Below are 144,179 nucleotides of genomic sequence, written 5' to 3' on the forward strand. Positions count from 1 at the left end.
GTTTTTAAAGAGTGGAGTTACAGCATTCCAAAGCAACAAAAGTGGTGGAAGAGTTGATAATATTTGCTTATCATAATCCTGGGAAGAACTCTCTACAGTTTCAGGGTATTTGCCAAGAATAAATTCTAATTGGCTTGGGTAAGAATTCTGTCTGTGGGGATTTTAAAAAGATTAAAAAAAACTCTTTAAACAGATATTAATGATTGAGGATGATATCCCTACCTTTGTTGAAGTATATTGAAGTAGTATTAGGTCCATTTTTAATACTAGTTCAGAAATTGAAGTATGCTAATAAATTTAGTTTATGGTATTGCATTGGGAGACAAAAATGCCAACATTGAAAAAATAATTAAAATAAAATATTACACTAGATCTGTAACAATAGTGGGTTACTTTGGGGACACTGATGTCTAAACCACAGCTGAAAGCATGCCATCTTTAATTTTTTTTAACATTTTAAGTTTTATATGAGCCCCTATAATTATTTCTGGGTTCCAATTAATACAAACTCCTATATAAAATCCTCAATAAACAGATTTAAAAAAATGAACAAATAACAAATATGCAAGGTAAGCTAAATTCAAGTCTATTTTTAAGAAAAGGTAAATAGTTAACAAATGAAAAAATAAAGGACAAAGCTCATTTCTTTTCATTGATGGACATAACTGATTTTTTATTTTCACACAGATTTTGCTTCTCATTTTTAATTTCTTGAGATCATGTTAACCCTGACATAAGTTCTCTTTATACTATTCTTTGTGAATATTAAAAATATTTACCATTTCGACTTTGCTGTTTGCCTCTTTAATAGCGAAGCTTAAACTGAATGTAGTAGATTAACTCCAGACTGTATATTACTGAGATAGAGCAAAGAATGGCTGTGAAATATTGTTCTTTTTTTGGAAAAGAAATAGTGCCTAAATATATAATCACTCTGCATGTAGCTTCATTTTCTTATTTTCTCCTATATTTAGTTGATAGTTATAAATGATGATTTCTTACTAAATTCTCATCCTATTGATTTTAATTTGTCCTCATCAAGGACTTCACTATATATATATATATATATATATATATATATATATATATATATATATATGTATTAATCTAATAGTCATAAAGTTTTTACTCTTTGCCAGTTCTGCATTATCTATAAATTTGTTTACTCTAACAGGTACTCCATACTCTCAGAAAAAAATTTAATTGTAGTTTATCTAAATCAAGCCTTTGGATGCAAAAACTACTCCCTGGGAATAAATTAAGCATTTCCAAATGTTCTCTTCTTGTCCTAGGCTACCAATTACTAAGATATTACTTCAGCATATTAACCAGTGGGCTTAGTGACTTGAATGTTTCTCTTGCTGCCTAATAGGTCTCATATGTCCAAGCTAGGAGTTATCAATTTTGCGGGGTGGGGTGGATGTTGGGGGTAAGACTATGGACTATTTTAGCAAAGGCCTGTCTGTATATCTATTCACCCCCACACATTCACCTACTACTCATGAAAGGGGAACATGTCAGAATAATAGGGCTGGTGGTGTTTGGCCTGTGAGGTAATCCATCTTCTCCCTCATTCAGCAATTAAATGCCAAAAATAAATGATTAACTCATTCTAGAAGCAACAGAACAGAAATAAGAAACACAGTCATAAGATAATAAGAAATTCACCCATGACCTATCCAGATGACCTTTTCAGACTGTTAGTAATTATAATGAACAGGACTGATGCAGTGACTCACTCAATAACTGTCTTAGTGATAGAAACACCAGATGCAACATGATACGGTGGGAACAGCACTAATCTGTTGAACTTGAGGACCTGGGTTCAAATTTCATCTCTGCTACTTATGCTCTAACTTTATCTCCTTTAGCCTCAGTTTCTCATCTATAAAATGGAGGGTTTTTGTATGATCAGATCAGGGCTGTGAAATTTCCCTATTCTAAAAAATAAAGGAATTTCTCCATTCCCCATTTCCCCATTCTTCTTCCCTAGCATAACTGCATTGGTTTGAGCAAGTTCCTGAAATTATGTTTGCATATATTTCAGTATGATTGCTTTAGAAATAGATGTTTGAGGAATTTGTGGAACTGAATTCTCACCCCACTAACACTTTTATCCGAAAAGCTGCTGTTTCAGGGAGTGGTAGTGTTGGTATCTGTCTTTCTTAGATATATCACTTTGTTTCCATCCTTGATTATCTTTGGAATGACTATCTTGTATACAGTGTCTGTTTACTGGTAGAAATGGCCTATTTTCTTTCTTTCAACTGAGTATTTGTACTAGTGGCTCTTTTTCTTAAACTAATTTATCTCTATAAGGGATGTGTCTATTTCCTAGGACCTTACAAGCCAATCAGAAGCCTGCAGAGAGCCAGTCTTCCTCACTCCCAGAGGCATTTGCTAGTATTCTCACCTTGCTAAACTGTGACAGCCCACTCTCCAAGTGGCCTAAGTCAGTCTTGTGGTCAACTGTTTCTGCAAAACATCCTGTTTCTGTGTCCAGCTTATTCCTGGGAAAGAGTGACCTTTCTTTTTCCCAACCTGCCCCTGAACCTCCCCTTCATAATCTGCAAGCATTAAGCTCCTCTGCCTCTCCTGGGTTGGTGGGCTTTTCTGTATCTTGTACTAGGGTTCTCAGCACTAGTATCTGATTTTCCTCTTAATAAAACTTTTCTACTTTAACCCAGCTTGGACTCCTTTACATTTTGAAGGATGACATCCCTAAACACCAATTTAATCTTATGTACAAGGTTTTCAATTTAAACAAACATATTATTAATGTATATTAATTCACTATGCTCATGACATTATGCTAGATGGTCAGAGCAGCGAGAAGAAAAATGTGACACTATTTGAGCACCTTTTGTGATGTGAAGTAGTTTCCCAAAATAACCCATTCTGCATTTAGATAACTCCAACTGAAGAGCATTTTAGGTACGGGAGACAGCCCATGAAAAGGTACAGGTAGAATAAAAGCAGGCAAGTGTAATTAGAAGTAAATGGAGGTGGATAAGGTGTAAGAGGTAGGAAAAGGTCAGGTCATGAAAATATTTATGCAAAATAGAGCTTTTTGTATGTGATCTTGAAGGTACTAGGGTGCCCCTGAAGTTTATTGAGTAAGGAGGTAGCTTGATTAGACCTGAACCAATAAAATTGCTCTAAGACCTGCACATTAAGAAAATTATTTCAGCAGATAAATGAAGACTAGATTACTGTGGGGAAAGACTTGAGCCAGGCAGATCAACCAAAAAGCTCTATCTTGCCTGGACTCAGGTCCACCTTACCACTTTCTAATCATTTTCATGTCAAGCTATCCTCCCCACATTTTGAAAATGGGAAGAACATGTTAATCAATGGTCCTATGACTTCAGTCACTATTCTTTCTGACTTCTTTGTCCAAAACACTCATCCTTGCTTATCCCAGTGTCCCTCCCCCATATACCACCCCAGACAATTGTGTGTCTTCTATTATTAGAATGTAAAGTGACTTTTTTGTTAGCATTTTTATCCCCAGTGCTCCTCAAAATCCGTAATTTATGGTCAGTCCTTAGTAAATGCTTTTGCTTTCAATTTAATCATTCTTTTATGGTATGCTTTATTCCAGTTCTTTGGCTTTCCTTATTTTTTATCTGTTGCAGCTTACTTAGCTTATGATTGGATTTATTCTTTTTTGCTTTCTTCCACTCTTTTCTTTCCTTCCTTCCCTCCTTCCCTCTTCCTTCCTTCCTTCCTTCCTTCCTTCCTTCCTTCCTTCTTTCTTTCAATAAGGGAAATGTTACAGATTTCTACAACAATTTTAAATGTTATTTCATTTGGAGAATTCTGACCACTCAAGTTGCAAATAGATTTGAGAATAAAATTTTTTCAAATGTGGAATTTATTAAAGATGTTGTCAAACCTTCATTCTAGCCAAGATACTATCATCTCACACTTGGATTACCACACTACTCTTTTAACTTGATCCCTCATTCAGTTTTTCTTAGGCAATTCATTCTATACACCAATACAAAATTAATCTTATCAAGACACCATTTCCAACATGCCTTTCCCTTGCTTCTGAACTTGGAATAGTGCTTCTACTGTGCATAGATTCAACTACAAACTTTAAAGTATGATATTCAAAAACCTTTTCAATTTCCATGGGTCCCAAGGACTCTATCCAACCACATTTCTCAGGCTCTTACTTTAATCAGCTTTGGCTTCCTTCCTCTTACACTCTCCCATACTTATTCTTTCTTTCTTGTTTCTGTTGATATTCTTCCCTTAACCTAAAGGGTTCTTTCAACTTCTCTTATTCAAATTTTAACTATTAATTTTAAAATGAGATTCTGATTCTTTCCTTAGTATAAAGAATTCCTATTTGGGAAATTTTTGTTACCAATGCAAGTAGTCAGTTATCTGAAGCATTGAGAACATTGTGAGCCCAGGGCCACACAATCAATATTTGACAGAAGGTGGGACAAAAATCCAGATACTCCTAACTTTAAGGATGCCTCTTAAATTTAGCTGGTATTATTCTTAATACCAGTTAGAAAAATGGCAAGTGAACAGTAAAATTCATACAAAGCATTCTAAGAGATTTAAAGAGGGAGGATTCACATCTATGGGGTGGTGATGGCAATGGGTAATATCAGGAAAAGAAATGATATCATAGCTATGTCTTGAAGGAGAAGATATAACATTAAGTGGAGATGAGTTAGGGGAGAAGTCTATTCCTGTTACGGAGATTTTTGGTGGCTAGGTATATTCAGATGTAGAGGAAGGAGATGTTTATGGAATTTAGACCAAGTAATAAAGTCCTACAAAACAAAGAAGGAAAAGTAGGGTGAAACCAAGTTGTAGAAGGGCTTAAATTTCTTAGAAGTTAATGAGCATGGGAGTATTGTGGTCAGATCCCTGTTTATTATTATCTTGGCAGCTGGAGAAAGGCTGCCTGGATATGAGAAGGAAAGAGACTGGTGGAGAAAATCCATGTAAAAGTCATGTGAATTTCATAATATCTAACTTGTTTCCATTTTAAAATAGGGTATGGATTAATGAGCATTGAGTTTTTGTTCAGGTTTCAGCTCAGGTAGAACATGAGGTCAGTTATGTAATTATTGTCTATAACAGTGCACTCCAAAGCATGGGAAGGAATAGTAGTGGAATGATCCCATAAAGTGTGTGATCATTCAGCTACAATATGGGCAGAGAACATCTGACCTTAGAACTGCCATGGCAACTGTAAGTGGAGCTCAAAATTCAATAAATCTAGGAGCTTTTTAGGTGTGAATTAATTAAATGTTTGACTAAATGTATATAGGAGACAAATGAAGTTATAAATATTCATATAGTCCTTGGCAGAAAAAAGGTTCTCCATCCCTGAAACAGAGAGTAGAAAGTCAGATTTTTAACCAATTGATCACCAATCATGGGCTTTGTCTGCAACATAACCATAGCCTGCCCTTATCCCTCATATGTGTATATATATATATATATATAAATATAAATAGATATATGTGTATATATATAAATATAAATAGATATATATATATATATATATAAATAGATATATGTATATATATATATATATATATATATATATATATATATATATAATATTCCCTGTGCTGTGCAAGTTTTCTTTTCTCTCTTCTGAATCTGGCCAGGTATCTTAGAACAAAACAAACTTCTACCATAACAGTTACCCTATGCCACTGGGAAATTCTGCTCCTACACTTTGCTTTTCAGATCCCCCTTATGACTGCTTTATTGTGATAGTGACTTGTAAGATCTTTGCTTCCTCACTTTGCATTTTGAAATGAACAGGTATGCATAGATTGGAATTTGAATCACAGATCTCATTAGATTGCCTTTCCACATCCCCCTTCACCTATCCAGCCTCCAAATTTCCCTATCACTATCAAGGGCAGTACTATCTTTCTAGTCATCCAGTTATCCAGATTTTCACAATATTCATATCAGCTTTGACTCTTGATTTTTCCTTATCCCCTACCTTCCACATATCTAGCTTGTGGCCAGATTTTGTCTTTTCTTTACATCTTCTCAACTTTTTGCAAATTCTGTTTGTGTAAGTTGAATAATGTATAAAATTATTAGTGCAGTAGTACACCTATATAATTTATAAATAATCAAACATACATATTTGGGAGTATATGCTAAACCGTGCTGGAGACTGCTGGTCTACAATGTAATATATCTATTAAAATGTGAGCTCCTTGAGGGGAAGAACCTTTTTTTGTTTGTTTTTTCTTTTTTCTTTGTATCCTCAGTGCTTGTAGTATCTGATACATAGTTAAGTACTCACTAAGTTCTTGTTGGCTGATGACAGTAAGGACTAGACAGAATTCTATAGAAACAAGTTTATGTTAATAGAGATTTGACACATTCAAACACTCTATACACTTCACTCATGCCCGACACACACGCCTCAGAGAGAGATCAGCATGTTACAGACTGGAAAGTTTTGAGTTTTCTCTCTATTTGAGGCACAGGAGAGAGGAAGGAGATTGTGAGAGGAAGGAATTCTGTAAGGATCCTAACACATACCATTTGTAGTTGGACTTCTGCAGTTTTATGACTGTGGGACCCCATTCGTTTTTGTCTTCCTCCTGGGTAAGCAGCAGGAAGGGGAGGAGGAGGGGAAAGCGTAAACAATAAATGTTTGCTGATGGGGCAGCTCCTCAGGGATGACTTCCTGGGAGAACTCTGACCACGTCAGCCTGTCAGTTGTGGCAAGAGTCTCATTGTTGTGTGTGCAGCTACCTGGGACACAGGGCTGGGAGGGCTGGTGGGACAATCCCGGAGGACTAGGAAGGAGGAGCTCTGTTTCCATGAAGGACTTCACTGCCACCCCACAAACTAGGCAGGCCTAGTCGCCCAAGCTGAAACGCGGGGGGTTAAAAATGCCAGCTCCAGGGTTCTCAGAGGTGACGCCTCCCGGGCTCTGGAGGAAGGGCTTCTGGCCTGCCTTCGCTGCCCCCTCCTCTGTCTCCCTAGCCCACGGGGAGGAGAAGGTATCAGATGGGCGGGTTTAAGCGTTTGCGGTGGAAATCCCGAGGCCGCCTGCTCCTCCCTGTGAGTGTGTGCCATTGCCTCTCTCCGCACTGAAGCAGCAGCGGCAGAGGCGGCGGCGGCGGCGGCGGCCAGAGCGGACCTGAGCGTCAGTGCGGTGCTGGGGGTAGCTGCCCCATGCTCTCCGGGAGGCCCTGCTGCCCCGTCCCAGGCAACCCCCAGCCCCCCACTGCTGCCATGCTCGGGCCCTAGCCCTACCTCGGGTCCCCCCCCCCCAGCCCCACCCCCAGCTTCCTTCGGGCTCGGGGCAGCGGCGAGGCCCGTGTGCGTGAGCTGGGGTGGCCGCCGCTGCCTCCCGCCCCGTAGCCCCCTTTCTCCCCCTTGGCCCCCCTCCTCCACCTGCACCTTCTCCCTTTGCAACCTTCGCCTCGGCCGCCGTTTCTTCAATGGGCAATCTGCTAAGCGGGAGCAGCTTCAAGGAGCCCACCACCGTGGAGGACTGCGACTCTACCTGGCAGACGGACTCAGAGCCCGAGCCGGACGAGGAGGACCACGGCCGAGACTGCAGCGGCCGCGGTAGCCGCGAGGGCCCGGGGCACGAACCCGAGCAAGCAGCCGGGCCACCTGCTCGGGCCAGCCCGCGGGCCGAAGACAGCCCCGTGGCACCCGAGGGAGACGCGGACGCCGCCGCTAGCAAGGAGCAGGTACGCCCCAGAGCCTCCCAGCCCGGGAGAGGTCCCGTCCGCTCCAGCCCCAGCCCTCTGTGACCTCCCCTGGCGTGCCCGCTCCCCTGCTCCCGCCGCGTTCTCCTGCAGCCTTTGAGAGCACCTCTGTCCCCGAATGAAGCACCTGCCTTCGCTGCCCCAACCCGATGAAGGACTCCCTGGGAGCCTGAAGGAAGATGCGCCTTCATATTGGGAAACAGGACGCTTCCTTCCCATCCAGTGCCCAGTCTAAAGGCATTTCAGTTATTCATTAATTTATGTATTTATGTTGGGGGGGGGGTGAGCGGGACGGGCTGCGGACTTCTTCCAGCCCCTTTCCTCTCCCCTTGCCTTCCACCACATAGTGTCCAACCCAGAGGTTCTTTTCTCCCCTGGCACACTCCTGTCTGAGTCACCAGGAACTTGAAGGGTGCCCTGCAATTGCAGGCAGGTTGAGAAGTAGGCGTGTGACTGTGACTGTGACTGTGGTTGTGGCTGTGGCTGGAGGCCCAGGCCCGTTGTACATCTGTGCCCATGAATTGTGTTGTATAAGGAAGTTATTTGGAAGAATTAGAGAAAGGCTAATTAGATAAAAATAGAAGGCTATGAAACATCTTCACACTTGTGGAAATTCTCATAAACATATAAAGGCTGACCCTTATATGCTATTTTTAAGGCTTAACTAAAAGATTTCCCTGACCCCAACCCTGTATGGTGTAGTACTCAGTAGTGCTAATCTCTCCATTTTTTTTATGAAGACTTAGAGAAAATGTCCAAGGTCACAAGGGCTAGTAAGTGGCTGGGCTGAAACTTTTGATTCTGAAGTTGAGTGCTCTTTCGACTGTGCAGACTATACTAAAGTCTTTGCCTTTCTTCTCCTGTTACGAGTATTAGCATCAAATTATTTCCAGTTTTCCCCCACTTCAAATAAAAAAAAAATGTTAGAATCGTTCTTCATTTACCCAGATAGTGCATTTTACCTAAGAAATTCAAAGCAGTTTTTCAGGAATAACATCATTTCAGGAAGTAAACCTGACAGTTTAGGTGTTTATATTTGAATTCACAATGCCATATGTAATTTTGCTATGTTTTTCCAAATAAAGAAAATCATGAAGAATATCTAATAAATCACTCAAGAATTTCTAGAAAAAGAGAAATGAAATGGCATATACTACTCACATGAAAAATCACCACCCTAAAGGCTGTTTCACTAAGAAGGGCCAAGCACACAAGACTTTAGAGGCATAAAGGATTGCATATTTCTACTGATCTTTTTGTTGATTGAGAAATTTGGGCTCAGATAACTTGTCTAAGAAAACATAGTTAATAATTGCTTGAGCCAAGATCTAGAACTCACTCTAAATTAAGTCAATAATAACCAATTCTGTTTCTATCTACCTGAGTAGATAGCATCTACAATGAGTAAGAAAGAAAGATGAAGGGTTTGTGACTCTCCTTTCCCAGATCTCCTCAACCAGTATCATTTATTTCCAAAATGTGAAAGAGTTTTCTTGTTTATAAACCTTTTTGACTCTTACCACAGGGACTTCAATTTCCTCTGACCCTTCTAATGGTACCTATTATAGTGTTCTGTATTGCCTTGGGACAACTGGATAAATTAAGATTCACTTGACTGTCAGATCCTCTGTTATCCTGACCCAAGATAGGAAATGTTCTGGCATAGCACTTCATATCCCAAGCTTCTCTAAGACTTTCAACTTCTAGTTTGGTAATGAAAGATGAACAATCTGCTGTTCTATCTACTTGGCCCTACTTTTTTTTTTTGATACTATAGAGAGTTGAGAGTATTTGAATATTGTAACTTCCTCTTCTCACTAACTCTTTAGTTCATATATAACATGCACCTCCCATCCTGCAATTTTGCCACTTTCATTTATCTCCCATTTACTGAAGTTTAGGGGTGCCAGTTAATACAGGATAACCAGATTGAATAAGATCCAAAAATTGTGACTCATTATAATCAATCAGTACCATATATATTAGTGTTTCCCAAATGGACCAAAGATGAATAGCAATAGAAGGTAAAGTTTTAGCAGTCACTGACATATCAAGAAACAAGTCAGTCTTATAGTCAGGAAGATCTATTTATGAGTCTTGCTTCTTATATGTATTTCTCTGTGATTTTGGGCAAGAATTTCTCAGGGAAGTTCTATAACATTATAAGTTGTAGATGAGGAGCCCATCTTTATTGATGGAAAGATATTGCAAATTGGGGGTTCTCCATACTGCTAAAATCACAGGTTCAAGTTAACAAATATCTGGCAAGCTATATGGTATTTACAAATCTTTTACTAACAAAGATCCTTACCTCTTTAAAGTAAAAAAAAATGTAAATCTATCAACCTTAAAAATTGAAAAAAAATCATTCTTCTTTCCCAGATGTTGATCTTGTCCCTTGATTTGTGTGTAACCCAACTGAACTATAATTTGGTTTTTCTCACTTCATACTTTCCATTTCATTTCCTTTGTTTTGTTCTATATTGTTAAAAGTTTCTGTTTTTGTGCTGTGATAAGATTTACCATGAATTTTTGGTTCAGACTTTATTTTAGTCTGCAAAGTAAAAAGGAAAGATTGGGTTTGGATTCCTGGCTCTAGTCTTTATTAGCTAAGAAGGTTGATTAAATCATTTAGTTTTCTGAGCTTAAGTATCCTCTTTAGTCTATGAAATGAGGATCCTTGCAGCAGCTTTTTCATAATGATAGTGAGCACTACATAAATGAGTTATTATCTAGTATCCATGGCTATGCAGGAGACAGTATACATCCATAAGTGATTGGTATCTCAGTGCCCATCCGTTCCAAATCATAAAGCAGGCACTGTCCAAATGCTGATTTTTTTTACCCTTTCCCTACACTAGCCCCTTAATTTTACAAATAAAGAAACTGAGATCCAAGGTCTAAAGTACTTCACCCAAGGATATTATAGGTAGTGATTTTTAAAGGTAGAAATGGAACCCTTTTCTTTTGACTTGAGAAGTGCTCTTTCAGCTTCACCAAAGAAGAGAGTTACATGAACTAACAAAGCAAGTTATCTCATGCTATTTTATTATGGGGTGACTCTTATAAGATTTCTAGACAGACCTATAATTTCATTGGTATATGGAATTCTCCCTGTGCTAATTCTTTCAATTGATTAAAAATTAGCAACTATCTGACACTTAAAGTCTTAGAGATTTGCTTATGCTCAGGGAGGTTTAGTTATTAACCTGACTTTGCTGGCCCTTGTTTCAGAGTCTGGATTCAAATTCAGAACTTAACTGCCTTCAAATGTACTATATTACACTTCCCCTCCTTATATTATGGATGTAGGCATTTGGATTTCTGTTGACTTTTATCTATACTTTATACATTAAAAACCCCAGGTTTTGTTTCTTTTTGTCATATATACATTTAAAAAAATGTTACTGAAGAGACTGCAGCCAAGAATGTTGGGCATTTCTGAGATTAAGGGTTTTTTGCACTTTCACTGAGACCAGGCTATGAACATTATTTTATTAATTTTATTAATGCAATTTCTTGACTTATTGATACTCAGGCTAAGTAATTTGGGGACTTGCTAGGTAGAACTGTCTTCAGATGTATAGTAGGAACTAGAATTTAAGCTTTTTCTACTTATAATAGAGTAGCCAGTGTTCAAAATCAGAGGATCTAGTGTCCAAGTCTATGTACTTGCCATTATTGTGAGGATCATAGAGTGCTAGGCTGGTATTGAAAATAAGGCTGATTACAAAAGCAACAAAGCCAAAGCTTTAACCAAATGCTAATGCTGCAATTGGGTTGTCCATCTGTCCATCTTGTGTCTCGAATACCAATTCTCCTTTTCTAATGACACTTTATAATAAACATATTATTTTTGCATTTCTATGAGGATCTTCAGATATCAAAGCACTTCCAGATACATTTTAACAAGATATTCAGTTTAAGAATATAGTCAACTCAAATCAAAAGACATTTATTCACTATCTACTATGTACTAAGCACTGAGAATAAAAGAAGAGGGGAGGGAAAGTGACTGTGCTCAAGGAGCAATCATATAAAAACTATGTTCAAATATAAATATCTATATATTTTTATTAATCTGTATAGAGGATAAATCAAAGATAATCACAAAGAAGATACTAACATGAAGGAGAATCTGGAAAGGCTTCTTGTAGGAGGTGGGGCATGAAGGAAGGGAAACAAGGAGATGGAGATAAGGAGGAAGGGAATTCCAGGCATTGTGGAAATAGCCAAAGTACCCAGAGTTGTTAGAGAGTAAATCTTATGTGAAGAAAATCAAGAAAATCCAGAGTTACTGGATAACAGAATGTATATGAGGGAGTGATATGTAAGAAGACTGGAACCAAGACTTCATATATAAATATTTAAAAAGACATATAGCTCAAGAATTTAGATTTGGAATAGAGATTAGCTTGTTTTACATAGATTTATGAAAATATATATCTGAATTTCTAACTTTTCTAAGAATAAGATTGAGATATATCACACACACACACATATGTTATTTGAGTTTATAGGTTAATTTCCCTGGAAAAGCTATTAATTGTTTAGCATTTGTATGCATTTTAACTTTGCTGATTTGTGATACAGTATAATATTGTTGACTGAGTAGGAATTATTCATTCATTTGTATTTTTCTTGTGTGGTGCTATAAAATATGAAGCTTATAAGGCTGTTTGGATTTGTTGAAAGTTCTTTTTTCTTTCATAAATATTACTTTACTGCTAGGAACAATTACAGCTTCAATGGAATATTTTCTTTATAGAACTGATTTTCTTTACAGACTTTAGTTATATGAAATAATAAAAATAAAATTTTTCATATAACCTCTTACATAACCTAAAATAATATATGTGGCAAATTATTATTTTTGTTATATTTCTGCTGCATATTGATCTGGTGCATTTGGCCCAGTGAGCTTTGACCTCTCTTGGATAATTATGAAGTTTTATTATTTCAAAGAAAAATTTGTGTCAAATTCAGAGTGACCCTCAATTAAAACAAAAATTTACTAGCAAAGAATTCTTTGATGATGTGAAGAAACAAAAATGATGTTGAAAATGTGTATTTAGGCTTATTATTTCAATCAAGTTAATTCTGAAAATTGTTAAATGAAATAAACATGATATTTAATGACAAATTAATATTCTGTCAGTTAATAAATCTAGTTTTTTTTTAATTTCAGAATGATGATTCCACTGAATCAGCAGCCAAACCAAAAAGAAGCTTTTATGCTGCAAGAGATTTGTACAAATATCGACATCAATACCCAGTAAGAGTGTTATCTAGCATTCTAGATCATCAGAGTTGGAAAAGACTTAGAGGTTGTCTAGGTCAAACTCAATTTGAAGCATCCATCTTATTCTCAATAAGTATTTTTTCAGCCCCTTTATGGACACCTCCATTGATGGAAAAATTCTGCCTGTGGGGACAAACTTTTTTGGGAAAGTCCCAGTTGTAAGGAATTATTTTCTTTATTAAAGCAAGAATTTGCTTCACTGTAAAAGAAATTAATCCCATTAATACTAGTTGGTCCTTTTGGGCTAAATAGGATAAATTTTATCCTTTTTAAAGTGGTAGTCCTTCTAATAACTGGTTAAAGACTATGTCATTTCTTTTGTAGGATAAACATTCCTTGTCCTTTAATCTACATATGATTTTATTTACCCTCATCATCCTCTATCTAAATTGGTTCAAGTTAAGCAATCTTCCTTGAAAAAATGTCATACTCAGAATTAAATATAATGTTTTAGAGATGGCTTTAGTCAGACAGAGCAGTAGATTCTTGAGCAGTGGGTTTTATTTTATATTTCAAAACCCATTTCAAAATAATTGGTTTTCTTTGTAATCCTATGCATTTTGTAGTGCATTTAAAACATTATTTTGAGGAGTCCATAGGCTTCACCAGTTTTCTAGAGGTATCCAGAACATACATAAAAAAAGGTTAAGAACAGTTAGGGTAGAGTAGACCATGGCTAATGCCTTCCTTATAGATATATGAAATGCACTTGCCTTTTTTGACTGCCTTGTTAATATACTTACAACTTGGAGTCTCTAAATAGACATTGGTTTTGTCATATAAATTTCCATTTGCCCATGCCTAGCTCATTCTATACCTGCCCAATTAATTCTATGAAGCTAAGCATATTTTATAACTTATTTATTAAGTTGTCATGTTATTAATATAACTTACTACAACATATTTCTCCTACTTATGATGCAACTAATTAACAAAGAAGCAAAATGCTCAGTTGTTTCTCTTTCTGTATGCCTGTATTTACCAAATGTTGTTGTTTCTTTCAGCAGAACTTTAAAGATCTACGATATCAAAATGACTTAAGTAATCTCCGATTTTATAAGAATAAAATTCCCTTTAAACCAGATGGTAAGTAATTTAATACTTTTATTATAAAACACATTTTAAGTAACAGTGAAAGTGATGATACATGTATCTGTCTTGTATATGACATTCTTTAAAAAAATATATTTGTTTGATAGTTTATTTTTGGTTTGTTCTTATTATGTGACTTAAGGTATCTGACATGTTCCATTTGTAAATATGGTAAACGTCTGTTGCCTACTTATAATGGTGTTTCTTCTAGATGAGAATCATAAGAGTAATAATGATTCAATAGAGTCCCAACTTGAACCCACCTATTTCTACCATATCGCAATTACAGAAACATTTACTTAGTGTCTACCACATGCAAGGAAATGTCTACAACTCTGAATTTTTCTTGGGATATTTTTGAGTTATGAGAAATTGCTGACACCATTTCTGAGGAAGCATGGTTAGATGGAAACATTTTCCAGAAAGCATCATGCCATAATCTCCTAGGATATTTCTGGAGAGAGAGGAGAGACAAAAGAGGTATATAGGATATTTATTTTGTCTCAGTATACTAAAATAATAATCCCACATTGTATATAGTTGTGATATTGGCTAGACTATTTTATATATTTGAACCTCAATTTCTTCATGTGTAAAATCATTGGTAATGATTGATAATGCTAATTCTATCACTAATCTAAAGGCAATAGAAACAATGTTGAACTTAGTTGAAGTCAAGTACAACCTGAATGGAATTCACTTTGAGTTCCTTCACCTTAGTTTTCTTATCTATAAAACAAATAACTATACTTATAGAATTTACCTTACAGGGAATTGTGAGGATTGTGAAGATACAATGAAAAGAATATATAAATAAAATCATTTTACAACCCTAAAATATATTATGAATTTGAGTTTTTTCTTATCTTTTTCACTGAGGTTGAGATTTAAAAGATGTTTGACAAGCATATATTCTCCATTATTATTATTATTATTATTATTATTACATATTTAATAGCTGTCATCTACTACTACTACTACTACTACTACTACTACTACTACTACTACTACTACTACCACCACTACTACCACCACCACTACCAACACTACCACTAACTCTACTATGACTATCACTACTATAACTAGTACTGCTACTCCTACTACTCTACTGCAAATCTAGATTGGAATCCAAGAATACAATGATTCTGCATCATGGCTTGAAATATACTTTGTAATCTCATGAATGAAGGAAGAACTTGGATTTCTTGCTATGCTAGCTGGAACTTCCTAGTGTGCAAGATAGATAGGATGATTAGGATGGGGTGCATGGAAGTGAGTCTTGATGGCATGTATTCTTCAATCTCACTTTAAACCTGTAGAATAACAGTTACTGATCTTTTTTTGCTGTGCTGTTTACTGTTTGGCTGTCTGATGAAACTATGGACTCCTTCTCTTTGTGACCCATTTTGAGTTTTCCTTGGCACTGATACTGGAGTAGTTTGCTATTTCCTTCTGTAGCTCATTTGACAGATGAGAAATTGAGGCAAGCAAGGTGGGGAAAGGGTTAAGTGATTTGTCCATAGTCACACAGATACTATGTTTCTGAGGTATTTGAACTCATGAAGATGAGTCTTCCTGATTCCAATCCAAATTTCTTTGGGATTATACAATAGGTTGAAGTAATTTGTTGTGGTTTTAAAAGCAATGATAATTGTTAACTTCTTTCCAAGAAAAGGCTAAGAAATACATAAAAAGTCAAAGAATAAATATTTAAATTAGTTCTGGTAAGGATTCTAAAAGTTTTAATGATCTTATTGGAAACTGTATGAAAACCCTTGAACGTAGAGTTATAACAATTTTCTTTGGATTTAATAGCTTGTTTTTGTCTTTTCCATTAGTATATTTATTGCTTGGGCTGACTATAATCAGAGAATCTTTGCAGAAATTGTTATGCATTTTATAATCCCTCTAGTAAAGACACCTATTAGAGTCATAGCAATATTAGTGAAGTCATAGGTTTCTGTCAGAATTTTGTACAAGGCATTTTCCTGGATTTTAATGCATATATTATGTAACAGTAAAGAAATCACAAGACACTACCCTTTTTTAACGCAAACATTGTATCTGTAACTATAGCCTTTAAAATCATTATATAATGTAGGAAAAATATTCCAAGATAGCTATGAAGAAAGACTTTTTCCTTTATTTTTAGCATGTCTTCAAGTATAGAAATTCAGAATTAATTCTACTAGTAACATAACAATAGCCAAAGAGGAGAGAAACCATGGGTGGTAGGAGGGAACACACTCAAAAATATTTGGAAAGAGGAGAAAGGAGACATTTAGTGGAGGTGGAAGAGAATAAACATGAGTCATGTAAAAAGATTTTTAAATGAATGAAGTTTTTTTAATATTAGAGAATATATTTTCAGTTGAATAATATCTTAAATTTGCAGAATCATATTGATTACTTGGGGAATTGTTTTCTATTATCTTTTTACATGTTGTCAAGTTATTTATCTATGGATGTGTGGCTTCCTCCTAAGTAGAATGTAAGCTCCTTAAGGGAAGAAATTCTTTGGTTTTTATTATTGTATCCCCAGTGTTAACACAGTATATGACACTTAATAATTTTGTTGGACTAAATTGAAATTTAATGAAATGGAAATGAAATGGAAACCTGTTTTATTTTGAGGGGGCAACATTTAAAAAATTACTCATTTCATCATTAGTGAAATGTAGCATTTTACTCACATATTCTGTATCTTTAGTTTAATATAGATGTATATAGTTACAGAAATTCATGTACAACTATATAGATATATAGAAAGATAGTTATATCTAGTTATCTATAGATATAGTTATATAATGTTTAAATGTAAAACTTGGTCAGTTATTATCTTTGACTGACATGAGTCTTACAGATTATGCTTCAAACATTTTCAAATGAATCTGACTAGTTTTCTAAATATTTACTGTTCAGGTGTTTACATTGAAGAAGTCCTAAATAAATGGAAAGGAGATTATGAAAAACTGGAGCATAACCACACTTATATTCAATGGTTGGTTACTTATTAGCTTTTTTAAAAGCATGACTTGTTTAATTATTTGTGTTAACCAAACTGCATAAAAATAAAACTTCAATTCTTTCTTTTTTTTTTAAACAGGCTTTTCCCACTGAGAGAACAAGGATTGAACTTTTATGCTAAAGAGCTAACCACATATGAAATTGAGGTAATATAAAAATGAGTTTAATTTTTTTATGTACCATATATATATATATATATGGTTAACATATGATAGTTATGGAGAATATGTATCCCAGAGTAATTGTAGCTGAATTTGTTTTTATCTCTTAGGAATTCAAAAAAACAAAAGAGGCAACTAGAAGGTTCTTCTTGGCTTATAAAATGATGTTAGAATTTTTTGGAATGAAGCTGACTGATAAAACTGGAAATGTGGCTCGGGCTACTAATTGGCAGGAACGTTTTCAGCATCTAAATGAGTAAGTAAAGCAGTCTTTTTGAAATCTTGGGCCCCATGCTTTCCAATCACTTGTCCCTTGAAAATCTGCATTAGCAACAGTCAAGTCCTTTCATTTAAGTTATTTTAAAGTATGTGATTTATTTACATATTCCACAAAATAGAAGCAATTTCATTTACCTGAATTTTATTTACCTGAAAAGTGAAAGAATTATTTTCTTGTTAACTTGAAAACTGTTGAAAAAATGTAAAAATCAGTATTTTTGAGTTAGGTTAACAACTTTTTTTGACTGAGAGTTTTAGAATTGTCATTAGTCCTTATAACCAAAGACTCATTTTATTAATATTTTCTTGCTCTGCTTGCAAAATGATTTTTCTTATTAATTGGAAGATGACATCTTTGTTGGAATGCAAAACAGCTTTAAAACATTTTTAGAACATAATAATTATCTGAACTAGACAAGTAGAGATAAGGGGGAAAACACCCATTAACACTAACCTAAACATTTTTTCTTTCCCAAAATACTTCAGAGTTCTATGCATCATTAAATTAAAATTTTACTAAGGCCTTTATTTTATTTGCTTAGTCCTGATTTTCTTAAATATAGGTTTGTACAAAGGATTTTATTAATTCCTTTCTGTAGCATTACTAGACATAATTTCATTAAAATTTTTTCTTATTAAAAAAGAAAACAACTCTGGAAACTTGGGTTTAATACTTTATGTTCTTGATTAGAAGACTCTTAATTTATCAACAAGCTTTAATTAAATGCCTAACATGTATCTGGCATTGTGTTGGGTGCTGGAGATACAAGAACAAAGAATGAAACAGTTTTGACTATAAGGCTTTTACATTTTAATAGGGGAACAATAAGTACATTTGAATGAATGAATGAATGAATGAGAAAGCATTTGCTAAGTGCATGCTAAGAATATAAAACTATACAAAATAAATTTATGTGGTTACCTGATTCATTTAGCATCTTTAAAACAAACTATATGCATTTCAGCCTGTCATGCAATTAGCTGCTTGTGGATATGTGAATTCATTATGAAATTTTAATTCATTTTGTAGAAAATTTAGAGTTTTATGGAACTAATTTATTATTCTTTAGTGTCAGGTTTGGCATCTTTGAAGTTGTCCTGGAAGAATTTCCCTTTTCTAAATACTTCTTCCCTATTTCAAAAATTCAAAAAATATTATTTCAGAGTTATCTTTCCTTAGATTTCATAATTCCTTCCATTCCTCCCTCACCCCCAGCAGAAACACCTCAAAATAAAGCAAAACCAAAACTACAGCCCAATTCTCAATCAGCCATCATTGTCAGCCTAGGGTTCTCAGGGCTTTAGGAGTTTCTGCCAGTTTCACTTTTAGATGAAGAATTTTTCCCTTAAGAATATTTTATTTAAAGTAGGATACTTTGAAGGAGCAATGGATGGCTCACTATTGGCTATAGCAAGGAAAGAAAAATTATATTATAGTAGCATTCTCTTTTTCTTCTACCCCTACTGCTTTGCATTCCTTTCTGTCTTTTGTATTTTTCTTTTATCTTCTCTGGACTTTTAGGCAGACCTTGACTAGTATGAAATATAATGTTAGGAAACAAAACCCCTTTCAGTTTGTGACAGAAGAGACAAGGTATTTGTTCTTTTCCAAATCTAAAACTTAAAAGGAAAGCAAATATTATACTTAAACAAGACCTTTCAACTACTATTTAAAGTATTATCAAAGTACTATCCCTTCTATCTCACAAATAGGTTTAACGTCTTTTAAAATTTGATTGTATCTTTAGATGCAAGTCTCTCTCTCTCTCTCTCTCTCTCTCTCTCTCTCTCTCTCTCTCTCTCTCTCCCTGTCTCCTCCCATATGTAGGTAAATATATGCACATAGGCATATCCATATATCTAGATATAAATACTAATCTATCCTCACTTTTTAGTAGATGCATAAAGGAAAAGAAAAAATAAGTGGCAGAAGAAAATTTATGAACCAATATATTTTCAGGGACCCTGAATAGATTAACTGTTTCATTATCTTCACTTTACATTGGAATATATATATATATATATATATATATATATATATATATATATATATATATATATAACATTCCATAAATCAACAAACATTAAATTCCTATTATGTGCCAGGTACTATGCTAGAGGCTAATGAAGGCAAAAATTAAGACAAAAGAAAGAGTCTTCTGTCTCCAATAATCTTATATTCTTTTGTGGGGGGCAATATGTGCTTAGGAAATAAATATAAACAAATTGTTGCAAGCGAATTTTTAGGGGAGTGGTATGACTTGAACCCAGGTCTTTCCATGACATGACAATCAATAGTGAGAATAATAACATCTTAAACTTTTAAAGTTAATTTCTATCTTCTAAAATCTATTAAGATGTCTTTTTTACCTCAGTTAAAGATGCTAAAGAATTGGCATTTCAGGTAACTATTATGAAATCAAAGTGATAAATTACAAAGGAATAATTCTAATTTGCTATTTATTAAATTTTAAAGACAGCACATTTGAACAGCCTCTCCTCTGAGACTATCTTCTCTCTTCTCTACTTATTTTAAATAGTAGTCTTCTTTTGGGATTTTCCTAGTCACTATATCCTGGTATGTGAAATAGTCATTTTGAAAAAATATACAGATGTGACTTGTTTATGGTTACTTAGTAGTTTTCAAGCTCACAATTTATCTTTGCTACCTTGAAAGTTACTTCTTGCTTTTTCTGAGATACTGTTCCTTTTTTTCTACCCACAATCACTGAACCAAACAAGAAATATACAAGAAAGAAAATGAAACCCCACACATAGAGTGTTTATATATATGCAAATCTCTGGATGTGTGTGTGTGAGTGTGTATATGTCTTGGAGGGTGGGGCAAGTGAAGCCTACCTGACATTTTTGAGTGAAGTTTAATGACTTGGGTCCCATATGCAGAAAAGTAAGACTCTTGGAGCAGCTAGGTGGCATAATGGATAGAGCACTGGCCCTGCAGTTAGGAGGACTTGAGCTCAAATCCAGCCTCTGACAATTAATAATTACCTATGTGACCTTGGGCAGGTCACTTAACCCCATTGCCTTGCAAAAGCTTAAAAAAAACAGGGGTCTTCTATCCTACCCCCAAAACATGTTAAGTAATTTTCAGAAAATGCTGTGCTATTGAAGGAAAAATATCTGTCTTTGAATTATGTGAATTGCTTACAAATGGAACCTTTGATGTATAATATCTTTTCTCTAATAATTCTACCTGCCATCAGAACTCTTGTTCCTATGAATATGCATATTTTATGCTTTGGCTATTGGTTAGACCTGGTCTTATTTAAACATTTTTAGAGAGGAGGGTATACTTATTAAGCTGTCAGTTATCTCTGCTTTTAGAGAGAATCAATGGTGCAAAATAATTAAATAAAAACTATTTATAAATATGTTTCTACAAATAATTTTTGGAATGTTTAATATCTGTTAGACATCAATTTGTAACTCTAATTAGACTATCTGGATTAATATAGAAAATATGATTGTGTACTCGCTATAACTATATCAATTAAACTAAGTAGGTTGCAATTTAGAAACTTGCTTAGGTATCAGGGAGAAGTTAACTATTGTTAAATTACTTCCTATATTGAATTTAAAACATAAACAGTACCTTGCAGGTAATTGAGAGTTGTTTGGTGCTTTTGGCCTTTGAAAACAAAGTTTAGGTCGATGATTCAACAGAACCTGACTCAGTGTAGTTATTTCCCGGACATTTCATTTCTGTCTTTGTGTCTTCACATTGGCTGTCCCCCATGTCTGTAATATACTTCCTCTTCACTAACCTCTCCCTTAGAATATCTAGTTTCCTTTAAGACTCAGCCTCAAATCTAGGACAGTTCTGGGAGACCTGTTATGGACAATGCCATCCACTTCCAAATAAAAAAAAAAGCAAACCAAAAAACTACAGAATCTGAATGAACACTATGTTTACTTGTTCAAAATTTCTCTTATTTTTTCCCTTCATATTCCATGGTTTTCTTTCTTTTCCCCTAGTCCTAAATCCTCATACACAAAATGACTAATGAGTAACCATGTTAAACGCAAATGTACATGCACAATGTTCACTAGATTGTTCTTTGTTGAAGAGCAGGTGATGGGAAGGGAGGATGGAAGAAATTGTGTAACATAAATATGCAAGTGGATGAATGTTGAAAAACCTTCATAACAAGTAACTGGAAAAAGAAAAAAGAAAAAAGGATACTTGTTACTTATTCAGAAAAAAAGATTCAGCCTCAAGTGTCCCCTTAGTCTCTTCTCAAAAATGATCTTGAATTAATTTTGGTTAGTGATGGATTCTGGACCAGTGATTTGACTAATATCGGGAACGCCCAAAGAAGGAAACTGCCATTTCATGTTGGCACGTTCTCTGCCATTTATAGTCCTGGAGAGTTGCCTAGAGTATTGAGGGGTTAAGTGACTTGCCCAGTATTTGTAAGAGGTAGGACTTGAACCCTGGTCATCCTGGATATTTACCACTCTATTCACTACCTTATCATACCCTAGTTTTGTAAATGTGTCTATACATACAAAATGTATATAGTTGCACATATATGTATGCACATATTTGTAAGTGTTTCTTTGTGTTTTATATATAGTATGTATGTATATGTGAGTATAAACATATATGTATGTATATATAGATATACATTTATAGATACATATATTTGTGTGTGCGCATGTGTGCCTATCCTGTTGTTTAGACAATAGAAAAAGATGTAAGCTCTTTGAGGGAGCTTACTTTCTGGCTAAATCTTCATTACGGTCCTATTCTTTCGCCATCTCTGCAAGAATTTTGGACTCTCACTGTGTTTCCTGGTACTGAGAGGTGAACTTTTGTCTTGTTTTGGTGGACCCTAATCCCATGCCATTTCTAGGGCATCTCTTTACCATAAATTCTTCCTCTCATTCATGTTCCTCCTATGGTTATGGTATCCTATTATGGATCTTCTTCCATATTTCAATATAAACTTCCTCAGGAAAAGGGCTATTATATTTGCTTACTTTATATTCTTATTATATAGTGCCTACAACATAATAAGTACCTGATAAATGCTTAATATATTTATCTGAATTCAGGTCAGGGGCTATTTCACTATTTTTCTGTTTCACCAGTGACCAGCACAAGAGCCTGGCACATAATAAAGGCCAAATAAATGCTTGTAGATGGATAAACTATCATTTTAACTGGTAAATCTGTGGTTTGTGAAAGTAAGTCATGCCTCAATTCAGTTTAATTCAATCCAAGAAATGCCTCCCTGGTTTCCTTGCTTTGAGTAGATATTTAAGTCTTCTAAACTTATTTTAGTTAATTTTAGTTGATGAGATTCTGTATTTGTTCAAAGTTTATCAAAGGCATGCAATAGCTAAGAAAGAGAATCGAATAGACATGCTAACTAATTCATTTAGCTTTTTCTCTACAATGTTAGACTATCAGAAGGCAAAGAACCTAGGTCAAACTAGCTAAGTCTCTTGGAGAAATTCATTGTGAGGTATGATCTCATGTTATTTCTCTGCTTTTGTGGAGGGGGTGGTAGGAGAGTCATTTAGATGAAAAGATTTTTTTTTAAATCCTAGTTAAGAAATTGTTTGCTTAATGTCCTTTATATACTAGGATAAAAGAATCCACATAATTCCTATTTTAGTTCCAAGAGAAATTTTCTCCCTTCAGATAATTTATATGCTTTCTGTTGCTAAAAAGCAAAAATCTAAGACAGTGGTTTTTTCTTTCTTTTTTACTTACCTTGTAGAAAATTAGGACTAATTTTATTGTTCTATTATTTTATTCTACTCAGTTCAAGTGCATGAAACTTTCTATACTCTCTTCTTCCTTTAGATTTACTTTGTTATATTTTATCTTTCAATACCTTGTCTCAGATTGTGTTCTATTCTATAAATCATATCAAGTCCTATAGGAAATAAGGTACACATTTTAAATGTAAAGATTTTATTATATAATGCCATTCTTGGTATTAGCTACCAACAGAATGATCTTAGAGGATGTCATAAAACAATGATGAGCTGATTCAAAATAGATTGAATTCTTACTACTATATGGTCATCCTTTCATTCATATACTCTACAAAATAACTCTTCTAAACAATTTTTTCTCTTCATGTTCCAAATATCATCCCCACACCCCCTGCTTTTAGCAAATTACCTTTTTTCTACTTTACTGATAGAACCCAATGTCATATGTCGTATGAACATCTTCATCTCCCCTACCCTCTCCTTAAAAGTTTTTTTATAGTTTTAATGTCAAATCCTTATTTGTTTCATACGAACATCTTCATCTCCCCTACCCTCTCCTAAAAAGTTTTTTTTATAGTTTTAATGTCCAATCCTTACTTGTTTCCATTTAAAATGTTAAGGTGATCGATCCATCTACTTTCCAAAGTTGTTCAATATTTTTAAGCCCAGGATCATATATATGCCCATCCACTTTATGAACTTGCTTCACTGATTATATGCCTTTCTTTCCATAAGAATATCCTAATTTATTGGATTCTTCCCTGCTATATGCATATATATATAATATGCATATATATATATATATATACTTAAATATTTTTCATTTTTAAAACAATATAGCAAGGAAGATAAATAACTATTCACTGAACTCTGCAATCTCCTTAAGCTGTTGTCTTATCTTCACCTTCCTCGATAAGTTTCCTGAAAGAATTTCATGTGGTATCTGTCTCTACTTCCATAACACTCATTCACTCCTCAATACTTTATAGTGGGGTTTCTAACTCAAAATGTTTCCAGACTTTAACGGCTAAATTGAATGTTTTTTTCCTTAGTTCTTATCTTTATTTGAACCTCTTGACTTTTAGAATTTGCCTCCTTATTTCCTTTCTTGTTTCTCTATAACATATCTTTTTCCAGCCTCTCTAGAGTATCTAAACTGTTCCTTCCCAGTTTCTTCCATTAGTGCATTTATCTCCTGCCCCCTAAAGGAGAGTGTTCTTCAAGGCTGTTGTCTGGGCCTTCTCATCAATTCCTATGACATATTACAATGTAAATGACTTCCTAATCTGATTTCCTAATTGAGATCCAATCCCATATTTCCAACTGCTTGCTGGATATTTTTTCCTCGGATGTTTCATTGCTTTATTAAACTAAACCTATCCCAAACGTATTTACAGCCCCCTCCCCCCAAAAAATCCCCTAACTTTTGACCCTTTTCAAAACTTCCCCAATTTCATTTTTGGCACCACTGTTCTAAGTCACCAGGTTCAAACCTTTAGAAACATATTTGACTCATCATTCAATGTTATGCTTGATATCCAATCACAATCAAGTCCTGTGAATTTTTACTTACTTCTTATATTCAAACTTTGCTCTACTCACTTGACCATTAGTGTAATTCAGTCTTTCTCATCCCAATAAAATTTTCTTCTTTCTTCAGATGCTCCTAGAAAAATTTTGTATGGATTTCCACATTGCACTCATTCCCATTTTGTATTTTACTTTCTGAAGAAACAGCATGACATACAAGGCTAAATTTGGAATGTGTTGTAGATTTGGAATAAGGATTGATCTAAGAGGGAGGGTTTGGATTCCTTGACTGCAACTTAATAAATACTATAGTAGGAAACTCACCTGTCTCTGAATTTTAGTTTTCCCATTTGAGAGATATTTGGAGAACAGGAGTAATAAGAATAGTGCAGTTGCACTAACTCAGAAGGTTGTTTTGGGTACCAAATGAGATATAGGTACAGTGTTTCACAAGTTATGGAACACTCATAAGTATCAACTATTAAAGTTTATATCTGTAACTGAAAAGGTCTTTAGCTGCCTTTTCCCACTTGTAGATTTGAGCATAGAGATGTAGAAAGAACAAATAGTAAAAAAAGGCTTCTCTTGACTGTTAGATATATTGTTTTCTTTGGAACTATGACAAGAAAGACCAGAATGACAGTATTTACCAATAATGGTTTCACTAATCAAGAATGAAAGTTGGAGGTTCAAAGACAATCAGATACCACCATAATTCTGACCATAAATGATGGCAACTAGCAATCTGACTGCATTGTTCCCATGACCTGGTGGGTAGCTGGGAAACCAAAGTCCTCCGTTTCTGGGTGGGAAGTAGAGTTGCAGAGCTGAGTAGCATAGATCATTGAGCTATAGGTTAGCTTTGTCCTATGGTCAAAGCCTTGTCACCAAATAATACCCTACTGACAATTTTGACCACTGAGAGACAGATTAACTTTTTGAAATGTCATAGATTTGTCACCAAAAATTCCATATCATTACTTTATTCAGCATTTCTGATGTCATAGTGCCTTGATTACATGGGAGGGATCAAATCTAAATGACCAAAACCTCCCAGTATATCCAGACCATCACCAGTAGTCCTGTTTCTTGTACTAACAGATCACAAGGTTCTGGAAGAGGCAATGAGAAGCATTTCTTTGCATAGCATTCCACTCATTTTAATTAATAAAGTGAATATCATGCCATCATACAATTGATGTCTTGGTCCTTTTCAATTATGAAGGACAGCAATCGAATTGGTAAGAATTAAATATTTGATTGGAGAAGGGGAGGAAAAAACCAAGGCTCGAACTAGTTGTCCTGGGGATATGTGATTCCCAGTCTTATACCTTATTCCACTCTTTATATCTACAGTTCAGTGGGCATTATTGTTCCTAGCATTCAACAATCCATCTCCAACCCTCCATTTTCATTAACTGTTTCCTATACTTGGAATGTGCTCCCTGATAATTTCCATTTCCTGCTTTCCTTCAAATCTTGGTTAAAATATCATCTTCAAGTAGTGTTTTCTGGTTCTGAATGCTAGTACCTCCCTCATTATAACCCAAGATTATTTCCAGGTTAGCCTGTATATATTTTGTTTACCTCATAATTACTTGTCACATTATAGGTAGATAGCATTCATTTTATTTGATATGAATAATGGTTCTCTGAGATTGATTTTATTGAACCATCCAGAAACAATCATCCCACATGTGAATTCCACAAGTCAAGTCAGCTATCAAATAAAATGAATGAATCAGGCTTTTCCTGAACATAGTTGTATGTGTATAAGCACTGATTTCAATAGTTGGAAAATACTTTTAATGTAAAAGCCACTAGAAATAACATGTCTGTGACTAATTTGGAACTATAGTTATACATGTATTTTATATATATAAAATCAGATTACTTGCTGTCTTGGGGATGGGGGAGGGAAGAGTGAGAGGGAGAAAAATGTGGAATTCAAAAGCTTACAAAAAAAATCAATGTTGAAAACTTTACATGTAAATGGAAAAATAAAATGAAAAAGAATTGGGAGCAAGAGAGCATGAAGTTTGTCCTTGATGGACATCAAAGAAGTGATGCCATGACAAGCACATGAGTTGGATTTGAGTTGGGGAGGGGTGCTATGCTAAGTTACCAGCCTCACTTTCTCTTCCAGAGCCATCTGAGTCCAGTGGATGGATATGAATCAGGACCACTGGAGATGGTCCTGGATGTGAGGCAATCAGGGTTAAGTGACTTTTCCAAGGTCATAAGCTAGTAAGTGACAAGTATCTGAGTCTGGATTTGAATTCCCATCCTCCTGACTGCAGGCTCATGCTCTATCCCCTGTGCGACCTAGCTACCTTTGGCAGAGCAAAGATAAGAGAGAAAGAATTTGGGAACCTGGAAAAGGATGCTGAGATATTTAAAGGCAGTCTGAAGACTGTGTATACTTAGTTATATAAAGAGACTTTGATGAAGAAAACAAAGTATTAGATTTTAAAATGGGAGCAGTCTTTGGGATGTGGCAAAGAGTGATCACTAGTCTTTGGAAAAGCTGGAGAGAATGCCATGCAATAGAAGAAAATTATAAGGTCATTGAATTTGCAGCAGCTGCAAATAAGGTAGTCATGTTTTTTTCTTCTTTACTGTTTTCTTTGCTAACAAAAATGAAGTGATTTTTTTCCCCTTCATTCTTTTCCAATTGCTTAATTCTGCTGATTTTGCTGATCAACTCCTCCAAACTGCAGCTGGCAGCATTCAGCTGTGTCAGCCCTTGTTATGCTTGTACAAATCACAATTACAAAAACAGTAATGTTTTTACAATTAAGTGGTTAGCTGTACTATTGACTCTTAGAATATTTAATAAACAAATATTAATTCTTCCAACATCACTGGGAATAATTCTTATTCTGTCTGTTTTTCTAGTAGAAAGCATTAAACAAAGAATTTGTTTTTATTTGAGACTTGTTTGATTTTTGCATAAATCAGCAAATATTTTTTGATATCAAGACTTTGTAGCATGTTATAGGGGAAAGACTGTTAGTTCTGAATTTGAATCATAGTTCAAATATTGAGTGACCTTGAACATTTCTTGGAATTCTTGGACATGTCTCCAGCATCAGTTCTCTATCTGCAGTTGAAGGGGATGGACATAATTACCTCTGAAGTCCCTTCTAATTAATTCTATGACTGTAGGAATAAGGACCTGTGACTTCATTGACATAGGGAACTTTCAGATGAGGAAACCCCATCATTGCAAGTCAACACCTCTGCCACTTAGTCTCAGAAAGCTGCCTAGAGAGGTTGTATATTAGAGGGTGGCTAGAAGGTCAGCTCATTACCCACTATCCTTGCCTTCAAGGGTCCTTTTCTATTTAGAGGTAATGTGACATTTCACCTTTTTACTTGTCCATAAAACTTTTCAAGTTGTTTTAGTTCCTTGTTTTTTTTAATCTGCTTTTTCCTGATTGCTCTTACTAATCTCTTCCAGGTCTCAGCACAACTATTTAAGAATTACCCGGATTCTGAAAAGTCTTGGTGAGCTTGGATATGAACATTTTAAATCCCCTCTTGTTAAATTTATTCTTCAGGAGGCCCTTGTAGAAAACACTCTCCCAAATATCAAGCAGAGTGCTTTGGAATATTTTGTTTATACTATTAGAGACAGGAGAGAAAGAAGGAAGCTCCTCCGGTTTGCTCAACAACATTACATCCCTCCAGATCATTTTATTTGGGGACCTGCTAAAAAACAAAAGCCTGAAGGAAGCAAAGCAGCAAAGACACCTACATCTCCTGTCTCTGGTCACAATCTTCAATCTTCTATGCACAAAAAATCTAAGGAGTCTAAGAATAACCCCACAGCTGTTCATTTAAGTAGCAAAGCAGCTGAAGAAAATAAAGGAGAATTGAAAGAAAATGGAGAAAATGCAGATCAGTCTGAAATGGAGGCTGGTAATGAAGTTGCCAAACCAAGAAATAGTGAAAAGGACAGCAGTGCCGAATGTCCAAATTCCAAGCCAGAAAAAACTATTAATAATCTCTTAGATAAAAAAGAAAGTGCTGCTTCTCTGGAAAAAGGTGAGGACAGTGAATGTCAGAGCTTGGATTGTGAAAATTCAGGAGTTACAAGTAAAGGTTCCTCTGCTGAGGACAGCAAGAACTGCACTAGTAACTGTTCAGAAATCACACAAACCAGTTTAGGTAAGGAAAAAACTATTGTAGATCCCATCCCAAAGGACAAAGATGAGGTCAGATCTTAAAATCAGAACCTAGACATCTGCTTGTGACTCCTTTGTAAACAATTTTTGTTGTTTTCATTTTGGAAGTCTTAAGACAAGATGCATCAGATAATGCTTTTAGGCTTTCTTCAAATTCAGTTTTGTATACAGTTTATAACAGCTTTAAAATAACATACTTGGTACCTTGAAACCATTGTCTGTGTTTGACCTAGTTTTAGGATAGATTGCATTCTATAAAGGGAAAAACAAAACAGTTCTGTTGTGTTGTGTTAAACTGCTTCATCCTTTACTTAGTTTCTTTGAAATTAAAAAAAAAATAGAGGTTTTTGGTCTTCTCAGAGTTAGTCTGAAAGCAATTTGGTCTTTGGGGAGTACCTCAAAAAAAATCTCATTTTGAAAAATCTTCAAAGTGAAAAAGAATATTATTGGTTTAGTCACCCTGATATACCTAAATCCCACTTTTTAAATCTTTGTAAATTGATAAGGTAAGTTGCCAGGCAGCATTAAAAACTTCTCATATAAAGGATTATGTTGACCTTCAGCTTGAATTTGAAATAGAATGTTGGCTGAAGTGTAACTTTAAATTCTGTAGATTTTCTCTTAAATCATGCTATGTGTTCTTGAGTTAAGCACTTAATATAAATTTTGATGCCAAAGACACAGAGAAATTTTATTTCTGATGATGTTGAGTTTGCTTTTAGATATTAATCCTGTGTCTTTCAGATAATTGTGTATAATATATATGTGTGTGTATATACATATATACACACACACACACATATATATATATATATATATATATATAATATGTATACAAACACACAGAAAAACCGAAGATATGAATGAAAAGAGGGAATTTATTATCCTTAAAAACAGTCATGAAACTTGTTCTCCTTTACAAGGCATTTAACAGTATAAATATAGATATCTCTAAAAGGTGCCTTAAAAAAATCGATACATTGATGAGGTCCTCTATATAATGAAAAAGGACTGTGTGATTCCCCTTTATAAAGTGTTAAGTTTTGAACTGGAAAAAAAAGTTGAAATTCATTACACTTGGTTTGAATATACTTACAATGCAGGACACTGAACCATCTAAGATTTCATCTCTGCAAGTCATTATGCTATCAATACAGACTGCAAACCTTAGTAGATGGTTACATGAGTTGCTATAGATTAAACACATCATGCTGGTCAACATTCTGGTGATAAACATCTTCAAATTTAGTCTGGTTTTTACATAATAGAGACACAATGCACATGTATTTTTGAAACCTTCAAGCTTACCTTTAAAGATCTGCTGGAAACTGAGTTATACTTGCATAGTCTTTACAGATCTAAGGGTAAACTCAACACCACACGAAGTCATTGAAGTAGGCTTTTCATGAAGATTTTAGTATATATATATATATATATATATATATATATTTACATATATATGTATATATATATATATATATATCTTTCAAAAATCTGTTTGACTTGTTTTTAATTGGGTTATTTGTAGAAATTGTGAGTAGAAAAGGAAAACTCATAATTACTAAGAATTTTAAAGCATGAACCTTTATTCTTATCAATGCATATAACACTTTTATTTTACTCATTTCTTTTTGGAAAGAGGCTGTTTTCCTTATTTTTCCTTTGTTTTTTATTTTTTTGCTAGAGATGTATTAAAAGTTATAAATGCAGGAAAAAAATGCTTAAATATGTACTATTTTGAATTCCATTGCATGTGTTTCTTTTAATACTCTTTTTTCATGTTATTTTTTGAGGATCTTAGTAAACATCAACTTTCCTATTACTTTCCTATCTCCACCAAATTCCAAAGTTCAATGAGTAATTAGAGATATATTTGATTTTATTAGCAAGTTTTATTTTTTGAAGTTTAATTGTAAATTTTTTATAAAAAATGCAATCTCACATTAGTAACTATCATCAATGAATCATGTCATAGTTTTCTGAAATATGAATGGTGATAGTTCTTTATAGCATGATAAGTATTATTTTGACTGTTTTACTAGTTTAAATTTTGTAAAGTGCCTATTTTTGCTTTCTCTTATTTTATGCAATGGTCCTATGATTATATTGAGCTTTTACATATCCCTTTCTTGATTCTATGCAGGAAATATATAGAATAACATGTGGTGCCTAGCAAGAACCAGGGCTTTGTGGTTATCTCATACATGCTGTATGATGTGAGCTGGGGGAGAGGAGAGGCTCCAACATTTAATTGTTTGTTTGATGGTAGATAAGACAAGGACAATGTTGATGAATAATCTTTAAGAGCTTATTAAAATAACAGATTTATTCAGTTGTTGAATTGCATTTTGGACACATGTTCCTATACTCAGTGTTAATAGCTCTGTCCTCAGAATATTAAGTAAACATCTAATATTAGTAATCAAAGCAAAGTTATTAAATATTAATTTATAATAGAATATAGACTTTTATTTAATAAAGTATAGAATATCTTAATTCATTGAGGTGGATACAGACTTTAAACTGTCCACTGCAATAATAACTGACATTTACCTGGCACTTTACAGTACATTATCTTTTTGATCCCATTGACCACCTAATGAATTAGGTAACTACAGATATGATTATTCCCTTTTTATAGATGAGGAAAATAATGCTCCTAGAGATAAATGACTTGTTCATAGTCACACAGGTAGAAAATATCAGAGGCAGGATTCAGGTCTGAGTCTCTCCTGATTCTAAGTCCAGCACTGTCCATTACTCTTTAAAAATATTTTTCTAATTAAGAGTTCCTTTTCTTGTATATGATATTGTCTAACTCGTTTCATGAAATTTTCTAATACATAGTCCTACAGAGAAAACAGTTTCTTCCACATGGATTCTGGTCTTCCTCACAGGAGGGGCTTTTTGAAATGTGTAGTTAAGGTAAAAGAGGATTTTTGAGAGGAGAATAAAGGCTAGTGAGAGAATATAATTCCTTTTGCAGCTGCACAAAGTGCCAAATATCTTGTATTTTTTTTAATCAAGAATTCTCTGTGAATTTTAGGAGCTTGTTTTATAAGATATGCAGAAATGCATCTCTATATTTGAAACAGGATTCAGTCCTGTAGGTCTGGTTTTATCATCATTTATTAAAATACACATACACAACTATTGTGATTACTAAGGCATATTGAAAAGCTATTATTACCAAAAAATTCAGTGAAGCATGTCTAAAGTGCCAAGAACATTACTGAGCCTTTGTGATTTATTGTCCTTATCCTGTACCTGAGGCTACAAGGATATGCCATCAGATATTGATATAATACTAACTTGTATTTCATTGCAAATAGATGTAATACTGCATGGATTATTCTAAGACGTTTGTGATAATTTTTTCCATTTCACTTTTTTTTATATACTGGAAATGAAAAATCTATACCATTAAACAATTCTGCCATTCACCATGTACCATTTTGGTGATTGTTTCCATAAATAACTTCCAAGGAATTCAATTAGAGATTTTAGTGGAAATGTCAGTTTCCTCATAATCAAATGTATTATGCACTTTAAAAAATACTCTTTTAAACTTTGTTTTCAATTCATGTTTTTATGTAGCTTTTTTCTTTTAGTCTTTGAAAGAAAATACAACCTGTGACTTCAGACTAACACAATCATTAAGGAAGTTAAAAGCAACTTTTTTTACAAGTAGAGATACTTCCAGCTAGCCTTTTTATTAGTCATCACAGATTTTGTTGAACACAAATATGTATTTTTCTGAATTCTTTTCTGAATAACAGTTTGATTTTTTTGGCAGAATTGGTGGAATAGAAATTAAGTGTAGTATAATATGTAGAATTGTTTTAATAAGTTTAGTATGGAAAAGCTTCCTATTAATATCAAAATTGGTAAAAGAAAATTTAGTGTTTCTTTAAAAATCAAATTATGCTAAGTCAAAATTTTGTAATAATTGTCTTATCTAAGCATTTTCAAGAATTTATTTCCACCCCAGAAAGAAAGGACAGTATGAGCTGTTCTGTCTTGCTTTGTACTGGCAGCTGTCTTATTAGACTTCATCTTTCTTTGGGGGAAATTCCTACTTGATTCTAGGAATAATGTCTCTCCTTATTTGGCAACAGATGTAGTCATTAGACAGTGTCCAGGTTGAAATCAAGCACTCTAACTTGTCCTACCAGAGCATAATCTAAATACTGCAGTAGAAGAAGTTACAAACACAATAATATTTAAAATTTAAGGAGATAGATCCAGGATGCCATCTTTGAAGCTTATTACAGCTAGGATGACTTATATTTCAGATTGCAGTTGTAGTTGTAGAGAAAGTTGATTGTCAGTGAAATACAAAAAATCTGGGAATTCAAGAACAAGGGAGCGTATGTTTTATTTACTCATTCTTCTTTCAACTTGTAATTCTATACTGCTTATTTCACTAACTGACTTGTGTGGGTAATTTCTGGGATGACAGTGAGATTTTGTCTGCCTGCTCTTTCACAATTCTGAATATCCCATCTACTCAGCAAAAAGTATACAGGAATATTCCATGTTTTTTTAAAATCACATATGATTGAAGTTAGTAATGATTTGCTTATAAACAAGTATTCCTAGAGGTTTCCAGATGTGCCTTACATAGTGTAAGCAGTTTTCATTAAGAAGCTGACACTTTCATTCCTTTAGAAAAGAAACCATATATAATGATATAAAAATAATAATATTTAGAATCATGAATGAAATTGATTTCCATATAACTTATTGTTCCTTTTTTTTTTCTTTTGGAGAAATGGCCTCTTGGTGAGACTTGCATTCATCCAAAGAGGGAAAGGGGAATTAAATGTATTTTCCATAAAGTTAAATAAATATGTTATTTTGGGGAAAGTGTTTCAAATAAAAAAAAGCATAAACTATTTAGTGTGTTAAAAACTATATTGGATTTCTATTAATTAGCATATTTTATTTTTAGCTTTCAACACCTATCTTAAATAAATATGAAATATCAAATTTTTGTACCTGCTGTTGTAAATGGTACATGGAGGTAGGAATGGAAAACTCTTTTGATTAACATATTAGAAGTTTGGCTCTAAGAAATTGTTCAAGGCATCTAAAAACAACTTTCATAACTGCTTTGACAAACTATGATTGCATGATTAAATCCTGCTTTCCAAGATAATGATAGTACAACTAATAAAAGAAATACTAATATCTCTGCTTTCTTTCTGTCTTGTTGACTCCTCTTTTTTGTTGGTAAGGAATTTTTTATTTTAGTAGATTATATATGAGCTGATGAAAATATATTCATTCCTAAATTAAAATCATCCCATTAAAACTGCAGATTTCATACATTTCACTCTACCTAAGGCAACAAGCTTTGCCTCAACTGAATTAAATGTCTTTCATTATGCCTATATATACATATTTATATATATAAATATAAATATATACATATATATAAATATATGTATATATTTATAATGAGCAGTTTGTCACCATCTTTTCATTTGTAGTCTACTAAGGTCAATGTGACTTTTGTTCTACAAATTAAAGTCTACTGAGATCAACGTGACTTCTGTTATACAAATTAAAATTGCATGTAAATAAGTACTCTAAGAAATATATGCCGTATAATTTTTTGTTGTTGTTTCTGAGTCAGAACTTAATTTGGCAGTCCTATTGCAGTTTTTAAAAAATCAGTAAAATGATTCAGTGTGCTTTAAAAGTGGAAGTGGAAGGGCAAAGGTTGCAATTGCTGTAAGTTCTCATCATTTAATCAAAAACTTTTATATATCTATTTAAACACTGAAATTTATTTATTGCATTTTCATTCTTAAAATTATGGAAGAGATAGTTTTAGTACAAGGAAGAAGGTTTGCAGGACCTTAAAAAAGTAATGTTACTTTTATAAGCTTCTGTCCCCAGGAAACCTTCCAGTTTTTCCAGGGTGGGTTGAATTAGTCATTTGGATTTATTGGGTGCTTGCAGACTTTACAATTTAATGTGGAGGGGAGGAGAAAGTAACCACTTAATATCAAAAAATTAATTCACATTTATATATAACTTTTAAAGTTTACAAGATACTTTCCACACATTGGTCCTATAAGGTAATATGATTATCCTTATCAAAAAACCAAGGTCCATAGAAGTTATTTTCTCATAGTCTTAAAGCTAAAAAGTATCAGAACTGAAATACATATCCACGTTTTCTCTCTCTAGTTGTTTGTCGAGTTTAGTTTGTGTGTGTGTGTGTGTGTGTGTGTGTATGTGTAGTGTATAGCCTTTGACAGTTTAGTAAAACTATGGACCCCCTTTGAGAAAAAAGTGTTGAAGGAAATATTAAATTTTAATTAGAGGTTAAAGAAAATAGATATTTTTTAACAGTTCAAATTCACAGAATTCTCCACCCTGTAATCGACAGACCCCTTGAGGGGCCACAGACCCCTAGTTAAGACTTCCTGCTATGAAGATGGTAAGCCTGGAGAGGGGAAGACTTGTTGGTGTGTTGGGGGTGCTGGCACATAGAGAAATAGTTGCACTTATTTAAGAATTTGAAAGGTTGGGGATATGGACAAGAGGTTATATTTGCTTCATTTGGTCTCAGAAAATCAGAGTAAGAACAATGAGTGGAAATTACAGAGAGGCAAATATATACTTGATTTTTTAAAAAGCCCAACAACTTCTAACAATGAGAACTACCTAAAAAGTTGAATAGCCTTCCCAGGACTTGAAGGGTTTTTCTCATGGACAGGTCTTACATGTCCAATTGTTGGATATTTGCAGAGGGATTCTTGGATCTGAAAGTATTTGGAGTAGATAGCCTCTAAAGAAACCTAATATAGAAATGTACATAACTATCATAACCAACTATATACTTGGAAGCAATTGTTGCCTTTATTAGAACTCGGAGAGGAAAATCTTGAGTTCTTGAGTAATGTTCCTCAAAGTTGTGATAGTTACTAGTATGGTGATATTAGTCTGAGAAATCATGAAAATAGAAATTTAGAATTGCCTTATATTAAATCTACCCTACTCCTTCCCCATACCCACTTACTGCTTAAGTAACTAACTTCAGTAAGGCAAGTTTCACTTCTCTTTTCCTATGCCAATAAACTAGGTTAAATAACACATTTCTGCAGACAAAGTTGTCTGTAGAAAGGAAGAAGAATTGAGAGTCTGATGTAGTAGTCTGTTTTGAATTCAGATCTTATATCCAGCACTTCATAATTTTGTGACTTTAAATAATTCTCTTAACCTTTGCACTCAGTTTCATAATTGGTAAAGAGGTTTTAAACTAAGTGACCTCTAAGTCCTCTGCTATCCTTAAGACCTATGTTCCTAGGTAAATACTTTTTCAGAATGCATATTAGAAACAAAATAATGATCTCTCACACTTCTAAGTTAAATGTATATAAAAAATGGACAAATCTAAATCACTGTGTTTACTATAAAAATTTGGGGTATAAATGAAGACAAATTACTTATACCCTTAAACTGATTTCAAAAAGGTATGTTCCCTAAGTGAGATAAATTGCAGGCTAAATCAATTTACTGTTCCATTTTGGAAATGGTAATGTGTCATATTTATGAATTTCAGGGAAAAATGGTAGTGTGATTATTTTTAAAATGCACACATTTTTATTTTTCAGTGGCAAATGTGTTGCAGTTGATTGGCCTGCTCTGTACTCTGTATTTTCTTGCAACATAAAATTACAGAATGCCATGCATGCGTGTTAGCACCAATACCATATATATGTGGTAGAACTTGTAACCAGTCTCTGGATCTGTATGGTACTATAAAATACTTATTTTATAATTCTGTAACTGTATGGCAGTGTTATGCCAAAAATGTATAAAGAGCAATAGTTTCTGTTGCCTTTTTGCTAGATTTTAAAATATTGTTTCCAAAATAATATATTTGGAGTTCTTTTCAAGTAAATATTTTTAATAATTGCCAAAATTATATACTGTAATAATGATAATTATAATAAAAACCTTTTCAATTTAACAGCAATGTTTTAATATGGTGTTGGAGAATATTATATTGGTCTTGCATGATTAAACTTATTTTTGAAGAGCTAAATTATTTTTGACTATTTTTCCTGTGTCTGACACATGATTGTCCTTAGTTTCCATTTTGCACAATCCAGCTCTTTGATAGTAATTATTCATTTTTAAAACTTAATTTTTAATAAGTTATGCAGCAGGGAGGATAGAGAGTCAGCCTGGAAAATCTGGGTTCAAATCTTGACTCTGACCCTTACTATCTGCCTAACCTGCAAAAGACTTTTAATCTTATAGTGCTCTAGGAATTCTCTAAGATTATACATTGTAGAAAAGTTGCTGATATGCATTATTAGAGGGAGTATCCATTTTTTCCTTAGAGTTCCCTAGATTAATAAAATTACAGGGTTAGTTCCTATACTAGTAAGAATACCAAAAATGAACAGAATAAGTGCAAAGTTGAGTAGGGGAAAGTATAGGAAAAGATGAGTACATCTTGCATCATATTACATCTATGATATCTTAAACTGTGCAGTGAAGCCTTGTGAGAAATGGTTGTTTTGTGTACTGATTGGAATAATCAAAATAGTGCACTTGTACATTTCACTTCTGTTATATTATTTGAAATCTGTGGTCATGGTTAACAAGTGTGTGTGTGTGTGTGTGTGTGTGTGTGTAGGGTGTATATCATAGGACCTGGAACTGAACTTTCAATGTGTGATCCATAATTGATGCACAGGATTAATTGAATGGGATAAAGGAGGACTCTTAAGTTTTTTAAGGGAGAAAAATATTTATAATTTTTTCTTTTTATCATCACAGCCTAATGGTGTCTAACCTGTAGAAAATATTTTAAATTGATTATTGGATTCGAGTAGTTGAAAATGTCAATTCAAAGATTAGAGATAAGTGATCAGAAAGGTAAAAGGTTATGTCATATTAATAAGTGACTACTAGGTATAACTACAATATTTTCATATGAGAAAGTCATAGGTTGGGACCTTCCCATAGTTATGTTTCAAAAGTAAAATGCCTATGTTTATTCTTTTTTTTTGAAGTAGCCTTATCAGTGTTAATAGGAAGAGTAGGGAATAAGCATTTTATATAACCCTGTGACTACTATGTGCTAGACCCTATGGTAAGCACTTCAAATTTCATTTCATTTGATCCTTACAACATCCTTGAAAAGATTAACCTTACTGTTATTCCCATTTTACAGTTGAGGAAACCAAGATAAATGGAAGTTAAGTGTGACTTGTCCAGGGTCACACAGGTAGTAAGTGTCTGAGTTTATATCTGAATTTAGATGGTCATGATTCCAAGCTCAGTAGTCTATGTACTGTGCCACCTTGCTGCCTACAGAGGAGAGTTAGAATTGAATATTGCTTCTGGCAGGCTAAAAGTCAAAAGAAAACTTAATTTTTGTATAGATCCTCTGATATCTGAACTCTGATATCTTAATTCTTCCATGTTGAAATGGCAATTTTAATTTCAAACATTCCAATAATATATTAATTTCATATCCTGGGGAGACCACTTAAATGCTAACACACTTAAATAATGAGTCTCTCTAATTAAAACTTGGAATAGGATGATCCACTTGACTATTTACCCACCCTTGAAAGTCAAGACTTTTTCTGTTTAATAGGAGGAATAAAGTAAGTTTTAAAGAAATGATAATTCCTCAATGAATATTCTTACTTTTCCTGATAATTTCCTTACTTTAGTAATTTGGAGAGAGTGGTGGCATAGCAGATTAAAGTCCAGTCTTAAATTAATAATGACCTGGTTTGAGTTCTGATTCCTGCACATATGTTATGTCATCACCAGGATGCCATATACTAGATGGAGAGCTGGGTTTGAACTCAGAGGACCCGAGTTCAAATGCAGACTCTACCACTCATTTCCTCTATGACCTTGGGCTCTGAATCTTACTTTTTTCATCTATAAAATGAGAGGGTTGAAGTGAACTATCTTTGGTTTCCTTCCAGCCCTACTGTGAAGTTCTCAATGTACTTTTAGGCATCTTTCTAAGACTCTATGTTACAGACAGGTTTCTGATATTCAGCCATGAAGACAATTTTCATGTTCAAAGTTCCCCACACTAATAAAATCACCAGTCCAAACCAAATAATTAAATTGATTTCTATCTAGAGATTTAACATATTCTTTCTCTTCAAAGGAGATAGAATAAGTCAGTTGAACCCTTTCTTCATTTTTTCTTTAAAATTTTCTGTTGATAAATCAATTGAGAATAGTAGCATTTTAGCTAATCTTGACTTCTGAAATTTGAAGTGGGTTCAGGTAACCACAATAGAATTACACTCTGAGAGCTAAGAGTTTCTAAATAGAAGAGAGAGACTGATCTTAGAGATGAGGAAAGCAAAATTTAGAGTGGTTATAAGCAATTTTCTCAAGGTCATGCAGTTGATTGGCTGATTGATAGTTGTCTTTTGTTTTCAAAGAGGACCAAAATGACATCACTATGTTAAAGTCAAGGTATATAGTGTGTCTGACTGTTTTGGCCTCAGAATACTTTGCCACAAGTGGGATACAAATATTCCATGTGAACATTTGGGGAGGATTTTCTAAATTTGCACATTTCTTTAAAGGTGTTGCCATTCTCCTTTTCTCAAAGAACATAGCATCTCCTCTACCGAGGACATGCCATGCTGGGCAATGCTTTGCCAGTGTGTCCCATGTCATATAATCAATTCCAAAGTTCTTCAGAGGGACCGTGAGAGTGTCTTTGTATTTCTTCTGCTCACCATAGGAACACCTTCCTTGAGTGAGTTCTCCATAAAATAATCTTTTAGGCATGTGTACATTTGGCATTCAAGCTATGTGACCAGCCCATCAGAGTTGTGCTCTCTGCAGTAGAGCTTGAATGCTTATCAGTTTAGCTTAAGAAAGGACCTCAGTGTTCAGTACCTTATCCTTCCAGGTAATCCTCAGAATCTTCCTAAGACAAATCAAGGAGAAGCAATTCAATTTTCATGGTGCTGTTATACTGCTAAATTAGTGACCACATTTACACTAGACCATTGTTTCTGGTAGGCTTAATAATAGATATCATTTATATAGCATTATAAGAATTGCAAAGAACCAAGCATGTTATCTCATTTGATATTCACAACAACCCTGATATAGATGTTTTCATTATCTCCATTTTTATCAATGCAGAAATTGAAGCTAAGAGAAGTTAATTGACTTTTCCAAGGTCAAACAGTTAATGAGAAAGTATCTGAGGCTGGATTTTAATTCAATTATTTTTAACTCAAAGTTATTAGCTCTTTCAATTGTTCCCTTATAGCACCATCTACTTTATTGCCTTGGTTCTCATATTAGAGGACCTGAGTTCAAATTCAATGCTGATGCTGGTTTGTTTGATCTGAGATAAGGGACTTAACTTCATTGGTCCTCAGTTTATCTCTATAATGAGGGGGTTGAGCTCAATGACCTCTGAGATTCTCTATAAATCTACATCTATAATCCTGTAATTTTAACTCCAGTATAATTCCAACACATATTAAAGTATGGTTCATTTAATTATAAGGTTGGCATTAAGCAAACAGTAGAGTCTCTGAACCCAAGTTGAAATGTTACTGTTGTTACTCATGAACATTACATGCAGAGTTCTACCTGAAGACTTTTTCACTTCAATTATTCAAATATATTGGATGTCAATACTGGTGTCAAAGAAGTAAAGCTTTTATGAGTCGGGACTAACATTGAGGTACTCTAGGCTTATCTGGGTGTGGAGGTGACTTTAGGTTCTTGAAGACTGAGTCAACTAAGCATCATGTTCTGGATGGTTCCACCTTAGCTGAAAACCTTTAGAGACCGACCCAAAAGGACAATCTATATTTGTTGTCCAAGAACTGGTCTAGTTAGAATGCCTTCTATTACAGTTGATAATCAGATGATGGAGTTTCTATTTGTAGCCATTTATGAATACTCCTAAAACCTGTAGTGTTTATTATCTTTCTCTATAGAGGAAGTAAACACACAAAATAAAAAATAACAGCTTGTGTGAAGATTTTGAAGAAAATTGGGGTGGTTCTTTTTGAGCCAAGATACCATCTTATTGCCCATAAGGATGAATGAGAGAGTAGCCTAAAACACCAAGCCCTTTGAATAACAGTGACAGTTGCCTTCTCTGTGTGGATAGCTTGGTGATACAGAGAATAGAGCATCAGTCCTGGAGTCAGAAACGTCTGAGTTCAAATCTTTCCTCAGATATTTATGTGACCCTGGGCAAGTCACTTAACTTCAGTTCTCATCCATTTCCTTATTTGTAAAATGCAGCTAATAATAGTACTTATCTCCATCACTGTGACGATCAAATGAGATAATAATTGTAAAGTACTTTATATAGAACCTAGCAAATAGTAGGTTTTATATAGGTTCATTATTAATATTTTACCAGTTGAGAGAACCACAAGTTATTTCCTGCAATTTTCCACATTGGCATCAGCTTCTCTGAAGCAAGAGAATAATAATGCATTTGTAAAAAGGAGCACTGCATGGTATCTGTCTCTGGTTTCCTTATTGATATACAACCTATTTCTGAATCTTATTGAGTAAATTTCTTCACAATTTATTTCTAAAATCTTTTGATATTAACAAGAATGTTAAAACTTGCATATCCCAAGATGCAAGGCACCTTTGATGGTAGGCAGGATGCTGTCCTTAAATTCAGAAAGACTGAAGTTCAAATTCTACTTCTGACAAACTCTGACATAAGACTGTGGAGTGGGGGAGGCAATGAGCATTTCTTAAAGTCTACTATGTGTCAGATACCATTCTCAATAGGTTAAAAATGTCTTATCTGATCCTCAACAACCTTCTGAAACAGATACTGCTATTATCCTGAGGGTACTGAGGCAAAGAGCTTAAATAATTTATTCAGCTTCCCACTGCTAGCAAGTCTTTGAACTCATATTTTAACTCAGGTCTTTCTGTCTCCAGACTCAGTGCTCTATCCACTGGTCCACCTACCTGCCCTTGGGCAGGTTCTGGTATACTAGGTAACTCTGTAACAACAATAATAATAATAATAACAATAATAATAATAGTTATAATATAGATAATAATGATAAAAATAACAGCAATAAAACCCAACAGTTTTATAGCACTGTGCTAAACACTTTATAATTATTATTTCATTTGATCCTCACAACAGCCCTGGGAGGTAGGGTTATTTTTATCCATATTTTACTGGTAAGGAAACTGAGGCAAACAGAGGTTAAGTGACTAGCTTAGGGTCACACAGTAAGGGCCTGAAGCTAGATTTGAATTCAGATCTTCTAGAACGCAGGTCCAGTGCTCTCTAATATCTCACCTAGGATTCTAAGTTGCTGAGAAGTTGCCACTTGACTCTGGCAGAATGAATTCTTTATATTACTGAAATCATAGGTCCAGCCCAAAATAATGAATATTTTTATTTATAATTATGTACTTAGAAAATCCATTGTTTTCCTGTTTTCATGCTGTAACAAAAGCAATATCTAATTACTTTAAAATTGTTTCAAAGATGACAATACAGAAATCTTGTGTAAAAGTTTAGATTTTTTTAAAAATAGTTTTGAAATTATTCTCTATAGTTTGGTGAAGTTCCTGCTATTGGTGCTTGCCTGGAAATTATATGCACAAATATATAGACAAGAAAAAAGCACAAGGCTGAAGTCACATTGCTCAGCCAGGGAAAACAATGGAAGCATATGGCTGGGTGCTAATAATTCCCCTAGCAGCATATGACAGATTTGACTCTTGCCCTTGAGTTTTATTGTTTACATGTAACTTTTGCTCAGTGATAAGTCGAATTGGTTTTGACAGAGTGAATTTTTCCTTTGTATTCAGCTTTTAAATTACCATTCTTGGATGTGGGCTCTGCCACTTTGAATCCACAATGAATCCAGAAGACCACTCTAGCTGGCGATACATTAAAAAGGGCCACCTGAAAGCTTCCACTGATGGAAGAAGATGATAAAAGTATCTTCTTCAAGCATCTTAATTGTTTAAGAACAAGCGTCCTGCAATTCCAACTGCTAGCCAACTCCAAGGAGAGTTTGAATATCCTATTGAAATGGCATTTGCTGCTGGATAAACATCTTGGACTTTGCTATGAAAAATGAATGCTTCCTCTGTTTATTTGATATCTTTTTGAAGTTATTTAGGAGGAAAATTCATCAGGAGCTCATGGAATCTTAGGTTCAGAACTGAACTTAGCACCATATTGAGTTAATAACTGAATTCCTTACTAAAATGCAGTCTACTTTCTAAATTTTGTCACGTGTCTGTCCTTCAAAATGAGATCACCAAAACATGCATATCCCAATGTGAGAGACACACCTGTATAGTGTGGATAGAGAGCTGATCTTAGAGTTAGGAAGACTTGAGTTCACATATTACCTCTGGCACATACTGGCTGTTAGACTCTAGGCAGATATGATAAGCTTTTGGTTGTGTTAGATAACTGCAGAATAGGTACTAACTTAACAGGTTATAAAAGAGGAAACTGAGTTCCATAAGGGAAAAAATAAGACCCTGGATGTCAACCTAGATTCTCTGACTCCAAATCCAATATATTTTCCATTATATCAAACTGGAATCAGTTTCTCAATGTCTTATTTATTTTTAAATTTTTTTTAAAATTACAGTTTTAGTTATTTACACATTACTAAAATAGACTTGTTGCAAGAGTTAAACATAATCCTCCCTGCCCCCACAAAAATAAAAAAAAAACCTCATGAGAAATAAAGTGAAAGAAAGAGAAAAAAATGTGCTTCAGTTTGTGTTCTGATATCATTAGCTCTCTTTCTGGGATGGACCACATTCTTTATCACAAGTCCACCAGAGAAGTTACTTACATATTTTTCCACAGTTGTTGTTGCTGATTGTAATTCCTTCCATTCATTCCTCCCCACTACCATTTATTATATTTTCTCTCTCCTTTCACTCTGTCCCTCTTCAAATGTGTGCTATGGGGTAGCCGAGTGGCACAGTGGACAGAGCATTGGCCCTGGGGTCATAAGGTCCCAAGCATACATCCGACCCCAGAGACCCAGCAACCACCCAGCCCCATGGTCCCAGATGAGCCTCCCAATCCCACCACCCTGTAAAAAGTAAAAAAGAAAATGTGTTATATCTGACTCTCCTCTCCCATGATCCCCCTTCCCTCCCCCATCCCCTTTCTCTCCTTTTTCTTCTAGATTTCTATACCCTATTAAGTATGTATGTTGTTTCCTCTCTGAACTATTTCTGATGACAATGAAGGTTCCCTCATCCCCCCCCCCCTCATTTTTTCCCCCTTCCATACCATTGAAAAAGCTATTTCTTGACTCTTTTACATGAATTATCTTAGTCTATTCTCCCTCTCCTTTTTCCCTTTCTCTCAGTACATTTCCTTTTCACCCATTGATTCCATTTTTTAAAATATATTATACCTTTAAATTCAGCTCCCTCCTGTGCCTTGTCTATATATGCTCCTTTTAACTGCTCTAATAAATGAGAAAGTTCATATGAGTATTATCAGTATCATCTACCATGCAGGAATACATGCAGTTAATCAGTTCAATGTCTTATTTCTATGACTTTTGCTTAGTCTTTTTCAGTCATATCTGACTCTTTATGATCCCATATGGAATTTTCTTGGAAAAGACACTTGAGTAGCTTTCCATTTCCTTCTCCAGTTCATATTACAGATAAGGCAACTGAGGCAAGAAGGATTAAATTATTTCATGGTTACACATCTATAGTAAGTGTCTGAGGTCAAATGTGACCTCAGAAAGAGGAGTCTTTCTGACTTCAAGTCTAATATTCTATCCATTGTGCCACTTAGCTGCCCTTTCTACTACTAGAGAATTTTAAATAGTAGAAATTTCATAGACAGTTATACCTCTGAGAGATCTTCAGATAAGCTTTATATAGTTTAAGTGTATCTTTTTGATGACTTTTCCCCTTAAGTTATGTGAATGCTATTGCTCTTTTGATTATCTCTATTATTTTAATTTCATTTCTATGTGTTTGAGTTTTTGCTTTCCAATTATATCCTCTCCCCTTCTGTCTAACCTATAATATAGAGTAACTGCAAGTTCTGCTTATCAACATTTAGATCTTCAGATATTCTTAATACCTTTCGTCTTTTACTTAGAATTGATAAGTATCTTTTATTTTAATTAGGAATACTCATTCCCTTCTTAAAAATCTTGGTGGTAGGGGCGGCTAGGTGGCACAGAGGATAGTGCACTGGCCCAGGAGTCAGGAGTACTTGAGTTCAAATCTGGCCTCAGACACTTAATTACCTAGCTGTGTGGCCTTGGGCAAGTCACTTAACCCCATTTACCTTGCAAAAACCTAAAAAAAAATTCTTCGTGGTTGTAAGAATAAATGAAAGAAAAAGCACTTGGTATTAGGGTAAGCTGAGATTCTTGGGCAGTGTGAATAGAGTATTGGCTTAGAGGAAGGAAGACCTATGGTTAAGGCTCTGTATCTGACATTTATTTATTATCTGTATGATCATGGGCAAATCACTAAATCCTCTTAATGCCCCAAGCAATTCTCTAAACCTACAGAATTTTTTGTTGGAAGGAATTTCCATGTCATGGAGTTAACCCTGTCATGAAATCACAGTTTTAGACAAAAAAGAAGAAAGAAAGAAAGGAAGGAAGGAAGAAGGGAGGAAGGAAGAGAAAGAAAGAGAATAAGAAAGCAAGGAAAAGAAAAGAAAACAAAGTATTATTGATAAGATAAACTTTGTTTGAGACTTTGAGCTATCCTGGTAGGTGAATAAGTCCAAATTCATCTGCGAATGAGATTCTAACCCACTGTATCTAGCCAATCCAACTGTTTTCTTCACATCCCACCCAGACATCCATAACAGACATTGTGTCCCATCTACCCTTATAGTGCGGTAAAAACCTTCCCCCATCTTCCCCAACTTTCCACTTATTGTTCTTGAAACACTAGTGAATTCATTTGCTTCTGGAAAAGGCATGGTAATTGTTTCCCCTGTCACTCCCCCTCAAGAACAAAATTCCCTTTCTGGGCTGCCATTTCCCTCCATGTGTTTTCTTCCAGCACATATTAAAGTCAGTTTTGTACTAACATTCCCAGAAATTAGCACCAGGGCATGACATCGATTAGGTGCTTGATAAGTGTTCTTTCATGCATTCAGTGAATGACTATTCATTTGTCAACAACCATTTATTAAAAACTATAACCAAAGCACTATTTTTGACCTTGGGGAAAGTACAAAGATAATTCAGGGCAGTCCTAGATTTTATAGTCTAATCCTAGGAGATTTAACACATAGACACAAAGTATATTAAAATGATACAAGAACTATGGTTCAAAAGTTCAAGGATTACTCCCTTTAATTTAGAAAAAACCCAGATATCTTATTGTCTGATTTTTGCTATCTCTTATACTTTATGTTTCTTCCTTAAGGATATGATTTCTCTCTCATCACACTCAATTTGAATCAATGTACAAGATGGAAACAAAGTAAAGACTGACAGATTGCTTTCTGTGGGGGTGGGGTGGGGGAGGGAAGTAAGATGGGGGAAAATTATAAAACTCAAATAAAATAAAATCTTTTAATAAAAGGAAAAAACCCTATGGTTTAGAATAACCTTCAAGAGTTCAGTGATATGCCAACATGCAGACAATTTCCACTTAGACATTAATGGAATATTTAGTAAATACTGTCTGAAAATTATTTTCTCTTTTATTGTCAACTCTTCTGTGAGTAGGAAAAAGAGGAAAAAAAAGATCAAAGAGCTGGTTAATTTCCCAAAAGTGTGTTTAAAAGAATTTTGTCCACTCTAGGTAAAACTCTGCTGATAAAACATTTCTCCCTACTCTCAATCTTGAAGTCTCTTGGAAGTCCATGGTAATTGCACAAATGCTATTGCTGATTCAAACCAAAATATGTGAAATTCTACTACGAGAAATATTTAGCAGCATGAGTACCTATTTTTAAAGGGTCCATTAATATGACAGACTGATCTCAGAGGAGTAGTCACACAGGACCATAGAGAAGATAATCTATAGAAGAGACATATTTGATGTTAAAGAGCCAATTATTTTATGAAGTTGCTTGATAATTGCAACCAGACAATCTTGTCTACTTAAAATGGCCCATGGGTATATATTATCAGTGTTCCAGATTTTGATGAATGATTGAAGTTTGGATATTAACACCTTTATGACACAGAGACTTTCTTCTGTCCTTTCAGTTGACAGCAAGAAAGTGCCTCTTGTTGACACTGCTAACAGGAAACTCACTGACTTTTTTTTGAGGTGATTGGAAGTTTTCAGTATGTCTCAACATAATGAATTAATTTGGCCACCTTCTTCTACCAGCCTGCTTAGATATAACTATGATGTGGTACAAAGAACAGTGTTTTGAGAGTTAGAATGAGTTTTAGTTCTGAATTCCAGCTCTAACACATTATGTTCTGAATGACCTTGAGGAAATTGCTTAGCCTCTCAGGATCTCAATTGCCATGGCTGTAAAATGAGATAATAACCTTATAATGACTTACCTCTTGGTTCTGAGGAAAATGCTTTGTGGGAACCTTTAGAAGGACTAGAAAAAAGACAGCTGGTTTTGTTGTTGCTAGTAATTTCAGCAGATACTCATGCTACAGACAATTGCCAGATTCATTTTCTTGAAATTTCTCCTTGGTCATATTACTTCCTTGCTTAGAACATTTCAATAGCTCTGCATTGAAAGAGAAATAAAACACATCCTTAGTTTGGCATTCAAAGCCTTCACACTCCAATTCCAAACTCCAGATGTATTTTTATACTTTTTGTGGCATAAACCTCCAAGCTTCAGTCACAGTCAACTAAATTTGCAGCAATGATAATGTATATTAGTGGAATACTTTAAGTAATTAAGAAAACTTTCCATACATATCTCCATTAGCTCCCATGTACCTTGTGCATCAGCCTGAATGGAACACTTGGCATTCCCTGAATGTGATCTTGCCAACCCCCCTCCTCCTTTGCTAGTAGCCTTAATTCTACTCAAAACACCTTCTCTGCCTATTCTTAGTTCATGTCGAATATCATCATAGTGTAATAAAGAGAGTGATAGACTTGGAGTCAGGAAGACTTAGGATAGCTAGCATCCTCCCTTAAATTCTCACTGTGTGAACCTGAAAAAGTCACTTCATCTCTCTCAGCTTCAATCTCCTCATCTGAAAACTAGGGGATGATATTAGTAATGAAATGACTGATTTCCTTCCTTTGTACTTTGTAAAGTACTTTGTAAATCTTGTAGACCTATATGAATATGAATTATTGCTGTGATGCTATTATTCATACATATTTCCTCATCAGTCAGAAAAGTGAACTTTTTCCCTTGAATTTGCCTGATTTTAAAATGTATTGAGATATTTTATTTTTATACCACATTCATTTCCAATTTTAAACCTCTAGCCTCCTACATTCAGTGGACCTTCCAACTAGTGAATCTTTTCTTCTTGTGGTTGTTCAATTATTTAATCATATTCAACTCTTCATGATTCTATTTGGATTTTTCTTGGTAAAGATACTGGAGGAGTTTACTATTTCCTTCTCTAGCTCATATTATAGGTGAGGAAACTGAGGTAAAATAGGATAATGTGACTTCCCTGGGGTCACACAGCTAGTGCCTTGAACCAATAATGATGGTAGGCAGAAAATCCTCCAAATTAAAACATAACAAATAAACAAAAAATCCCAATAAAAATATTGATCTGAACATATCACTAACTTTTAGCAACTCTGCAACACTTCACACCTCTAATTTATTCTCACCTGTAATTAATATCTCAACAAGACAGAGGAAAGTTCATGTCTTCTTATGACATATGACATTAAAATTATACTCGTTTACATACATACCTTGTTTTCTTTCCATTTTTGTAAACTCTTTGAGGGAAGGCATCCTACTTTATGTATCTTTCTATCTCTCATCCAACCTATCAATAGTGTTTTGCAAGTCATGGCATTCAATGAATATTTGTTGGGTGAATGTTTAGTTAAGGTAGAATCCTCACTCTTTTTCAATATGATAGTTCCTCCTTCCAAGACAAAACATAAAATTTTCTATTTGGTTAAAAACTCTGAACAGTCTGGTTCCCTTTTTTATCTTTCCAATCTTATACTTTATATTCCTGCCTTCTTGAATGCTATGATATAGCTCCATCCTGACTCTTATTCCTTTCCTCCATGCACATCATCTCTCACCCCCCATATCCATCTTCCTTTTAGATGTGGCTCCAATTTTCACCTTCTCATAGAGCTATTTCCTTGTCCTCTAGTTACAAGCACTTCCCCTTGCATCTAGTATGTATCTAGTTATTTACTTGACTACTATATTACAATGCAAGCTACTTGTAACCCCAGCATATAGTACAATTTTTGGTTTATATAGAAGATACTTAATAAATGCCTGCTGATTGGCTTATATAGAGCTTTACAGGTTTTTTTTTCCATAAAATCTCTGTGGCAGGTTTTGCAGTTATTTTTATCTGTGTTTTAGAAATGAAGGGACTTTGGAAGAGAGATTAACAGGCTTCCACTCAAAACATCTAGCTATTGAGGCCATTGAATACATGTCCATGTCTCATGACTCCAAAGCTAGTATGCTTGGAGTCTAGATCTAGTGCTGAGAGGGATGACACCAAGGCCAACTAGTTCAACCTACTAATTTTACAGTTGAAAAAATGAATTCCCATTGAAATTAAGTGATTTACTCACAGGCATGAAAGTAGTGAACATAGGAGGCAGCATTTGAACTTGTCATCTGACTCCCAGAGCCAATGCTCTTTCCTCTGTGCTGCTCCAAAGTTTTCTTTTTTTTTTCTTTTTCTTTTTTTTTATTTTTTTGCAAGGCAAATGGGGTTAAGTGGCTTGCCCAAGACCACACAGCTAGGTAATTATTAAGTGTCTGAGGCTGGATTTGAACTCAGATACTCTTGACTCCAGGGCCGGTGCTCTATCCACATTGCCACCTAGTCACCCCCCCCCCCAGTTTTCTTTCTGTAGTGCTTTGTTACAAGAAATGGAAGGAGAACATACATCTTTTAACATCTCACTCTTTGCCCCATTGGGAATATTTCCCAAAAGAATTTAAACTCTGTTCAGGGAGGAAGAAGTAGAAAACACATCTCTCAAGTCATTTAAAACTGAACCAAAAGAAGCCATAAAATATTCTTCAGGGAATCATCTTAGCAGAAAGATCAGCTGAAATGCCTTTTCTATTTCTAATTTCATGTAATAGTAGAATAAATGGACTGAAAATTCCCCTGCAGAAATGATAACTATTAATCAGGTCTTTTTATATACACACATACCTTTTTTTGGGTCAATGAAGCCTGGTTGGCTGTTCAAAAAGAAAATAATAAAAACTGGCATTTATATAGCCCTTCAGAGTTTACAAGGTCTTTTACATACATCAGCTCTTTTGCTCCTTACAGAAATCCTATAAGATAGGTACTGTAAGCATTATTATTCCCATTTTACAGATGAGGAAATTGGCTTAGAGGAACGATTTATTCATGATCACCTAGCTAACAAATGTTAGTGTTTGAAAGAGAACATCCTAACTCCAACTGACATCCAACTCTCCTTGTATTTCTCCAAGTTCTAACTTGAATGGGTCAACCTGAGCTTTGCCCTAGCTTACTGGATTGAAAGGGTACTGACAGCCCTTGATATCCTTCAGTAGCCTGAAACTAGCTTGCCACCTAGTTGGCAAAAATAAACTAAACTATGAATATACCATATTGTGAGTCCTCTCTTTGCCTATCCTGTGCTCTCTCGCTCTGTCTCTCTCTGAGCAACCTCATGCAATTATCCTGGGACCTCTGTCTTTATACCAGCTGTCCTTTATCCCTCCATGAACTGAATGACATCTTTGTGCCACCTGCCCATGGGGGCTGGGGTGGAAGGGGACACAATTTGGTTACAATTGACTAGGCTCCATTTGTGACACTTTCTGAGGGTGAAAAAAATGTTCACTTATGTTCCTATCTTATAACAATGCCTCTAGTCAGTATTTTGCATGACATAGGTATGGTAAAGAACTGGTCAAGTTGTATGTACACATTTGCCTTTTTTTTTTAAATTAGTTGTATAGGAAATCCACCTGCCTTTTGCTAGTCTACTTCCTATGTGTAATAGAGAGGTCCTTCCATCTACTTTATTTTAGTCTCTGCTTACAGTCATGGAGTTACTATTTTTCCATCAGAGATTTTCCTTTTTTGGCAAGTCTAGACCTACAATCTTTTAAAAAAAATTGGTTGGTATCTTGTTTGTTTTCCTTATCTATCAAGCTTTGGTGTCTGAAATGGGACTTTGTGTCAGGTCTAGGTTCTAACCTTTCCTGGAGTTTTGGAGTTTCTTGGCCCTGCTAGTGTCACCCTCAGTCTTTGGAGAGTCTGTTCTAATCTCCATGTCATAAGATTAGACATTTCTGTATCTTAGAAGTAGAGTGCTGAACACAGAGTTCTAGGGACCCAGCAACCTTAGGTAGCTGGATTATCCTATGACCTATGACAACTCATTGATCACTGCTGTTCACCAGAGCTTCTGAGGTAATCGCAGATATTTAATTACCCTGAGGCTTTCTGGATGGACTCAGACATGCATGTCTACATGGTCTCTGGTCATAGTGGAGATTAAAGTTTTCTTTTCTTGCATGTTTTAAATATGATAAAAACTGTTTCCCGGTATTATTGTCCATTTTTCTCATGGATAATTTTTGTGCAATTCTGAGATGGAAATATTCACTTATTGTATTTTCTCATTGTATTTCTTGATTCCTATTTATCTTGGTGAGAATTTATATGGTGGCTAGGCAGTCTGACTCTACTGAGCAGCCATTCCCCCTACATCAGAGCAAGCATAGTTATCCCCTGACTTTTTTTTCCACTGGCATGCTATGTAGTGGAGAATGCCTTCTGATTTGTTGAGGAACCATGAGGACCAATGAATGATTTGGTAGAAGCTGAGCCAGAATTGAGTTTGCAAGCAAAAGTTTAAGTGGCTGATCTATTCATTTCTTGCCTGGTACCTTTGGAATAAAGAGATTTGGAAAACTGAGCATGCAAGTGAGAAGAGGGGCAGGGGCCTGAGCTGCTTTATATCCCTACCTCCACATGGCCATGAATACATGGTTCCAAGTCTTTTCTTCTTATTTTATTTTCTTCTTCCTTCTTTGTTTTTTTTGGGGGGGGCAAGGAAATGAGGTTAAGTGACTTGCCCAAGTAAGCTAAGTAAGTATTAAGTGTCTGAGGTCAAATTTGAACTCAGGTCTTCATGACTCTAGGGCCAGTGCTATCCACTAAGGCACCTAGCTACCCCTCTTTTTTTCCTTCCTTCTTTCCTTCCTTCCTTCCTTCCTTCCTTCCTTCCTTCCTTCCTTCCTTCCTTCCTTCCTTCCCCTTTTCTTCCTTCTTCCTTCTTTCTTCATTTTCTCCTCCTCCTCCTCCTGCTAATGCTTCTTCTTCTGCTTTTGCTTCTTCTATTTCTTTTAGTCTTTTGTTTTATTTTCCCAATAACATGCAAAAATAATTTTCAACATTCATCCATTTGCAAACTTTTGAGTTCGACATTTCTCTCTCTCCTTTTTATTCTTTCCTGATCATAGGTAAATGTATATGAGATGAGATGAAATTGACCAAATTAAGACCTTGATAGCTTTGAAAGGTTGGGAATGTCATCAAAAGTCTAGAAACTGAAGTTAGTAATAGAATCTATTTGTAGGTGCAGCAATTGAGTGACCTGCTGGATCCAACCCAGGGAAAAAAGTCATACCAGTTGAGTAAGGGAACAACTTGTCCATTAACTTTACACCACCCAGAAGTGAACTCGATGAGGATTTTACAAAAGGGAGCAAAGCACTTCTAGAACCAAGAGGTATCTCTAAGATACATGTATTTCCTACAGGTGTGTTCCAGTAACTCTTATGCTTTAAATCTGAGCCCAATGTTCTCAGTGGTACATTTTGTATCAGTGCAGGAGAGGAAACGTATCCCTTGTTGTGGAAGAATGCTGTATCCCGACCACTTTAATTTTGAATCCACTTTCCTCAGTGATGGAGAGAGCAGAGGAGATTCAGAGGTGTGTGTGTTTGTGGGGGGGGTGCTTTGGTCCTTGTTACACTTTTTCAATAAATATCACTCTCTGTTAGTCAATTAATATCAACTGATTCATATTGGGAATATGTTAACTGACTAATCTCTATAACAGGAAACACACTTATTGGGAGTTGGTGGTTGATAGTATTCCTGACTCCTCAGGGTTATTTTTAAAAGCCTCAGGAGAAATGGGAGAAGCAGCAGAAAATATGACATAAACAAACAAATGGGGAAAAAAAACAATATTCTCTGCACTAGTTTTTAGTAGGATTTAGTCAGGTCTTGGAATTATGGGATTAATTTTACACTAGATCTCATGTAATTTTCTTTAAGGTAAGAGTGTTTTTATTCATGACTAGCTACTTAGAGCACAGTTTCTTATATTTTTCTAAAAATAGCATTTCATGTAATAGCATGGGAGTCTTCAGTAGAGTGCTGAATTTGGAGTCACAACACCCTATTTTAAAATTAATTTCTATTACTTAACTACCTGTGTGACATTGGGAAAACTAACCTTTCCATTTCTTTCTATAAAATGAGGGAGATTGGTTTAGATGACATTTTAAGGCCTTACTCCAGTTCTATCATCCAGCCATCCATCTACCTATCTAATCTATCTATCATTTCTAATCTATCTTATCTATATATCTATCTCCTGTATATCTCTATAAATATCTATCTCTCTGTGTCTTTTTGTTTCTGTCAGTTTCTCTTTTTTCTATCTTCTTCCTTTTCTTCCTCCTTTTTTCTTTCTTTCTCCACACAAATACACCCATATGTACATGCATATCCTGGGAGAATCTGTGTTCTATTCTTTTTATATTAAAGTGTTCTTTTTAAGGGGCAGGGGGTTTGATAAGTAGAGATTTTTTTTCCTTTTTGCAAGACAGTGGGGTTAAGTGACTAGCCCATGGTCACACAGCTAGGTAATTATTAAGTGTCTGAGGCTGGATTTGAACTCAGGCCCTCCTGACTCCAGGGCTGGTGCTCTATCCACTGTACCACCTAGCTGTCTCTAGGAAATTTTTATTTTTATTTTTTTTGTTTTATTAAAGATTTTATTTATTTTGAGTTTTACAATTTCCCCCCCCAATCTTACTTCCCTCCACCCCCAGACAGAAAGCAATTTGTCAGTCTTTAATTGGTTTCCATGTTGTACACTGATCCAAATTGAGTGTGATGAGAGAGAAATCATATCCTTAAGGAAGACAAAACGTATAAGAGATAATAAGATCAGACAATAAAGATATCTGTTTTTCCCCCAAATTAAAGGGAATAGTCCTTGAACTTTGTTCAAACTCCATACTTCTTTATCTGGATACAGATGGTATTCTCCATTGCAGACAGCCCAAAATTGTCCCTGATTGTTGCAATGATGGAATGAGCAAGTCCATCAAAGTTGATCATCACCCCCATGTTGCTGTTAGGGTGTACAGTGTTTTTCTGGTTCTGCTCATCAAGCTCAGCATCAGTTCATGCAAATCCCTCCAGGCTTCCCTGAATTCCCATTCCTCCTAGTTTCTAATAGAACAATAGTGTTCCATGACACACATATACCACAGTTTGCTAAGCCATTCCCCAATTGAAGGACATTTACTTGATTTCCAATTCTTTGCCACCACAAACAGGGCTGCTATGAATATTTTTGTACAAGTGATGTTTTTACCCTTTTTCATCATTTCTTCAGGGTACAGACCCAGTAGTGGTATTGCTGGATCAAAGGGTATGCACATTTTTGTTGCCCTTTGGGTGTAGTTTCAAATTTCTCTCCAGAAAGGTTGGATGAGTCCACAGGTCCACCAACAGTGTAATAGTGTTCCGGATTTCCCACAACCTTTCCAACAATGATCATTATCCTTTCTGGTCATATGGGCCAATCTGAGAGGTGTGAGATGGTACCTAAGAGAAGCTTTAATTTGCATTTCTCTAATAATTAATGATTTAGAGCAATTTTTCATATGGCTATGGATTGCTTTGATCTCCTCAACTGTAAATTGCCTTTACATATCCTTTGACCATTTGTCAACTGAGGAATGGCTTTTTTTAAAAATATGTCTCAGTTCTTTGTATATTTTAGAAATGAATACTTTCTCAGAATCATTAATTGTAAAGATTGTTTCCCAGTTTACTACATTTCTTTTGATCTTGGTTATAGTGGCTTTATCTGTGCAAAAGCTTCGTAATTTAATGTAATCAAAATCATCTAGTTTGTTTTTGGTGATGTTCTCCATCTCTTCCTTAGTCATAAACTGCTCCCCTTTCCATAGATCTGACAGGTAAATTAATCCTTGATCTTCTAATTTGCTAAGTCCTGTAACCATTTGGATCTTATCTTTGTAAAGGGTGTGAGGTGTTGGTCTAATCTAAGTTTCTCCCATACTAACTTCCAATTTTTTCAGCAGTTTTTATCAAAGAGAGAGTTTTTAATCCCAATAGATGGACTATTTGGGTTTATCAAACAGCAGATTACTATAATTGTTTCCTGCTATTGCACCTAGTCTATTCCACTGGCCCACCACTCTATTTCTTAGCCAATACCAAACAGTTTTGATGACTGATAGTTTATAATATAATTCTAGATCACGTAGGGCTAAGCCCCCTTCTTTTGCACTTTTTTTCATTAAATCCCCTAGGGAATTTTTAAAATGATTTTTTCAAGGAAAAAAATTCCTGCCCTCAAGAAGTTTACATTCTACTGTGAAGGGGGATGAGAGATATTTGTCTTGCACAAATGTACTCAGATAATTCAGTATAAAATGTATATGAGTCATTTGCATTGTTTAGGCCTAGGTAATAGGATCACAGAACTAGAACCAGAAGAATTTTTAAAGATCATCTAATATAACCACCTCAGAATTCAGATGAAGAAAGTGAAATCCAGGTAGGAATAAGGTAACACTGGTAGTGAATGTCAGAGGTAGGATTTGAACCCAAGCTCTCATAACCATTTACAGTGCTTTTCCCCTTTAATACATTATACCTTTGGGGTGGCTAGGTGGTGCAGTGGATAGAGCACTGGCCCTGGAGTCAGGAGTACCTGAGTTCAAATCTGACCTCAGACACTTAATAATTACCTAGCTGTGTGACCTTGGGCAAGCCACTTAACCCCATTTGCCTTGCAAAAACCAAAAAAAAATACATAATATTTTCTATGATCCTTCTAATTCCGAGAATAAATCTTAAAGAGGGTAATGACACAGACAATAGAGTTGAGTGAGGATAGAAGTAGAGAACCCTGCCTGGTACCACTCTTGAACTATACCTATTCTGTCTTCTGTCTTTACCTAAAGTTAGCTCTGCATGGCAGAGACAGAGATTGTACATTCTGTCTTCCAAGTTTCAGAGAACCCCCCTTGTTTGCTACCCCATTATCTTGTATATATATATATATATATATATATATATATATATATATATATATATACATATATATATATATGTAATTATATATTACATATATATGCAATATATGATCAGTTTCATGGATTTATATGGGTCAAACTCTAACATGACTGAGATTCATAGCATCTTTTACCAGCACAGTTACAAAGTGCTGAATGCAGATTTTCTTCTAAACAGGAGAACAAGCTGAAAGCAGAGTAGCAAACAATTGTATCTAATTTAGCTTCATACAGTTCTCAAAATTGGGAGCCTAAGGCCAAGGAAACAAAATATGCTGCACACCCATCTCCTGCTCATTGCAATCTTCAAAATAGAATGGGAAATTAGCCCTGGAAAGAAAAGTGTAAATCATTCTTCCTGAATTCATTGTCTTTTATAATTCAGGAAGTAACATTGTCACAGAAAGCTGAAGAAGGGGATTCTCCAGTCTCCAAAAATCAAATAGAGGAATGTTTCACATTGAATTTCAAATTTAAAAAACCTTTCAAGAGGAAAATAGATGGAGCAGCCTGTGGAAGGATATGGTGGGTAGCAATATGATATCAGGAAGTGATATTCATATGGCTCTTTAAGGTTTGCAAAGCACTTTCTATAAACCTCATGCTGTGAGGACCCACAACAACCCTGTTATTCCCATGTTACTTATATAGAAAAACAAAGAGATTGAGAAGGGCTAAGTAACTAGTTCACAGTTATAGAGTGACCATTAGAGTGGGATTTGAATCTAGGTCTTCCTGAATCCAAGTCCAGTGAGCAATGCATTATATCACACTACCTAACATTTAATCTCATCCTATTTTTCCTCACCCATCTCCCATTGGAAACTTGAAAACAAGCTCCTGGTTTGCTGGGCTCTGATATGTGAACTCCGACTCAGCTATAACCAGGTTTTCATGCCACTTCTCACATATCTCTACATCTTTGGATCTCCCCAAAGTATTTTTAGCTTTCTTTTCACTTTTTTAAGCTCTCTCTTATGGTGTTTTCCCTTATTAGAGCATAAATTCCTTGGAATCAAGAAATATCTTGCTTGCTCCAAGTAAATGCTCTTTCCTACATCATAGTCTTTATGCTTTATAGAATACTTTATATAAATTATGCACTTTTATCCTTCCAAAAACATATATCGGATACATCTCTCTCTCTCTCTCTCTCTCTCTCTCTCTCTCTCTATATATATATATATATATATATATATATATATATTTATATATATATACATTTATTATTATTCCCATTTCACAGATGAAATAAGAAGTTTATTAAACTTGTTGAGGTCCCTTTTTCTTTTTTGCTATTGTCTGTAGAAAAACAGAGCCTTGGGAGGGTTCAAACCTAACATGTGTGATCAATCTTCAACCAACAGGTGGGAAAATGGGTTTCATTCCAGTCTCCTTGCAATGTCAATTATGAAGCTTGTCTCCAAAACATCCACATCTATTCTTATTCTCCCAAACTCCCCTTTCTGATCACCTTCCTCTGCTATGTAAACTCCCAACTTTCTCCCTTCTGAGGTCAACATTGATTAGTCTTTTAGAACCATTTTAACCTCACCCTTTATTATTGAAGCCCTCAACATACCATATGTACAGTTTCACAATTGCCAACTGTTCACTCTAGCATAGTCTGTATAACTATTTAGTTGTCTCAATATTCCTTTTGTATCCTCACTTTCTCCACTCAAATAGCCATTATATTAGTTCAAAGACCTTACCTCCTTTCATCTGGACTATTTTAATAGGCTTCTAACTGGTCTCTCTGCCTCTAATGTCTTTCCTCTATAATCTATTCTTTTTTAAAATTAATTTTCTATTTTAGCTGCAAATTCTCTACCTCACTGATGAAGGCAAGTAATATAGTACTTTTATATAGAAACATATAATAAGCATACTTTCATATTAGCCATGCTGTGAGAAGAAAAGTAAAAAAAAATTAAAAAAAGTAAAGAAATATACTGCAGTCTGCACTCAGTTTATTAATTCACTTTCTGGAGCTAGATAAGATTTTTTAAAATCATGAGTCCTTTGAAATTATGGTGGATTGCTTTATTGATCAGAGGAACTAAATTGTCTCCAATTGATTATCATTTCTAATCTATTCTTCCTGCAGCTGCCAAAGGGATTTTCCTAAAGAGCCACTCTGTCTATGTCATTCTCTTAATAAACTCTGGTCAATTCCAATTGACTTTAGTCTCAAATATTATTTTATATTTATCTCACAGTTTTTACTTTTATTTTTATATGTTTGATAATAGTTTGGGAGCACATGAATGTAACATTAAAATAAATTTATAAAATTTACGTATGTGCTCAAAAAACTTTAAGTGACATGGATGAAAAATCATAAATGTCTGGGAACTCTGCTCTGTAACACATCTCATAATGACTACTCTAAAAGACGTACCCTGCATGGAACTTGGACCCACATACTTTTGTTTTAAAGAGGCTTGTCCACTAGGGCAGGTATTAAACTTTTGACCCAAAAGTGAATTTAGGCAAAGGAGATATGTGAAAATTGTCCATACTCTCCTTGGTAATGAGAAATGCTAATCACAAACTACTGAGTTCCATGAAACATGGGTATGAATATAGCTTGTCTGCCATATATGTTCTGGTTTCTAATGCATTCCAATATAAGAATTTCCATAGTAGAAGGCACAGTTTTGGAGGTGCTTTAAACTGAGAATAAAAAGACCAAGTAAAAACAGTACTTCCCTCAAGGAGCACACATTCTACTAAGAATGGATAAAGAAGACATTGATTTAATTTCCCTTCTAGCTTTCTGGAGGTTTTGTACACCAGTACAGTAGCAAGACTCAGCAGCAGCTCACACAGCCAATAAAGTGTAACCCATTAGGATGATTAGCTACTAATTTGCAAACACTTTTTCATTTGAATGCCTCTGGCTTCTAAGAATATAATTCCATTGCTATGTTATGGTATCATTTTATGCATATATATATATATATATATACATATATACATATATATATATATATATATACATATATATATATATATATATATACCTGTGTGTAAATACATGGATGTAATGTATATATCCACAGTATACATATATCCACACACATATTTTGTTGAAAAAGTGGTAGCTATGTAGAAATCCTCTAGTGTTATTGTATGGTGTATCAATTAACATGACAATAATAAAAAGCCTGCGTGACAGTGGAATGAAAGGGAAATATTGACATGGAATTTCAAGAAAAAAAGGAACTGTCAGGTTTTTACTAGCTACAATTCTGATTTTCTCATATCTTCAAAGATTAAAGTATCTAGCTGGGCACTATTTTACATTTATTTTGTAAATGCCCATTATAAAATTTCGCAGAATAACACCCAAATTTAAGGTTGTCATTCTAAGCATGGCATACAATATTTAAAGTTTCCTGGATTTAGTTACATCTACCTGTGATTTTGTTGTCACCTCACAAATTTAATTTTACAATTTCATCTTTTGAAAAGATTGTAATTCAACTTCTCAAAGAAATCGAAAGAACCTGTAATATATATATGTTGCATCAGCTAGTGTTAGTAAGTACCAGTTTTTCTAAATCATAAAGCCTTAGTCAAAAATTTGTTTACTGAATATGAGATTAGCAATTTTTCCTTTTTATTTTTAAAATATAGCTTTATTAAAATAGCTAACCTTAAAAATACTTTAAAGCTGGATGTTATTTTAAATAAATAAATTCCTAGGTTATATTAGCATTTTCCTTGCTGATTTTTAATTCTTTCTGTATAAGTCATAACAGCTAAACTTTTGATCAACCTGATTTGGCCTCAAACTTTGAGTTCCTTCAATATCTAAGAGTTCTGGGTTACATGTCTTTCATCATGTGGTTGATTTAGAGATCACTGAATGAGAGAATTGGAAGGAATGCTAGAAATAAAATTTTCATTTTATTGTTAAAGAAATTGAAGCTTAGATTTTTTTTTATTCAAAGTTATATGACTAGTTACTAGCAAATCTGGCATTAGAACTCAGGTCTCCTTAATCCTAGTTGAGTGTTATTCATTTCATTAAATCTCACTACCTTTCTCCCTTTCTTCCCCTGTAGTACCCCCCTCCCCCTCCAGTCACCTATTTTACAGGTGAGGAAACTGAGACCCAAGGTGGTTAAGTTTCCAAGGTCATAAAGACAGTAAGCATAAAAAACAGTATGTGATTCCAGGTTCTCTGTCTCCAGGACCAATAGTCTTCCTACCATATAACTGTCCTGAAAGAGCTTACAGTCAATTGCAGTGTTTGATGATTTCTAATGACTGCATTTATAATTATTCTTTATTTGACCACCTCATGTTCTAAGGAAATAAAATTTCCATCCTATGCTGCATCCTCATTAAAAAAATACCACTCTGTCTCCTTTCTTTCTAGATACATAGTTTTTCTTCTTTTCTTGACTATATTAATATAAATAGTACTTTTCTTATTGTTGAATACATTGGAACTGTTTAGTTTTCTCTGATCTCCACTTAAGTCTTTATTGGACAATAGTGAGGATCCTGGGTTCTTGAAGGCTCTATATTGCCAGATTTCTGGCAGATCATTTGGAAAGGCTTCAAACACAGACCCAGTGATATTTATCTGCTATCCTGGGATCAATCTATCTAAGCTGGGGGTAGGGTAGTGTCACCATAGTTGGCCATAAAGCAATGACTTTTTCAGTTTGAGTCAAAAGACCATAATAATAGGTAATAAATATAATAGACAACATTTTTATTACATTTACTGTGTGCCAGAAACCATGCTAAGTTGCTGTACAATTATTATTATCTCATTTAATCCTTATGACAACTCTGGTAGGTAGGAGCCATCCACCATCAGAAAAAGACTGATGAGGTCTTCATATGGATTAAAGCATACTATTTTTCACTTTCTTTATTTTTACTTTGACTTTTCTTCCACAAAATAATTAATATGGAAATAAGCTTTACATGTTTGCACATGGATAACCTATACCATATTGTTTATTCTTTCTAGAGAGGGTAAGGGAGAGATGAAAGGAGGGAGATAGGGAAGGAGGGGGAACTGAATTTTTTAAAAAAAGAATTTTAAAATTGTTTTTACAGTATAATTGGGGAAAGTAAAATATTATTTAAAAAGAAAAGTTTATGTGTGATTATGTTAGTCATCTTCAAAGCTATAACTTATTTCACTAAAAATAACACTTATGCTGAACAAAATTTGCAAAATAAATTGAACAGTCTTTTAGATAGCAGTAAACAAAAGAGATTTTACTAGCTTATTTCTCTTAATTCTTATAGAATATCCCACATAACCCATTCATGATTATATTTAGTTTTTAATAATTATAAATAGAAAATTTATTAACTTTATTTAATGTAAATATTAATTTGAAAATTCTTGAGACAGAAGTTATCATTGTAGTTATTATAAGTATAGATTAAATCTAAAAGGATATTATGAGTAGTATATTAATTACAATGAGACTTCATAATACTTTTTTTTTGTTGTTCTTGAAAGTTGTTCATAAAATAAGAAACATTGAAAAGCATTGTACTGGATGGCTTCAGAGGTCTTTTCAAACTCTAAGTCCTTATGACAAAATGAAGAAAATAATTCTAGAAGATCAACAATATTATATTTTATGGCAGAATAGGAGAAAATTATAAGACACATATCTTCCTCACTATTAATCCATGAAGACCCAGAAAATCCTCTCGTCTGAGTCCTGATGGAAAAATCCAAGAAATTAATCATAGTGAGTCATTTTTTTCCCTTTCCTGAATCAGCATAAAAATCTATGAGGATAGAGGGTCTAGTTAGGAAGATATTGGGATGAGACTTCCAGCATAGGAACTGAATAAGGACCTCAATCAGTGCATTAGTTCAAGGAGAGGTTCTTGTACAATAGGGCCTGCCTGAGCAGGGGGTGTAAACAAGTGCCAGCTCATCACTCATACCTTAGAGATGGGTCACAGATCCAGTGCTGACTGAGGTACCTGTGTCTAGGTACCTTAGGCCCAGTAGCAGTCTCATATGTCCTGGGCAAGGAACAGGAACAGAGGGCAGCTAGGTGGCGCAATGAATAAAGCAATGGACCTGGAGTCAGGAGTACCTGGGTTCAAATCAGGTCTCAAACACTTAATAATTACCTAACTGTGTGGCATTGGGCAAGCCACTTAACCCCATTTGCCTTACAAAAAACCTTAAAAAAAACAAAACACAGGAACAGAAGTGAGGCAATAAACATTTATTGAGTAGCCATTATTTACTAGGTCCTGTGCTAAGCACTTTCAAATAATGCAATTATTTAAATAAGAAAAAAATTTGTGAGTGAGCTGCAACTTTGTGAACTGGAATCAGAGCAAGTTATCAAATCCAGCTCACAGAACAGTCTGAAGTGTGCAGTGGAATAACCTAGGAAAATAGCTCAATAGAAAGGGGAACCTACAATTCTGTTGCTCTGAATCTACAGAGCCTTCTAGTTAACTAATAGTAATTGTGTGATATAATGGTCAGGAAAGACCTCATGAAAGAGGTGGTGCTTGAGCTGAATCTTGAAGGAAATGCCTGAATTACCTTGTAGTTCAAAGGGAAGTCTGCATGGTGAGGCTTTTAATGAATTTCAGTAATGTTATGGTGAAAACACCCATATGCACAAAAACACATTAAAAAAACAATCAGATACTTTTTAGTAAGCAAGTAGTTTGCAGTATAAATTCACTTATGCATATATATATATATGCAATTCATACCTTTTTAATTTAAATCTCATTTATAATCTATTTTGTCCCTACATCTTATTGGATTCAGTCTTTTCCATAATAACTGTAATACATTTAACAAATGACAATCTGGGACCTTAAATTTTCCATTTGTTAATTAGAGATAATAAATAGCATCTATATCAAAGGGCTGTTGGATTAAATAACAAAGTAATTTGCAAACCTTCAATCTCTCACTCTCTCTGTCTCCCTTACTTTGTCTCTTTGTCTTTCTGCCTCTCTGTTTCTGCATAGACACAGTACATAATACTGCATGTAAATATGCAAAGGCAGCTTGGAGTCAGAAAGAATCATCTTCCTGAGTTCAAATCTGACTTCATACACTTACTATGTAACACTGGGCAAGTCAATTAACCATTTTTGCTTCAGTTTCCTTATCTAAAAAGTGAACTAGAAGAGAAAATGGGCCAAGTACTTCAATATCTTTGCCAAGAAAACTGCAAATGAGGTCACAAAGAATGGGACATGACTGAAAAATGATTGAAACAACAACATGCAAATACAGAGCCCTCCAAAAATGTTAAGGTAGTTTTAAGTTTTAATAATGTATATGCTTATGTGCAGTGCATGTTTATATATACATATATGCATATATGCATTATTTATTTAACCATATATGTTATATTATTTAGGCCATAATTTTCTATCTTATTGTCCCATCAATAAAAGTCTTAGTCAATTTCATTTCATCATTGAGCTTTATTAATCTATTTAAAGTTCATTTTCTCAATTGGGGATGGAATTACAAGCGAATATTCTTAGAAAAATGATGTAAAACTTAAAAGTTATTTTCTTTTTCTGTTTTTATAATTATTATTTTACTTGCCCATTGACATTTTAAGGATGTTCTTACTTTTAATGTCATTTAGTGTACTTATGTACCCAGTTAAATTTTATTAAGAATCAAAAGGCAATTCAATGTCACCATGACTTCCAATTTCAAAATCTCATTAGGTATACATACTTTTACTTATAGCTTACTTTTCATATCTTTTTATTTAAAAATTGAGCCAGATTTTCCCAATAGATTTACCCTACTTCCTAGATGTGATTAGTTGCTTTTGTCAGGATCTCTACTGGTTCAGTTTCTGGAATGGAGAGCAGCACTGCCTAGCTGTGCCAGATGGCAAGCTGTGGGAATGACTAGAGTGAGAAGAAGAGGGTCATTGCTCTCTGGGAGATAATTCTTCCTTCTGGAAATTTTCATGACTTTTTCAGGTCACTAATACCTCTAGCTTAGAAGTTATTCCTTTAGTTCCTGAGAGAGGTTTTTATGCACTTTTACTTTCCTAATAGAGTATTAACTGAGAGTCAGAGACTATTTTAGGAATAAGACAAGGTGATTGATTGATAATATCACCACCACCAACAACAACATATTCGTTCAAGACTTTTATTCTCACAAAGTATTTTATATTATCTCACTTGATCTTTAAAACAACCCTATGCTATAATTTTCATTTAATTAATATTTGAAAGGAGATTTATAAAGGTTAAATGATTTTTTCAGAGATAATATGGGCATGATGAAGAACTTGTCTGAATTTTTTATGACCTCAAGTCCAACACATTTTTAGGACCTAGACCAGAGACCACCCTACTAAAACTCTGATCAAACATCCAAGAGGATATTAGGCTGTTCAAGAGGAATATTTTATTGAGTATTTTTTTTATTGAGGGACTTGACACCAATCAAATATGTCTCCGGTTGAACTGTTGAGTAACCTGAATCTTACCCTGGTCTTAGTATGAACCAATACCACTTGAAGGAAATGTCATTGACCATAGATGTGAATGATAAAGGGATCCTAATTGCATAAGGAGATGGCCTTTGACTTCAGAAAGAAAGATCTGTTTTAATAAATAAGTACCTTTAGGACTAAGACAAGTTGCCTGACATGTTGTTTGATATAAAAGGAAAGAGAAAAGAAAAGGAATCTACTACTTGTTATCCTTATGACCCTGGGAAAGTAATTTAACCTCCCAGAGCTTCTGTTTGCTTTACTATAAAATCATGATCTCTTTCATTCATTATGGTCTAAGTAAAACCAAACTGTTGGTTCAAATCCGGCCTCAGGCACTTGATAATTACCTAGCAGTGTGGCCTTGGGCAAGCCACTTAACCAGGTTTGCCTTGAAAAAAATCATAAAAAAATATTTGACTCAATTCTCTGTATATTTTAGAAATGAGTCCTTTGTCAGAAATACTAGTTGTAAAAATTGTTTCCCAATTTACTACATTTCTTTTGATCTTGGTTTTGTCTGTGCAAAAGCTTTTTAATTTAATGTAATCAAAATTATCTGGTTTGTTTTTAATGTGTTCTCCATCTCTTCCTTAGTCATAAACTGCTTCCCTTTCCATAGATCTGACAGGTAAAGTGCTATTTGATCTTTTAGTTTGCTTAAAATATTGTTTATTATGTTTACATCCTGTATCCATTTTGATCTTATCTTGGTATAGGGTGTGAGGTGTTGGTCTAATCTAACTTTCTTCCAAACTAACTTCCAATTTTCTCAACAGTTTTTATTGAAGAGAGAGTTTTTATCCCAATAGCTGTACTCTTTGAGTTTATTAAACAGCAGACTACTTTAATCATTTCCTGCTTTGATGTAGTCTATTTTATATTGTCTTGGGTTACTTTGAATGCGATTTCTCTTTTTAATGCTTTCTGCTGCATCTTGCTAGTCATATATAGAAATGCTGAGGATTTATGAGGGTTTATTTTATATCTTACAACTTTGCTAAAATTGCTTATTATTTCTATTAGTTTTTTAAGATGATTTTAGGGGATTCTCTAGGTATACCATTTGCAAAGAGTGAAAGTTTTATCTCTTCCTTCCCAATTCTAATTCCTTCAATTTCTTTTTCTTCTCTTATTGCTGAAGCTAATACAATATTGAATAGTAGTGGTGATAATGGGCATCCTTGTTTCAGTCCTGATTTTATTGGGAATGCCTCTAGTCTGTCTCCATTGCATATAATGTTTGTTGATGGTTGCAGATAGATACTGCTTAGTATTCTGTGAAACAGTTCATTTATTCCTACACTATCTAGTGTGTTTTAGTAGGAATGGGTGTTGTATTTTGTCAAAAGCTTTTTCAGCATCCATTTATATAATCATATGATTTCTGATAGGTTTGTTACTGATATAATTAATTACACTAACTGTTTTTCTAATATTGAACCAACCTTGCATTCCTGGGATAAATGGTCATATTTTATTATCCTAGTGAAAACTTGTTGTAATTGTTTTGCTAAGATTTTGTTTGAGATTTTTGCATCTATATTCATCAGGGAGATGGGTCTATAATTTCTCTGTTTTAACTCTTCCTGGTTTAGGTATCAACACCATATTGGTGTCATAGAGTTTCGTCTTTACCTATTTTCCCAAAGAGTTTATATAGAATTGGAACCAATTGTTCTTTAAATATTTGATAAAATTCACTTGTGAATCTATCTGACCCTGGAGATTTTTTTCCTAGGGAGTTCAATAAGGCCTTGTTGAATTTCTTTTTCTGAGATAGGGTTATTTAAGTATTTAATTTCCTCTTCATTTAACTGGGCAAGTTTTATTTTTATAAATATTCATCCATTTCACTTAGATTGTCAAATTTATTGACATAGAGCTATGCAAAATAATTATTTTGAATTATTATTTTAATTTCCTCCTTGGTGGCAAGTTCAACCTTTTCATTTATGATACTAGTAATTTGGTTCTCTTCTTTCTTTTTTATTCAAATTGACCAGAGTTTATCAATTTTATTGTTTTTTTCATAAAACCAACTCTTGGTTTTATTTATTAGTTCAATAGCTTTCTTGCTTTTGATTTTATTGATTTTGCCTTTAATTTTTAGAATTTCTAATTTTAATTTGGGGTTTTTAATTTTTATTTCTCTACTTTTTTCAGTTGCAAATTTAGGTAATTGATTTCTTCTTTCTCTAATTTATTCATGTGAGCATTTAAAGATATACTATAACCTAAAAAAATAAAGAAAAAATATATCCCCTGACTGCTGCTTTGAGTGTATCCTACAGGGTATTGTTGTTTTATTATTGTCATTATCTAGGATGAAATAATTAATACTTTCTACAATTTATTGCTTGATCCACTCATTCTTTAATATAAGGTTACTTAGTTTCCAATTAGTTTTGAGTCTATATCTCCCTGGCCCAATATTGCATATGATTTTTATTGCATTATGATCTGAGAAAGATGTATTCACTATTTCTGCCTTTCTTCAATTGATCATTAGGTTTTTATGCCATAGTACGTGGTCAATTCTTGTGTAAGTACCATGGACTGCAGAAAAGAAGTATATTCCTTTCTATCCCCATTCAATTTCCTCCATAAGTCTATCATATCTAAGTTTTCTAACAATCTATTTATGTCCTTAACTTCCTTCTAGCTTATTTTATGATTAGATTTATCTAAATCTGAGAGCGGGAAGTTAAGTTATGCTAGTCTATGTCTTTCTTATCCTCTAAGAATTTGGATGCTATACTATTTGGTGCATTCATATTTAATATTTAAATTGCTTTATTGTTTATGGTACCTTTCAGAAGGATATAGTTTCCTTGCTTATCTCTTCTAACACTATCTATTTTTTGCAGCTGCTTAGTCTGAGATAAGGATTGCTACCCCTGCTTTATTCATTCCAGCTGAAGCAAAATATATTTTACTCTATCCTTTTACTTTTACTCTATATGTATCTTTCTCCTTCAGATGAGCTTCTTGTAAGCAGCATATTGTAGGATTCTGGTTTTTAATCCACTCTACTATTCACTTAGATTTTAAGGGAGAGGTCATCCCATTCGCATTCAGAGTTATAATTACTAACTCTTTATTGCTCTGGATGCTATCTTCCCTCTGTTTGTATTTTTCCCCCTTTTTTCAGTGTATTTGCCCTCCTATATCAACCCTCTCCCTTTTCTTTCCCCTTTCTCTCCCCCCCTTTCTCTTCCTCCTTCCCTTCCTTCTGTTAGTTCCCCTTTTTTACCCCTTCCCTTTTTTCCCTTTTAATACTTGAAAGGTAAGTTAAGTTTCTTAACTGAGTGTGTGTAAGTTAACTTTAAGCCAAGTCTGATGAGAAGAAGATTCAGGTGTTTCTAACTTCCTCCTTTCTTTCCCTCTATTGCAATAGGTCTTTTGTACCTCTTAATATAATGTGATTTACCCCATTCACTTTCCTCCATCCTCCCCTTTTCTTACTGTTCCCCTTTTTAAGGCAGTATTGTTTTTAAATCATTCTATCTGTGTCACAGAAAAGTCATGAATGTCCATCACTTCTGGCTAAGTATATTCTCTCTATTAGAGTTACAATTCTTGAGAGTTATTATTCTTCCTCCCAATTAGAGATATAGCCAGTTTCATCTTATTGAATAGTAGGGTTTTTTCTTTACCTTTTTTTTAACTTTTTCATATGTCTCTTGAACCTCCTGTTTAATGTCCAATTTTTCTATTTAACTCTGTTCTTTTCATCAGGAAATATTGGAAGTCTCCCACTTTGTTAAATGTCCATCTTTTCCCCTGGAAGAGAAGGCTCAGCTTGGCTGAATAGTGGATTCTTTGCTGTATTCTAAGCAACCTTGCTCTTCAGAATAACTCATTCCAGGCCTTTCAATTCTTTAATGTTGACACAGTCAGGTCCTGTGTAACCCTTACTGTGACTCCTTGGTATTTAAATTGTTTCTGGCTGCTTGCAGGATTTTCTCTGATAGTTCTGGAATTGGGCCACAACATTTCTTGATGTTTTCATTTTAGGATCTCTTTTGGAGGGGATTGATGTATTCTTTCAATAACTATTTTGTCCTCTGGTTTCATGATATCAGGTCAGTTTTCTATCACTAAATCCTATAATATTAAGTCCAAGTTGTATTTTTTTTTCAGGAAGACCAATAATTCTCAGGTCATCCCTTCTCAATCTATTCTCAAGGTCTGTGGTTTTGCTGATGAGGTATTTTACATTTTCTTCTTTTTTTTATCTTTTGGGTTTTTTTTTTAACAGAATCTTGTTGTTTCATGAAGTTGTTAGTTTCCACAGATTCTATTCTTTTTTTAGAGGAGAAGAATTTTCTTCATTTACCTTTTGCAACTCCTTTTCTAATTGGTCAAATCTATTTTTGAAATTTTCCATTTGCCCAAGTATAATTTTGAAAGAATTATTTTCTTTTTGTATTTGTCCAATTGTATTTTCCAAGATTTGTTTTCTTGTTGCAAGATGTTAATTTTCTCTTGCAAGGTGCTATTTTTTCTCTTGCAAGGTATAACTTTTCCATTTGATTTTTTAAACTCCTTCCTGATTTCTTCAAGGAAGTCTTTCTGGGCTGGAGACCAATTCACATTCTCCTCAGAAGTGCTAGATCTCTCTGAGTTAGAATCAGGTACTTTTAAGTATTTCTCCATGGGTTGCCCTTTATAATGCTTTTTCTTCATTTTTCTAGAATCTTGTGTTGGGGAAGGGGCTGGCTCTTAGAGGTTTGCTTGAAAACCCTAGAGGCTTAGTTCATTTGACTTAGTAATTCCAAGTGCGGGCCAGTGGGGGTGCTGGTTACTTTCTCTGGAGTGATTGAAGCCCTCCCCCAATCTTGGAGTGGGTGAGGAGTGGTGAGGAGGGAGTGAGGAGTGGAAGAATGATTGAATTTGAATAATGGACTGGGCCCTGGGGGAGGAAGCCAGTCTCTGTAGTCCACACCTGAGCCTAAGGGGGTGGGGGTGGGGTGGGCAGCTGCTACTCTTTGTTCCTGGAAGAATGCTTGGCTAAAAGTTTGGAGCCCAGATGGAGGATTTCCAAGTGTGCAGACCTCCCTCCCGCACTTCCACCTTCAAAAATTCTGTGGCTAAAGTTGGTTAAGCCTCTGTGACTAAGGTCCTCTGGCTTCCCCCACCTGCCATCCCTAAACCCACCCTCTGTTCTCCACACCTGGTCAACCAACCTTGTTGGTTGGTGTTCTTTCTCCTAGCTTTCTTTTCTGGGTTTTGTAGGTTGAGTTTCTGTTAAGAGGTTTCTTTCATGTTATTTTTGAGGGGACACCAGGAGCACTTAACACAGTGCCTGTTTTCTCTCCTCCATCTTGGCCAGAATTGAGATAATTTTTTTGACATAACCCATGTGAAAATTTGTTTTGATTTTCTAAACATGTATGCAATGAGTTTTGTCTTTATTGTATTCTCTTTCTTTTGTGGTTGGGGTGAGTTTGAGGTGGGAGAATGAGAATGCAAATCTTGTGTGATTAAAACAAATAACATAGTTAAAACAAAAAAAAAAGTTCTTTGCCACCAGAAAGAGAGCTGCTATGAATATTTAGAACATTGGTTCTTTGACTTTTTCCCATTCATCTTTTTTTTCTTTTTTTTTTAGGTTTTTGCAAGGCAAACGGGGCTAAGTGGCTTGCCCAAGGCCACACAGCTAGGTAAGTGTCTGAGAACGGATTTGAACCCAGGTACTCCTGACTCCAAGGCTGGTGCTTTATCCAGTGCGCCACCTAGCCGCTCCTCCCATTCATCTTTTGAAACAAATCTAGTAGTGGTATTACTGGCTAGGGTGGGCATTGGGAAAAAGAAAGGTACATGATAACTTTATTGTGTATTTGAAGGGGATAGTAAGTTGTGCATATTAGATTTGCAGTTTCATATGTAATCATCTTTTTTCCTATTTTCATTTGTTTTTGGAAAGACTTGTTATATTTCTTAAGTTCAGAATAAAATAATTAAAAAAAATTTTAAAAACAAAAGAAAAATTATATATTACAGAGCAGATACTGACCCATCACTTTGCACAATGTTTGACACATACTATTTGCAAATGGGATTGCTTTTTGACTGAATGAATTATATTGGTAGATGCATTTTTCTACCTAGGAGTTTACTATACTAATGAAATTATATGTTTCCTAAAATAAAATAAAGCAAAAACCTATTTGAGGTAAGTTACTTATCTCAAGGAACCAGTTAGGCATTTAGGGCTATGCATTTTCTTATAAACTTGTAAAATGCAATGTGGTATGCTGTACTGTCATTACAGTACAGGTAAAGACATGGCATTAAAAGAGGACAGGGGATTGAGCTTGGAGTCAGAATGACCTGGTTCAACAACTTCCACCTCCGACACATTAGCTCAGGTCAGTTAGCCTCTTAGAATTTCAGCTACCTTTCAAGACTATGAGCTTGGGATGATTTGCATTGGTGAAAGGAGTTTGCTTACCAGAAACTCCCTATAATGGCTCAACACTCCATCTCCCCTCCCCTGCCAAAGTAACAAAAATATACAATTTCTGAAAGGCATATTGAATTCATTTTATTGTACATAATTTGCTTCTCTGCCCCCACTCCAGCATACCTGAAAAGGCATATATAATTATAGGAGGAAATGAAAAACACTGTGGAAGGAACCCGCAGACTTCCAATTAGAAGACCTAGATTTGAGTCCAGACTTTGATATAGCTGTGTCTTCCTGGGAAAGTCACTTTATTTAGTTATTTTTCTATCCATTCATTTTTTTTTATACTTTGGTTTCCACATGAAAATCATAGATTTACAGTTAGAAAGTATCTACAAGCTTATCTGATCTAACACTTTGATCTCACAAATAAATAGAGGTTTAAGGACTCACATTAGTGGTGGCAAGTCATAATACATGCCTTTTAATTCTACCTCAATCATTTTACAACCTGTACCACCTTCCTTTCTGGATTGCTAGAAAGAAACCTCTGAATACAATTGCTTGAAGAATCTGTTATTTCAAGAATATACCAGTACTGATCTCTACTCACCCATGGTTCAAAATAGAAGTCTTATGCAATTTTTGAGGTTCAGAGAAGATTTCTCAGAGTCACTGAGTTAATAAAAATCAAAGATAAGATTTGCATCCATACCTTTCTATCTCCAAGCCTACCATTCTTGCCAGTACTGACATGACAGTCTGCCATGATTCTAAATGTTATAGGACAGGCACTTAGATTGTACTTTTATTGGCATAGGAAACTCCAAGGCAAAGGATCTCTTTCTACCAATGTAGGTTGGTTGGCTCCTTCTCTGCAACTTGTATTCATAGAGAATTACTGAGAGAATTGAGAGGTTAAGTCTCGTGCCTACATCTAATATGTCAGAAATAGAACTCCAACCTAGTTCTTCCTGGTTTTGAAGTTGAATACTCTATGTATCATCATCATCACTATTATCATTATCATAAATTTTTATTGTTGTTATTGGTAATACTATCATCATTATCATTACCACTGTCATAGTATTTATAGTCTACAAGGTGGTATAAGACTGATATACATGAAGCAATATCAAATGATAACTAAATAACACTTAGCTAAGTGTATTTAGAAAAATAAAAACTCACTCCATAACATAATTTCTGCCTCTACAAATGGGTGAGAGTCTAACTTAAATCTTGAAAAAAAAATGCAGTTGACTTGTGAAGCGAGATAATTTGTATTACATCAACCCTTTCATCTTTATACAGATTTTATTTGTTCATTATATTCCCATCTCTGGCTCATCTTCCTGATTCTTTTGTTTCCACAGACAAGACTCTACTATTTTATTATGAATATTTTTCTTTGCTTTTATGTACTAATGTGTTGAATGTATATTTGTCCTGCAGTCATTTTCCCTTATGTCCACAAATATGTTGTGTAATATTGCAGAGCTCTGCTGAAGTTCTTCAGTTTTTAAATAGCATAGACCTAGCCATGCCTAGTGTAGTGATATTTTTCCATTGCTAATGTCACTAAATGCCTCTGGCAGCTTAAATAACTTTATTACTAAGCTGTAAAGTAGAGCAAGTTATTAATATTGCATGAATTGAATTCTATTCAACTTTTCTTAATGGGGAGAGAATTCACCACATCCTAGCAAATACCTCTTTAAAACTGCTGAGTTGCATGTATTGAATGAACTGAATTAGGAAACCCCATTGCTTCTGGAAATTTTGATTGGAAACTCAGTTTTAATAAGTTCAGGTTTACCTCAGAGACTCTCATTTTCCTTAAGATTTCAATTGATTAAGGCAGCGTAACTCTCAGCAGGAACTACAAGAAATTAAATTTTACTGTGAAGTGTAAACAGGTTTGCGATTGATGATATGACACTCTGGGCAATATCAAGAGACTTGCTGACTGCTTTGTTGTGGGAGGTAATTGACACTGAAAGCTTCTAAAAATTGAGGTTTACAGGGGCAGACCTAAGTCAATGAGCTTTTATTGCATCTGAAGCATCTGAGTAAGACATAAGTTGCCTCAAAACAATAGACGTATTCCAGTTTGCCTCACTAAGATCAACTCTAAACAAGACATCAACCCACTCAAAGATAAACATTGGAAATAATAGCAACAAACTGACTTTACAGTATGAAGATCCCTCTTTGGGGACCAAAAAACTACCCTCCTTTGTCTTCTATATAATTGAAATTATTATTATACTCGATATTATTATTTTATTTGTACTTCTGGTCAAGCAATTCTTTATTAAGATCAGCACCTAATGTAAAATTTATACTTTTGGAAAGTACCAAGGATACTGAAAGACTAAGTGCTTTTCATAGGATCATATAATCACTATATGTCAGAAAGAACACATGAACCCAGATTTTTCTGATTAGTATTAGCTCATTCTAATATCTAGGCTATTAATCATCCACTCAACTATGCTTCAACTTGAGAAAAATATTGGTTGTTTCCTTTAATACTGGAACTTCTTTTACATTAAGAGTTAGAGCTAAAAGCCCATCTAGTCCAATCTTGTCCTTTTAAAGATGAGGAAAATGTTTAAATAAAGTAATTTGCCCAGGGTCACAAAGCTAGTTATTCTCTAAGGGAGGATTTGAATAAAGTTCTCCCTGACTCCCTATCTAGCATTCCACCTGCCTAAATAATTCTTCTAATGGAATATTCTTTGGTAGAAGGAGTCAGTACACTTGGGCTGTGAAATATTTTTCTTCTAGCTACTTTTGTGACCTGGTATAAGCAAGTTTTCTGTCACAGTTTTCTCATTTGTAGAAAGTTGGTTGAATGAGATATTCTAAAGGTCATTTCTAGGTTTAAAATTCAAATTATAAAGGGAAAAATCATTGTTATTATTATTATTATTATTTTAAATGTTTCTTCAATTAAGTAGTATTACTGAAGTAATGTTAGTATTGAAATTTTTCTTCACTCAGTTATATTTCTGGATTCAGTAATTAAGTGATGTAGGGTAGGAGTATGTTTTCCTTAATATGACTCACAAATATTTAAGTGTATTATTCCCCTTGCCCCCTCCATTATCTCTAACTGTAAAATTTCTTATTCTGGATCATCCAGTAGTCATACATTTGAATGTTTAGACTACTCTATTTGAACAGATTTATATTTTTAACCTTTACCAACAATAAGGGAAATAATTTCCATCATGTGAAAACTTCTTTTATTTTGTTTCCTGACTTTTTTGTAATTTATTTTCACATTACTCCAATAATCTCGTTGTAAAAAGTAAACATAATTCCCCCCTCCCCAACAAAGATAGAGAAATATCATGAAAAATAAAGTGAGAGGAAAAAAGTGTACTTCACTCTGTGTTCAAATACCATTGACCCTATCTCTGGGATGGGTTGCATTCTTTATCCTAAGTACATCAGAAAAGTTGCTTTAATATTTTTCCCACAGTTGCTATTGTTAATTGTATTTCCCTCCATTCTATTCTTCCCCACTCCCATTTATTCTATTCTTTCTCTCCTTTCACCCTGTCCCTCCTTGAAAGTATTTATATCTGACTACCCTCTCTCATGATCTTCCCTCTCTTCCATCATATACAACCCCATTCCCCTCCTCTTGTCCCCTTTCTCCCATCCCCTTCCTCTCCTTTTTCCTCTAGGGTAAGATAGATTTTTATACCCTATTTGAATATGTATATTATTTCCACTCTGAGCCACTTCTGATAAGACTGAAGGCTCACTCATTCCCCCTTACCTTCCCCCCTTCCACACAATTGCAAAAGCTTTGTCTTGCCTCTTTTATGTAAAATATTCTAGCCCATTCTACCTCTCCTTTAGATTTTCCCCAGTACATTCCTTTTTTCACCTGTTGACTCCATTTTTATATTATATTGTAGCTTTATATTCAGCTCCCTCTTCTGCCTTGTCTATATATGCTCCTTCTAACTGCTCTAATAAATATGAAGGTCCATATGAGCTATCAATATCTTCTTCCCATGCAGTACAACATCATTAAATTCTTCATAATTTACCCTTCCTGTCTATCCTCCCTATGTTTCTCCTAAATCCTGCACTTGAAGATCAAACTTTTTTGTTCAGCTCTGGTCATTTCAACAGAAAAGTTTTAAAGTCCCCTATTTTATTGAATATCCATCTTTTCCCATGAAAGAGGATGTTCAGTTTTGCTGGGCAGTTGATTCTTGATTAATCCAAGCTCTTTGCCTTCCAGAACATCATATTACAAATCCTAGAATTCCTTAATGTAGATGCTGTTAAATCCTATGTAATACTGACTGTAGCACCATGATAATTGAATTGTTTCATTCTGACTGCTTGTAACATTTTCTCTTTGACTTGGGAGTTCTGAAATTTGACTATATTTGACTATATTCCTAGGAGTTTTTTATTTTGGAATCTTTTAGGAGGTGATTAGTAGATTCCTTCAATTTCTATTTTACCCTCTGCTTCTAGGATATCAGGGCAATTTGCCTGGAAAATTTCTTTTAAAATGAAGTCTAGGTTCTTTTCCTGGTCATGATTTTTAGGTAGCTCAATAATTTTTAAATTATCTCTTCTGGAGCTGTTTTCCAGATCAGTTTTCCAATGCGATATTTCATATTTTCTTCCAGTTTTTCATTCTTTTGGTTTTGTTTTATAGGTTTTTGATTTCTCATGAAGTCATCAGATTCCCTTGGGCCCATTATACATTTGAAGGTGTTATTTTCTTCAGTTTTTTAAAATCTCATCTTCCATCTGACCAATTCTATTTTTTTAAGCTATTCTTCTCCTCATTGACCTTTTGGACTGCTTTTTCCATTTGACCTGAACTGGTTTTCAAAATATTATACGCCTTCATCAAATTGCTGACTTGATTTTCATGATTTTTCTACATCAGTCTTATTTTTTCTTCCTAATTTTTCCTCTACCTTCTTTACTTGCTTTCCAAAGTCTTTTGTGAGCACTTCCATAGCTTGAGACCAATTCCTATTTTTCTTGGAGGGTTTGGATACAAATGCTTTGACTTTGTCATTTTCTGAGTATATATTTTGATCCTTCAAGGGACCAAAGTAATTTTCTATGGTCATATTCTTTTTCTTCTATTGTTTGTTCATTTATCCAGCCTATAAACTGATTTTTATGTTCTTCCACAGTTTCTTGTGACTTTTGTGACACCCACCCCCATCCCGACCTTAAATCCTTCAAGGTCTTATGAAAGGCTCTGATTGCTCTCCTGGCCTGTGCTCTGGTCTGTGGATGATCACAAGCCTTCCCCTCTGCTTTAGAGCTATGTGGAGGGCCCTTGTTCCATTATGGCAGTATGGGGCCCCAGACTGTGACTTAGATATGAGTATGCACAAAACAGCAGATTCCTGCCCCAGGGATAGCAGAGAGACCTCTGCAGTCTCTCCCAACCATAGCAGGTAACATCTGTGGGCTGAGCTCTCTGGAAGCAGCTGCTGGGTGGCCCTGCACGTTCCTGAAACGGGGTTGTGCTGAGGCCTCTGCTGAGACCAGCGCTGACCTGGGCTCCAAGCTCACTCTGCTGTGGAAGAGTTTTCCTACTGACTTTCCAAGTTGTCTTTGGAGACCCCTGGGCTGAGAGGCCTTGGAAACCACTCTCACTGCCACCGACTCAGGTGCCCCCAGGGATCAAAGCACCCTGTGAGTTGTCCCTGGAAGGGTGGAGCTGTCCTAAATTTATCACTTAACAGTTTCAAGGAATTCTAGTTCTTGTATTTCATATTGATTATATAAGTCTTTGCAGATATTTTTCATGAAACCTTATCTGTTTCCATGGCCTTGGTCTTTTCCATCCCGGTCCCCTTATTGATTAACATATCTCTCATGGTTCTTTAATATGCTTAAAGAGTAGTCATTTGGCTACTTCTGTGGCTACCCTTTTGGCTATTAAATTGTAACTCCTTGAGGGTTGGGATCATGGATGTCTCTTATGGCTTTGTATCTACCCCCCCCCCCACTGCACTCACACCTTAGAATAAAAATTATATTGAATGAACAAATGATTTACTCTATGCTGATGACTTCATATTTTTGGGTCATAGTCCTGCTTTTTCTTTCTTTACCCACTATCTTTTTATAACCCCCCCTCCATTCTGAAATTGAAGTTATTTTAATGTCACATATCTCCTGATATGCCACCCACAATACCTTATCTATTGAACCTTCCTTGCAAGAGCTGGACAGAAATGAACAATAAAGAGTAACACATCTGACTGTTTTGCAATGTTCTGAACCTTTTCTATCAAAAGGAAATAAATGTATTTCATTACCTTGTTCTTCCAAATCAAGACTGTTTCTTTTAATTAATCTTATTTCACCTGACTTTTAGAATAGATTTCATTGATATTGATATTAATGCAGTCATTCTGTACATTGCTATTTTATTTGCTCTGTTCTGCTTACACTTGTAGGTCACAATTTGCTTTACTACTTTTCCATCAGTGGACACCAGTTTTGTTCCCAGGTTTTTTTTTTATTTTTGCTATCACAAAGAATACAACTATAGATATGCTATATGTAAGAACTTAGTTTGTGCCAGTTACCTCCCTTGGAGGTATTTATACCCAGGGATGGGATCCCTGGTTCCAAAGGCATAAGTTTAGTGATTTTTCTTACATAATGCCAATTTTATTTTCCAGAATGGCTGATGCAGCTCATACGTCTCCCAATAGTATAGTATAATTCCCGTTTTCTCACAGACCCTGTGATATTGATTGGAATTTCCATTTTATCTTCTTTGTCAGTTTTATGTACATTTGATAAAACCTCAGTTTTAAAATGTTCTTGTCTCTTATTTTTTAGTGGTTTGGAACAATTTAAAATATAAACATTACATTTCTTCTTCTGAAAATATTTCTTCATATCCTTTGATCATTTAGCTATGAAGGAATGAATATCAGTCTTTGTCTTTGTAGGTTGAAGTTTTTTATACTATTTCTTTAAGCCTTAACTCATACATCCACTCCTTTTTTCTTTTGAATATTTCAATTACTCTTCTTTGTATCTCTGTGGGTGGACAATAAACTTGACCCAGAATTAAATAGGAGCAAGGGAATGTGATAAATTGCATTTGACAGTTATAAACTCCTCTCTGAAGGGAACATGTTTCATATAAACACAAACATACATGTTTCAAAACCAATATTCTTCCAATCATGTTATATGGCTTTAAAATCATGGAGTAGCATGATCTTGGAAGAATCAAAATTATGACATACTTAGAAGGATAAGGAGAGGCACATGATAGGAATAAATGAGCAGTTTATTGCCAGTGATTGGTTGCATGCAAGCAGTGTAAAATATACTATCCAAATTAAGCATATATTTTTGCCTTAGTAAGGAGTTGTTTTTTTTTTTTTTATTTTATCACTCCTTGTGAAGCAAATCCCTACTTTGGGAATCAATTCCCTTCTCCCCCCCCCCATCTCCACAAATATGCAATGAAGAAAGATGAATGAAAACTATCATTATCCTAGAATCATATGATGAAGAACAAAAAATTATAAAACCCCGATAATAGACACCTAAAATATTCTTTATTGAGAAGTTATTGGGTATGGAACAGCCTGTCCTTAGAGACTTGTTTTATGCCAAAGTAAAAACAATAACAACAAAACTTCAGGAGGTATTCTTCACCTGAGCTTTGCAGAAATTCTGACCTAGGAAAAAGAAGTAGGATATTCATCAAGAGTGAGCAATTTGTACCTTCATAATAAAAAGTTCTCCTCATGGGAGTCGGATGAATGTCATACAGGATGAATTGTTGTGGTCTTAGTTGCTGGAAGGAGAACCCACAGGAAAAATGTATAAAGAGTTAGTAGATTATATGAATTGTCATAGTGCATCTACCAGAAGATAATCTGAAGACAATATGCCAGTGATAGATCATCTTTAATGTCAAGCTGTGAGTTAGATAGATTTAGTTAGAAAGATCTGAGTTGAAATTCTACATCTGACACTTACCAACTGTGTGGCCCTGCACAAGCCACTTAATCTCTAAGCCTCTTATTTCATCATCTGTAAAACGAGGATAATAATACCATCTATTTAACAGGGCTGTTTTAAGGATCAAATAAAATCTTATATAAAATACTTGTAAATATTGTGCTAAAAAAACCTAGCTATTACCATCTTAGAATCATGTGATGAAGAACAAACAATTATAAAACCAAGATAACAGATAGCTAAAAATATTCTTTATTGAGAGGGTTTGGGTTTTCGAACAGCCTGTCCCTAGAGACTTGTTTTATGCCAAATTAGAAACAACAACAGTAGCAACAAAATTTCAGGAAGGTATTATTCACCTGAGCTTTGCACAAATTCTGACCCAGACAAAGCATCTTAGAATCCCACAGGCCTGGCTGTTCATCTGCTAACTTCCACACTCATCATTCACTCTGACATAATCTACAAGCGCTTTAGATGGCAACTTCTTTCTTCTCAAGTGCAATGTCTCAGAGCACTCAGGGCTCTGTGGTGATAGAGCTCATAAAAATGCACAGTGTGAATATGAAAAGGTTTTGATGTTTCGACTGGAAAAAAAGCAGTGGGCAGAGCAATGCTAAACTGTCAAAATGGGAGATGATCTGCTTTCTATGTGCAGACCCCTTAATAATCATTCTCTCCATTTTTTTCCTTAAAATAAAAAAGCATCTAATTTTTTGGAAATGTTTTGAAGAAGGGAGAAAAATAAATTGAAAGTAAAATTTTAGTCAATCTTAAATGGCTTTTTTGAGGAAAATGAGCACTAATAGCAGGAACACTCTTGATAAACCCAGGAAAAATATCATGATGGTTGACAGTTTCAAGCTCTACAACTTCAATTTTGTTACAGCATTTGAAGCTTTCAGGCTTGACCGAGCACTGACAGTATGAACATGTTGACTCTCAAGACGACTGACTGCATGGATTAAGGAAGCTTTTAAGAATATCTCTCAGGTTTCTAGCAGCTGTGCAAATGGGTAAATGTCTGAGATTTTGACTTTTGCCCACATACCTTAACTGGATTCATTTTTTTTTTTAATGTGGAATTAGATAGGGTGGCTTTGAATTACTGTATTTTACATTTTAATAGCCAATCAAGATAAACCAGAGGAGAAAGTCATTCAAAAGGATAAAAGGGGTTCCAAGCAAGACTGTAGGAAAGGTCAGGCCTTTGTGATCTTTACATTGAAAATTTGACTCTGGTCTTAGAAGGGCACATCATAATGAGGCAGCAACTTCTCTTCTGCCTTGATTTTTGGTCTTGCTGGTCTGCTGAGGTGACATGTCTACATTCACAATATGTTGTTTTGAGCTCATAATTTTCCTTTCTGTACAGCTCCAAGGAGTAAACATAGACATTCTGCGATGATTTTTGGAATCATGGGTAGAATTTGAATCCAAAGTGCTCCTCGTGGAATTCTAAATAATCTCTGTAAACAGCTGTACACTCATTTCTTTCCAAGTTATTATTTGGTTGAGATAATTAACCTTTGAGTTGTATTAAATTTTATCCTTGTGTATTATCAATACATCCTTTCTTCAAGTTAATACTTTTTGGAGGCATTGGAAGGCATAATCACTTTCCTAGTGACAAAATGACTATTTTGTTATTCCTTGGATATGACATTTCATTTTCCATCTTTATGTCTTTTCACAGGTTGATCCCAGGGTTTGGAATGAATTTTTTCTTTGTCTTTACTTCTTAGAATCTCTAGTTTCCTTCAAAATTCAGTTCAAAAGTCACTTGCTGCTAATGCTTAGCCCCCAACAATGACCTTACATTACTTTTATATATCTTGTATATCCTTATGAGAGTGTGTATGTGGTCTCCACCAATAGAATGAAAATGTTTTGATGACAGGAACTGTTTCATTTTTGACTTTTTATTCTTAGCACTCAATAATGGAACTGAATAGGAACATTTGTTGAGCAATTAACTATTTTTCCCCATAAATCTTATGTTTTGATAGTAAAAATTTTTAGGGTCATCTTTAAGGCATTTAAGAAATATATGAATAATCATTCTGCTTTCCTCATACTAATAAAAAATATTGAGTGTTAGGTACCTAATGTTATAAATAGAGAACCTATTTTAAAGTCATAAAAATCTGAGTTGAAGTCCTACCTCTGACAACTGCTAGCTTTGCGACCTTAGTGATTCTTAATGCCTTCTCTAAAACTGTAAGTCGCAGAGAAGGTGCCAACCTGTATGGGCCACACAGGGGTTTCCTAAATTTTGGTGTTACCTTATACCAATGAATTCACTGATCTATTCCCTCTCTCTAATGTTGAGTGATAGGTTTTTTCCTAGTCTACCAGATTGTAGAAGGCTTATATAAATTTAAAAATGTTGCTGGAGTTTCTCAAAAGATCTTTCAAAAGTTCTTATTACTGTGGATGAGTGATAATGTTTCAGCTATCACTTTGTGCTCTTTGAAACCAAGAGTCATCAATAATAAAAAGCAATATGTTACTAATTAAGAACCATTCAAGTGTCAACTATTTGCTAAACACTGTATTAGATGCTGTGAATACAGACAGTTTCTACCCTCCTTCAGCATATATTCTCCAGTGAAGACAGCTTGCCAGTGTGACCTATGTCATGAAAAAGACATGAGAGGAAGTATGGTTTAATGGATTGAGGACTGGGAGTCAGGATACATTGGATTCAACTTCTATCAGTGACATTTAATTACTGTGAGATCTTGTATAAGCCATTTAACCTTTATGTGTCTCAGATCCTATGACTTTTTGAGCTATAGTCTGGTTGTAATTTGTATTGATGGAGCAAATTTCCTTGACAATTTTCCACAATGAGAAAATCAGATTTTTTGGCAGATGTCCATGCCATGAAAAATATAGTTGTGCATTGCATACATGTATCTAGAATAAATAGAATGCAGATCCCTGGAACAAAAATCAGAAAACTCACTTTTTGTTTCAGTTTCTATACTCATCAGTATATGTAGTTGAGCAAATCAGCTATGGCTTCTTAATTGAGGATTTAGAGTTTCAAAGAACCTTAGAAGTCATCTAGTATAAAACTTTCTTTTCACAGATAAGTAAACTGAGGCTCATGGAAATAAATTTACTCATCTAAAGCTGTACAGATGCTAAATGACAAAGCCATGATTCAAGTTCAAATCTTCTTATTCTAAATCTAGCTTTTTTTTTTCCTGTATTATATTGGAATGAAAAAATAATCAACTATATACATGGATTCAGAGTATAATCTTCATTTATGCTCCTTCCACTAACACAAATTACAACCTTTCTGTGCTTTAGTAAAAAAGTTTTATGGATTGTTATGGTTAAAAAGAAAGTCCAGTAGTAAGTCTTTCCAAACTTAGCTAGGCTGAGCACACAACAGACACAGAGTTTATTACCAAGGCCTGTACTCAAAATATTTCCAGCTTAATGGAGCCTATAGGTTAGATCTTGATTAGGGTCACTAAAACTACAATATAGTGGGAATAATATGGATATTCTTTCTAATATAAGAGAATATTTTTGTGATGATTAAATAATTCATAAAATGTAAAGTTCCTCGAAGATAAGTGTTGTTTAATTTTTATCTTTATAATTTCAACATCTATCCTGATCCATAGTAGGTTTATAAATGTCTATAAATTGACTAATTAATCACATTTGCAAAGCACAAAGGCATCCTGAAAGACAATAATAAAAAAGCCTAACTAAATGATAATCTAATTCCTTACATTTAGCAAAATGTCTATCTAAACCATTCAGAAGTAGCAATTATCCTGGGTCCTTAGACATCATCAGATATCAAGTCTCTATAGTTTTCTTCAGAAAATTTTCTCATATTTTAGTAGCCTACTAATCAAAAATTTCTTTTTTACAACAACCTCAAATATCTACAATTTTAAGTCAGAATTGTTATTCACTCAGAGCAGGGATTTTTTTCCTTCATATTGTGCTCTTGGTGCTCAGTACAGTGTTTGACACATACCAGGTGCTTGATAAATGCTTGCTCTTGATTCCTCTTTATCTGTCCTCCTTGAATTAATAACACAACAGTTAAGAGTATTCATGTCTTTAAAGATGGTAGTCAGACTCTGCTTCATCTCTCTCTCTCTCTCTCTCTCTCTCTCCCTTTTCTATACTTCAGTCCTTAAATGGATTCACTATCTCATTAATATAAATATAATACAATATTGATATAGTTATAAATATGATTGCAACACATCTATCCCTTCTCATCTCGTATGATTCTTGTCCATAAATCCCTCAAATAGAGTCCACCTAAAACACTAAAGGCTTTTCCCCCCTAAGTTTTCCAAATAAACAACAAAATTTGCCAAATGCCTACTATGTGAAAAAATACTACATGTGTTGAAAATTTAACAAATCTTTCTTTCAAAGAAATAATCTCTCCACTCAAAGAGCCTATATACTTCTGAAAGTTTACGGCATGTACAGAGATAAATAAATACAAAATAATTTATGGAAGGAGGGAGCATTAATAAAATGGAATGGGGTGTCAGGAATCAGCAATAACTTCCCAGAGGATGTAGCCAGGATCCTTGAAGGAAGAAATTTTTAAAGCTTATGAGATGTTAGAGAGGAGAGTACATGACAACATCTCACAGGTATCAGGAAGCTCTTGTTTGTCTATTAGTTATTCTTTAGTCTTACTGCATGACCAACCCATCTCCTTTTCCAATCATTAACTTTGTAGATGAAAGACTAGATTATTTTTGGTATGCAAGACATTTTTGGTAATATGCTCTGGATTACTTACATTCACTCATTATATGTCTCCCCATTGCTTTTTGGCTTACCTACAATTTCAGCCCCGTCAGAAAATGTAGTGTTTTATTACTCACAGATGTATAGCATAATCTTTTGGGAAAGGAAATTTAAAAGCCTTCAAAGAAAAAATAAGTTGGTCTCTATATAGGGTTCTCAAGAGATGTGAGAAGTAGGACAAAAGGGAAGAATTTAGAATTCAATATCTTAAAAAATTAATTTTAAATTAAAAATATAATTAGGAAATATTAAATAAAATGTATTATAGACAAAGAAATTCTATATAGGGAAATGCTATTGGAATAGAACACTTTCAAGAATGAGATACAATTTTGAAAAGGATTTCTAAAGAGAATAATGTTGATGCAGAAGGAACTGGTGAATCAACTTAGATTTTTAAAATATATGCAAAAAAAATAGAAGCAAGGGCTGATGACAAAGGATGAATAGAAAAGCATGGTCCAATAAAATTGGATTAGAAGCATTAAAGGTCAAAATAACATGAGGTTGTCATCTAAGATCAAAAAGACAGGATTTTTGTGAAAAGATATATTATGAAAGAGAAGAGTATCATAGAAAAAAATGCCATCTCTTCTCAGGGTGGATGAAATGATAATAATGGATCATTATGAGAGGTGGATGTAGTCAGCTGTTAATTGTTGAGAATTATGTTTGAACTAGAAAAAACAAAACAAAATGACTAATAAGGAATTGAAATGAAAGGTAAGTAGAGGCATAGTAAGAGAACTCCTACATGCCCTTGATGAGCTCAGGTCACAAGGTTCTGATGATCATCCTTAAGGGGGTTTTCTCAGTTCTAAGGTTTCCTAATCTATCTGGTGTAGTTGATCTTCTTTCTGAGTATTCATGATACTACTCTCTGGTGATTATCCTCCTTCTTGTCTGACATTTCCTTTGTTGGCCCTTCAACCACAACCTTCTCTTCTCTCTCTAACCTCTCTCTGTATTCTCTCAGTACACTCACCTGCTCCCATGGGTTTAACTATCATCTCTATGCAAATGTATCATATGCATACATCTATATATATGTTATATACATATATGTATATATATGTGTGTGAATACATGTATATATCCATCTCTCTCTGTCTCTATCTTTGTCTGCCTTCTCTGTTTCTCTCCACAACCTTTCCCCGAGTTTCAATTCTTTATTACTAGTTGCCTAAAAGACTTTCAAAATGGATGTCCCAGAGATAGCTTAAATTCAATATGTTTGATATTGAAATTAATATCTTTACCCCCAATAGCTCTCTCTTCCAAACTTCTCTATTTCTTTGGAAAGAAACAACATTCTTTCATTCTCACAACTTCCTAACCTTGGTCTTATCCTCTCAATTTTCCTCACCCCACCATCTAATCAGTTGCCAAATCTTACCAATTCCAATTCTATCATATCTTTTGGATCCAACCTCCTTTCTCCACTCATGACTAACATATCATATTTTAAACCCTCATCACCTCTTAGTCTCCTAGTGTTGTTTCCTATTATTCTAGTTCATCCTTCATGCAATTACAAAAGTAATTTTCATCATTCAAATGTCTGTGTCACTTCCACTTCAACCCAGTTCAATATCTTCTTGTCACTAGAATAAAATTTACACTCCTTTGTTTAGTTTTTAATGTCTTACATGACCCTAAACTACATTTCAAGCCTAAATGAGCATTAATTCACAACCTTCTCTCAGGTCTTCACAGAGAATAAAAATTTCAGAGTCTTTATACTGGTCATCCTCCTTACCTAGAGTGCTCTCTGTCCTTATCTTTTCTGTAGAGAGTTTCTCTTTCTGGAAGATGCAGTTCAAGCACAATCTTTCAATGATACCATCAAGTTCTAGTGTCTTGTCCCTAAGACTTACCTTAGAGTTAGATTTTTATATACTAAAAAAGGCCATGGTTTCCCACTGCATCCAGAGCATCTCCAGTTATTCTGATCTCTATCCTGACACTGGACTTGGGTGGCTCTAGAGGAGAGAGGCAGGTGACTTTACACAATCATGCTTCACTTAAATGCATTTCATTTCCAAGTCAAAACATCACCTTCCTGATGTCACTGGTCCTCTTCAAGAATGGACAAAAAATGAATAACAACAACAACAACAACAACAAACCTGATAGTTAACTACTTTGTGTGTGTGTGTATGTATAGTATTTTTATTTGTTTTATTTACTTGTTACCTTCCTTCATTAGGATATGTTCCTTATGAATAGGGATTGCTTTAGTTTTTCTAATTATGTCCCAGGACCTAGCATGGTGCTAGAAACCTAGCAGGAGCTTAATAAATATCTGCAATGAATCAGCTGGCAAATGTGATTGCTCAGTCAATCCCAGCAATCTTTGAAAGATCATGGAAAATAAGAAAGGAGCCAAAAGAAGTTCAAATGTTCTCCTAATTTTCAATAAAGTGAGAATAAAGTTTGAAAATATAGACTGGTGAGCTTTACTTTTCTTCTGGACAAATTTCTAGATGGTTAGTGATTATACAACATAGGTAGTGGCGAAATTGCAGATTCTGACCCCCTAAAATCTATTAAAATGATGTGTGAACATTTACAAAGGCAAGTGATGAATACAAAGAGTCACCATGGCTTCATCAAGAATGGGCAAAAAACAGGGCGGCTAGGTGGTGTAGTGGTTTCCATCTGTCTCAGACACTTAATAATTACCTAGCTGTGTGGCCTTAGGCAAGCCACTTAACCCTGTTTACCTTGCAAAAACCTAAAAAAAAAAGAATGGGCAAAAGAGGTTAACCTTATTTCCTTCTTTTGATTTACCTATCCTGATAGATCAGGATATAGTTTTTTAGTTAGCATTTTTTTAAAAAGTCCCTTCTGCTAGTCTTATGGAAATGAGGAATGGATTTGGATGAGATGATAGTAGTTGGCTAAATTCATAAATGACTGAATGTTTGAAATCAAAGAGTTAAAAAAAAGCAGCACAAAATAGTAGATGTATGCTGGATTGAAAACAGAATTATGTTCAAATCTTGATTTTGATACTGGGTAACCCTGGGAAAGTTAATGAGTCTGTTTCTTCAACTGTAAAAATTATTTCATAGTACCTAAGAGAGTTGTTTATAAATATGTGTATGAAGCCTATTTCAATTTTTAAAACAGTATGAAAGGGTCAGTTGTTAATAACAGGAATCCATCTCTAGCTTCATGTTACTCCACTTTTCTGCTAATGATTTAAAGGGATAAGTGGTATGTTTATCATATTTGCAGATGACTTGGATTTCTTGGAAAATTTCTTGGAATGCTAAGAAATATGGTTACACATTTGAGGTTAGTCAGGATCCCAACAGTTTTTAAGAGGCCAGATGTGATTTAATCAAAGATGATGAACTTTAATTTCATCTCCTAAGTAAAAACTGGGTGCAGGTCAGCTAGATGTTAATTTGTTTGATCTTGGAGATTTTTTTACTTGGGGACAACAAGAATGATATGAGGTAATTGCAGTCAAATACCTAATGTGTTTTAGGTCAGCTAAGGATTGTAGAGTAGGCATATAAAAGACATTTTTATCTAGTCAGATGGCATTAAGCTTTTGATATTAGGGTGCCAGGTACCATGATTTAGGAAGGATTTGGTTGAAAAGCTTCCTGAGATCTTCTCATGCTTGATAACATGCTGGCCAACAGTCTCTGTACTATTTAAATAGGGAGAAAGATGGTTGAATGAATGAATGAATGAATGAAAAGAAATTATTAAGTATTTACAATAAAGGAAAACACTGTTCTAAGCTTTGAGATACAAAGAGAAAAACAAGATGTTCCTGTAATTAGGGAACTCACATTCTAAAGGGAGAAATAACACATATGAAAGGTTTTAGCTGAGAGTCAGATGGAGAGGTCCCTGGGTGCAATGGCAAAGCAGATGTTAATGACTCTTCTTTAATGTCATTTCCACTGATAAAATTTCAACAGTAATTATTTGTCAGTACCAAGGACTTTGCTGACAGGACCTTTCTTTTTTGAATCTTCAGAAGCTATGACTTCACCAGGAACAATTGCCACCAAGGTTGCTTCCCAGGATGATGTCTATAGGGCACTGGAATGGAAGCATTGCCATTCCCAAGGGCTCTTGGGTTCAGGGATCTGTACTGTCTCCATGTGTGTATGTGTTTATCTGCGTGTGTGTGTGTGTGTGTGTGTGTGTGTGTGTGTGTGTGTATCTGTGAGAGAGAGAGAGAGAGAGAGAGAGAGAGAGAGAGAGAGAGAGAGAGAGAGAGAGAGAGAGAGATTCTTTTTGTTCCAAATGACTTTTTCATTGTAGAGTTTATAGTATGAGTCATTGTCCCATCTCAGGGAGGAGCATGTACCCTAATTTGAACAGAAATTTTAGGTACTGAGTAGTTTTTCTTTTTTCTTTTTCTATGAAAGTTGAATTTTCTGCACTGATTAGATATGCTGAGTTCTGCCACAGCATAGACTAGGAAAAGATTATCTCTGAGCTCCCTCTTTTCTGTCCCACTTCCCCAGCTTCTCTAGAGGCATTAGTAAATACATGTTCTTCCATTGAGTGGAAGAGAGACCAATCAGAAATTGACTTCCCTGTCTCTTCTTTTTTTCCTTCCTTTGCCACTTTTCCCTTTCTCTTTCCTTCTCCCCCCACCATAGACTTGAAAAGTCCATCAGTCTTAGGAATGGTATTAATTTTAATTTTCTTCACAGGAATGGTTGTGTGCTTTGTACTTTTAAGATTATTGCTAAAGGTTCCATTTTCATTCTAATGGAGGCTTTTTGGATAGATTGGTATATCTGATGAGCTAAAATTTCCCCTACAGTCCCCGTGCTTATCATACTCATTAAATTTCTCTCTGAATCAAGCAAAGCAGAGGAATTATTTTGTGGATTTCAGATTTGTAACTATACTATGATTAACAACTAAAGCTCTCATTAGAGTCCTGGTATGCTAACAGATTTGGGGGAATAACTGGCAGAAACTGGATCTTTCCCTTCTTACAGAAAGCATGATAACAATAGAGAATTTGAACTGAGAAAAGATCATTGAATTTAGTAATTAAGCTGACACACCACTCCAGTATCATTGCCAAGAAATCCCAAAATGAGGTCAGAGAGTTGATGACAACTAAAATTGACTGAACCACATCAGATAAGAAAGAACTAAAAACCAGCATAGTATCTAAATCTGAGAACTGGTTAGGCACTAGAATGAAGGGGACTAGTTAGAGAAGGGGTTAATTCTCAAGCAGTACTTTCTAAGTCTGAATCATTCCTTAAGTCTCCCAGGAGATGGAGTTTACTAGCAAGGAAAGAATTGTCTAGACTGTTTGTGAACTCAATTATATGTTAAGAGAGTAGACTTAGAAGAGTATACTCTTAGAAATCTGAGTAGTAGAGACTGAAAAGTGAGTGGTTGGTAAAGGGACTATTAGTTATTTCTAGAAGTTTGAAAATAAATGGACTTAGTTATAAAGAAAGAAACTTTGAGGGCATGACAAATTCAAATAAAGTTTCTCTCCCCCCCCCCCCTCAAAAATTGGGAAGTTGGAAGTATGCAAGGGAAAAAAGAAAAGGATCTACTTGATGGATTGTTATCCCAGGGACCATGGACCTTAAGAACTCTGCACTAGAAAGAAAAGGATTAAAGATGAATGAAAGAGAGGGAATGCTTTCTGGGCAAACTTTCAGAGAAGGTAAGCAAAAATAGAGAAATAAACCTTAATAAGGATAAGATGTACCTCTTTAAAGAACTGAAATTTATACTCATGCCTCCTCAGTCATGTGTTTTCTTTCTCCTAGGGAATTTGTTCTTCTAGTATTCTATTATTTCAGCTTTATGATATGAAATTAGCACAAAACATGAAGTGATAAAACACACAATTCTCATATCAGTAAGAAATGTGTAATTTCCCTACTAGTTGAAACACTCTTATGTGTGAAACTTGATGAAATTCTCACCTGGTCTGAAACAGTATAATTTGCATTTTCTGTTCATCAGCTATACCTGTGAAACAACTAGGAATAGAAAGATATTTTTAAAAATTGTTTTGTCTTTTTAAAATAATTTTGAAGGAGAGCAAGCATTTAGTTCAGTGTGAGGGAACTGTTCAGTCTCAAAGGGGAAACTGGTAGAAAGTGAAATATAAATCAGGAAGTCTATTTGTGGATCAGGAAGGAAATTTACTGTAAGAAACAACACTGTTTGGTCAAAGTGATGTTGCTCTGATATCACTCTCTTATGTTGAGACTGGCTACATCTCCCCCTGAGGATTTTATGGGTACTACCGCAGAGTTTGAAATGTTTCTTTTCTTATGCTATACTATATATTAGCTTGACCTCCATTGTGACATCCATTCTAGTTTCATTTAGCCAATTGATATTGATTAGCTTTTGCAGAAGGAAACTCTTCTCCTCCTCTTCCTTTTCCTCCCCCTCCCCTCCTCCTCCCCTCCTCCTCCTCCTCCCCCCTCCTCCTCTTCTTTCTTCTTCTTCTTCCTCCTCCTCCTCCACCACCACCACCACCACCACCACCACTACCACTGCTACTGTTATCACTAGTACTATTTCTACTATTCCTAGTTTTCTAGTTTCTATACAGAACTTCCAATGTTCCAGGCATTGTGTTAAGCATTTCACAAATATCTCATTTGATCTTCAAAACAGTTCTGGAAGGCTGGCGGGGGCAGTTATGATCCCCAAATGTACCTTCCTTTATATAAAAAAAAAACTAGTTAAATAAATGCAACCAGCAAAACAATTGTATCTGACAGTTTAACACTATTGTAGTATCCTAATTTACCTCCTCTTTGATGAGAGGTGGGAGGTATGTTTCATCATTGGTACTTTGGTACAAAAATGGGGAAAAACAATGACAATAGATATTATTTTTTACATTATCCTTACTTTTTTGCACTCACTTTTCCTTTGTTGTAGTTGTTTCACTTGAATTAGAAAATCAGAATTTATGAATATGCTGAATTGATGTGCTTCAAGATTGAGTTGGTTATCATAAGAAGAATTACATAAGTGCTTACATTGTTCTATTCTCTTGAGTTCCTTGAAGAGATTGTTATACCTGTGGCAATCAGGGAGAAAGGGTACCTGGAAAATAGGCTCAGGAAATTTCTTGGGAAAAAAAAACTGGAAAATAGCACTTTGCTCCCTTAAGTTCAACACCAAGGGTCTATTTCTCCTAATAGTTGTTTTTTTTTTTTTTCAGTTCAATCATATACTACTTTTTTTTATGACTCCACTATCCTCCACTTTCTCTCAAGTCTGTCCAAGCTCTTATTCATTGCTTCCATGGCACTATTTATCCATCTCATTCTCTGCTATCCCTTTTTACTTTTATCTTTAATCTTTCCCAACATCAAGTTTTTTTCCAGTGAGTCTTGACTTCTCATTTTATGGTCAAAATATTTAAGCTTCACCTTCAATATTTGACCTTTTAATGAAGAGAATTCTGATCAAACCTAATTTTAAGGGAGAAAATTGCATTAGAATTTTTGTTATTGATATGGGAAGTAGGACAATGAAAAAGAATAGGGAGAATGGAAAAGGTAATGTTTGCTTTTTCTGACTTTGCAGAAAGAAATTTAAGTGCCCTGCTTTTCTCATTAGTTGCTCACAATAAAGTATTGGACTGTGGGTGAATTTTTGTTTGTTTGACTGAAAAAATATATTTCTTTGTTTTAGAAGATAATTTTATATAATATTTTATTTTTTCCCCTTAATTACATGGTAAAAACAATCTTAAACATTTTTTAAAAATTTTGAGTTCCAGATTCTCTTTCTCCCTGCCTTCCTCCCCTCCCCCTCACTGAAATAGTAAGCCATGCTATATAGCTTGTATATGTGAAATCAGGTAAAACATTTCAACATCAGTCACTTTGCACAAGAAGACAAAAAAAATAAAGGAAGTAAGAAAGTAAAAAAAAGGAAAAGGAAAGAAGGAAGAAGGAAGGGAAACTGAAAAATAGCTTATGTCAATTTTCAGATAGTATCAGTTCTTCCTTTGAAGGTACATAGTATGCTTCATTATTAAACCTTTGGGATTGTCTTGGGTCATTGTATTGGTGAGAATAACTAAGTCATTCACAATTCTTCAACTTACATGCTGCTACAATACACAACATTCTTCTGGTTCTGTTCATTTCACTTTGTAACAATTCGTGTAAGTTTTCCAAGTTTTTTTTTTTTAAATCATCCTGCATTCCATTTTTTATAGGACAATAGTATTCCTTCATAATCACATACCAGTTTTTGTAACCATCCCCAATTGATAGGTATCTTATCAATATGAAATTCTTAGATACAACAAAAAGAGCTGTTATAAATATATATATGTATATATATATATATATATATATATATATGTATGTATGTATATATTACAAATAGTTCCTCCCCTCTTCCCTCCCCTTTTTTAAAATGTCTTTGGGGTAGAGACCTAGCAGTGATATTGCTGGAGCAAAGGGTATGTAGACATCTAGAAAATCATTGTGTTGAGCTAAAAATTAAGGTTCTAATAAATACCACAGGATCATAGAATTTAGAAAAAGGAGAATGCTGGAGTCAGCTTGAATCAGTTCTATAGTGCTAATTTTCAGTGTAAGTGGAAATTGGAAATTGGCAGGAAAAGTAGGACTTAATTTATTGAGTTTTTTATTTGTTTAGTTTTTTAACAAGTGATGAAGAAAATATTAAACAGATTACTTTGTTTATTTAGTATATTATATTCCCCAGATACTTTTAACATTCAGTTTTAAAGCCTTGAGTTCCAAATTCTCTCCCTTTCTCCCTATTGCCCACCCCATTGAGAAGGCAAACAATTGTATATAGGCTATACATGTATAGTAATGTAATGAAAAATGTTCCCTGAACAGTCACGTGGTGAAAGAAAATATAGACCAAAAAATCCTTCAAAAAATAAAATTAAATAAAGGTATGTTTCAATTTGTATTCAGACCCTCTCTGTTCTTTCTCTGGGGATAGTTAGCATTTTTCATCATTTTTTTTATCAGCTATCTTGTATCATTGGATTGCTGAGAATAGTTAAATCATTTACAGCTGATTACCTTACAATATTGCTGGTATTTTGTACTCAGTACATTTCACTGTACATTGGCTCACATAAGTCTTTCCAAGTCTTTCTGAGAGCATCCTGCTCATAATTTCTTATAGCAAAATACTGTGCCTTTTTATAATTTTAATAATAATTATTATTTTATAATCACACACTACAATTACTCTAGGCATTCCTAAATTGATGGATATTCCCTCAATTTTCAATTATTTGCCACAAGAAAAGAGCTACTATGCACATTTTTGCACATATAGAACCTTTCTGTTTTTGTTTTTTATCTCTTTGGGGATTCAGACCTTGTATTGGTATTGCTAGGTCAAAGAATATGCAGAGTTTTATAGCTGTTTGAATGTAGCTTCAAATGGTTGGATCAGTTCACAACTCCACCAATATGCATTAATGTCTCATTTCCCCCCCCATTCTCCTCCCTCATTTGTCATTTTCCTTTTCTGCCTTATTAGAAAATTTAAGAGGTAAGAGGTAGTACCTCAGTATTGTTTAATTTACATTTCTCCAATCAATAGTGAGTTAGAGCATTTTTTCTTATGTTTATGGAAAGCTTTGATTACTTCATCTCAAAACTGTTGATTTTTTTGATCACCATGATCATTTATTAAGCAGGAAATGACCTTTTTTTTTACAAATTTGACTCACTTCTCTGTATGATTGGGAAATGAAAATTTTCATAAAGTAATTTGCTTCAAATTTTTTTTCACAGTATTGCTAACTGTATTTCCATTCATCTTATTTCTCCCCTTTTATTCTATTATTTTTCCTTTCATCTTGTCCTACCTCAAATGTTTTATTTCTGACTGTTCCCTCCCCATTCTGCCTTTCCTTCTATCACTCCCTCTTTCCTTATCTCCCTCCCTTCCTATTTTTCTTTGGGTAGGATAGATTACTATATCCAGTGGAGTATATGTTATTCCCTCTTTTAGACATTACTAATTAAAATAAGGTTTAATCACTCTCCTTCACCTCTCATCTCTTCCCTTTTAGTATAAAAGCTTTTTCTGACCTATTTTATATGAGATAATTTATCCAATTCTTCTTTTTTCCATACCCTTTCTCCCAGTATATTCTTCTGTCATCCCTTAATTTTATTTTTTAAATGTTATCCCTTCATATTCAACTCACTCCTACATTCCCTCCCTATGTATACTCCTAACTGCTCTAATAAGACAAAAATTCTTGTGTTACCAGTATCATTTCCCCATGTTGGAATGTAAACAGGTTAATTGTATTAAATCCCTTATGATTTACCTTTCCTATTTACCTTTTTATGCTTGTTTCCCTTGAGTCTTGTATTGAAGAGCACATTTTCTTTTCAGTTTTGTTCTTTCATCAGGAAAGTTTGAAAGCCTGCTATTTCATTGCATGCCCATCTTTTCCCCTGTAAGAATACGCTCAGTTTTGCTGGGTAGTTGATTCCTGGTTGTAATCAAAGTTCTTTTGCCTTCTGGAATATCATATTCCAAATACTCTGATTCTTTAATGTTGAAGTTGCTAAATCTTCTGTTATCCTGTCTGTGGCTTCACAATACTTGAATTGTTTCTTTCTGGCTGCTTGAAATATTTTTTCTTTGAACTGGGAGCTCTACAATTTGACTGTAATATTCCTGGGGATTTTCATTTTGAGATCTTTTTCAGGGGGGTGATTGGTGAATTCTTTTAATTTCTATTTTACTCTCTGGTTTTAGAATATCACGGAAAGACAATCTAAATAAAATGGATGAATATTAACAAAACTATAAAAGATGAAGAAATTAAATACTTAACTCCTTCCCAGAAAAAGAAATTTAACAAGCTAGCAATGAGCTCCCTAAGAAAAAAATCTCCAGGACCAGATGAATTCACAATTGAATTCTACGAAACATTCAAGGAACAATTAATTCTGATTCTATATAAACTATTTGAAAAAATAGGTGAAGAAGGTCTGTCAAATTCCTTCTATGGCACCAATGTGGTGCTGATACCTAAACCAGAAAATTATAGATTAACTTCCCTAATGAATTTAGATGTAAAAAAGGGCTGCTAGGTGGCACAATAGATAGAACATTGGATTGACCTTGGATTCAGGTAGATGGGAGTTTGAATCTAGCCTCAGATATTCGCCACTTACTAGCTGTGTAACCTTGGGCAAGTCAGTTAATTCCGATTGCCCTGCATCCAGGCTCATCTCCAGTCAGCCTGATTCACATCTGACCACTGGATTCAGTTGGCTCCAGAGGCGAAAGTGAGGTTTGTGACTTAGCACAGCATCCCCTTCACTCAAATCCAAATCACATGCTTGTCATGGCATCACCTCCTTGATGTCATGGTCTTCTTTGAAAATGAAGGACAGGGGCGGCTAGATGGTATAGTGGATAAAGCACCAGCCCTAAAGTCAGGAGTACCTGGGTTCAAATGCAGTCTCAGACACTTAATAATTGCCTAGCTGTGTGGCCTTAGGCAATCCACTTGACCTCACTTGCCTTGCAAAAAAAAAAAAAGAAAATGAAGCACAAGCATTATTATTATTATAAATGCAAAAAAATTAAATAAAATATTCGCAAAGTAATTACAGCAAGTTACCGTTAGTATAATACTCTATGATCAAGTAGGATTTATACCAGTAAAGCAGGGTTGGTTCAATATTAGGAGAACAATCAGTATAATTGACCATATCGATAAAAAAACCTAAAAATATAATATGATTATTTCAATAGATACTGAAAAAACTTTTGACAAAATAAGCACCCATTCCGATTAAAACACTAGAGAGCATAAGAATAGTGTTCCTTAAAATACTCTGTAGTATCTATATAAAAATCATCAACAAATGCTCATTTTCATCACTATAATTCTATATTTTATTAGAAATGTTAGCTGTAGCAATAAGAGAAAGAAAAGAAATTGAAGGAATTAGAATAGGTAATGAAGAAGCAAAACTCTCACTCTTTGTAGATAATATGATGGTATTCTTAGAAAATCCTAGAAAATCATCTAAAAGCCTACTTGAAAAAATTAACAAGTTTGGCAGAGTTGTAGGACATAAAATAAACCCATATAAATCATCAATATTTCTATATATTACTAACAAGACACTGCAGCAAGAGATACAGAAATTCCATTTCAAATAACTATGAACAACATAAAATATTTGACAGTCTACCTGCCAAGGCAAACTCAGAAACTGTAAAAATTTTCACACTAATAAAATCAGATCTAAACAAATGGGCGAATGTCAATTGCTCATGGGTAGACTGAGCTAAAATGATAAAAGTGACAATTTTTCCTAAACTAATTGCTTATTCAATGACATACCAATCAAACTTCCAAAAAAAAACTTTACTGACATAGGAAAAATAGAAACTAAATCGATATGGAGGAAGAAAAGATCAAGAATATCAAAGAAATTGAGGACAGCTAGGTGGCACAGTGGATAGAGCACTGGCCCTGGAGTCAAGAGAATCTGAGTTCAAATTTGGCCTCAAATACTTAATAATTACTTAGCTGTGTGACCTTGAGCAAGTCACTATACCCAATTACCTTGTAAAAATAATAAAATAAAAGGATCAAAGGAATTAATGAAAAAAAATTCAAATAGCCAGTGATGAATCAGTGGAATAAGTTAGATGCAAAAGAAACAGTAGTAAATGACTATAGTAATCTCCTATTTGAAAAATCCAAAGATACCAGCTTCTAGGATAAAGACTTACTCTTTGGTAAAAACTGCTGGGAAAACTGGAAAAAGAGTATGGCAGAAACTAGGCATTGAACAATATCTCACACCCTATGCCAAGATAAGGTTAAAATGGGCACAGGATTTAAACATAAAAGGTGATATCAAAAACCAATTAGAAGGGAGCAGCTAAGTGGTGTAGTAGATAAAGCAGCAGCCCTGAATTCAGGAGGACCTGAGTTCAAATCTGAAAACAGACACTTAATATTTACTTAGCTGTGTGACTTTGGGAAAATCACTTAACCCCATTGCCTTGCAAAAATTAAAAAATGAAAACAATTAGAAGAATGAGGAATAGTCCATCTGTCAGATCTATGGAAAAGAGAGCAGTGTATGGCCAAAGAAGAGATAGAGAATATTATAAAATACAAAATGGCTAATTTTTATTACATTAAATTGAAAAGGTTTTGCACAAATTAAACCAATGTTACCAAGATTAAAAGGAAGGCAGTAAATTGGGAAACAATTTATACAACTAATGTTTGTGACAAAGGACTCATTTCAGAAATATATAGAGGTCTCAGTCAAATTTATAAGAATACAAATCATTCCCCGATTGATAGATTGTCAAAGGATATGTAAAAGCAAATCTAGGATGATGAAATTAGAGCTATTTATAGTTATATTGAAAAATGATTAGAAAAAATGATTAGAAAAATGCAAATTAAGGCAACTTTGAGGCATTACCTCACCTATCAGAATGACCAATATGAATAAAAAGGAAAAATCACTTTTGGAGGGGATGTGGGAAAACTGGGACTCTAATGCACTACTGATGGAGTTGTGAGCTGATCCAATCTTTCTGGAGAATAATTTGGAATTATGCCCAAAGGGCAACAAAAACGTGCATAGCCTTTAATCCAGCAATACCAGTATTGGCTCTATAATCCAAACAGATCATTAAAAAAGGGGAAAAACCCCGCAAATACAAAAGTATTTATAGCAGCTCTTTTTGTAGCGGCAAATAATTGAAAATTAAGGGAATGTCCACCAACTGGGGAATGACTAAACAAATTGTGCTATATGAATGTGATGAAACACTGTTGTTCCATGATAAGAAATCATGAGTCATGGGACTTTGGAATAGCCTAGAAAGAATTGTATGGACTGAAGCTGAGTGAAGTGAGCAGAACCAGATGAACATTGTACATTGTAACAGCAACACCAGTGATGATCAACTATGATGGACTTGTTCATTTCTTTTTAAAAAAAAATTTTTTTTAGGTTTTTTTCTTTTGCAAGGCAAATGGGGTTAAGTGGCTTGCCCAAGGCCACACAGCTAGGTAATTATTAAGTGTCTGAGACTGGATTTGAACCCAGGTACTCCTGACTCCAAGGCCGGTGCTTTATCCACTACACCACCTAGCTGCCCCATGGACTTGTTCATTTCAACAATACAATAATAAAAAACAATTCTAACAGACTTGTGATAGTAAATACCATCGATATTAAGAGAAGGAACTGTGGAGTTTAAATGCAGACCAAAGCTTATTATATTCAATCTTAATAGTTTTCTTATGTATTATTTTTTCTTTGTAATATTTTCACCCTTTTTGATTTTACTCTTCATTCACATGATTAATATGTTTAACTATACTTTATATATGATTCATTAGATGTATATATGATTCATTAGATTGCTTTCTGTTATGGAGAGGAGGAAGGGAGAAAAATGTGAATGTGAGACTTAAACTTGCAAAAAATGATTGTTGAAAACCACTGTTGCATGTAGTTGGGTAAATAAATAAAATATTATTATTATTATTTTTACAAAGAAAGAAGGTTAGGTGATTTGCCCAATATCAAACAGCTAATTATGTATTAAATGTCTAAGGCCAGATTTAAATTCAAATCCTCCTGACTTCAAGACCTGTGCTTTATCCACTGCACCACCTAGTAAAATTATAAAAAAAGATTAAAATAAAAACAAGCTACCAGGACAATTTTGCATGATTATTTCTTGAAAGATGATGTCTAGATTCTTTGTTTTTATCATGGCTTTCAACTAGTCCAATAATCTTTGAATTAATTCTCCTAGATCTATTTTCCAGGTCAGTTATTTCACATTGTCTTCTATTTTTTCATTCTTTTGGTTTTGCTTTCTTGTTTATTGATTTCTCATAAAGTCATTAACTTCCATTTTCTTTGGCGAACTTTTGTTCTCTTTTGTTCATTAATTTTTGTTATATTTTTTAATATTTTTGTTATATTTTTGTATATTTCTTCTTAGCATATATTTTAATCTTCCTTGTCACTTTAGTAACTTACTATGATCATCATTTTTTTTCTGTCTTCTCATTTCCCCAGCCCATTGCTTGATTTTTAATCTGTTAAAGTAGGCTCTGCTTCCAGGGAGGAGGGCACACTGTTCCAAGCTTCAGGATTTTAGTGCAACTGTTTCAGAGATAATTCTAGAGACCTGTAAATTTACAGTTCTTTCAAGATGGTATGATCTATGAGAGGTGTTACTACTTTTCTGACCTGTGTTCTGGTCTGTGAATGAGAAGTATTCTTTTATTCCCTGGAACTCTGAGGAAGGTCCCTGCTCTGAGTCCACAAACTCTGGTGTGTTAGATCTGAGTATGGGCAACAGAGTCCTGCCTTAGTGCTAGCAAGGAGTCCCTTGTAATTGCTTTCTGACCAGTTCAATCTGCTGACCATCTGTGGACTGAAAACTCAGGAAGCAGCTGCTGTCACTGCTGGTTCAATGATTCCCAAGGACTGTTCCTTGCTTACAAGGGCCAGGGCTGTACTAGGCTGACCTATGTTGGACTGGCTCCTCTCTTATCCTGATACAAAAGACTTTCCTACCTATTTTCAATGTCGTCTTGCACTGGAAAATTGTTTCATTCCATCTTGTTGTGGGTTCTGCTGCTCTGGAATTTGTTTAAAACTATTATTTAAAGGTATTTGTAGGCATTTGGGGGAGAGCTCAAGTGAGTTCCTGCCTTGCCATCTAGGCTTTGCATATAACAAATAGATTAAATTTTTTATCAAGAGAGTGGGTTTACCAGAAGATCCTTGAATGTAGAGATCATGTAATCTAATCTCTACATTGTATGAATGAGAAAATTGAGTTCTAGTACTATGAAATGATTTGTGGAAAGTCACTTGGGTAGGAGAAATAAGTATAAGAGTCAGTGAACTAACAAAAGTATAGCAATGACACCAACAGCAAATTTATATTCTCTCCTTTTACCAGGGTCTTCACTGCTGCATATTAAGTAGAATGTGTTGCAACTTTTATTCTTTTCTAATTAACACTTTACCACATTTTCTCAAGCTATCCATGCTATCACTTTTCCTTCCCTCTCAGCAGAGAATCTTGCATCACTGTCTTAAATTTCAATAAAAATATCTAAACTATTCATATTGAATTTACTCTTTCCCATTTTTCACTACTATACCTCAACAGCCCCATATTTTGTTCCTTTTCTCCAGTCTTAGAGGGTGAGTTGATCCTTTTTGCCAAGGGTAATACTTTTACTTGAATTTTTCATATCCTCTTGTTCCCGCTCTTCTAGGAATTTGTGCCTTTGAACATTTCCTCTCTTCTTCTAATTTTCATCCTCTCCTGAAGACTCATTTTTCATTCTTTGGTGTTTACAAATTTAACCAAGTCCCCTCCATTATTAAAAAAAATTCCTCTCAAAATATCACCATGGTCTCCATTTATTTCTTCTACTTTTCATCTCTCCCTCAATCTACTTCATTCCCTGAAATTCATATCAATTTTTCTTCAATATTAATTGAAATGGGTGATTAACAATTTATTTATGACTAAATACAAAAGCCTTTTCTGAGTTCTCATTTTTTTATGCTTCACTATGGCATTTGACTCTGTGGGATGCTACTTTCTCCTGGATACCTTCTCCCCTGGATTTCCACAACATGAGTTTATCATTGGTTTCCTTTTACCTATTGGGTGTATGAGTAGATTATAATCCCAGTTTTTGTCCTGGGGACAGAATTTGGGGGGAGGGGACCTACAAAGGTCAAAGAAAACAGTTCTCAAAACTGGTAAATTCATATGAGATCATAAAGAAAGATATCAGGAATTCTGTTTGAAGTTAGATATTTCTGACAAGTAGATAGGACACTTGGACTCAGTGCCTTTAATTCAGGATGTTGTTGTTCAGTTATTTCAGTCATGTCCAATTCTTTGTAATCCAATTTGGGGTTTCCTTGACAAAAATACTGAAGACATTGCCACTTTCTTCTCTGGCTCATGTTTCAAATGAAGAAATCAAGGCAAATGGGGTGAAATGACAGCAAATAATTGTAAGTGTAAGGACTCAGGATGACTAGGATTTGAATCTTACCTTGCCAGTGTATCTGCCTTCAAATGATGATGTTTGGGAACTAAGATAATAATGAAATTGCCAGAGAGAATTTCATGTTGTGCTTGGACTTGTTTTCCAGGAGGTACTATTTGCTCCCCTAACTCTGTAATTAGTTATCTTGGCTTCAAAGGATGGATATCAAGTCTTTCTGGATGAACTAATGCCTTCTCACTGTCTAGAAGAGAACTGCTTTCTTATATTTGCTATAAGGAATGGTTTTCTGGAAGGGGAGGAGGAATACCAAGAAAATCAAGGTGAAGTAAAAGCAAAATGTCAATAATTTTTTAAAGAGTTCTATAATCAATAACATAAGAGGTTAACTTGGAAGCAGGCTATCCAACTAAGCAAGTCCTAACCATTACAGAGAATTAATAATAAATGTCCACAAATAATTTGTACTGAGTTGGAAACCAATCCAATGAGAGGCTGGGGGAGGGGAAGAGGGGAGAACTTCTCTTTTCTATCTGAATCCAAGGAAAATGACTCCACTGGTTAGTCAAGTCAAAAGTTTGCTGCCTTCAATTTCACCAATACATCTAGCATCATGACCAGGTCCTCAGGGGGTTGAGATGGTTTGTTAGCACAACTCCCCATTCTCTGGAGCCCTCTTCTGGAGGTCCTTCAGTATGAGCAACACTTTGTTCATCAGCTGTATGTTCTTGATTGAAGAGTGAGATGTTGTTTCTTGCACCAGTCCTACCTCATTGGGGTCAAGGTTTACCAATGATTAGTAAAACCTTGGGATAGAAGGACAACCTTAATCATAGCAGAGAGGGAATGATTTGCAAATAGGGAGATCTGGGGTTTCAACCTAATGCTCCAAAGCTCTGGTAATTTTATATCAGTTCCTTCTGTTTCCTTCTGGTGCCTTGCCCTATTGAATAAACTCCATTTTGACAGAGAGCCAGCCTCTTCCTGAACGACTTAGCGCAAATGAATCCTCATGGATTCATATACTCAATATGGTCAGAACTCCCTCTGTCCTAGTCATTTTGCATTAGAGATGTGCTGTAGCCAGCTCATCCAGACTTCTAAATCAGATTAATTTTCAATGTGAGCATTTAAACCTCAGAAATCAACATGGGCTTGAATTATTGTTTTGTTGATTGCCTAGACTTAAGAAAGATGGAGAAAATAATGCAGATTAAACCTAAAAGTGTGGCACATCTTTTTAGTAAGCTAGTTGTTAAAATTTTACCAGCACACCTCTGATAATCACCTACAAAATCCAGACTGATCCTGGTCTAGGGGTTCCCAGAAACTACCTAAAAGCATCATGGTTTTAGGAAAGTAGGGAAATTGATGCTACTATTTTAACCAAAGAATACAATTGTCTTTCACAAATATTGTATTGAATTTGATGGGGTGGGAAGAGAGGATGGTGGGGAGGGAAGGTATGGTTGTCTTCTCTGGGCAGGGGTGGGGGGAGTCTCTGTAAGTGTCTCTGATATAGTTTTATCTGTGTCTTTCCCCTAGTGTGCTGGTTAATAGAAAAGAAGTTAGAGGAAAGTATATTGGTTCCACATGTCTCTTTATCATTTAGGTAGGAAGTTACCCATGGATCTCCAATAAGAAGGGACCTGTGAGGTCATCACAATTTTTGATACTCAGGACTGGACTACTATAAAAATTCTAGGTATTTTAGATTATAATAGGGAAGAAAACTTCCCAAAAGAAAAATCCTGTAAATCCTATGCTGCTGTGGGGCAATGTCTCCTCCAGATTTAACTTGTAATCATTTAAACCCATGGAACCTAGAGATTTAGTCTGATAGCAACAAGAAGGAGTTGTTAAAGGCATCCATACATTAACTTCCACTAGTGATCAAGGCAATTGGCATGTTAGGAAGTTAATGTCTAGATTTCTTTAATGGAACATGGAGCAGTGAATTTAGGGGCAGGGGATAAAGAAGGAAAGAGAAGGAAAAACAGGAAAAGAATGATGATTGTCTATTGTCCAAAATGATAAAATAAATATTCTATATCTTACCTTCTTTAAATTATCCAATAATGGGGGCAGCTAGATGGAACAGTGGATAGAGTACCAGCCCTGGAGTCAAGAGGTCCTGAGTTCAAATCCTGTTCAGACACTTAATAATTTCTCCAGCTGTGTGATCTTGGACAAGTCATTTAACCCCAATGCCTTGTACCCCCCCCCAAATTATCCAATAATGAATAGTTATATTAAGTGGAGATGAAGACTATAATGTTACTGACATAAGTATGGAAAGATTCCTTCTTCCATTGATGGTTGGCATCCTCTCTACAACTTATATAGTTTTAAATAATTGACTAGATCAATAATAGGATAAGTGACTTCTCCAGGGTCATATGGCCAGTGCATGTCAGAAGCAGAACTTGAAATCAGGCCCTCCTGGACTTTTGTACCACAAGGCTTCTCTCTTTAAAGGTAAGTTACTGAAAATATTTTTTTCTAAACAACACAAAATCTGTTCAGAATTCCCAAACAAAATTTTGTAGGGGATTAAAAATAACATTGACTTTATTAAAATAATTTTTAAATGAATTTTATAAACAGAACTCATTTAGTTTTTCTATTTGTAAGAATGTACTTTGTAAACCCATACAGTAAAATATATATATCAATGCATGCTAATTTATTTATCCTCAGCTTTATAGTATATGTGCATGTAACATGACTAATGGGTACTCATATATCTTAATAAATAAGGCAAATATTTAAGGAAAAATCAATTTTTTTGCTTAGATAAGACTCTTAAGTGATTTTCTAAGGAAAACAGAATTGTATAGAAAAGAGTGAGCTGACTTTTTAAAAATATTTTCCTAATTGGAGTATTTCATACCATAATGTACTGATCTTGTTGGCATGGAGCATATGACTCTCTTGGAATATCCTACAGCCTTACATAGTGTCACTCGACTCCCACCATTCAAGGGTCATTTTCATTTGTTAAAGATTTATTTTATTTTCAACTTAAGAAATGAAGCAAGTATTTCTATAAATAGTATAATAAAAATGATTACATGTGAAACTGCACATCTATTATGTACAGTTTGCTCTTCCTTTTAGATAATTAATAAAGTTGTCATGCTACTTTCTTTTATTTCCTTATTCCCCTGCCCCCCCACACATATCTATCACCAGTCTAATGGCTACTATTAGACAAAAAGATGTATATATTCATAAAACCATTTTTCTATTTGTTATTGGTTAGTTTGAGAACATATAATACTTAAATCAGTCACTCAAAATTTAATTTTATTTATTATTATTATTATTATTGATCTCATCATTTTTAATAGCACAATAATTTTCCATCATGTTCATATACCACTTGTCAAGGGTCATTTTCAACACATTATCCTGTGATTTTCTTCTCTCAAAGTGCCCCTAACATATTTGCTATAGAAACTAAACATTTTTCAGTGGTCCCTACAATCATATTAATCTGCATCAAACTCAATTACCAGTTTACATCCTAGCCTACATGAAATCAGAATGGATATTTAGTAGATACTTATTGAATAGGTGGGAGGAAATATCCCTTTCATGAAATCCTGGGCCTGGAAATGTTGAGTGTCTGGTATTTTCTACTTTGTTCACATATCTCACAACATTAACAGCAACATTAAATTTGATCTATTTTTTTCTATATGTTCATTCATTTTTAATTTTGTCAGATTGTCTGTGATCCCCATTTGGGATTTTCTTGGCAAAGATTACTAGAGTGGTTTGCCATGTCCTTTGCTACGCCATTTTACAGTTGAGGAAACTGAGGCAAACAAGGTTAAATGACTTGCCTGGGTGTTTGAGACTAGATCCAGATCTGGCACTCTATCTTCTTGGCCATGACTGAAACAACTAAAAAATAACAACAGTAAACTAGAGCTTCAAAATTTGGTCATAGTTCCCTTCACAAATGAAGAAACTGAGGTTCAGAGAAATTGACTTGAAGGATCATAGATTTAGAAATAGAAGGGATCATGGAGGTCACTCTTATTTTACAAATCAGAAATGAAAGCTTACACAGGGTAAAACAATTAGCCTGTTAGAGGTGGACTGGAACTCAGGAGGCCAGTTATCTGTACACAGCAGTATTCTAAGAGGCTGATGGATAGTAAGGGACAGAGCAAGTATCTGAATTCCTTTTCTCTCTCCCCCAATTCATCCTTTTATCCAATACACTCACACACCAGCTTTTCAATTAAATAATGGAGTTATAAGCATCAACTGGGATCTTTTGAAAATATGAGTCTAGAATCATATTAAAATACATGGGTCCTTGATTTCAAATTCAATAGAACAAATCTACTGATCTGAGTGTGGTAGCAGGCAAGGAGAGCCAGGAGTCTCACTGATTATAATCTACAGCTAGCACATCTCCTAAATGAATAGGAGACAAAACAATAAAGAGTGCTCAACTGAGATGAAGGCAGACATTTCAATTTTCCCTTTGCTACATTAAACAATAGAGTCGGCAATTTAGAGTGACAAGATGAGAAAGCCAAGTAAGAAATAATGACTTGAAGTATGTGGCGTCAATAATTAAATCCTGACCCTGTGTCAGGGCTCAATCTTTAAACCTTTTGGGCACATGTAACTCATACTGAATTTAATGGGAGATTTTTTTCTGCGAAAGAACTGCATAACTTGGTGTACTATGTTCACAACACAAGTACAACTGATTTATATTTGGAAAGAAATGACACCATTCAAAGAGAAAGCAGAAATGAATCATAGGATTCTCAAAAATGCATGTTTTAAATATCTTTTTTAAAAAATCTCAATTTTGAGCACCTCACTTTTATTGTATTTTTATAATAAATGTTATTGTTCTTCACCTTTTATTTTCTTATAAATCACTTATGGATATACCTTTATTCCCTATTCCCTGCAAATGAATACTTTCTAGTAATAAAGAAAAACAGAAATGTAAAGAAGTAGAAAAGAAATCTAACTGATACATTTGATAAGGTATGCAACACTCTTATTTTTCTACTTTGCACTCTATCAAGAGAAGACTGTTATGTTTCATGAGCCATTATTGTTTTATTTTTCTGTTTCAAAAATTTTATGGGTGCCTTTTGTTTAACAGCAATTTTTTTTTCTGGCTACCTGCCCTCAGGCGTCTTTCCTTGAAACAAAGAAATATGATTAAACAGTTAAGCAAAGCAAACTCAAGGACCAAAAAGGAAAGTTCACACACTATTCTACAGCCATTGTCCAGTCCTCTCCTAGGAAAGGGGGGAAAAACAATTCTTTATCTTCTGTTGGGACAAGATTAGTCATTCTAATTATACAGTATTCCACTTTATTTTCTTATTCATTATACATTTTGTTTGCTTGGTTCTACTGAATTCACTCAGCCTTATTTATTAAAAGTCTTCTGGTTCTCTGACTCTCTCTTATTTGTCATTTTCATGGTACAGTAATATCGCGTTGCAATCACGTGCCACAATTTATTTAGTTATTTTCCAATCAATAGAAACCCACTTTGTTTCTATTTTCTTGCTAACACAAAAAGTGCTGCTATGAATATTTTAATATACATGAGATTTTCTTTCAGTCTTTTGACTTCCTTGGGGTATACACCAAGAAGTAGAAATCTTTTGTCAAAGAATACAAAAATGTTTAGTGACTTTTCTTACATGGTTTTATTTCTTAGGCTGAAAATTATTTTTTCTGCAGGGTTGGTCCAATTCATAGTTGGGAGCTTAGTGTTCTGTTCTTCCTGCACCCCTCCAACACTGAGTATTCTGTTATCTGCAGTTTTTGTCAATTTGCTAGGTTTGAGGTGAAATCTAAATGCTTTTAATTTTTATTTATATTAATTTTAGTGATTTTGAGTGATTTAATATGGTTGTTGATAATTTGTACTTCTTTTGTAAACAATATATTTTGACCATTTATTTATTTAGGAAATACTTTTGGTTTATTTGTGCAAATTCCATATTTATCTTAGATTATAATATTCTAATCAGAAGTGTTTAATATGAAAATATTTTTTCTTTTTTCCAATTACATGCAAAGAGAGTTATCAACATTCATGCTTTTGTAAGATTTTGAATTCAATATTTTTCTATCACCCTCCTTTCCCTCTCCCCCCCCAGAAAACACTCTGATATAGGTTATACATGAAATCATGTTTACATATTTCCATATAAGGCATGCTGTGAAAGAAGACTTAGAACCAAGGAGAAAAGAAGATCTTGAGAGAGAAAGAAGAAATATAAAAGAAACTTTTAAAAGTGAACATGATATGCTTTGCTCTGCATTCAGACTCCATATTTTTCTCTGGATGGGGATGACATTTTCCATAACAAATCTCTCAGGATTGTCCTTGATCACAGAACTGCTCAGTCCATCATCTATTAATGTCTACAATATTCTCCTGGTTCTATTTACTTCACTCAGCCATCAGTTCATACAAGTCTTTCTGGGCTTTTCTAAAGTCCATCCACCTATGATTTCTTACAGAGCAATTGTAGCCATTCCTCAATTGATAAGCATTTCCTCAATTTCCAAATCTTTGCCTCTACTAAAAGAACAGCTTGTAAATATAGACTTTTACTGTTTTTATTATCTCTTTGGGATATAGACCTAGGATCAATCATGTATCATTTTGTTGCCTTTTGGGCATAGTTCCAAATTGCTCTCCAGAATGGTTGAGTCAGTTCACAAATCCACCGATAGTGCATTATTGTCCCTATTTTCCCATATCCTCTCCAACACGGATTATTTTTTGTCATTTTAGCCAATCGTATGGGTGTTAGGTGATATCTGATAGTTGTTTTAATTTCCATTTCGCTGATTATTAATGTTTTGGAGCATTTTTCATATAACTATAAATAGCTTTAGTTTTTTCATCTGAAAAGTGCCTGTTTAATATCCTTTGACTATCAATTGGGAAATTATTTTTATTCTTTCAATTTGACTGAGTTCTCTATATACTTTAGAAATGAGTCCTTTACCAGAGACACTAGCCATGAACATTGTTTCCCAATTTTCTGCATTCCTTCTATTCTTGGTTGCATTGATTTTATTTGTGCAAAAAACTTTTTTCTTTGCCTCCATCCTATCTTCCCTCTATTTGTACTTTTCTTTCTCCTTATCCCTCCTAACCAATGTTTTGTTTTTGATTACTACCTGCTCATGCTTTCTTTTCCTCTGATCCCTCCTACTTCCCTATAGGAGAAATTTCTAAACCCACTTGGGAATGCATATAATTCCCTCCTTGAGCCATATCTGTAAAGAATAAGATTTACTCAGGGTTAACACTCTTCCCTACTTTTCCTCTACTAAAACAGGTCCTTTGTGCCTCTTCCTTTAGTGTTCATTATCTTCTAATGCTCCACCTTTTCCTCCCAGTCCAATTCTTTTTCGTGTCTTAATTATTTTATATCTATCTTTCCACTGCTTCCTCCTCGTATAATTCTTTTACATATCTTAATTGTTTTATACTTGTCTTGTACCCTCACCCTCTATTAAGTATACTCCTTTAAACAGTTCTGGTGAAAGTACAATTCTCAAGAGTCATAAACATCATTACACCATAATCAATTTATACTCACACCTTCTCTCTGAGTACCCTCCCTCCATGTCCCAATAGAAATACAACTCTCATGAGTTAACATAAATCATCATATAATGATCAGTTTATATTTACAATTTCTGTCTAATTATGTTCCTTTCAATTGTCCTAAGATAAATACAAATCTCAAATTATAGGTATTGTCTTCCCATTCAGTCTTGTGGGCTTTTTTTCTTAGCCTTATTAACTAATATTTTTTTCTTTTCCATTTGCCATTTTGCACATTTCTTGAGTCTCATATTTGAAGATCAAATTTCCTGTTTAATTGTGGGCTTTTTTTAATCAGGTTAACTTTGAAAGTTTTCTAATTTTCATCCAAAGTTCACTTTTTATCCTTAAAGAATACGTTGAATTTTATAGGATAGGTGATTGTTGATTTGTAATCCAAACTCTTTTGCCCTCCAGAATATCATATTCTATGCCCTCTGATCCTTTAACGTTGAAGCTGATATGATTTGTATAATCCTGACTGTGGCACCTTAAATTGTTTCTTTTTTGGCAACTTTAACTGAGAATTCTGAAATTTGGCTATGATCTTCCTTGGAGTTTTTATTTTGGGATCTCTTTCAAGGACTATTTTATCTTCTAGGATATTAGGGCAGTTTTCTAAATTTCCTACATGATAGTATCTATGCTCTTTTTCTGATTGTGACTTTCAGATAGACCAATAATTTGTAAATTATCTCTTCCAGATCTATTTTCCAGGTCATTCATTTTTCCTAAGAGATACTTTATATTTTCTTCTATTTTTTCAGCATTTGGTTTTGTTTGACATGATCTTGGTGTCTCATAGAGTTATTAGTTTCCAATTGGTTCAATTCTAATTTATAGGGTTTTATTTTTCTCACTAAATTTTTGTGTTTTCTTTTCCAGGTGTTTTTTTAGGGTTTTTTTTGCAAGGCAAATGGGGTTAAGTGGCTTGGCCAAGGTCACAAAGGTAATTATTAAGTGTTTGAGATCGGATTTGAACCCAGGTACTCCTGACTCCAGGGCTGGTGATTTATCCACTGTGCCACCTAGCTGCCCCCCTTTTCCAGTTGTTAATTTTACTTTTAGATGTTATTTTCCTTTTCTAGTTGGTCATTTTTACTTTTAACTGGGTTGATTTCTTTTTCTATTTGGCCAATTTTACTTTTAAAATATTTTCATAAGTCAGTTTTTCATAACTCTCATGTATAACTGTCATTTCTTTTCTCAAGTTCTCCTTCCTCTCTTCTTTGGTTTTAAAAATACTTTTTGAGCTCTTCTAAGAGGTCTTTTTTTAGATTTGAAAACAATTCAAAAACCCTTTGAAGCTTCATATTTGATATTTTGTCACTGCTTTTCTCTTCTGAGATGGTGTTTTTGTCTTCAATATCAGAAAAGTAGTTTTTTTTTTTTTTTATTACTTATGCTTTTGTTGTTGTTCATTTTGATAATTGAACTCTGTTCCTGGGCCAAAGGACCCAGGCCCAAGATTTTTGTGCTGTGGCCTGTGGTCTGGTCCCTGACTCACTGTTTGCCTGTGGTGTTGCCTATGGTGTTTCAGATGCTAACAGTTTGTTCCCTGCGTGAGAGTAGCCTTAGACTATCCTGTCTACTGCCCCAGTGTTATTGAGATTCAGACTTTGCCTTCTGAGCTGGAGTTGGGACTCTCACTGCTGGTCTGCTGCATTACTGGCTTGTTGAACCTTGACCTGAGCTGCACTTCTGTTTCTGAGCCTCCTGCTTAATCTTCAGTTCTCTTGCCTATGCTCTGTTTTACTTCCCTTTTTTGTCCAAGTGAGATACATCTTTACTGAACTTTCTCCATGATATCTTGATTTGGGAACTTGTTTCACTCTGATTATTTTTGTCGGTTCACTTTATGGTCTGTTTAGAAGTTTCATTTAAAGTTGTTTTGGGAAAAGCTCCCAATTGAAAAATTCCTCAAAATATTTCTAATTAAAACTGTCTCATGATGGCAATGACTATATTTTTCTAAAACTTTAAAAAATTTTATATTGTTGCTTGTATTCTTTTTTTATGATTACCTCTATTCTTTGTGAAGTTAGGAATTCTCCTTTATTTATAGTTGTGAAAGGAGCTTCCTTTCCTTTGAAATTTAGTGCAGTGTGATGTAAGATACTGGTCTTACCCTCTTTTGTGCCAACTTACTTTTTAGCTTTTTCGAAAGGTTTTGTCATTTATTTCCTTGAGTGGTTTCTTTTTCTTACTTATCTATTCTATTCCATTGATCAACTTTCCTAATTTTTTAAACCAATATAAAATAATTTTGATGATTACTGCTTTGGGACAAATAATTTGTGCTGGTTATTCTTTCATTTCTCTTTCCTTCTCCATCCCTTCTGCCCCCAACTGTTTTCCTTGATATCCTAGATCATTTTACCCTGAATATGATTTTAGTATTACTTTTTTTACTTCTACAATGTAGTTCCTTGCAAGTTTGATTTTCAGAGAAATTAATCTCTGAATTTAGATAGCCTTTCCCTCTAATTATTTTTCATTCTCAATACTTGTAAAATGGGGGGCAGCTAGGTGGTACAGTGGATAGAGCACTGACCCTGGAGTCAGGAAGTTCAAATTTGGTCTTAGATACTTAACACTTACATAGCTGTGTGCCCTTGGGCAAGTCACTTAACCCCAGTGCCTTGCAAAAGTAAAAAAAAAATTGTTAAATGTAGTTTAAAATGTTTTGTTTGTTTAATTGCTATAGTTAGCATATTAGAAATATGGGAAATATTAGGGGAAGACATACTTATTTTTTCATGAATTTATTGGGAAAACATATTATGAATATTATATTAAATGTTATGAATAATATTTAGCTCTTTTATATTTATAATTTTGTCATTAAAATTATGTATCTTAATTATATTTCATGTACCTTTGCTGTACTTGCTCTGTTGGATTACAAGTTTTTCATCATCATTGAGTAGTAGTAGCAGCAGCAATAGCAGCAGTATCAGTAGTAGTGGTAGTAGAAGTGATAGTGGTATTATAGTATAGTGTAGTGAATAGAACCAATTTCAGAATCAGAAAATTGGGATTTATATCCTGATTGATACATATGTTATGTGGCCCTATTCAAGTTACTTAAGCTCTCAGTGCTCTTAAGACTAGTGGCAGAGTAAATACTGACCTGCATTGGTAGAAATAGTGTCCTCATCCAGGGGTTCCGTATACCAGTGAAACCACAAGTTGCTATATCCCATATTTTAAAATGACTACATGAGCAGTAGGATTTTTAGCATAAATGAGTGCTACTCTTTATCAGACTTTTTTCCTGCAAGTATTGATATAACTTTTAAAATGTAATTGTTAGTGATAATTATTATCTTAATATTAAATGATCCTTGTATCCCTGAAGCACACACATAGATGTATACCAGCATATATACATATATGTATATCTTCCTGAGACCAAGTTAATCATAGTAAATAAAATTTCATATATATAGCTACAGTCTTTTTATTAGAATTTTATTTTAAAATTTTTCCTCAATATTTATTGGTGAGAAGGGGATTTAATAGAAGCTCCTTTGATTAATTATTAAATTAATATTTGTATTCAATATTTGGTTGAATTGTCTAATAAATCATGGACTAGATTTTTCTTCTCTCTGCTAATTCCTTCATGACTTGTTCATTTTCATTTTCATTGTTCACAATTCCACCAATAATGAATCAATGTCCCAATTCTCCCACAGCCTCTCCAACATAGATCATCTTCTCTTCCTCTCTTCATAGCTAATCTCATAGGTATGAGATGATACCTCATTGTTGTTTTGATTTTCATTTCTCTAATCAATAGTGATTTGAAACATTTTTTATATGATTATATATAACTTTAATTTCTTTATTTGAAAACTATCTGTTCATATCCTTTGACTTGGGGAATGACTTGTGACCTATAAATTTGATGCAATTCTCTATATATTTTAGAAATGAGACCTTTATCAGAACCCTTGTTGTGAAAATTGTTTCCCAGCTTTCTGCTTTTTCAACAGCATTTTCAGTGCTATAGCTTCCTTTTTGCTGCCACTCCATTAGATTTATTCAGTTCTGAGAGGATGACATTAAAGTCTCTCAAAATGTAGCATTATTTATATTTTCCCTGTTTGCAATTTTGGCTTTTCCCTTATGAATTTAGATACTGTCATTTGTTACATAGACTTTAATACTTTTTTATTGGTGCAAAATTTTTTTAATTAATGTAGTCAAAATCATCCATTTTGCAGTTTATAATGTACTTTAATTCATGTTTGGTCATAAATTTATCCCTTTTCCGTAGATCAGATAGATTTTTGGTCTATTAAATTATCTGTGGTATTGCTCTTTATGTCTAAATTCCGTACCCATTTTGACCTTATTTTGGTATAGGGTGTGAGATGTGGACCTATGCCCAGTTTTTGCCATCCTACATTCTAGTTTTCCCAACAATTTTTGTCAAATAGTGAGTTCTTATCCCAGAGGCTGATGTCTTTGGGTTTGTCAAATAGTAGATTGATGTAGTCATTTACTGCGGTTTCTTTTGAATCTCTCCTAATCCACTGTTATAGTAATCTATTTCTTAACCAGTACCAGGCAGTTTTGATTACTGCTGCTTTATAGTATAGCTTGAGATATGGTAGAGTTAAGCCATTTTCCCTTACATTTTTTTTTTCATTCTGTCTTGCTCCTCTTGCCCTTTTGTTGCTCCAGATGAATTTTGTTACTATTTTTGTCCTAGCTCAGTAAAGTAGTTATTTGGTAGTTTGATTGGTATAGCACTGAATAAGCAATTTAATTTGGGTAGAATTGTCAATTTTATTATATTAGCTTGACCTAACCATGAACATTTGCTGTTTTCCAGTTATTTAGATCTGACTTTGAGTGAAGAGAGTTTTTTAATTGTGTTCATACAGTTTCTGGGTTTGTCTTGGGAGATTGATTCCCAAGTATTTAATGTTGTCTACAGTTAATTTAATGGAATTTCTCTTTCTATTTCTTGCTCTTAGGCTTTGTTGTCCATAATAGATAGAGATGCTGATGATTTATTTATTTATTTATTTTATAAGCTGCTACTTTGCTGAATTTTTTAATTGTTTCAAGGAGTTTTTTAGGTGATTTCCTCTGGTTCTCCGGGTCATGTCATCTGCAAAAAAACGGAAAGTTTTGCTTTCTCATTGTCAATTTTGATTCCTTTAATTACTTTTTCTTCTCTTATTGCTAGCATTTCCAATACTATATTGAATGGTGATGGTGATAATGGGCATCCTTGTTTAACCCCTGAAATTATTGGAAATGCTCCAAGTTTATTCCCATTAAATATAATATTGTTGATGGTTTTAGATAGATACTATTTATTATTTTAAGGAAAACTCCATTTATCCCCAAAATTTCTAGTGTTTTTAATAGGCATGGATGTTGTATTTTATCAAAGGCTTTTTCAGAATCTATTGAGATAATCATATGATTTCTGTTGATTTTACCAATGAAATGTTTAATTATGTTGAGTGCTTTCCTAATGTTGAACCATCCCTGCCTGTCTGGTATAAATCCAAACTGATCATGGTGTATTATCATGGTAATAACTTGCTGTTGTCTCATTGCTAAAATTTTATTTAAGATTTTTGCATCAATATTCATTAGGGAGATTGGTCTATAATTTTCTTTATCTGTTTTGATTCTTCCTGGTTTAGGTATCAGAACCATGTTGGTGTCATAAAAAGACTTTGACAGAATTTCCACTCCTATTTTTTTAAATAGCTTATGTAGAATAGGAATTAATTAAGGAACACTTAAATGTTTAGTAGAATTCACTTGTAAATCCATCTGAACTTGGAGACTTTTTCTTAGGGAGGTTATTGATGGTTTCTTCAATATCTCTTTCTGAGATGAGGTTATTTAAGTAATCTATTTCCTCTTCTGTAATCTAGGTAGGCAGTTTGTATTTTTATAAATCTTTATCCATTTCACTCAAGTTATCCAATTTATTGGTATACAGTTTGGCAAAGTAGCTCCAAATTATCTCTTTAATTTCCTTCTCATTGGTGGTTAGTTCACCCTTTTCATTTTTGATACTGGTAATTTGGTTATCTTCTTTCTTGTTTTTTTAAAGCAGATTAACCAGAGGTTTGTCTATTTTATTAACTTTATCATAAAACCAACTCTTAGTTTTATTTATGATATCAATGATTTTCTTGCTTTTCATTTTATTCTCTCCCTTGATTTTCAAAATTTCTAATTTGGTATTTAATTAGGGATCTTTAATTTGTTCTTTTTCTAGCTTTTTTAGTTCCTTAACCAATTCATTGATCTCCTCTTTCTCCATTTTATTCAGATAGGCATTAAGAGATATAAAGTTTCCCCTCAAAATTGCCTTTGCTTCATCCCATAAATTTTGGTATGCTGTCTCATTATTATCATTTTCTTAGATATAATTATTGATTATTTCTATTATTTAATTATTTAAGATATAGTTATTTAATTTCCAATTAGTTCTTGGTTTATCTTTCCCTGACCATTTATTACATATAATTTTTATTGCATCATGGTCTGATAAGTGCATAATTATTATTTGTCTTTCTGCATTTGATTTTAAGGTTTTTGTGCCCTAGTACATGGTCAATTTTGATAAAGGTGCCATGTACTGACAAGAAAAAAAGTATATTCTTTTCTAACTCTATTAAGTTTTCTCCAGAGGTCTATCATATTTGAGTTTTGTAAGATTTAATTCATCTTCTTAACTTCCTTCTTGTTTATTTTGTTGTTATATTTATATAGTTCTGAGAGATTGAGGCCTCCCATTATTAAAGTTTTCCTTTCTATGTCTCCTTGTAATTCATTCATCTTTTGCTCTAGAACCTGGATGCTATACCACTATTTGCATACATATTTAGTAATGATATAGCTTCATTACTAATGTTGTCTTTTAAGAAGATGTAGTTTCCTTCCTTATCCTTTTTTATTTTTTTGGTTCATTTATTATTATTATTATTATTATTATTATCTTGTTGTGAGAGTAAACATAACCCCCCCCCAAAAAAAGATGCAAAACCTCAAGAATAGTGAGAGAGAAAAAAATGTATACCAGTCTATGTTCAGATTCCAAGGGCTCTGATTCTGGGAGAAAGTTTTTTTGGGTTTTTTTAGGTTTTTGCAAGGCAAATGGGGTTATGTGGCTTGCCCAAGGCCACACGGCTAGGTAATTATTAAGTGTCTGAGACCTATTTGAACCCAGGTACTCCTGACTCCAAGGCCAGTGCTTTATCCACTGCGCCACTTAGCTGCCCCTGGGAGAAAGTTAATAATACCTTCTTTATTATAATTCCACCAGAGAAGTTGCTTCAATATTTTTCCATCAGTTTCTATTACTAGCTGTATTTTCCCCTCCACTCTTTTCCTCCCCACTCTGATTTGTTCTATTTTCACTCTCTCCTTTCATTCTATCCCTGTTCAGAAATGTGTTGTGTCCTGAGTATCCTCTCCCATGATATTCCCTCTCTTCTATCACCTACTCCTCCCTTCTCTCCCCTCTGAGCCATTTCTAATGAGAATGAAGGCTCACTCATTCCCCCTTGCCTTTCCCCTTTCCACTTCATCATAAAAGCTTTTTCTTGACTCTTAAATGAAATATCTTATCCCCTTCTTTCTCTCCTTTCTCTTCTTCCCAGTAATTTCCTTTATCATCCATTGACTCCATCTTTTTATTATATTGTACCATTATATTTAGCTCCTTCCTGTGCCTTTTCTATATGTATGCTCGTTCTAACTGTTCTTATACATCAGAAAGTTAATATGAATTATCAGTATAGTCTTCACTTGAAGGAATACAAACAATTCAACATAATTAAGTTCTTCATAATTAGTCCTTCTCATCCACCCCCCTCTGTGGTTCACCTGAGTCCTATACTTGGAGGAAAAAAACTTTCTGTTCAACTCTGATTGTTTCAATAGAAAAATTTGAAAGTCCCCTGTTTCATTGAAAGTCTATCTTTTCCCCTCAAAGAGGATGTTCAGTTTTATTGAGTAGTTGATTCTCAGTTGTAAACCAAAATCTTTTGCCTTCCAGAATATTATATTCCAAGTCCCATGAGCCCTTAATATAGATGCAGCCAGATCCTGTGTAATACTGACAATAGAGCCACGGTAGTTGGATTGTATGTTTCTGGCAGCTTTTAGTATTTTCTCTTTGACTTGGGAGTTTTGTAATTTCGCTACAATATTCCTGAAAGTTTTTCTTTTGGGATCTATTTCAGGAGGTGATTTGTGAATTCCTTCAATTTCTATTTTACCCTCTGCTTCTGGGATCTCAGGGCAATTTTGCTATATTATTTCTTGGAAAATGAAGTCTAAGTTCTTTTGCTGGTTGTGACAATCAGGTAGCCCAATTTTTAAATTATCTCTCCTGAATCTATTTTTGAGGGCCATTGTTTTTCCAATGTGATATTTCACATTTTATTCTAATTTTTGTTTTTTTTAAGTACAGTTTTATTTATTCCTGATATCTCACAAAATCATTGCCTTACTTTAATTCCATTCTGCATTTGAAGGAGTTACTTTCTTCAGAGAACTTTTTAATCTCTTTTTCCAGTGGGTCAATTCTGCTTTTTAAGGCATTATTCCTCCTCATTTGCCTTTTGTGTTGCTTTTTTCCATTTGGCCTAAACTGGTTTTTAACATATAATTTTCTTGAGTATTTTTTGGCATTTCTTTCACCAATCTCTTGACTTTGGTTTTCATGATTTATCTGCATTGTTCTCATTTCTCCTCCCAATTTTTCCTCTACTTCCCTTAATTGCTTTTCAAAGTCTTTTTTGAGCTTATCCATAGCCTGAGTCCATTTTCTATTTCTCTTGGAGGTTTTTGGATACAGAAGCTTCAACTTTGTCAACTTCTGCTTTATATATTTTGGTTCTCCATGGGACCAAAGTGATTTTCTATGGTCAGATTCTTTTTTTTTTTTTTTTTTTTTTTTTGCCTTTTGTTCATTTCCTCAGCCTAAGACTCAATTTATTGCACTTCCAAGGTCGTGGTGGGGGGTTGGGGACAATCCACAAGGACCTTAATTTCTCCAAGGTCTTATAAGAGGCTCTGACTGCTCTCTTGCCTGTGCTCTGTTATGTGGATGACCACAGACACTCCCCTCTGCCCTGGAGTTGTGAGAATTCCAGCTTGGAATATGAGAGCCCAAACTGCAACCCAGATCTGAGTGTGGGCAAACAGCAGAGTCCTGCTCCAGGGAGAGCAGAGAGACCTCTGAACTCTCTACAAACCCCATTACCATCTGTGGGCTGAGAGCTCTGAAAGTGCTGGGTGACTTTGCTGATTTCCGCTACAATTCTTCTCACCACAGGGCTGCTCTGAGGCTGATGCTCTACCCTGGTACAACAGAGTTCTCTCACCACACCTTCAAGCTGTCCCCAGTGATTCCTGGGTCAAGAGGTTTGGAAACTACTCCCTCTTCCACAGACTCAGGTGCCCAGCCCAGCTGCACTGAAGCTGTGGCTATTTTTACCCCTAGTCCTAGTGAAACAGTCCTTTCCTATGGAACTTCTAAATTGTCTTGGACTGGGAAATTAAATCACTCAGTCTTTCTCTGTGTTCTGCCCCTCAAAACTTTGGCTAGAGTCATAATTTGACAGCTTTTGGAGTTTGGGGGGGGGTATGAGTTTCTGGGAATTACTGCCTTTATGCCATCATCTTGGCTCTTCCCCCCTTCCTTATTCCTTTTAATGAGATTGATTTTTGCTTTTAATTGTTGCAGTTTAGGATCACTACCCCAGTTTTTTTTTTTTACTTTAGTTGAAGCATAATATATTTTGTTCCAACCTTTTACCTTTACCCTGTGTGTATCTCTGTGCTTCAAATGTATTTCTAGTAAACAACATAATGTAGGATTCTGGTTTTTCATCCATTTTGTTATCTGCTTCCATTTTTATAGGACAGTTTATCCCATTCACATTCACAATTAAGATTACTATTTTTATATTTCCTTCCATGCTATCTTTCTCCATATATATTTATCTCTTTCTGTTTCTCTTATTCCTCCTCACCGAAATTTTACTACCTTTTCCCTTTGATTTTTCTTTTAGGAATTTAATTTTCAGTTTATTTTCACTTATTCTTTCCCTTCCCTTCCTTTTTATCAGTCTCTTCTTCCCTTATCTTTCCTGTTCCCTGTCCCCCCTTTTCTGGTAGATTAAATTAGATTTTTAAACCCAAGTGGGAATGTATCCTATTCCCTCATTGAGCTAAATCTATTGACTAGGATTTACTCAGCATTCACATTCTTCCTTCTTTGCCTCTAAAATTATAAATCTCTGTGCCTCTTCCCTTGGTGCTCTAATATTGTCAATCAGGTATCATCAATCATAGTTCAATTATTTGATTTCTTGATAAGCTCCTATTGTTATCAAGATATCATCACAAATTTTTTACTTGATATCTTGATAAGCAGCATTGACTCAAATTGCATTAAATTGTAATTTTAATCATTTTTTACCTTACCCTCTTTGCAAGTATCTTTCAAGTACACACAATCCTGTCATCCAAAGCCATATCATTTCTTGAACTATTTGTGCCCCTCCCCCCAGGCCTATTTTCTTTCACACTTTACCCTGCCCCCAACCTAGGGTACTTAACACCTTGTTAGATGAACCAAGGCCTACTGTCTCTCCTCTTTTATTCAACCCTCTCCACCCAGGATACTTTACCCTAAGCACTTAACGCTGATATAAGGCTGATATAATTAACCAAGGATCTTGAAGAACTCTGAGAACTGGGAGCCGCTGGAGGTCTCACTGAGAGCTTTACAAATGATTGTAAGTAACAGAGACATTAAGTCAGGTCCTTGCAGCTTATAATGCCCTCATTAGACAAGGTGCTTAGCACCTTGTGATTAAAATGAGCCATAGCATAATGAGACACTTAAGTTGAAGTTAACACTCCTTTCTTTTTTTCAGGGCTTTTTGTCTCAAACATAAGTGATGTGATCTTGAATTGTTTCAGTTGAGAGGCAAGTTCTAATTATACCCATATCCTTTAGCTTCCTTCTCTTCAATTATATTATACCCTCTAATTTTCCTTAGAGAAGTAAAGTTCTAAAGAATTAGAATTTTTATATCTTCCCTTTTTTTAGAGACCAAAATTTGTTTAAAGCAATTTTGCTTTAGTTGTCCCCTTTTTCATTTAGCTTTTTTTAAAATCTTTTTTGTTTTTATTTTATTTTTATATTTTTTCCTTTTTTTATTAACAATATTATTTGAGTTTTACACTTTTCGCCCCAATCTTACTTCCCTTCCCCCACTCCCCCCATGGAAAGCAATCTGTCAGTCTTTACTTTGTTTCCATGTTGTACATTGAAGCAAATTGAGTGTGATGAGAGAGAAATCACATCCTTAAGGAAGAGACAAAAAGTCTAAGAGATAACAAGATCAGACAATAAGATAGCTGTTTTTTCTAAATTAAAGGGAATAGTCCTTGAACTTTGTTCAAACTCCATGGCTCTTTGTCTGGATACAGATGGCACTCTCCTTTGCAAACAGCCCAAAATTCTTCCTGACTGTTGCACTAATGAGCAAGTCCTTCAAGGTTGAACATCACCCCCATGTTGCTGTTAGGGTGTACAGTTTTTTCTGGTTGTGCTCATCTCACTCAGCATCAGTACATGCAAATCCCTCCAGGCTTCCCTGAAATCCCGTCCCTTCTGGTTTCTAATAGAACAATAGTGTTCCATGACATACATATACCATAGTTTGCTAAGCCATTCCCAAATTGAAGGATATTTACTTGATTTCCAATTCTTTGCCGCCACAAACAGGGCTGCTATAAATATTTTTGTACAAGTGATGTTTTTACCCTTTTTCATCATCTCATCAGAGTATAGACCAAGTAGTGGTATTACTAGGTCAAAGGGTATGCTCATTTTTGTTGTCCTTTGGGCATAGTTCTAAATTTCTCTCCAGAAAGTTTGGATGAGTTCACAGCTCCATCAACAGTGTAATAGTATCCCAGATTTCCCAAAAGCCTTCCAACAATGATCATTATCCTTTATGGTCATATTGGCCAGTCTGAAAGGTATGATGTGGTACCTCAGAGAAACTTTAATTTGAATTTCTCCAATAATTAATGATTTAGAGGAATTTTTCATATGGCTATGGATTGCTTTGATCTCCTCATCTGTAAATTGCATTTGCTTATCCTTTGACATTTTGTCAATTGGGGAATGCTTTTTTTGTTTTAAAAATATGACTCAGTTCTCTGTATATTTGAGAAATGAGTCCTTTGTCAGAATCATTAGTTGTAAAGATTGTTTCCCAATTTACTACATTTCTTTTGATCTTGGTTACAGTGGTTTTATCTGTGCAAAAGCTTTTTAATTTAATGTAATCAAAACCATCTAATTGGTTTTTGGTGATGTTCTCTACCTCTTCCTTAGTCATAAACTGCTTCCCTTTCCATAGATCTGACAGGTAAACTAGTCCTTAATCTTCTAATTTGCTTATAGTATTTTTTATGCCTAAATCCTGTAACCATTTGGATGTTATCTTGGTGAAGGGTGTGAGATGTTGGTCCAATCTAAGTTTCTTCCTTACTAAGTTCCAATTTTTCCAGCAATTCTTATCAAAGAGAGAGTTTTTATCCCAATAGCTGGACTCTTTGGGTTTATCAAACAGCAGATTACTGTAATCATCTCCTGCTTTTACACCTAGTCTATTCCAGTGGTCCACCACTCTGTTTCTTAGCCAGTACCAAATAGTTTTGATGACTGATACTTCATAATATAATTTTAGATCAGGTAGGGCTAAGCCCATTTCTTTTGCACTTTTTTTCATTAAGTTCTTGGAAATTCTTGACTTTTTATTCCTCCATATGAATTTACTTACAATTTTTTCTAACTCATTAAAGTAATTTTTTGGAATTTTAATTGGTAGAGCACTAAACAGGTACTTTAGTTTTGGTAGAATTGTCATTTTTATTATATTAGCTCTCCCTATCCATGAGCAGTTGATATTTGCCCAGTTATTTAAATCTGATTTAATTTGCATGAGAAGTGTTTTATAATTGTTTTCAAAAAGTTTCTGAGTCTGTCTTGGCAAATAGACTCGCAGGTATTTTATATTGTCTGAGGTTACCTTGAATGGGATTTCTCTTTCTAGCTCTTCCTGCTGTATCTTGCTAGACATATCTAGAAAAGTTGAGTATTTATGAGGGTTTATTTTATAACCTGCAACTTTGCTAAAAATGCTAATTGTTTCCAGTAGATTTTTGGATGATACCTTCAAATTCTCTAGGTAGAGCATCATGTCATCTGCAAGGAGTGAGAATTTTGTCTCTTCCTTCCCAATTCTAAATCCTTCAATTTCTTTTTCTTCTCTAATTGCTGAAGCTAACATTTCTAATACAATATTGAATAGTAGTTGTAATAATGGGCATCCTTGGTTCACCCCTGATCTTATTGGGAATGCCTCTAGCCTCTCCCCATTGAATGTAATGCTTGTTAATGGCTTCCAATACATACTGCTAATTATTCTAATGAACAGTCCATTTATTCCTACAGTCTCTAGTGTTTTTAATATTAATGGATGCTGTATTTCTTCCAAAGCTTTTTCAGCATCTATTGATATGATCATATAATTTCTGATAGGTTTGTTGTTGATATAATTGAATATACTAACAGTTTTCCTAATATTGAACCAACCCTGCATTCCTGGGATAAATCCTACTTGATCATAATGTATTATCCTAGTGATAACTTGTTGTAATCATTTTGCTCAGATTTTATTTAAGATTTTTGCATCTATATTCATCAGAGAGATAGGTCTATAATTTTCTTTCTCTGTTTTAACTCTTCCTGATTTAGGTAACATCACCATATTGGTTTCATAGAAAGAGTTAGCAGAGTTGAATCTTTCCCTATTTTTCCAAATAGTTTATATAGAATTGCAACTAATTGTTCATTAAATATTTGGTAGAATTCACTTGTGAATCCATCAGGCCCTGGAGATTTTTTCTTAGGGAGTTCAATGATGGCTTGTTGAATTTCATTTTCTGAGATAGGGTTGTTTAGGTATTTAATCTCTTCTTCATTTAACCTAGGCAAGTTATATTTTTGTAAATATTCATCCATTTTACTTAGATTATGAAATTTATTGACATAGAGTTGGGAAAAATAATTTTGAATTATTACTTTTAATTTCCTCCTCATTGGTGGTGAGTTCACCTTTTTCATTTATGATAATAGCAATTTGGTTTTCTTCTTTCTTTTTTTTAATCAAATTGACCAGAGGTTTATCAATTTTATTGGTTTTTTCATAATACCAACTTTAGGTTTTATTTATTAATTCACTAGTTTTTTGCTTTCGATTTTGTTAATTTCTCCTTTAAGTTTTAGAATTTCTAATTTGGTATGTAATTGGGGATTTTTAATTTGTTCTTTCTCTAATTTTTTTAGTTGCATGTTTAGTTCATTGATTTCCTCTTTCTCCAATTTATTCATGTAGGCATTTAAAGCTATAATATATTCCCTGAGAGCCGCTTTGATTGAATCCCATAGGTTTTGGTATGTTGTTTCATTATTATCATTATCTAGGATAAAATGGTTAATTTTTTCTATAATTTGTTTTTTGATCCATTCGTTCTTTAAAATGAGGTTATTTAGTTTCCAATTGCTTTTGAGTCTATATTGCTTTGGCCCAATATCGCATATGACTTTTATTGCATTGTGATCTGAGAAAGATGTATTCACTATTTCTGCCTTTCTGCAGTTGATCATTAGGTTTTTATGCCTTAGTACATGGTCAATTTTTGTATAAGTGCCATGTATAGCAGAGGAAAAAGGTATATTCCTTTTGATCCCCATTCAATTTCCTCCAAAAGTCTACCATATCTAGTTTTTCTAACAATCTATTTACCTCATTAACTTCTTTCTTGTTTATTTAATGATTTGATTTATCTAGATCTGATAGCGGGAGGTTGAGGTCTCCCACTAGTAGAGTTTTACTGTCTATGTGTTCCTGTAGTTCCTTCAGCTTCTCCTCTAAGAATTTGGATGCTGTTCCATTTGGTGCATATATATTCAGTTTTGAAATAACTTTATTATCCATGGTACCTTTTAGGAGGATAAAGTTTCCTTCCTTATCTCTTTTAACAGTATTTTTGCTGCTTCTTTGTCTGAGATAAGGATTGCTACCCGTGCTTTTTTTACTTCAGCTGATGCAAAATATATTTTGCTCCAACCTTTTACGTTAATGCTATATGTATCTCTCTGCTTCAAATGAGTTTCTTGTAAGCAGCATATTGTAGGATTCTGGTTTTAATCCACTCTGCCATTCACATATGTTTTAAGGGAGAGTTCATCCCATTCACATTCAAAATTATGATTACTAATTCTTTATTGCCCTCCATTGTATCTTCCCTCTGTTTGTATTCCCCCCTTCCCCCTTATAGGTATTCCCCAGTATTTTGTTTCTGAATACCCCGCTTCAGTGTGTTTGACCTCCTATATCACCCCTTCCCCTTTCTTCTACCTTTCCCTTTTTTCCTTTTCCATTCCCTTCCTTTTGTTAGTACTCCTTTTTCCCACTCCCCCTCCCTTTCTCCATCCCCCCTCCCCTTTTCCCCTTCTATTACTTCAAAGGTTAGATTTTTTTTAAGTTAACTAAGTATGTGTAAGTTGACTTTAACCCAAGTCTGATGAGAAGAATATTCAGGTGTTTCTCATCTCCTCCCTTCTTCCCCTCTGTTACCATAGGCATTTTGTCCCTCTTAGTGTAATGAGATTTACCCTGTTCAATCCCCTCCCTCCTCCTGTCTTCTTCCTGTCCCCTGCTTTTGAAGGAGGTAGTGTTTTTTAGATCATTCTATCTGAGTCATAGAAAATTCAGAGTATCTGTCACTTGTAGCTAAGTACATTCTATCTAATAGAGTTAAAAATCTTTAGAGTTATTAGAGTCTTTCTCCCAAGTGGGCTTACATGCCATTGGATAGCAGTCTCATGGATAGGTCATGAATGTCCATCAGTTCTGGCTAGGTATATTCTCTCTGTTAGAGTTACAATTCTCAAGATTTATGAGAATCTTTTTCTCTATGCTGGGATATAGCCAGTTTCAACTTACTGGATAGCAGTTTTTTTCCTTTTACTGCCCCCCCCCACTTTCTTTTTTACCTTTTAATGTGTCTCTTGAACCTCCTGTTTGATGTCCAAATTTTCTATTTAGCTCTGGTCTTTTCATAAGCAATTTTTGGAATTCTTCCATTTCATTAAATGTCCATCTTTTTCCCTGGAAGTGAAGGCTCAGCTTTGTGGTATAGTGGATTGTTGGCTGCATTCCAAGCTTCCTTGCTCTTCAAAATATCTCATTCCAGGCCCTTTGATCCCTTAATGTTGATGCAGCCAGGTCCCGTGTAATCCTTACTGTGGCTCCTTGATATTTAAATTGTTTCTTTCTGGCTGCTTGCAGCTTTTCTCTTGTATCTGATAGTTCTAGAATTTGGCCATAACATTCCTTGGTGTTTTCATTTTAGGATCTTTTTCTGGAAGGGATTGATGTATTCTTTCAATAACTACTTTGCCCTCTGCTTCCATGCTATCAGGGCAGTTTTCCATCACTAGATTCTGTAAGAGTAATTCCAGGCTTTTTTTCCCTCTTCAATGTTGTCAGGAAGTCCAATAATTCTCAGGTTGCCCCTCCTGGACCTATTCTCAAGGTCAGTGGTTTTGCCGATGAGGTATTTTACATTTTCTTCTTTTTTTTATTTTTTTGATTTTAACTGACTCTTGCTGTCACATGGAGTCATTAGTTTCTGCAGACTGCATTCTTTTTTTAGGGAGGAGTTTTCTTCATTAACCTTTTGCAACTCCTTTTCCAATTGGTCAATTCTACTTTTGAAAGAGTTTTCCATTTGACCAATTCAGGTTTTCTTTTTTAGGTTTTTCCAAGGCAAATGGGGTTAAGTGGCTTGTCCAAGGCCACACAGCTAGGTAATTTTTAAGTGTTTGAGACTGGATTTGAACCTAGGTACTCCTGACTCCAGGGTTGGTGCTTTATCCACTGTGCCACCTAGCTGCCCCTCAAATGAGGTCTTGAGAGAATTACTTTCTTTTTGCATTTGTCCAGTTGAGGATCTGAGAGAATTATTCTCATTTTGTATTTGTCCAATTGATGATGTGAGAGATTTATTCTCCTTTTGTATTTGTCCAATTGTATTTTCTAAGATTTTGTTTTCTTGTTGCAAGGTATTAATTGTCTCTCCCAAATTTTCCAGTTGATTTTCAAACTCCTCTGTTATTTGTTCAAGGAAGTCTTTCTGTGCTGAAGATCAGATCTCATTCTCCTCAGATGTTCTAGGTCTCTGTGCATTAGGGTCCTTTCCTTCCAAGAATTTTTCTATGGATCTACCTTTCTGTTGACCCTTCTTCATTTTGCTAAAACCTTGAGTTGGGGAGGGGCTGGTTCACAGGGGCTTGGGATTGCTAGAGGCTTTACTCACTTAGTGCAATTTCTCTGGCTGGCACTCTCTGGAGTGTCTGTGACCTTGATTGAGGCCTTCTCCCTTAGCTTGAAGGGAGGGGTTGGAGCTATTGAATCCTTTTGCCTTCAATCAATGGTGGGCTTTACCCTGGGGTGAGTTCATTCCTCTCCCTATTGTCAGCTGGGCTGGTTCTTCTGCACACACACACCTGTGCCTGAGGCAGAAGTTGTCTGTAATTGTTTGTTCCAGGAAGAGGCCTCAGCCATAATGGAGGTGTAGACTCAGAGTTCCTCAGACCAGAAAAGCCCAGGGATGGTGTCCACAGCTCTCCTGCACCGGAACTCTCCCCCCAGCCCTGTGGACAAGCTCCAGAGGGTCAGGGTCAACACTAGTGCTTCTGCTCCCTAGTTGACTCAAGTCCCAGCCATCTAGCCCCACTGCTGATCCAGCAGGTCTGGCTCTTGGGCCCTCAGACTCCCCGGCTCCAATTCAACCACTATTTTGACTGATCTGGGGCTGATCCACCCTCTGCACCCAGACTCATCCTCCCAAATTCACCTAATGTTGCTGCAGGAGAAAAATCCTAAGGTAGATGTTCTTTCTCCTGGCTTTTCTTTCTGGCTTTTGTGGATCGGATTTCTGTTAAGAGGTTTGTTTCATATGATAGATGGGGAAAGATCAGGAGACTTTAGAACTGTGCCTGTCTTCTCTCTGCCATCTTGGCCAGAAGTTCCATTGACCTTTTTTAATGTAACTCTTCAGTCTTGTGTTTGGCAATTGAATTCTCTGTTCAGTTCTGGTCTTTGTGTCAGGAAGTTATGGAAGTCCTGTATGGAAGTCTCCTGACAACATATGCTGAATGTTTCAGGATCATATATTCTGGATTGTAATCCAAGATCTTTCTTTTTAGGTTTTTGCAAGGCAATGGGGTTAAGTGGCTTGCCCAAGGCCACACAGCTAGGTAATTATTAAGTTTCTGAGACCGGATTCAAACCCAGGTACTCCTGACTCCAAGGCCAGTGCTTTATCCACTATGCCACCTAGCTGCCCCAATAATCTGAGATCTTTAGCTCTCCAAAATGTTATTCCAATTCTTCGGATCCTTCAGTGTTGTGGCTGATAGGTCCTGTGTTAGTCTGATTGTGTTCCTTTTGTATTTGAATTGTTTTCTTTTTGCTGTTTGCAATATTCTCTCTTTTAAGGGTTCTGGAATTTGGCTATTATAGTCCTTGGAGTTTTTATCCTGGGTTCTCTTTCTGGAGGGATTCCGTGGATTCTTTCAATTGTTATCTTGTTATTTTGTTCTAGTAGGTTGGGACAGTTTTCCTTATTATTTCCTGCATGATGTTTTCAAGATTCTTTTGTAGGTCCAGGCTTTCTAGTAGTCCAATGATTCATAAATTGTCTCTTTTGGATCTGTTTTCCAGGTCATTTGTTTTTCCTAGAAGGTACTTTTAGTCTTTTTATTTTGTTTGATGGAATCTTGTAGTCTTGTAGATGCATTAGTTTCTAACTGTTCTATTCTAATTTTTAGGATTTTATTTTCTTCAGTTATCTTCTGTGTTTCCTTTTACAGTTGGTTATTTTTACTTTTAATGGAGTTGATTTCTTTTGTTAACATGTCACAAATTTCTTGCATGACTTTCATTTCTTTTTTCCATTTTTCTTCTTCCTCTCTTCTTTGGTTTTTAAATTCTTTTTTTAAAGTTCTTTGATAAGCTTTTGTATTTGAGTACAATTTATAGACTATTTTGATATTTCTTATGTGAGTAATTTTTTTGCTGCTTTCTTCTTCAGACATGGAATTGTTTGTCATCTTAATCTGTGAAGTATTTTTCTTTAATGAGTGCCCTTTTAGCTTTTTTCATTTTTTTCTAGTTCTACTTCTTGGGTATATGCAATATAGATCCAAACTTTTATTTTGCTGGGGCTACAAAAGGAAATTTAGAACTTTATGCTTAAAAAAACTCTGGCTTGTTGTTGGCCAAGATGTTGTCTATGCATTCCAGGTCTTGCTTTTGAAGAGGATTGTTTTCTCATTTATGTCCAGGTTCTGACTTAACAGAGGATTGTTCCCAACTCAGTCCTGTCTTTTAGCCCTGTGCTGTCAGAGTTCAGACTTTGTTTGGGGTTGGGATTCTCCCTGCTGGCTTGCTATCTAGCTGCCGGTACCACTGTTATTATTAAGCTGTCGTGACCTGGATTGCACAGTGGCCAAAAACCTCCTGCTGGCTTTCCCTGCTCCCCCACCTCCTGGTCTTTACTTCCCCTTTTCCCCCCTAAGAGACAGACCTTCACAGAAGATCCTCCATGATGTCTACAATGTAAAATTTCTTTGAATCTTCTCTTTTTTATTGATGGGATCTGTAGTGTGAATGTCAGAGTTGAGGCTTCATTTATCTTTAGTAGAGAAAGGTTCTGGGAGCAGGTTAGCTTCATGCCACCACCTTGGCTCCATCCTAGAAGTCTTCCTATATAAAGTCTTAAATAAACAAATATTTAACTTTGTAAGAGTATGATTTTTTTTTAAAAGTCCAAACTTTTGAGACATGGATTATCAAGTTTTAAAACCAAGTTTTGTTATTGGGAAAATCTTCAATAAATGATTTATCCAAACATACATGAAGTTTGATAAACAGGTTTTGCTACAGATTTTCATTTATTGCTCTTTGTCATACCACAGCTTGTATTCAAACCAAAGAACAATGATAGAGAAGGGAATTTTTCCATGGTTCATTTGCTAGCTAAATTGATTCTGAAGAGTCTGATTTGGCAACACAGATTTGGTCTCTTTGGCAGTGTTTTCTTGGAAGATATAATGATATTCATGATTCTCATCATGTTGCCAATCACTGTTTATTGAATCACCAATACTTAGCTAAGGACCTTATGGAATACTTGAAGGTTAGATTTCATTATCCAAAAGGATGTCATTGTTATAATAATAGCTGGCAAAAGAACGCAATTTTTATGATAATAACTGGGAAAGGTTTTCATTAGTAAACAAACTATTACTTAAGGATTAAAAAATGTTCAAAAACTATTATAGATCTGGTTAACTTTACCAGGAATACAATCTTCATGTAGAATAAAAGATAAATATGTATACTCATTATCATCAAAATAACATTGATGACAAATTTTTGGTAGAGAACATCTTGCTCATTATCATGTCTCTCACAATCTTGAAACATAAGAAAAAAATGTTTGTATAATTGCTGGCTTGTATTCAAATACTGAAAAGATCCTCAACAATGTGTACAAATATAAAAAGACTTCTAGGTTACATCCTTATTGTATATTCCTCAGGAAAGGTAAGGTTTCTGCGATATAAATTTTGAGACCACCTACCTATCTTCATTCCATTTCTGTGTTAGCATATTTCAAATCTTAAACAATCACCCACAGAAAGTATTGAGTTACCTATAGGGGAGCACAGATTTTGAGTCCCTAACTATTGACTGAATTCTTTCTTTCTTCTTTCCTTTTCCCCAACTTTTTGAGTTTTTTTTTAAGCATAAAGTTCTAAAGTTCATTTTGTAGCATAAATCTCCTTTTTTCAAATGAGGAAATGAATATCCTGGAAGGTTAAATGACTTGCACCAGAATACGGCCAGTTACTAAAAAAAATTGGAATAGAAACCAGTTCTCTTGACTTCTGGGTCAGAGCTTTTTCCAGAAAGCATTTCTATTTGTCCCTAACCTCTTTCTATACTTTTTAATTTAAAGTTTTTAATTGACTGTGGATTATGGAATCAAATTGCCAAACATTTAATTTTGTATAAAATGGGAATAAATAGGGTACAAGTGTTTCTCCTTCTGGAATAAAGTAAATCGATTTTGCAATAGCAGTTTTTGGAACACCTTGGTTATATTTTAAACTTAGGGTATGCAGAAGTCACTTATATTCCTGAGGACATTATTAAAATATCCACATAGAAAGAATGAAATAATGCTACTTTGAGGGAAAGACTTTTTGTTTCTGGAAGAATTTTGAAATTATTAAAAATAACTACAATTTCCCAAAGGTTATTTGACTTGTTTTCCTTTTCCTGTTTATTTTTGGTCCCAGTTAAACATCCATCCATGGTGTCTGTCCAAGTCAAACATTCTGATAGGTCAGTTCCATTTGTCATCCTTCCAGCACTGAAGTCACATTTTCTTCAGGTATGTGAGCCTTGACTTCCTCTCCCTGAATATGTACTCTGTTCTAGTTCTAGGTATCTCACTATCTCAGAAATATATCATGTTTAGCCTTTCCTCTGTGCATTTATGATCAATTTCTCACTTGGAATCCCCTCCTTTTTCTTCTCTATCATTATTTTTTAGATTTTTGCAAGGCAAATGGGGTTAAATGGTTTGCCTAAGGCCACACACAGCTAGGTAATTATTAAGTGTCTGAGGCCGAATTTGAACCCAGGTACTCCTGACTCCAGGGCCAGTGCTCTATCCACTGCGCCACCTAGCCACCCCTTCTCTAATTATCTTAATTCTATCTACCCTTTACCATCCAATTTAAGATCATATCTATTCATTTTCTCCTGATTACTGTGGTCCACATTTCTTTACCTCTTTTTATGAATCAGTATGATAATTGAAAAGGATTTCAGAGCCTTTCTAGTCTAGCCAGTATGTCAATATGGACCCCTTCTATATCCCTGATAGATGCTCTAATAGCCTCTATAGAAAACCTCTAACAAAGAGGAACCAAATTTTCCCAGCGCAGCATATTCTACTTTTATTTTATTTTTTTTTAGGTTTTTGCAAGCCAAAATGGGGTTAAGTGGCTTGCCTCAGGCCACACAACTAGGTAATTATTAAGTGTCCGAGTTCGGATTTGAACCCAGGTACTCCTGACTCAAAGGCCGGTGCTTTATCCACTACGCCACCTAGCCACCCCAATAATCCAAAATCTTTAGCTCTCTGAAACGTTATTCCAGTTCTTCGGATCCTTCAGTGTTGTGACTGATAGGTCCTGTGTTAGCCGCCCCAGTATTCTACTTTTAAATAAGTTTAATCCTTAAGAAATTTTCCCTACATCAGCTTGAAATCTGCCTCTTTAATGTATATTCTGGGACAAAAGAGAACAAATGTAATCCTTTTTCCACATAACTGTGCAATAAGTTGAAGTTGTCTTTTCCTTCTCCATTAAACCTTGTTTAGGATAAATATTTACCTTTTCCTTACCCCCATAACCTCCCCCCAGTTCCTTTAAATCAACTCTGTATGGTATGGTCTCTATTTCCTTATAGTCCCCGATTGCTTCCTTTGTGTAGTCTCCAGATTGTGCTACTTATTGTTTAACCACAACACTCCAAATGTTGATTGCCCACAGTAGAGTATAAACTATGAAGTCTGTTTTTTTGTTTTTTTTTTTTAGGTTTTTGCAAGGCAAATGGGGTTAAGTGGCTTGCCCAAGGCCACACAGCTAGGTAATTATTAAGTGTCTGAGGCCGAATTTGAACCCAGGTACTCCTGACTCCAGGGCCGGTGCTTTATCCATTGTGCCACCTAGCCGCCCCTGAGTATAAACTATGAACTTATTCATTTGGATGCCTTCCCTTTTGGTTACTATTTACTCTTTTGACTCATTACAACTCCCAGTCTTTTTCACAGAAACTATTGTCCAATCATATCTCTACTATTCATTCTCTAGGGAATGAAATATTTTAACACAGGACATGAATTATACATTTAACCTTATTAAAATTTAATCTTATTAGATTTGAATTAGTGAATAAAAAAAACCATTTCTGTGCTTACTGTTTGTTATTATTACCATATGCAAAGCACTGTGCTAAATATGAGGGATACAAATAGAAAGACAATAGTCCTGATCCTCAAGAAGCTTACATTCTAATTGGGTGAGACAGTAGTTTTTGGAAGGTTTGGACAGATGGAGAAGCCTTTGGAATGGCAGCAATAAAGCAAATTGTAATGCATCTTTTTTAGTGTTATACCCACTGACAAAACCATTTGATAGTGCCAAGGACTTTGGTATTGAGAACTTCCTTTTCTGGATTTTCAGTAACTGTGGCTACTGAAACAACTGAGGCTGAAGAACTTGCAAGCAATAGGGAATGAATGTTACAGAGTACTACTGTTCCTAAAACTGCGGGTAACAGGCTCCTAGGCTGCCTCTACTGAGATCTGCCTCCTCAGGGCACCTTACTGCTTCACCTTGGATGCCTCATGATATCTTTCAGTGTGATTTTTTATTATGGACAAAGATCAGTTAATTCACTTATAGATGTAGAAAGCATTATTCTAAACAAAGGACTTATGTACAAAACTTGTTTCTGTCCTCAGCTGTGTGACTTTGGATAATTAATTTCTCTTCTCAAAATCTGTTTCCTTTTGAGCTTTCTGGGTGACTTCTTTGTCAATTCAGACAGTTATGTATTATCAGAATCAGCTTGGATGCTGTGTGATATCTTCCAGTGCTATTTTTAATATGGACAGAGATCAGTTAATTCATTTATAGGTTTAGAAAGTATTTTGACCTGTTTGTCAATTCAGACAGCTCTATATTATGAGGATCAATTTAAGAAATATTAAATTGACCCATCAAACTCATTTGACATAAAATTAACTTTAGTAACTTGAATCTTAAGGATCTCTTTAATATCTTGTTCTATCAAGTAGTCTTATATCTATCATCTATCTATCTATATTATCATTATATTAACTTTATTATATATTTTTTTCCATTTTTTTACCCTTCTCATCATAGAAATCAAAGTTGAAGATCCATCTAGTTGCTTTTTGAAATACATGTTATATGCCAATATCATCTCCATATTGATTTCTCTATTCTTTAAAGTTTAAGAACAATGAACATTCATTATATTCTTGTGTTCAAAAGTTTAAAAATGGTATAAAGGCTATGCCATAAGTGTGCTGTAACATGGACTCTTTTTGTGACTTGATCATGACATAAATATCAGTTTGGCTGTTGCCAGCTTAAGAGTTAGTGAGTTAAGGGGCGGCTAGGTGGCACAATGGATAAAGCACCGGCCCTGGAGTCAGGAGTACCTGGGTTCAAATCCGGTCTCAGACACTTAATAATTACCTAGCTGGGTGGCCTTGGGTAAGCCACTTAACCCCATTTGCCTTGCAAAAAAAAAAAGAGTTAATGAGTTAAGACATTTTGGTTTGGAGGAAAAGGGCAGAATTTAACATTTCCTATGTCCATTCATCAGTGTTTCTTCTACTCTCTGGGACTTTAGGGCTCTGATTCTCCCTGGCTTTTCTCTTTTCTGCTTAGCTCCAATCAGTATGAATAACCTCATTATTGGGGGAAACCACCACCAGTCTCCTAACTTTGTCTAGAGGATGACTTAGAAAAAAGTATCACCTGAACTTCAAACTACTGTGTATGATGAACTCTATTTCTTCTCAAATCCATATCATGTGAAGATTAGTTGAAGTAACTGAAGATGTTCAGCCAGAGAAGTTTTCATAATCTTTGAGTATTTGAAGGGAATGGATTATTTTTACTTGACCTCAAAGGGTAAAATTAGGAATAATGACTGGAACCTGGAAAAAAGCAACGTTAGACTTCAGTCAATAAACATGTATTAAGTCTTTATTCTGTGTCAGACATTGAGCTAATTGTAAGGAAATTAAGTAAGGTTGAACTTCCCAACTGGAACACCCCCAAAATGGAATGGAATACCTCAGGGAAGTTTTCAAGCAGAGATTAGATAACTTCTTATAGATATGTTGTAGTGGGATTCTGCTTTGATATGAATTCATCTAAGGTACCTTCCAACTTTGAAGCTCCTTGAATCTGTAAAATGTTGCCATCTCTTCCATGAAGTTTTACAATTTCCCAACTCATGAAAAAAAATTTTTTTCTCACTCCAACCTCATAAATCACTGTCTTTACAATCTCCTAATAACTCATTGTGTGTTACCTTTTTTTTTTTTTAACTATTATCAGTACATGTATTGAATTCCATTTGTAGATTAGAAAGTTCTTCATGAGGGCAGGGACTATCTTATACAAACTTAGAGTCTCCCCCAGTGTCTAACCATGGAGCTCTGTATGCAGCAAAAACCTAATAAACATTGCATTAAAGTTATATTTTGTATTATATTTGAGTAGTGTAAAAAATATTACAGGAATACAATGTAAACTTTGATCCTTTATTATCTTACAAATAAGCTCTCTTAACTATCTTTTAGATTGAGGTTTAAAATTAAAAATTCTTATTATATGATTAAAAAAATTAATTTCATTTAGAATGGACATTTCACTTGTGTTGGTAATCCTAATTGAGTTTTTTCAGTTTGTTTTAGTTTCATGACTTTCCTTCACTCTCTCTCTATTTTTTTTATTTTTATCTATCTATGAATACCATGCTAGACACAAAATTCAGATCTCATTTGTTAAAAGGCAATTAACATTCTTCAAAAGATTTAAGTACTCAAAACCATTCAAATTTAAAAACATACTTGACTTCAAAATATATACATTGAAATGTTTTGGGAAATAAATATATCCAAAAGGAGTGGGCAATATAATTTTAACATTTAATTGCGTACTGCCATGAACTATTTTGATATTTTTTAGTCTTTTCTTCCCCAACTAAATTGGAAATTTCTAACATTATGTTGTATTATAGTATATTCTTCAATAAATTTTTATACATGGATTATTCTATCAAATTTTTAACTAATTTCAGCAGATCTGATGCTATTTTAAATCTAATCTAAAATGCTATTTGAAAACTGGCACTTAAAAATAAGATTAATTATCCTTACTTGCTAATGAAATGGTGATTTACCTAGAAAACATTAGAGAATAAGCAAAGGAGCATTAAAATATCACACTCACTTTAAGCTCACTACCACTATCTACAGGAGAGTAAATGCTCAATTATACATTTTAACTCAAAATATTGAACAACTGGTAATTGTGGTTTTCATTGCTTCTTTACATAAGAAAAATTGGTCAATGATTGTAAAGTGCAAAGAATATTTTACATTTGGGGAAAAATGGCTCAGAATTGTTGGTTTCAAAGTCATTAAGTACCCTAGATTAAGATTCAGATTTGATTAAAAGTATTGGATTCACTATCAATAAACCAAATAAATTATTTAGGCTGCTTCAGACTAATCACCTAGTTTTATTATCTTAATACTAAGGAGTTCACAGAAATTAACATGTGTCATATCCTATGAAACAAAACTGAATTGTTTTAGTGATTATGGTATTAAGAATTCACAGGGGCGGGGCAGCTAGGTGGCACAAGGGATAGAGCAACAGTCCTAGAGTCAGGAGGACCTGAGTTCAAATCCAGATTCAGACACTTAATAATTACTTAGCTGTGTGACCTTGGGCAAAACACTTAACACCATTGCTTTGCAAAAAGCCAAAACAAAACAACAACAACAAAAAAAGAATGCATAGACCTTCCTTCCCCCAATTACCTTCCTAAGGTTATAGAGATCATAAATGGAAGCAGCAACATTTAATTCAGGTCCTCTAACTCCAAACCTAGTTCTCTACTAGCCTGTTATCCCCTGTGAAATGTTACATTTTCAAGGTATAAATGGATTCACTTTTAAAAATGATTTCTTGCATATGAACATCTTACAAATTATTTTGACTCAAACATCTGAGCCCATGGATTCATAGCTTAGGTTTGCTTTTCCAAGGCTGGCTTTCAAAATTGATGGGAAATATAAATGAAGCTAGGGCCCAAGTTTTCTTGGAATAACTTAAACAAATGAAGATGAATTTTGTATAATCATTAAAAGGACTAGATTTACATATTTAGCATAAATGAGGAATGAAAATAATTATATAAAGTTATATATTTAAATTTATTATTCAGTCATGTCTGATTATGTGATTTTTATTTGGGGTTTTCTTGGCAAAGATATTGGAATGGTTTGGTATTTCCTTCTTTAGATCATTTTATTGATGAGGAAACTGAGTCAACCATGGTTAAGTGACTTATCCATACCACATACCTGGTAAATCTCTGAGACCAGATTTGAATTCATGAAGATGAGTCTTCCTGATTTCTGGCCTGGTACTCTATATACTGGGCCACATAGCTTCCCTATAAGTTTTAATTTTTAGTTTAATTTTGTCCTGTAAATTTGAATTGCTAAATTTTAATTATATAAAATAAAAAATATTCAATAATAAAAAGATACCTTACAAACTGATGGAGAGTGACATGAGGAGAACCAGAGCAAAACAAAGTCTTTGAATCCTCAATATATTGAAATCATCTAATACATACTGGTCTAAATGAACTAAAAAATTGATTTAAGAAATTATGGTTTAAGAGGTTCAATAATTGATCAGAAGTATTTTCATTTGTATATGTTTTCTTTTAATAAGTTTTATAGTGTATTAAATGGTGTTATATCTTTAAGAATAACTAAAGAATAACCACTATTATGAAATATAGGCATCATTTTACTATCCAGGAATGGATCATTGATGGGGAAAGCTTTTACCTGCAAGCATTATCCTCACCTTCTGTTTTAGTTGGCACTGCCATTCTCCCACCTCCTACAAGGATGGATGAATTACATAGCTCAGGTGATTTAGTAATAATCATTGTTTATTATATGCTTTTCATTTGTGGGATTTCTCATCATAAGAATTCTATTTAATCATCAAAGAATGCTTTGATGCTTAATTGTGTGTGTGTGTGTGTGTGTTGTGCTACAAAGAAATATTGAGACTTGTTCTCTAATTATCATAGCCTACTGAAGAATCAATGAGAAAAAAAGATTTTAACAGATCCTAATACTGAGACAAAGAGTAATCTATGGTCATATAGAAGAATGGAAGAATCAGATCATAAGTCCAATTAAGGAAGATTGAATTAGAGCATCATTCTAGCTAAGTCTTCCCAGGATCCCTTCTCCTTTTTTAGCAACATCCTTATATTTTTAGCAGTGGGGGCTGATTCAAGCATTATTTTTATAGTACTATAATTTCATTTTGTTAAAAAAAAATAACTGTGCTATCTTAGTACAATTCCTTTTAAAAATTTATTTAGTATTTTATTTTCCCCAGTTACATGTAAAATAATTTTTAACATTCTGAATTCTAAATTTCCCCCCTTCTTCTTGCAAGCCCCCCCCCCCCATGGAGAGAGCAAGTAATTTGACAGGCTATGTGTTAGTCATGTAAAACATTTCCATCATAATCAAAGAAACCTTAAGAAAAATAAAGTAAAAAAAATATAGCTCCAAAAGACTAGAAACTATTTTAAACCAATTTGTTAACATAAATTGTTTATTATGGTATAAAGAGAAACCTTCCCAAAAATTGAAACTTGACTATAAATTATATAGAGACACATTTAGTAATTAGATGTTTATATAAAATCCAAATAGCTACTAAACTTAAGAAACCAGAATTTTTTAAATCCAATTTTATTTTGAAGACACAATGGCAAGCCAAATGAACACATATTAAGGATTTATTTTTAAAAGGGATAAAAGGATAAAAAGCCAGTGGGCATGGTGTCTTAAGAGTGTTGGACTTGAAATCAATTAGAACTGAATTCAAAAATGATAGTGGGCTATATCACATTGGAAAAGTCACTTAAACCCTCAGTGTGATGGGCAATTATCTAAGACTATAAGTTATTATGTGTAAAAACAAGCAATGTTGAGTATCTTAGGGTATTTTTATCAATACCATGCCCAACCATGAATCCAGAAGACTGACAGAAGGCTAATAACTTCAAGATACAGAATGAGACATCGACTTTGCAAACTTGTTCCAAAGGATTTTGCTACTTTTTTTTAATTAAAAGAGATAGGATGTAGAGAAAATGAATGTTTGCTAGTTGAAAAAAATAGAAGTCTTTTAACTCCAGAGCTGATAGTGGTATGTTGTATTGGTTCCTTACCTGAAACTCTCTAAACTGAAGTCATAAGTCTGGTAAAATATACATATACACACATGTATGAAGATTCACATGTATATGTGAATACTATGTTTTTGTCACTGTCTCTGTTGCTCTCAAACAACAAAATTCCAAGGTATGTGGGAGTCTTAGTTTATAAATATGATTTTGAAACACTACAAGTTTCTGAATCTAGAAAGATGAAATAATGTTCAAAAACACTGTTATTATTATTGCATGCACTTTAAAAATTAGTAATCTACAGATAATAGATTTTACAGATAGTACTTTTCAAATAAGAAATGCAAAGAGTGCTAGAGAATGGAGTCAGGACAACCTATATTGGAATCCCTCTACACTTACTAGCTGTGTGACTCTGGGCAAGTCATTTGAAAAACAGGGATAGTAATTATTACCTTATAGAATTATTGTGAGAATTAAACGAGAATGTGAAGCTCTCTATTAACTTCCAAGTATTATATGTGTGAGCTATGTAATTGTCATCATTCATCTATAAAATGGTGAAATGGGCCTGATAATAATCAATAACCCATTCCTTTAACATTTCTGGATTAATGTCTTTTTCTGTATTTGATATAAATTCTACAAAAACATTTCTGTATGTATGTAAGGTTTTTTTTTTTTTAGTAACCTTGAAAATATCTGAAATGACCCATTCCTTTGAAGAATGATGAAATGTTTGCTTGTTTGGCAACTAATCATATAAGCAAGAAAAGGGACATATGATTTCTTCAGGGGCAGGGGAGGGCCAATATTCTCAAGTTGGTTGATAGAAGCAATGCAGTTTTATATTACATTTTATTCTTTCACAAAACATCCCAAACTGCTGGTTGTTCAATCCTCTGGATCTTTCCTGGAAGGTTGAAATGATTATTATTGTTCTGAAAAGCTTGAATCAGTTAGAGAACTAGAGTGCCCTCTCTTGTTATTTTTCCTTCACTACAGTTAAATGTCTTTTTTAGGACTGGGAAATCATAAACTAAACATTTACTCTTGATATATAACTCAAAATGAATTGATAAATTCTGCTCATAATAGAAAATGTTAGTCCTTCAATTTAGTAATCTTCTCCAATTTTAAAGTATATATATATATATTTATATACACATATTCATATATTTACACATTGCTTAGTTAATGCATTATATAAATATATCATCTCATTATGAAATATTCAAATTTCCTGGGTATAATAAAACTGTATGAAAATATTTGACATTGATTGAAACATAAAACCAAGGAATATTGTCCAAATTTTTTATTAGAGCATGTAGCTCTTTAAAACCTTTAAATTCTGAATTATTGCTAATTTAAAATTTTATAATAATTACCATGGGAATAAAGACTTTTGGAAACTATCTAGCTTAACCTTTGCATTTTATACATGAAGAATCTGAGGCCAAGAGTTATGAAATATCCACCTTTACTACCATAACCCACTCCATTAGCATTTTCCATGTTGCTAATAATTAAAAAATTATATAGTACTTTAAAGTTCCTAATATTTTTATTGCAATACCCTGTGAAGTATATATTATGTATCTTTCATCATTTTGAAGGTGACATAAGAATCTAGGATTGGAGATTTAGAAATAGAAGAAAACTTCAGAGTCATCTATTATCATTATACAAATAGAAATTGATCTCAGAAGCATAAATGACTTAGGAAAGAATTTACCAGTTCTGGAGTTATTTGCCATTTTCTTCTCTGTCTTATTTTATATACAAGGAAATAGACAAACAAGATTAGGTGACTTGCCCAAGGTCATGCAGCTACTAAATGTCTAAGGTTAGATAAGAATTCAAGAAGGTGGATCTTTCTTGACTCCAGACCTGGTTCCCCATTCCTGGACCTCTAATTAGATGAGAAGGCATTTGGTTACCTTAAGAGCCATATTACTCCTACAGTTTACCATGTGCTTCATCAAATTTCTTCTCTTTGACATTGAGTACTAGGCAGAAATCACACTGTGTTAGCACCCTCCTTGGGCCATATTTTATGATTTATTTGCATTCATTTTGATAAACACTTCCCAATTATATCAGGACTTTTGCGGTCACTTGCAACCTGTGGACAAGTTCTGACATCTTTGAAATTCTCTAATTTTCAGATGAAATTGAGACACAGTGAATCTAAGCAGCTTCTCTGAGTTCAAAGTTATTGTCAATACTCAAATCAGGTTCTCTGATTCTAAGTACAGGAATCATATGTATGCATGCACACACATACACACAAACAAAATATATGATATATATATATATATACATACATATATAAAGGTTTATATAGACACGTACATGTTTATATAACATGTAGGGGAAAATTGGAATAGAAATATTTGTGATTTCTATTGTGTAAAGTTCTTCAAAAAATGTAAATAATCAACTCTTCAGTTATAATTTTATTTATAATTTTTCAGTTTATAGTCTTTGAAAGTTGTCTGGGGCACTTGAGTTTAAGTGACTCAACCATAGTCACACAATTAGACTCTGTCAAAGGTCTTCCTGACTCTGAGAATAATCCTCTATCTACTTCATTAAATGTGTAACCTGTACCTTGGAAACTGACAGGGATGATTAGTCATTATGCATGCTATTGTCCTCAATGAGACAACCACAGATTTGCTCACATTTGTTTAACTTGACTGTAGGAACAAATAGACATTTAAAAAAATTTAATTCATTTTCATACTTGTTCACCTAGAGGAGTAGAACAGGTTGAGCTTCAATGTACGTATTCTTTTATATATTTCTAAATCTGGTGACTTCAATATATTTTCTCTCCCTTTTGCAGGACTATTCTTTTCCTGCCAAGGTTTTTGAATTTCTGAGCTGCTGGTAGCGATTCAGTTCTTGTACAAAGACGCAATTCTTGGCCGCTTTCCCTTTGGCATTCTCTAATATTTTCATAGACCTCAATTGAACTTTCAGTCTACTCAGGGAACTTCAGAGACTGACAATGGAAACAACTTCTATTTGTCTTTTACACTTCAAACTTTAAATCCTTTCTAAAAGTCATTTAAAAATACTAGGCAGGTTCAAGAGAGAAAAGAAAAAGGAAAAACCCTACCAAAAATGTGTTTCTGTTCCCATCCCCATCCTCTAAAATGTTGTTTCACTATTCCATTTCCATTTAAACAGAGATAAACACATTTTATTAAAATAAAAATTCAAGAGTTATAAGAATAATTTTATAGCTCTGACTATAAATTCAGGATCCTTTAAACTGAAAAGCAGATATTTGAGTAACATTTTCCTAAAATAAAATAGTAAAATAACTACAAAAGTTAAATAGGAATTGGACTGCCTCCACAGATGTGCTGTGTGATGTTAAGAGCAGAATGATGCATTTGCTGGGGGTGGCTTTGGGACCTCAGATTTTCTCCTACCAGAGTTAAGTCAAACTCCTAGTGTATTAAACATCCTTAACTGAATCAAGCAATCTTCCTCTCCACACAGGTGGCACACAAAGAATTCATCTCAATTTAATATTCTATTTTTAAGGTGACTTTTACTGATGCTTTGTGTTTTTACATTAGTTATTTTTGAACATATTATCCTGTCAAATCTCAGTCCTAGCACTGAACTCTCTTGTAACCAAATGAAAATAAATCAGATGAAATCAATTAAGGAAAAACCTTGACCTTGACCTTGCCTGTTAGTATAGTGTATGAAAATCTCTGCAAGCCCACTTCATTTCCTAAACTGACTTACCATAATCTCTTTCCTTTCTTCCAAGAGAAAGGAGATATTTTCCATGATCTCGTTTCCGAGATCAAGACTATCATTACAATTATTCAGTCTGACTTCCTTTTTATGTTCTTTTCTTTTATGTTATTATAGTCACTGTTTATTGTTCTGATTCTGCTCATTCCATTCTGCAATGACTAATACAAACTGTCCCATGTATTTTTTGCACATACTACTTTTCCTTTTTTTTTTTAGTAATTTGTCTTTATCCAGGGCCCCTGCTATCAAATATATGACTTACAGAACACTGAGGGATTGTTTGTTCCTGTGTACATCTCACTTGTGGAAACTGGTCCGTTTCATGCATTTATTCATTCATAGTGTCCTTATCTGAAATGAGGCTCAATGGGGACTTGCAAGGATATATACAGGGTGATTCAAAACCACTATGATAATATCTAACTTCAGATAACTGAGTTAAAAAGCTGACTGAGAACTAATTTTGCTGTCACTCTGCTTTTCTAACTTAAAGCCAAGTCCTTTAGGGTTGTTTCACTAGGATCTTCTCAGAGATATCATTATTTTATTTATTCTATTTATTCAAGAGAGGTAACTTTACATTTACATCCTTTATATATATGTCTCGCCCACAGAAAATACATGTACAATATGTAAATGCAAAATATATTATAGTACATATAATATAGTAGATATATAGTGTACTTAAATCTATTAGCATTTGACTTACTATTGTGGCTCATGGCATTTTTTCTCTGTGTGGTCAAGAATAGCAATATGTAAACACACCCATATACATGGTGGCCTACAAAAATACATATATACTCATTATATTTCTGTTCATCTGCTTCAGTCATTTTAGACCCCATTTGGGGGCCTCTTGGCAGAGATACTAGAGTGTTTTTCTATTTCCTTTTCCAGTTCATTTTACAGAGGGGGAAATCTTTTCCCAGGTCACACAGCTAGTAGGTATCTGAGGACAGATTTGAACTCAAAAGAGGAGTCTTCCTGACTCCATACATGGTACACTATCCACTGCTATCAATACTATGCACATAGTATACATATGTACATACATATCTTGAATATTCTCACATTTAGGCAGCAGTATAAATCTTATTTTGTCAAAAGAAGGAAGATTTCAAATTAAGATAGCAAAGACTTCTTTTTTTCTCTTCTCTAGGCTTTGGCCTGACTTCAATATCTGTTCAGAAAGAATCTGTAAAATGGGATGAATAAAACTTATAATACTCCCCTCACAGAACAATACAAACCTTATATAAAGGTTTATAGAACTACACGAACTTTAAAATGCTTTATAAATGTATTACTTCTACCATCACTATGACAATTATAAGAATAAAATGTTTATGTAAATACATATAATATTTAATATGATAGTCACAAAAAGAAACTCAAGAGCTTATGAACAAATCCATTGTAACTGAATTCAAATTGACTTTCTCACTCCTAAGGAAAAATAAGAAACAAAAACTTATTGTAATTAAATAGATCTTGGATCAAATCCAAGGCCAACTGGAAGAACCGTGCTTCACATGGTAGTGTAAGTTTCATATTTATTATTCGTTAAAAGAAGGTAGAAATTTCTTAAGAAAAAACACACACACATACACACCACAAAACCGGTGTATTACAATGGGAAATGCTATTAAAATTCTATTAAAAATATCAAGAAATATTACTTTGCTTTATTTGCACTTGTATAGTTTACAGAAAAATGAATTGTCATTTGCATTTCAAGAATGAATTGTTTGTAGCTATCCACTTTTTAACATACATTGTATATTTGTGGGATTTGGATTATAATTTTAAGAGTACTAGTAGTACTCTGAGGCAGCTAGGTGGCATGGGGGATAGAGCGCTGGAATGCCTCAGACTCTCAGACACTCAAAACAGAGACTCAAGACTTTTACCCTGTTTGTTTCAAGCCTTATCTGTTGTATGAACTGGGGAAGGAAATGGCAAGCCACTCTAGGATCTTTGCCAAGAAAACCTCAAATGGAGTCCCTAAAATCTGGATACAGCTGAAAAATGACTCAACAACAAGAATC

General features: G+C 34.4%; 1 protein-coding gene across 4 annotated transcripts; it reads left to right on the top strand.

The window, feature by feature from the left end:
- Positions 1-6,740: 6,740 nt before the first annotated feature.
- Positions 6,741-43,540, top strand: OGFRL1 (opioid growth factor receptor like 1). 4 transcript variants are annotated; one of them, XM_074237317.1, is made up of 8 exons: positions 6,741-7,718; positions 12,925-13,011; positions 14,043-14,124; positions 17,053-17,131; positions 17,237-17,303; positions 17,429-17,574; positions 28,342-29,051; positions 42,917-43,540. In XM_074237317.1, the coding sequence occupies exons 1-8, from the start codon at positions 7,461-7,463 to the stop codon at positions 42,967-42,969; spliced, it is 1,482 nt and encodes a 493-aa protein (XP_074093418.1). In that variant the 5' UTR covers positions 6,741-7,460; the 3' UTR covers positions 42,970-43,540. The 4 variants fall into 4 exon arrangements, with proteins under 4 accessions (XP_074093418.1, XP_074093419.1, XP_074093416.1 ...); XM_074237318.1 differs by having other exon boundaries at positions 6,742-7,718; positions 28,342-28,928; XM_074237315.1 differs by lacking the exon at positions 42,917-43,540 and having other exon boundaries at positions 6,742-7,718; positions 28,342-37,000.
- Positions 43,541-144,179: the final 100,639 nt, after the last annotated feature.

This window comes from Macrotis lagotis, chromosome 5 (assembly GCF_037893015.1).
Source record: "Macrotis lagotis isolate mMagLag1 chromosome 5, bilby.v1.9.chrom.fasta, whole genome shotgun sequence".
In the NCBI taxonomy this organism is placed as follows: domain Eukaryota; kingdom Metazoa; phylum Chordata; class Mammalia; order Peramelemorphia; family Peramelidae; genus Macrotis; species Macrotis lagotis.

Bases quoted from the DNA above. Each gene is read 5' to 3' on its own strand.
- OGFRL1 (XM_074237315.1), top strand. From the start codon at position 7,461: ATGGGCAATCTGCTAAGCGGGAGCAGCTTCAAGGAGCCCACCACCGTG. The intron at 14,125-17,052 runs GTAAGTAATTTA...TTTACTGTTCAG, and splicing joins AATTCCCTTTAAACCAGATG to GTGTTTACATTGAAGAAGTC. The intron at 17,132-17,236 runs GTTGGTTACTTA...TTTTTTAAACAG, and splicing joins AACCACACTTATATTCAATG to GCTTTTCCCACTGAGAGAAC.